The following is a 144,179-nucleotide window of genomic DNA, read 5'->3' as shown; positions in this document are numbered from 1 at the left end:
AAACTGATTTTTCAATGCCTTGCATAAGTCTGCCCAACGAACTTCTGTCACACTTTTGTGGTACCTCCAGAAAAATTCACTCCTCTACCCTCAAACAAGTTACTCGCATATCTTGCTAGCAACTCAAAGTCTCCGTCCAGAGTTTGTCGAGTCAATGACTCTACTCGATAGAGAAAATCTTCTATAGACATAGACGAGTGTCCAGAATATCTTAGTTTCCAATTAGCAATTATCTGACTAATCCTGTCGGGTCGTAGAGTATTACTCAATTGAGAACCTAATGGCGAAGAGTTGGCACCAACTTGCGGCGCTCTCGGATTTACCAACGGATTCGTTTCTAGCCGATTTGGTAATCCAAACAACTCTTCAAAGCTTTGATGCTGTGGACTTGGTGGAGAAGGTCTTGGAATAGATTGAATTGGTTCAGAATTGACAGCTAGCTGTTGCTGAACTAATCTCTGAAAACCATTTTCCATCACCTGCGATAGTAACTGCGTCTGCTGCACTAATGCTGCTGATATCGCAGCCGCAATTGTCTGTTGTATTTCTTGGCCAACAGCACTTGCTGCTGGCTGAGCTATTGGACTCTGAACTACAACCGGTTGCGGAGCTTGTGGAATTGGAGTCGGCTGCCTTGGCTGCGAGCTGGACCTACTACCAGTAGAATTTCCTACATTGGCATTTGCCGATGTGACCGTCGCCGTGGCTTTCGCTTGCCCTCTAGTTCTCATAGTGGCACTTGAACTGGCTGCTTCAATTCTTCAGCAAGATTCACAGAAGATCTTGTTAACACCGTTCGGCACACTGGACACAAATTCCTATTGTCAGTGCGAGTATTAAAGCAGGCGTGGTGAAAATAATGATTGCACCTTGTAGCTAACAATTGAGCAGGATGTTCGACCTCCTGAGTGCAAACACAACAAATGGTTTCACCTTGAATTATGGGACCTGGCATGATATGTAAGACCTAATCTTCAGAATTTCTGCTAATGAAGGAAAAATTTTCTACAAACAACTGTATAAATAAATAATAATAATGGGGAAAAATAATATATAAATAAATAAAGATTTAAATAAATAAGAGAAAAATGAAATAAATAAATAAATAAACAAATACCAAATAATAAATAACACACAAAAAATAACTGAACAATTAAATAGATAAATAAATAATAATACAAATGCAAATTTCAACAAAACTGATAAACAACCACGATTCATAAGATATTTGGAAACCATGCAAAACTTCACAGAGTGTAAGTTAGCCTCCAGATTTTCTAATTAACCCACCTGAATGGATAGGACTAGTTGCTAGATAGGCATACCTTCAATTAGTATGACGAGAAAGCAGCTCTGAGCCACGATCCGTTTCAAACACTAATTGAAATGTGAATGCCTTAACAGCCACTAAAAGGGAAGTTTAAGTTCTTTTGTTCTTTGGTTAAGTTCTTTTGTCTTGATTTTACGAGGTATTACTTTCTCGCTAATAAAATAGACACAAAGAGACTAACCTAGTACACAAATATGTATAAAGACAAACAAAAAGACTTGAATCACTGGATGTTATTGATTCTAGAGCATATATAATATTTTAAAGGCCATGTTTAGATTCTATCCAAAAACAGGCCCCACGTTGGCGCCAAAATATATTATTAAATTATAATTATATCTGTAACGAATCACTAGTGTAATATTCGTCGGGTGCTGGTGTTGGGTTTACTAGTGTGGCGTACGCGCTGGCTTCTCCGGGCTTTGCTCAGATAGCATGGGGTTCAAGGAAAGGGCCAACTAATAGGACGCACCACTTATAACAATAATACATTTAAAATTCGCGTACATAAGGGAAGACAGAAAAGAAGTGCAATGGGAAGGTTACATGAAACAATAGTGAAAGAGAAGAGAAAGGGAAGGAGAGGAAGGTAGGTTAAAAAAGAAGACGGAGCCACTCTCTCATGCAACACAGCTGATATTGTGTGCAGACGCCCACCCTACCGTGATCCTGCATTCAAATGCCAAAAATTAAAAGTTGGCAGGATCCCTAAGAGACAGTGGTTCGGCTAACCTACTCCTGCTTGGTTAGGCATGGTTCCAAATAAAAGTAAACACTTAAGCGGACATACTTAATTTATTAACATATAAGAAAAGTGATTTGAATTTTAACATTACAAACGAAATGACAAGAAAAATAAATAAATAAATAAATTAACGGACAAACATAGTAAGTGTGTATGAGGCGTAATTAAAATAAGGCAAAAAGAAAAAAAAATAAATAAAGAAAAACCAAAAAAAATAATTAACCTATAAATATAAAATATGATCTAACATAAATATAATATAAATAATTATTTTTGGTTTTGAAATTTACTAATAATTTAAGAATTTTGCAAATAAACTGAATTCATTGAGAATGATGGAAAGCACAATGCATATAGGCAAACATTATCTATCTTTTTAAACAAAAAAATTTCTGCGCAAGCAATTGGATGAGGATCAGCTGATGGCTGTCACTCAATGCAGGCATATGTATATGGCCAGCCTTACAAGGTCGTTGACCGCTGGGACTGCAGTAGCAGCTGTAGCAGCGCTATGGTGAGATGCACCAAAAGCTCTAACTCATATGTATCTAATCAATTAGTAAGAGTGAAACAGACTTACATACATTCGGCGACTCCCACGCAGAAAGATCTTTCCTTGTGTTAGTGACTGTCTGTGGTGAAGCTGTGGATAAACAATAACAATAAAGCTTTTGCGCAAGCGTAAAAGCTGGCTGCTATGAGCTGCTAGGGCAATTCTTTGCAGGCAATACAGGCACAAGAAATTTTACAACTAAATACAATTTTTAAAAAATATTTTGCCTATATATGGTGCCTTATATGCATTCTTAACTGATTGCAGTTGTTACTTTATACAGCAATACCGTGGTACTTGCATTATGAGTGCCCAAGAAAAGTTGTTGTTTCAATTTTCTCGCCACATCATAATACACTTACAACAATTATAAACATTCACTTAAAAATGCACATTTTCACCAAACAATCTAATCTAACAATAATTCAACAAAAACAATCAAAAACATAGGCTGACAATCAGCCATTCGCCTTCGGCCGCGATGAGACAATAAGGAGCAGCACAATCCGTAGCTAGCGATCGAGGCGAGGCTGCTAACGGTAAGTTGTTCCTCGACAACAGACGAAGCCAACCTGCTTGGAAGCAGTTCTCCGTTTAGCAGTGCGAGTCGGCAACTATCTCTGGCTACCGTCGTTTAGGTAGACCATCTGTTTTGGTGTACCGACAGCTGAGGAGACCAGCACAGCTGCGACGAAGCTTTTGTTGTTGGCCGTTAGTCAAGCAGTTGTGTGTGTTGAAGTTTCATTTTAAATGATTTTTAATTTACACACGGGTTTTTATATACAATATGACTAAGTTATTATAATTTATGGCGGAGTTTTATATAACTTATAACTGGGTTTTAAATTATATCTGGGTGCCGAATCTAAAAATAAATAGACAAAACTAAACTTAGAACAACAAAACAAACTAAATATACGTATAACAAATATTTACCCTAATCTGGAAAACGGCACTTGGTTAATTTACGCCAGTTGGCAAATTCCTCTAGTGGACAAACAGCTACAAGTGGACGGCAAGGTGCACTTTTGTAAAAAAAAAAAGAAGATGACCAGATTAACGCCTCAGTATAACAATTATACAATGAAGTATCTTTGTATACTCACAAGTACGTTTTATGCATCTGACTACACCAACCACTTCACTGATGTACTTTTTTTTTATTAAAGCACATGCACTTTTCCACTATTTTTTTTTTACTTAGGTTCTGCACCTAACCTGCTAATCATTTTTCTTCCAGCCAAAACCAACAACAAAAACCTTTTTTTTCGGAAATTTGACAATTAATCCTACTCAAAAAGGTAATCGCTGGTCTATTTTGGTCTGGACTTAACACGATCAGCTGATCTAGCAATTCATGCTTGCATGTATCGTGGTCCACCAATAGATGGCGCTATTTCTGGAGCTTTCAGTCTCATTTGTAAATAAAGCTCCGCTTCTCAGCACAAAACATGACAAGACATTGAGTACCATTTTCTCAGACTACAAATTATTTTCTACAACTAAACAAATTAAATAATACAAATTAACTAGGACAATAAACATATAAATAAATAATATAATAAATAATAGGTATAAATATGTATGTGTACAGAAAAAGAACGAAAAAAAATGTTGCATACTTTTAGGCTTAGTCAATTTCAGATACGACAAGCGGCCTATTACAGGAGTGTGTAACAACTCACCTGCCGAAGCAACTAGCCCTTAAAATGGATGGCGCTTAAGTTGTATACCTATACATTACCGCTAAAGTAGATGATTTATATTACTTGTAATATAAATTTTGAAACTTTAGTGAGTAGGAAGGTACAATGGTGTGCTTAGAAGTGTTTGGCGTAAGCCTGCATGGAGCCGTCATTGGTACAGATCTTGGTGGTAGTAGCAAATAATCGAATGAGACCTTGGAGGACTGAAGTGGAGAAGGGTTTCGTGTGAACAGTGGTTGATCACGAGTTAGTCGGTCCTAAGTTCAAGGCGAAAGCCGAAAATTTTCAAGTAAAAAAAAGTAACTAAAATTTATATTTTGTCATAATTAAAAAACTTGAATAATTTTGAACGAAAGGGAATACGGTTCCAATTCCGTAACCTGTTGAGTATCCGTTTGTTATTAAATATGGGCCTCGTGCTCATCCTGGCAACAGGAACGACCATAAAGAAGCCGTCGAGAGATATCGGAAGAGTTTTCTTTTCTGTTTTATAGCCGTACTACCATGGAAGTCTTTCGCAGAGAGATATGGTAGATGGGCTAGAAGAGCATGACATATACTGTTGTGTCGATATTTTCTCCTCGGACCTTGAAAATTTATGGTGGGGACACGCAAACTTCTCAACAGGCCGTACCAATATCCGCAGCTGGTCTCCAAGGTGAAGAGTCTCTAGTTTAAAACAAAGCATTGTGATGGCCCTAGCGGGTGTTGACACAATGTGATTTCTGCCCAGTGCTCTGAATGTCAAAGTGAAGAAACAGCAGAGCCTTTCCTCTTGCAATAGCACCGTGCCCCATATGGGACACTTGCTTGAGGGGGGTATGGTCACCTATTACGTCTAGGGACCTGCAATTGCATCAAGTGCCATTGACTTCTTCTCCCGGACCGGACGGAATATCTCCAAGAACTGCCAGGAGTATTCCCAGTGGTGTTATGCTTCGCATAATGAACCTTATTCTCTGGTGCGGCAAACTACCCACACTCTTCCGAATGGCTCGAACCGTTTTCATCCCGAAGACGGTAAGAGCATCCCGACCAGAAGACTTCCGTCCGATATCGGTGCCTTCTGTCATAGTTAGACAACTCAATGCCATCTTGGCATCTCGATTGGCCTCATCAGTCGATTGGGATCCGCGTCAGCGGGGGTTTCTTCCTACTGACGGTTGCGCCGATAACGCGACAATAGTTGACTTAATCCTGAGGGACCACCATAGACGTCATGCGTCGTGTTATATCGCGACACTTGATGTCAGCAAAGCGTTTGACTCTGTGTCTCACGCAGCGGTAATTGACACCCTATCCGCGTATGGTGCACCAACGGGTTTTGTTGACTACGTACGTAGCTTGTACTTGGGAGGTGGCACTAGTCTCAATGGTAAAGGCTGGAGGTCAGAGGAATTCGTCCCTGCTAGAGGTGTGAAGCAGGGTGACCCTTTGTCTCCACATATGTTCAACTTGGTCATCGACCGGTTGCTCAGGTCTCTACCAGACGAGATTGGTGTCAGTGTCGGAAATGCCAAAACAAACGCTGCAGCGTTCGCAGACGATCTGGTGTTGTTCGCTTCTACACCGAAGGGCCTTCAGGCATTATTGGATACCACGGTCTCCTTTTTGGCGTCCGTTGGGCTGACCCTAAACGCTAATAAGTGTTTTACTGTTAGTGTCAAGGGGCAACCGAAGCAGAAGTGTACTGTGATCGAATCACGGAGCTTCTGTGTAGGTTCGCGCACGTGTCCAAGCTTGAAGCGTTCGGAGGAGTGGAGGTATCTCGGCATTCAGTTCACTGCGGACTGGAGGGCCCGCTACAATCCGACTGAGGACATTGGTCCCAGATTGGATATCATATCGCGGTCCCCCCTGAAGCCACAGCAGAAGTTATTCGCCCTCAGAACTGTCCTCATTCCACAGCTATATCACAAGCTAACCCTTGGTAGTGTGGCAATAGGCGTTTTGAGAAAGTGTGACAGACTGGTACGGTCGGTCGTAAGGAAATGGTTAGATCTTCCTATGGATGTGTCAGTAGCATTCTTCCATGCCCCCCACACAAGTGGGGGTCTCGATGTTCCCTCAGTTCGAAGGACAGCTCCAATGCTGCGCATACAGAGGCTAACGAACATAAAATGGCCCCACCTCGAGCAATCCGAGACGGCCAGTTCGTTCCTTAGTGCGGAAATTCGGAGTGCCCGAGATAGGTACAAGGCATCGGGAGACGCGGCTCTGGATACACGCCTTTTGATCGATTCGTACTGGGCGGATAGGTTGCACTCCTCTGTTGATGGTAGCGGTCTCCGTGAAGCAGGGCGTTATGCTCCGCAACACGGGTGGGTTGTCGCACCCACGCGTTTGTTAACTGGAAAAGCTTATTTGAATGGGATCAAACTGCGGATAAATGCCCTACCCACGCGGTCTCGTACCACGAGGGGAAGGCACGAATTGGAGAGGCAGTGTCGTGCAGGATGTGATGCTCCCGAATCACTAAACCACATTCTGCAGAAGTGTCATCGTACGCATGGGAGGCGGGTGGCTAGACACAACAGTGTAGCTAATTATCTCAAGCGGGGACTTGAGACGAGAGGCTACTCTGTCATTGCTGAACCAAGTCTGCAGGGAGAGAACAGGATATATAAGCCGGACCTGGTGGGTTTCCGACCAGATCACACTATAGTGATCGACGCTCAGGTTGTGACTGACGGACTTGATCTTGACCAAGCTCATCAGAGTAAGGTTGAGATCTACGACAGACAGGACGTACGAACGGCTCTGGTTCGGGATTATCGGGCACATGAGGACATTAAAATCGTTTCTGCTACGCTAAACTGGAGGGGCATCTGGAGCTATCGGTCGGTAAAACGACTGATAGCCCTGGGAGTCCTTAACGCTGGTGATAGCAATATTATCAGTACCAGGGTGGTAGATGGCGGAGTCTGCGGCTTTAAGACGTTCATGTTCCATACTGGATATCGCCAAGGAGTGGGTTAGCACCGAGGTTTACTTTCCTCATTGAAAGTCAACTACACTGGCCAACATCTATTGTGTACAAAGTAAAGGGGAAAACAGTCATATGACGTGCCATTCATATATGGCATTGTTGTGTGGGCAAATTCATTTCCTACAAAAAATAGCCAAATGCCTCGTCATCTAATTAGTGACGCGCATGAATGGATTAACGAGATTCCTACTGTCCCTATCTACTATCTAGCGAAACCACAGCCAAGGGAACGGGCTTGGAATAATTAGCGGGGAAAGAAGACCCTTTTGAGCTTGACTCTAATCTGGCAGTGTAAGGAGACATAAGAGGTGTAGAATAAGTGGGAGATATTAAATTTCGGTTTAGTATCGACAATGAAATACCACTACTCTTATTGTTTCCTTACTTACTTGATTAAATGGAACGTGTATCATTTCCTAGCCATTATACGGATATATTTATTATATCTTATGGTATTGGGTTTTGATGCAAGCTTCTTGATCATTTATGTATTCTTAAATTAAAAATTTGGTATAACTCCAATTACTCAGGTATGATCCAATTCAAGGACATTGCCAGGTAGGGAGTTTGACTGGGGCGGTACATCTCTCAAATAATAACGGAGGTGTCCCAAGGCCAGCTCAGTGCGGACAGAAACCACACATAGAGCAAAAGGGCAAATGCTGACTTGATCTCGGTGTTCAGTACACACAGGGACAGCAAAAGCTCGGCCTATCGATCGTTTTGGTTTAAAGAGTTTTTAACAAGAGGTGTCAGAAAAGTTACCATAGGGATAACTGGCTTGTGGCGGCCAAGCGTTCATAGCGACGTCGCTTTTTGATCCTTCGATGTCGGCTCTTCCTATCATTGTGAAGCAAAATTCACCAAGCGTTGGATTGTTCACCCATGCAAGGGAACGTGAGCTGGGTTTAGACCGTCGTGAGACAGGTTAGTTTTACCCTACTAATGACAAAACGTTGTTGCGACAGCATTCCTGCGTAGTACGAGAGGAACCGCAGGTACGGACCAATGGCACAATACTTGTTCGAGCCAACAGTGGTATGACGCTACGTCCGTTGGATTATGCCTGAACGCCTCTAAGGTCGTATCCGTGCTGGACTGCAATGATAAATAAGGGGCAATTTGCATTGTATGGCTTCTAAACCATTAAAAGTTTATTATTCATTTAATAGACGACGATGGATGTGATGCCAATGTTACATATAACATATATAACGTCTAACACGAATCAACGTTACGAAACGTGATGAAATATATTCGGAAACCCAACGCTACCTGAAAAACGATCGAAGGCGTCTTGCACGTGACGCATGTGATGTAATTCAGACGAGAATACAACACCATTTCCAAGACACTTGAAGATAAAATAGAAAATCTGAAAGAAAACCGAATAGAGCTGTAAAAATTCCATTTCCCGTAAAGATATAGTATTCTTCTTTGCATGTTCTGTATGTAACATAATTTTATTTCCAAATACATTGTTTAAAATCGATTCTCTAAACTAACATACATTTTTATAATTTTTCTTGATTTTTGTGAGCGAACAGTATAGAAATGACAGGCACATGTATCGACTCCATCCTCCACATCGTTATGAGCCCAACAGCAGGATGCGAAATGTTCACCATGAACATTAGAAACCAATGGTCCATCACATATTCTATTATTAAAATATTTCAATGATTCTGATAAATATTCCATGTGTTCAGGAAAAATTTTATCGTTAAACATTTTCATAAAATTATTTATTCCAGTTATAAGTTGTTGTATCGAAATATGAGTTGTGGAGTTGGTATTGTTTTCAATCAATATCATTTTAAATTTCTTTCGATCCGTTGACGTCTACTCGTAATGATTTCCAAAAGGTGAATAAAGAAATATTTTGAGAAAAAAAAATTATACGATACGTTGAACTAATCCGGTCAGTGGGGTATATTCAACTAGACGATCGTGAATGAGAAGGCAATATACCTTTGTATTCAACTCACTTGGTACTCTTAATTCAGTTGAAATTTTAACATCAATTGGCCCTGATTTGACCGACTCGTTTTGATATGAAAGATCAACAACAACAATAGGAGCCTTTGACTTGAAGTCTAGTGGTGATAAAAGTGGACGAGGCTCACGATTGTAGTAACTCTCTTGAAATTTCACGTACATATCATACAAGGCAGCAAACCGATTTTCATTGAATTTTACATTTAAATCTTCATATGGATAGACTTCAGAATTTGCATTTCTCAAATTGCATTTTTGCATTTCTCAAATTGTTTGTAATTAGATTGCCATTTAATGTAAACGCAATGACTGCAAACCGTGGACGTTCTCTATTTGCAGCTAGCTTAACGTTCCATACATGATGAGTCAACGAGGGCCCTGTACCAACGAGGGATTTATATAACAATCCCAGCTGCGGAATGAAAGTGGAAGTGTAGCTCCACTTTTGACTACATTGAACATTTTAATTTTAGTAGTATCGCTTGGAACAATGTGGGGTACTTTCCAGCTAATGTTCTGTATAGCAATTTTATATTCAATACCTCCGACCGTTTTTTCAAACATTTCATTCATATTTTTAGCTAGCAAGAGAATGAGTTCATGTTTACAATTTATTATAACTTTTTTATGATCTTCAGCGAATCCCATTAGCATTTTTAGTGGTAATGAAAAGCTGAAATGACCTCCGCAAGATATACTCTCTCCTCCACTCCACCCGGCATTACGATAACATAGAGACTCCTGTCGACCAATGGAAAGAAAGTTTTTCAGAGTAGATGAGATTCCAGTAAACCGTGTTCTATCCAGTTCGCATCCGTTCAATTCATATCTTATTTCATCCAAAAAATAGGCCATGCAATTATTTTTAAGCAAGCCGGCAACATCATTTGTTGTACTTATGCCCGAATTTGTGTTAGTAATTTTACTAAGTGTCCCTTCAAAGTGGAGGAAACTTTCAGACGGCAACACATACAAATCTTGGTTTTGTATTGTAATACGAACTTCATCATTTGTTTGTCTGCTGATATGGGTAATAAGTGTGATATTCTTTTTTCGTGATACTCTCATCATTGTGAGGTTTATCTTGCACAAAAAAAAATTTCATTCATTTGAAATGAAGGTAGTAATTTTACTGAATATTAAATCCAAGTGATTTTAAAATCAGTTTATTTTTTAATGATACCGCAGGTCGTGGATATGATGGTGCTCGAGATGATAATGATGATGGTGTTTTCACTTCACCTTTACATTTAGTAATGGGAGTTGTGAGGTGATGTAACGACCTTTTATTATAAATAATCATTCTGTTGCTCGTAAATGAAGACGAATTGATATAGTTTCCCCTCGAAAATTGATTAATTCCCCCTCCTGATCAGTTTTCCGTACTTCGAGCGTGCTTATTTCTCTAGTGTTGATAGGTAAATAAACCAAGTTTCGTGGTGTAATACTCATTTTATATCCCGGAGGAACATTGATTCCAAATTCATGAAGCACATGATTTGGTCTATTACCTACATATGACCCACTGATAATGTTGCATTCCAATCTAATTGTATTTACTTTTAAAATATTCACAGGATTATCTGAGACATAAATTTCAGTATTGTGCGGTTTTAGAATACGTGCACCAAATCCAAATAGCTTTCCAATACTTCGTTCACGATTAAAATATACTGTTTCTTTTTTAGTGGTAACTTGAACTTTCAGCGTATTATTGTTGGTTTCTATTTTTAACTCATCATAAGAACCATACCCCTTTAGGACATCAATAATATATGTTGCAATCTCTTCGAGTTCATACGATCCAACAGGTATTTCTATACATTTATTTCCAATATGAAATAGATTGTTCCCTCTATCTACGTTTGGTATAAAATTGTATGTGTGAAAGTCAATGAGAGCACACTCATAATTTCTATTTAATTCAATTTGTGGGAAAAAATTTTCGGTTATAACTGATGTGTTTCCATTTAATGCAAATGTTAGTGATGTAGACATTTTGAAGTCTGAGTTTGGACTGTTACTTAATCATCATATCATTAGTTTTATATTCATATTTTTAAAGTATAATGAATTGATCAAAGCCTTTTCTGTATCGCCCATTTTTCATATCATCATCTTTAGAGATTAGTAGAAATCCAAATTTCTCCTCCCAACATTTTCGTGAAATTTCCATAAATGATTCATAGTCCATGTCTCTGTTTACGTGATCTCGATATATATGACGCATATTCAAATCATCTTGTTTAAACATTATAATAAAATTAGCATTATCACGTATTAAATGCTTCGGTATATGTGTGTATGTTTGACATAAATAGAATGAATCAATATTCTTATGTCTTCCCATACAAAAATAGTTTCGGATATTATCCTGCTTTTCACATGCCACATTATCGAATATCATAATGGAATTATTTTTAGCTTCGTGCGGTGATAACACTGCATCGTTTCCGGAGAATGTAAAATATCCCATTCCTTGAATTGATTTGATAAGTTTTTCCAAATATTCATATTTGGGTTGGTATAAACTCTTTGAAAATACATAAATATTTTCAAATTTGAGACCATTGGGACTCTATAAGACTAAGCATCACATTGGTTTTTCCACAATTTGATGGTTCAACAATTAATGCTCTAATTGTATTGGGCAGCAAAACACTATGTCGAGGTTGTTGATTATTCTCTCCATGTCCACCACCTTCAATGTTTCGTACTAGTATGCTTTTCTTATGTCTTAAAAAACGCATGTTAGTGAGATAAGTACTTCATTCAATGGGAAACGTTTGATGATTGAGGTTGCTATAAAATGGCCAAACGTTTTTATAATTTAATTAGTTCAAAATCAAAATTCAAACAGGGTAGTGGTCTTGTAAACAATATAATAGACTCTCTACCTTTTGAGGCTCATATACCTGGATACAATTACTGTGGACCTGGAACAAAGTTAGAGAAACGATTAGCAAGTGGTGATCGTGGAATTAATGGTTTGGATGAAGCATGTAGAGAGCATGATATTGCATATTCAAACAGTAAAGAGTTGAGTGAACGTCATAAAGCTGACTCAGTTTTAATTGAAAAGGCTTGGAATCGTGTAAAAGCGTTAGACAGTAGTATTGGAGAGAGCAGCAGCATACTTTGTAACAAACATGATGAAGACGAAGAACAAATTTGGAATGGGATCAAATCAGGAGAGAAAGAAAAGAGTGAAAACATCATTGACTACAATAATCAAAAAGGCTACAAAGGAATTGAAAAAGAATAAACCGTTTGATATCTTGAGTGCAATAAAAGTTGCACGTAAAGCAGTATCAAACTCGATGGGATGTAGGAAAAATGTTGTTATTCCACGTATTATAAATGTACCCAAGATAGGTGGGTTCTTGCCACTTGTCCCAATTTTAACAGCTCTGAGCGCTGTGGGTAGTTTGGCATCAGGTAGTGCATCAATAGTAAAATCTATTAACAATGCAAAGATGGCTAAACAACATCTAGAGGAAAACAAGAGACATAATAAAAAAATGGAAACGGTTGCATTGGGAGCTGGCTTGTATTTACAACCATACAAAAATGGATATGGTATATCATTTGCTAGAAATAATCAAAGTCAAAAACGCATTCAAAAAAACTAATAGGTAAGCTACCCAAGAGAGCATTATCAAACTTTGATATAATGAAGTTTGCCTTTAGAAAGATTCCTCATTTTCGAGGTGTTTATATGAAGGATCAATTACCCAAATTTCCACATCATTTCGAGTGTGGAATAATAAATTTAGCAGACTCAATATCGAATGGAACGCATTGTAATATGCTACAAGAGAGGATCAGATTCTTATTATTTCGATAGTTTTGGGAATTTACAACCACCATTAGAAGTAGTCAGATATTTAGGAAAAAAAATTAAGTACAATTATGAACGTTTTCAAAATTTTGGGACTGTAAACTGTGGACATTTGTGTTTAGAATTTTTAATGTGGTGTATGTCGGTTGAAGAGTAGGGAGACACTTATCAGTGGGATGGTTGTCCTTCTCTAGCACTTGAGAAGTCCTACAGCTAGCAACAGCTAGAAAGTCAACCAATCAAAGGAAAACGTCTTTAGGTAATGAAAACCTTTGAAAACAACTGTGGAAGGGGAAAGTGAGAAGTATAAAATCAGCTAGCCACTCGAAGGAAAATATCATTCAGTCATCACCACTCATCACTCAACAACACCAGCAGCAACAACAACAATATCATCACCATCATCAACATCCTCACCAACAGCAGCATCAACAACAACGACAACTGCAGTATCAGCAGCAACAGCAGTACTAGACACACACACACACAAACACACACACACAGACACCAAATAATTAGGATGAATCCATCGTTTGAGGTTAGCAACGGAGATTCACCGAAGTTAATCTTCCTCTTATTACTCCTCTTGCTGAGGACATTCAATTCCTCGCCAATGACATGGAGATTGAATCAACACTGAAATATTTGAATGCAATCAAGAAGAAACAGAAGCTCCCTTTCCGCGCTCTTCCAAGGAATACGGAATTCAGAATATATGCAGCGTCGAAGGTTCCTAGTAAATTTAATAGCAATTCGCTAAAATTAACATTGGAAAAGTATTTAATTTATCTCCCGAAATGCTATGATGAAGTTAAATCTGTATACATTAAAGAATTAAATACTGGTAATTATACCATAACAAAACAGGATGATGGAGAAATTCTATTCAAATTGAAAATGTAATAAAATATATGGAAAACAATAAATTATATTATCAAAATAAAATAACAAAATTATTTTAAATGGGGACTGGTAAATTTGGGGAATTTCAGCCTTCTTTTTTTAGCTTTCTTTTCCAGCTTTATTAGTTCTGATACTTATTACAAATAAATGTTAATGAAATATAAAATCGAAATTTTCATTAGGGAATGGGAAATTGGGGAATTTTCAGCTTTCTTTTCAGCCACTGTTCTCCTTTTACATTGTGTGAATAAATGTAATTGAAAATTTAATTTCATAATTTTAAATGGGGATATGGGAAATTGAAACAGATCTGTTAACAGAAACAGGTCTGTTATCAGAACCGGATACCTGATCTGTACAACCAGGTCTGTTTAGAAGAACAGCTAGCTGTTCGATACAACCAGGTACCTGATCTGTACAACCAGGTACCTGATCTGTACAACCAGGTCTGTTTAAAAGAACAGCTAGCTGTTCGATACAACCAGGTCTGTTTAAAAGAATAGCTAGCTAATCTATTTAACAGTCTGATAGCTGATCTGTACAACCAACTCTCTTCATAAAAACATGCTAATGTATCTGTTTATTGGTTATATATGGTTATGTTTCGTAAAATAGATCACAGTACACTAATGACCACAAGACTGAAATAATCATTAACCCACTAACAGTTGAATGAGATAAATTTGAAAGAAAATGAATCAAAAACTTTTAACTCAATTAACTAAAAGCCGAAATGCTCTAAAAAATTTTCTGATCTTAAACAACTCAAAAGTCAGAACAGTATTGGTCTGGAGGAAACATTTAAACCTATAACTGAACCACTACATGAACTTGTGAATGATAACAAAAAATTTCAGACATTGATACCATCAGAGTTCAATAATGTTGAGACTGGAAAAAAAACTATGCAAAACTACTCTCCAATCGACAGAGAGAGAAACACACCACCTAACAAGAAAAGGAAACTCACATTTCACAGTGCTAAGAGTCAATTCTCGAAACCTAAATATGATATTGAGAAGGCATTGGATTGGGGGATGGATAGTGTTAATTCTCAAGATGATGATGATGATGATGATGATAATGATGATGATCAATTCTATTCTCAACCAGCTATAGACGACACATCGTTTAAAGGCTTACCTCATACCTCGAAATCGTTAGCGAGAGAAGGTTCTCCTTATTCATCAACTAAGTTTATGAAACAAATATCCCCCCACACTTCGCTTCCATTACCGGTTCAAGACTCACCCCATTCATCATTGGCGTTAACGAGTCAAGAGCCCTCTTATCAAATGAAACAGCTATACATTCAACGCCTTCGATAACGAGTCAATCAATCCAACATGAAGACAACTCAAAAAATTTGAATATCAGTGAACTGGCACGGGAAGATCTTTTGGATAAGACATATGGTCCATACAAAAATGCAAGTGGACAATTAATGTTGGGGAATTCACATATTAATGTGACTCACAAGAAAATTGAATTGGATGATGGAAAAAACTGGCGTCTTACAAGTGGATTATATTCATTAATATTCCACCGCCTACCTCAAAATTATAATTCAAATGATCTAGAAATATATAATGAAATTTTATTGATAACTAATGTGCACCGGAGAAATTTTAATTCCGATGGACAGATCAGAGGAACAAGGGCAAAGAAATATACAAAAATTATTAAACCACTCTTAACAAAATCACGTAGTGCTGAGTCTACACCTAAATTCTCAAAATCTATTGTTTCTGGGACTGGTTTCATGTCACTCGCGACGAATAAACCCAATTATGTATATTGGGACGATCCAAATGAGTTGGTTGAACGATTACAACTCTTAATTGCCTCTCAAACAGCTGGAAATACGAATCATACTAATGAAATTACATCAATAATTGAAGAATTGAGAGAGGCTCAAATTATACACTAAATTCATATATAATTGATTGATAATATTGAAATGAGCTTATAATCATCATGTCTGTTGACAAGTTTGGACGTTATGTAAATGATAAGCAGATCTCTATTCATTTAAAACGACGTGAGAAAATACCAGGACTCTACATTGATAATGATGGAAGTTACAATTTACAAGGAAGACGTTTACAAAATGGTCGCTTACCAATTGAGAATGACGACTTGGCGATAAAAGAATATGTGGACCAAGTTGTAGACGATCTGAGAAATTTTCTAACATCAATGATTTCAAGTCATCAAGAAAGGAATGAGAGATTATTATCAGATAAATTGTCTACAGTTGAACAGCGAATAATCAAGACTGAGAAAACTACATCAGATATTCTTTATAAAATTGTACGCTCTCATATTCGAAAGTAATAAATATGTCTAGACGGGGAATAATTAATGAAATACATGCTCCTTCACGTAAGCATTTTCTTAGACGTAGAGTCATAACAAAAGGAATAAACGAATTATGGCAAGCTGACTTGGTTGAAATGGGGAAGTATGCACACTCAAACAATGGGTATCGCTACATGCTAACAGTGATAGACACATTCTCAAAATTTGGATGGGGGGAAGCAATAAAGTCTAAAAATGCAAAAGACGTTGCTGAGGCCATGGAGAAAATATTTCAATCAGGGAGAGGATTCCCCAAAAATCTTCAAACAGACGATGGAAAAGAGTTCTTTAACACCCAATTTAAGATATTAATGAAACGATATGGAATCAACCACTATTCAACATTTAGTAGTCTAAAGGCCTCAATTGTTGAACGATTTAATAGATCATTAAAAGACCTAATGTGGCGTGAATTCAGTTTCAATGGGACATACAAGTGGGTTGATATATTCAAATCACTAATTTCCGTTTACAACAATAGACATCATAGAACTATACGAATGCCACCCGTTAATGTAAACACTAAAAATGAGAAACATATTTTGAAAACTGTCTACAACAACATTAAAAGGTTTGCGGGAAGCAAATTGAAAATGGGTGATTATGTACGCATCAGCAAGTACAAACACGTATTTGAAAAAGGCTATACTCCTAATTGGACAACTGAAATTTTTAAAATAAGCAAAGTACAAAATACTTACCCAACAACATACTTACTACAAGACTTCAATGGGAATCATATTCAAGGTGGTTTCTACAAAGAGGAACTTAAAAAAACAAGTTTTCCTTACACTTATCTGGTTGAAAAAGTGTTAAAAAGAAAGGAATAGAGCTCTAGTGCGCTGGTTGGGTTTCCCAAAACCGAAGACAGCTGGATTCATAAGAATGAAATTTTGTAATATTATAAGATTGAAAACAATTTTGTGTTTTGTATTTTTTCTTTTTATTTTATCTTCAAGTTATTTATAATTTTTTATTTTTCTTAATTTACTAATATATACACTTAATTTTAAACATTTTTTATTTTTTAATTTATACATTTTAATTTTCAATAAAGTATTGTTTATTAATCTAAACATCTAGTTTTCTTTTTTTCAATCTGTCCATTAACATGAAATGTAATACTAATTGTCCTTCGTAAATGTTGATCGCACTTTCATTATTATCCAACTTTCTTTTAAGATTATTTATTTTGTTCACACTAGTTTGATTACTGTGTGAGTTCTCTAGCGCAAACATTTGGCTGCGCCAAACTCTTGACTCCGCTTCTAAAATTGATATGGAACTCTCAATTTCAAAGGGAATTACTAAATAATGTGCTCTTGCTATAGTTGAAATCTTATCTTCTTCTATTATTCGCTTATCATCCTGACTATCTAATGTAGTTTTTGTTACTTCGACTGTAGTGATTTCATGCCCTCTAGACCTAAACATCTGCATACTAGAAAGTTCTTGCTTTCCTGTATACAAAGTATTTGAATAATTTGATAATGAAATGCCCATCAAACAACATGCCTTTACCCCCTTATTTTTTGATGCATATTTCACCAGAGTTATCGAAATTTTCATAAGTGTACGCATACATTTTTGAGCGTAAACCAACAAACTCAGTCATTGGTTTACCATGCAACTCATCCTTAAAGAAACCTAATCGTTTCTTATTACATTTCTTAAACTTATCCAACTCGGCCAATTCATCTGGATATTCGGACGTGTCAAACTTTAACTCAACATCATCCCGAATATCTGCATAAAAATCATTTGTTTTTATGCTGTAAATAAATGAATCCGTATCCATATAATTTAATTTGAGTGCTTTCCCAAACTTAGGTTTCATGTGGTCATAATGGAAGTCATACATTTTGTATTTTGACATCTCCAACACTACAAATCCTAAATAAATTGGTTTATCACAAATGTTGTGTAACCTCTTCATTTGAATTGCATACATAGTTTCACTGAACCTTGATGCACTATGAAAATTAGATTTTGATATTAAATCCCTGGCACATAATTTGGGTCGTCCTGACTTCCTATTTTCAATTGGATACTCCCACTCCGTTATTATCCGTACATCCACCCTTTTTCACTGTTTTCCATGGTTTTTCCATAAACAGCATTGTTCAATAATTTAAAAAAATCTTTTTAAAAATTATTTTTGGCTCTGGTCCTATGCTCAGTGTTTATATCAATATATTTCTTGAGCCAGGCTTTCTGCCTAAATTGAAGGATGGAGTGAATTTTTAATTCCAAGCCATGTCTCATACACTGTTTTAAAGTCTTATAGTATATGATATAATTCTTCTTTTCAGCGAGATCGGCTATTAACTTTGGAGTTTTACAACTGCTTGATGGTAGCTTGTTATCCGGACAGAATGGTAGATCATTATGTTCATCATGGATTGAGTAAGGGTAATCTAGATCAACCTCTAGAATATATCCATACTCACTATTTTCATGAATATTTTCTAGATTACAACTCTTAAACTGATTCGTGTCTAACCATTTGAACTCACCGTAAGGTAGTGGTTCAGACATAGCCCATCCATACAAATTGTTTGCATCCACATACATTAAAAATTCCGATTCTTTAGTAGGATCGAAATCTTTTAAGTATTTGTGGTTTGCTTTTGTATGCCTATGACTACATTGCACCAACCCACCCCGAATTCCACTCTTAAAATATGTAATCATATCAATATCAGTGAGTAACTCGAGTTCAATCTCTGTGGTTTTTAACATAGCATCCCACGACAATCCTGGTGTAGTATAATAATGGGCTGGGTCAAGATTGTAAATTGAAGAACAAATTGCCCTAAAATTTTGGAAAACATCTGTTAACAATAAAACATCAGTTTTCAAATACAATTCTAAGTATTCCTTCAATGAACGACAATTAAAATGATTCCAAACTTGGATGGCATGAGCGTAATCCTCTTCTGAACATTCTGACTCTGTTAAATTACTATAGAACTTGGATCTTGGTGGGAGAGAAGTTTCATCTAGTTTTTCAATAGAATCTAAATATTCGTAGGGGAAAACACCTTTCCTGCGAAGTAGTTCAAAATCTGACTTGTTTTTGTACTCTGATTTCAGCACATTGAAATTCTCCTCACTCAAATTCCCCGCGAGTGTGTCTAGACTAGAGGGCATGAATCTGATAGTATCCAAAAACCTGATTTCTAGAGGGAGATATTTAGAAATTTAAATATACAATTCCTTATTCAAAGGAATAACTTTTATTTCCCCCTCAATTTCTCCAAGTTCTTTAACAAACAAATGTGAATCATATTTGGAGAAATTGTGAAAGAATACGGGAATAAAATCATCCGTCTTGTATTTAAGGTTACAAGAATTATGGGCTGCACCTCTATATCTACCTGTAAACTGGCAGTGATCTTTCACTCTATCATTATTTAAAATACCCTTACATATGTGGCAAATGGTTTCTTTCCTAAAATTATCTAACTCATTATGACTCATGTGCATTGGAATCACTATTTTCATGTGGTTCTCATACAAATCGGACAAATCTGACGTTAAATTTTTAATGAAAGTGCGAGCGACATCACCTCCTGTCTTCGAAACAAACTTATCTAAGCCAGAGTCAAATGCACACTTTATGTAGTATGCAAATGCTACTGGCACATGCTTATTAATAATTTTTGTGTTTGCACTTACATCTAATGCTACTGGTTCCAATATACATTCAAAGTGTGCATACACGACGAACGGAACCTCCAACTGACGGTGATGGTTTTTAAAGGTAATCTTCTGATCCTTCCTTGGTCCCTCGATAACCACCCGACTACATCTCAATGTATGTTGAGCCGCCCTCTCCTCACTCGTTGAGTATTGTAAGCATTGATTATAGAACCAACGCTTAACTCGATGTTTACCCAGTTGTTTGGCAAGTAGACTGTGTATGAAAATTGAAATTGTAAGGTGATTGTAATATTTTCAAATTTAATGAATGTACTTACGATGAAATATTTTTAATCCACACATAGTGTCCATGAATACCCGCCGTTGGTCCGTCGACGAATAATAAATTAATGTGGATTCTCATTTCCACTCCATCGCAGTAAAGCGGTCCAATTATTTTGTCAGATTCCTCATCATACCCGAAAACATTTAAACTTATGTGAGGGTTTCGTTGAGTGAACTCTTTTATTTTTCGAATTTCCATCGGGAATGCTAATCCATTGAAGTCAATCTTTATGTTATTCACCTCAATTATTGGGGATGTGATCTTAACCCCATAACTATTACAATGGTATGATCTACTTATTGGTTTGAGGGCCGATATAATTGCCCACTTAAAACAGAAGGCATCTTTGTTATGTACATTAACAACTGCCTTTCTATTTTTAATTTAAGCGGAAGCTCAAAATGATTAGATCCTTTTGTCGGATCACATTTGTAAACATTAAGCTCCAGCCTAATAATTCGTGTCAAGGTCCATCCACTATCCTTTTCCTGAAACTCACTCATTTTTGCGTCTATCACATTTTTATGCGATTCAAAGAAGCGGGTGAAGTCGGATCCAGTCGTAACCTGAGACATTGTGCTCTGGAACGATTTTATTTCTTGTTGAATATCATACTCTTTTATTAGCATGTACTCAGCAAACAACTCAAAATTGCATTTGGATGATAGGTGGGTAGTCATCACGCATTCCAAGTGAGGGATCAGTGCTAATCCAGCCTCATTTAGAATTCAATAAGCATCCTTACATCCGCTCCCTCATTCTCAAACATGTATTGGAGAATACGTCCCTTGTACCCATTCACAATCTGCTTGATTCTTCGGTCCACCGGACGGATAGACTTGTATTTATGTATATCGGTGCGAGCGTGGAAATGCCATTGCATACCTGCAGGTAGGTAATGCTGGCAGGAATAGCAATACTCCCCATTGATGGTGTTGGTGGTGTAGTTGAAGTTGTTGATATTCTCGGGATTCATGTTGATGTTTTTGTTTGTTTCTTTTTTATTTGTTGGTTGAATGTAATAAACTTTATTTTATTTGTAGTATTGTTTTTAAAGTATTTGACTGTGTATTGTAAAATTGATTTTTACAATGTTGTTTAATAATAATTTTTGAATTTTACAATTTGTTTAAACAAACTTGATTTTGAAAGTTATTAACAATTTTCACTGCACAATTATAATTTGTTTTCGACGAGGGTTTTATTGTTAATATTGAAGGTTTAAACAATTTTTCACTATACAATTATTAACTTAACAATTTTTAAATATTGTTAACTTTGGAGAATCGCAGAGCCGATGTGTATCTTCGAGTCACAAACTAGAAGTGATTTTAAGGATTTTAGGTTTTTGGATGAAAACCGAGGAAAATTGAATAGTGGACGAATATCTATGGGTATTCATGGTGTGCTACCCTCATTGCATCTTGCTTATAATATTCGGCTTTTCTTTTAGATTTTCTATTTTATCTTCAAGTGTCTTGGAAATGGTGTTGTACTCTCGTCTGAATTACATCACGTTCCCATCCTTTTTAACGTTCATCACATCTTCCTTCCTCCGCTCCGATTTCGAATACATTCGAATTGACGAGACAAGTGGGCGCCACACCTTCGTTCGTTTTATAGATAGCGTGGCGCCTACGATCGTTTTACAGCTAGCGATGCTAGCTAGCGTGCAAGGCGCCTTCGATCTACAAATCGTTTTCGACTGCGACTCCGACCCCCTCACCGTCTCGTCTCAGGATACACGACCTCGAGAGCGTTTCGTAGCACGTGTTCGTTGCACGTTTTCGTCCTCGATCTACGAATCGTTTTCGACTGCGACCCCGACCCCGATCCTCACCGTCTCGTCTCGACCTCGAGGCGTATCGTAGCACATGTTCGTTACACGTTTTCGTCCTCGATCTACGAATCGTTTTCGATTGCGACCCCGAGTGCGAGACCGATTGCGACCCCGACCTCGAGGGCGTGTCGGGACAAGCGATCTCGACCCCGACCCCGAGGGCGTCTCGGGACAAGCGACCCCGACCCCGACTCCGAAGGATTTGTCTGACGAAACGCCCCCGACCTCGATCCCGATCCTTTCATCGCCCCGTTCGGGTCGCGTACGATTCGTCACACAAATCCCACACTTGTCATTTCCACAGCTAACCCTAATTAAATTGCATCTTTATTACCCCACACTTGTCATTTCCACAGCTAACCCTAATTAAATTGCATCTTTATTACCTCACACTTGACATTTCAATAGGTTACCCTAATTAAATTGCATCTTTATTACCCCTAAATTGACATTAATGACATGTGACCCTAATTAGTACTTCCTTGTACAGAAACTTGATTTGTATAGAAACTTGATATTCCAACTACTTAGTTCATTTTCGTTTAAAAGAAGTGAATTTATTACGTTGAGCTTAGCCCATTGAATTGCATACTTGATATTAATTATCTCTTCCTTAATCAATCTAACCTGATTTTGGAGGCTTGTGGCTATGTCGTTACTAAACCCATTGTCATCTCTAATCGAATTCTTTAGCATATTGGATACCGAAGTCAAATTATTAACCCTATCTTGTAATTGTTTGTTTATTATAACCTGGTCGTTACTATTTGAAATGAGATTATTTAAGTTATTGTGAATTAAAATTAGATCATCATGATCTGGACTACCTGCTACGTATTTCCATGCTGAACCTAACTAGTCTATAGACCTTGTCTTCCTAACCTTAAGGGATAATGTGCTTAACGCTGTCAAAGCTTGGACTATTTCATGTGTTAAGGTATGATATAAATAACTTTATTTTAAGTCGTTTAAAGTATGGCCTTGGATGGTTAGGAGTTCTGATTTCATATGCTCTAGATCGATTACATGAATTAACCTTACAGAAGACGTTTGCAATTTTCCGATTCCCTTATGGATAGAAATCGTGTGCGCCCCGGTGTAATTGGTTATCTCCATATAGGGCGTTACCATGGGCAAGAATAAGAGCAGGACAAGAATCCTGAAATATGAATTAGACAAGAATTAAACAATGATTGGTTGGGGGTATGGGCCGATTCGTCACAATCGGATACATACCCATGATCGGATAATTTGATTAAGTTAGTGGTATCAATTTAAATAACAGGACAAGACAAGACATTATTATTAAACAAAAATTTCGTATTCCTAACCACTCCTGATATTGCTTTTATGCACTATTCTTCCTGCTTCTGTAACAATGGTTGTATTTCTGTTTTCCTTTACTATTTCCTGTTTAAATCTGGGTGTAAGTTTCGATCCTAGTCTGGTGTTCAGCTTAACAAATATGGTCTGACCTGGAGTGTAGGTTATAATTTCTTTGCGGTTTTTGTTATGGGTTTTTAAGTCGTAAAGTTGTTTTTGTCGTAATTTGTCAATGTTATTTTGTCTACTTTTATCATATTGTTCTGGGTCCGTTGTCACATTTCTTCCGAAAAATACTTCAAGCGGTCGCTTCTTTGTAACAGAATGAACAGTGTAATTATACTCATAAACTGCTCTGCCTAAGAGTTCTTCGAAAGTTCTGTGTACTTGCTTTGTTTTTAAACATCTCATTATTTCCGCGAGGGTAGAGTGGAAACGTTCCATTTGCGCATTAACTGTACTTTTATAAGGTGGAGCGTTAAAGATTTGAATTCCCAACTCGTCTTTCATCATAAATGTAATCGAGGCTGAATTAAAGGACTTTTCGTTATCTATTACAACACATTTAGGAACACCGTAGTAGAAGAGAAGATCATGTAGCGGTTTTTTTACGTCCTCTAATGATTTTGATTTAATTATTCTTGCTTGCGCAAGTTTAGAGAATTTGTCTATTGCTGTTAAGACCAGTTTCTTTTCTGTCGAAAATATGTCAATGTGTATTGTGTGTCCTGGGAATTCTGGAATTGGAGTTTTGGTTAATTCTGGGTTTGGAGGATGCCTATCGTATTTTCCTTCTTTGCATATTAGACATTGCTTTATTAGGGTTTCTATTTTTGTTTTCATTTTGGGGAAATAATACTTCTCTGCTATTTGCAACTTATTTTCTTGGGCATTCCTATGAGCTCTATTGTGTGTTTGTAGTATTATTTCTTCTTGTTGCTCTTCTACCGTTATATCTTGTACTTTTGATTGGGTAAATCTGACTTTAAAAGATCTAAAATGGTCTGGGTATAGTCGTTGAATTTGTCCCATAATGTCATCGGTCGTTTGTATTCCGTTTATTACTGATGGGTTTAGGTATTTAGTTAATAGTTTCAAAAGGTCTTCGTCAGAGAAAGTTGGCTGCGAAATGGTATGTCTATGGAATGTAGGGAATGGGATAGTGAATTTGTAATCTGGTAGTTCGTCTTTAAAGATAAAAATTTAATTTTTAAATGCATTAATCGGTACTTCCATACTATAAATCAAATTGTGTGACGAACTTTGGGCACTATGTTGGGTTCCTGTTATCGAGTTAACTTCGTTCTGCTTAGGTGGTCTGGAAAGAGCGTCGGCTACTATATTTTCTTTTCCTGGTTTGTAAAGTAGCTCTTTGTTGTATTCATCTAAGTACGATTTCCATCGTCTTATTGCTATTCCACCTTTCCAGTTGCAATCATGTGTAAGGGGTTCATGGTCTGTGTAAATTTTTACTTTAGAACCACCATAAAGATATCCTCTAAAAGATTTTACGGCCCAAGATATGGCTAACATTTCTTTTTTTGCGGTTTCGTAACCTTCTTCGGTTTTGGAAAGGGTTCTGGATATGAATGCTATTGGTCTATCTGCTTGGGAAAGTACTGCTCCTAATGCGTAATCTGAAGCGTCTGTAGTTAAAGTGAATTCCTTAGTAAAGTCCGGATATTGTAATATGACTTCATCGGAGATTAGGGCATTTTTAAGTTGTTCGAAGGCTTTCTTGGCTTCGTCATTTAATTGTATAGGCTTCCTAGATGATGCTGCACTTGATATTCGACCATCTTCACCTCTGAGTAATTCTGTAAGTGGTTTGGCTATTGAGGCATATCCCATTATAAATCTTCTATTGTATCCTGACAATCCGAGAAATGATCTGAGTTCTTTAAGTGTTTTTGGGAGAGGGTAGTTAGCTATGGCTTCTATTTTTGCTGGATTTGTTTCTATTCCCTTGTCTGATATTACGAATCCCAGAAATTCGACCTTTGTTTTGAAAAACTCACACTTGTCTAGTTGGCATTTTATGTTTGCTGCGCTTAATGTTTCAAAAATAATGTCGAGATTTTTAAAGTGGGATTCTTCGTCTTTGCTGAAAACTATAATATCATCAATGTAAATGTAAAAAATGTTGCCTATGTGGTCTCTAAGGATATCGTCAAGGGCGCGTTGAAATATAGAAGGGGCGTTTTTTAGTCCAAAAGGAAGTCTTGTGAATTCGTACTTGCCATTATTCACAGAAAATTCAGTTTTTTCTATATCTTTCTCCTTTAAGAGGAGCTGATGAAATCCACTCTTTAGATCTAATACGGAAAATAGTTTATTGTTACCTAGTCCCTTAATATCCGGTATAGGGTATCTATCTGCTATTGTGACACTATTTAGTTTTCTGTAATCAATAACCATTCTAAATTTCTTAATATTTGATGCATCTAATTTCTTTGTGACAATCCACACGGGTGAATTGTACGGTGATCTGGAAGGGCGTATAATATTATTGTCCAAAAGTTCTTTGATTTGTTTGTTGACCTCATCTTTTAAAGACATTGGGTATTGATAAAATTTTGAATATACTGGTGTGTCTGTATTTGTGCGTATTTCTGCTTTTACGTTAGTGGTGTAGGTAAGTTTTTCGTTAATTTCCGCGAAGAGCTTTGGATATTTCTTTAAGAGCTGGCTTAGCTGAAGTTTCTGCTGATAAGTCAAGTGGTCTGTTCTAGGAATGATTACGTTTATTGATTCGAATTTTTTTTGCTTGATGGGGATGATTATTCCATTTCTTAAGAATAGTTTTCCTTTTCCTAAATTAAGAATGGCACCAAGTTCTTTTAAACTGTCATTTCCCAATATTGCATCGAATGTTTTGAGGGTCGGTAACAGATAAAACTTTACTATTGCTTCTGGATCATTGAACAGATTTGCCATTTTATGGTGAGTAATTGGTATGTTTCCATCTATAGAGACAGCGTGAAATTTATCTATATTTGGTATTGGATTTGGAACAAATTTGGTTTGGATATAATTTTTGTTAGAGCCGGTGTCAATTAGTATCTTTAGTACCTCTCCGTCCCTCACTTTGCATTCAAAATAGGGTAGTGAGGAGTCTGTTACTCTAAAAAATAAAGTTAAGTGTAATCATACTGCTGTTCATCATCGTTATTTAACTCAACATAGTCTGCAAGTGTGTCGTCGTAGTTTGCTTGTTCTTCGTGTTCGTTTATGATCTGTTCGTAATCGTTCATTGACGGTATTGATTCGGTGTCTGTGGTTTGTTGGTCGGTTTCTGCCTGAAGATTGAAATTTCGTTGTGGCTTATTTACTTCTGTAAGTGGCATTGGTGGTCTCTTTCCTAACTCAAATTGGGGTCTATTCATGTAATTAATTTGTCTGGTCTGAATGCTTTTATCAATATCCATTGGTTCAGGTTTTGGTTGAGGTTTAACTGCAATCGGTCGTGGTGGTTGATATTGTGGGTTGAAAGTCTGTCCGAATGGATTGGTTGGATTAGGAAAGAATGGTCTATTTTGAAACTGTCCAAAATTATTTGTTCTGGGGATCATAGGAGAGATCTGCATATTATTTCTTGGAGGGTGTTGTGGTCTAGGTTGGAAAACTAGATTGCTTGGGATAGCAGTTTGACGCGGTGTTGGTGCTAACCTCTGAGGTAAATTCCTAAAGACGTTTTGCTGTCCAGTTGCATGATTGGAACGGAATGCCTGATTTTCTAGCCTTAAACATAAGTGCAAAGCAGAAGGCAAATCGGTTGGTTCTTTTATGCCAAGAAGACGTGATAGATCACCACGAAGGCCTCTAACAAAGGTGTCCAAAGCTTTATCTCTGTACGTCTTGGTCATGAGCTGTTCTGCTTCATTGCCTAACTTCATGCAATTTATCTTGTTAAGGATTAGGGACAGAAGTTTATAAACTGCCTGGTGGAATTCTTCCACTGTCTGGTTAGGTGCTTGTGTTATTGTGGTCATCTGGTATTCTAATGTACTAATGTCGCGTTTGTCTGCGTAATGTAATGTGAGACATTTCGAAATAGCTTCCCAATTTAGAGGAACAGTGTACGATTCCAATGCTATGTCTGCGTTGCCTATTATTTTGTTTCGAATAGTTTGTAAAATTCCGAAATATTTTGGTGTACCAATTGTATTTGAATACGCTTCTAGTATTCTATCTACGCTTTTCTTCCATGATCCGAATTCAGCTGGATTGCCTTAGAATTCTCGCAAGGTCTTAACAATGTCTGGTACTCTATTTAATTCTGCCAAATTTCCCTGGTATTGTGGCCTGATTACATGGGGCTCTGCGTTAATAAAGTCAAAGGTGTTATTATTATTTGATTGCTGTATTAGGGTTGGTACCGTTTCACCTATCACTTGTCTGATAAGAGCAGTTACTTGATCTATTGTATTTAAAGAAGATTGTTGATTATTGGAAGGCGCAGGCAGTTGTGCGCTAGTGCTAGGTAACACAACTACGGGGGGTGCAACTAAATTACGTGGATTCGACATTTTAGCAAAAGTTCAATTATGGTTGAGAGAATTTTAGAACTCTTAATTAACTAATGTGTTTATGTGTAATATGTAATCGCGTTGATGTGTATTGACTTATATCGAATTAATGTATTTATGTGTAATATGTAATTGTGTTGATGTGTATTGGCTTATATTGAATAATTTGCTTTGAAAATTGTGAATTATCAATATTGATTTTATTCTTAAATTTTAAAGTTGTGAATGATCAATTTTGATTTTGTAAATTTTAATTTTATTTGTTTGTGTTTTTTTGTGAAAACCAGTAGCTGGCTATTTTAAAGTTGTGAATGATAAATTTTGATTTTGTAAATTTTAATTTTGATTGTTTGTGTTTTTTTTTTTGTGTGAAAACCAGTAGCTGGTTTTGCCCTTCTATTCTGGAGGCTCCTTGTAGGATTCGCAGAATTGGGTTTTGTTATACTACTTGTTGCGCAAAGACCTTTATTTTATTATTCGCAACAGCAGTCACTTATTTGTTATTGTTTTACGGTTTGTGATAATTCAGTTGATTTTTCGAAATTGTTTCTTGATCATTTACACTTTCACCAAAACTTAATTTTAATTCAATTAATTTGTAACTTTGATTCACTTGTCCTTAATTTTGTTTCACTTAAATTTTAACTTATCTTTGTATTTTCTTTTCGTTTTAGGTATGTTTCTTTCACTTATTCACTAGCTTACATTTTAGTTTAGGTTGATACGGTTGCTCCTCCTGGTGTCCCGAAGTTCTCCTGTTCGGCTTCTACTGAGGCTCCTGCAGTACACACAAGTGAAGGATGCTCTGCGGACTTGCCTGGCAAAGCTTGCAATCCGCCAATGAGTGCTTCTCGGATTCCTTGGGGAAGAGTTCTACCAAGAAGCGGGGTGTGGGCCAGTAGAGTTGAAACAGTCTTAACTTGACGATTGAACTTAATCAATTTTCCTCGCTTTGGAGTTGCAAGAAATTTCTGTTTCGATCTAACTTAATGAGATTTTGCTCTTACTGGTCCCTGCTCGGGCGCCAGTTAATTTTCAACAAGTTAATAGAAAGAACTTCTTTATTGAAAATGAAAACTTGAACTGAAGTTTACAATTTGAAAGAGCTTAAGAATAACCTAATCTGGCTGTGGGATAGCGGCAGCGGAGCTGGCGTAGTTAGCGGCGACGTCGGCGTAGGCGGATGCATTGTTGCTGACGGCGACGATTTTGTGAAGTCAGCGATTGATATTGTTTATTTAGGACTGGATCGGCGGATGTTTAATTTATTGACCTCGAGTGGTCGACAGTTGTGCAACAATTTGGTTACAAAGTTGCACAATTGGTTATGTCAGTGAACTTCTGACAATGTTGCTGTTAACTTATATCTTCCATCATCCAACTCTAAATTATCATCTTCTAATACCTTTGTTCATCTACAACAAACCAATAGTGAAAGAGCCATTCAATCATAAGTTGTCATTGGAATTTTAAACTAATTTCGACCACACACAACAAAATCATCATCTAGACTACCTTTATAAAGTATTCTTCTGCATGATAATGGAATATTAATCACACTTAATCTTTCATCAATTAACTCTTAACTATCAACTTGTAATTTTGGACAAATTTTAATTGGAATTTTCAACTAACTACGTTCCACACACATCAACAACTAATTTCTTTAAACAATCACGCTACTTCTGTCACCAAACACAACCTCAACTTCAACTTTAACTGTCTGACATCAAGCATAACTTCAACTTCATCTTTAACTGTCTGCCACCAAACATAACTTCAACCTTAACTTCATAATGATCTGTTCTTGGAAGAACATTTAAATGCCCCTAGAAGACGCCTCTCTTTTTACTAAAACACATTCATATTAGAGAGACCTGAAAGCTGGCTCAATAATGAAATTGAAACAAAGCGATTAAGCTTATGCTGCCTTGAACTTTCATAAACAACTATATTCTGCAATCTTGAATCATGTTCGTACTTGCCACAAGTCTTGGCAACGCATTAAGTATGCTGGGAACTAATTGTTCCACCGTCTATCATCAAGTTGTGTGTGTGTGTGTGTAAGTGTGTGTTGCAGTCGTGTCAGTTGCAGTCGCTATCTATATTGTAATGGACCCATACAGTACATACATACATAAAAAAAAAAACAATAAAATTTAAAAAACTTAAAATAACCCCAAAAATAAATAATACGTTAGGATTTGAATTTAAATAGTTAGGCGCGCATAGGCGTACGTAGATATGTGGGTGACAGTGGAGAGTTACAGCGTTGTAAGTGACAGATGTAAATTCACCATTTGGTGAATTTCGCTCTCACTTGGGCTGGTTAAGATCTGCACTAGCAAGGTTAGATCTTTTTCAATCAAGATCGCAAAGGAAGCAGACGCCCTAGAAATTCTGTATATCCACCCAGAACATCAAAAGAAATAAGGCCTCGTGGCCAAGAAGGGAAAAAAAAATTATTAATCTTGGATAATTTTGTCCATCCCCGCCGCTTTTGCCGCAAAACGCTGGCATTAGCAGAATACTTCAAAGTGCCGTCCAGGCAAGGTAAATATTATAAAAATAGGAAAAAAATAATTAGTTGCAAAAATATCATAAAAAATTGTTTAAATCAGGTGTCCACTTATATATACAGAGGAAAAAATAATCTTTGCTACCAGCCAACTGGCTAAGGCGACGACCGACAGCAGCAGCAGGGAGCAGACAACAAATAAATAATAAATTAAATAATTAATAAAATAATAAATATAACAGAAATAGAAGTGCAAGTGTGTGCATAGCGAGTGCAGATCGCTTTCAAAACTCAAACAACATTGCGGCTGAATCTCAGTTAAAATCATTAAGATACTGAAAGCCCAAAATCATATGAGCATAGGAGAAAAAGAGTAATTAAAAGCATAAAAAAATTGGTGAACAACGTGAGCAAAAGACCAGAAAAAAAAACTGAAGCAGTGAAATATATATTGTGTGTGTGTGTAAAAAAAAAGTTAAGTGAAAAAAAAAAAAAATAAAAAGACTACACTCGACAGAACATTTTTTGTTGTTTTTTTCTGTGCCTAATAATGTAAAAAAAACCAAAGTGTCGTAAAACAATCAAGTGCAAATCGTGAATTGGTAAAATAATTTAAAATAAAAAAAAAATTTAAACAAAACCAACAACACCAACATCGTCGAGAAGGTCTTCATCGAGGAAAATTGAGTGAGTGAGAAAAGTAAGTCGCAAGGCGTTAGCTACCACATCGGTAACACTTTTGTGTTGGCCAGTGTAGCCACGCTGTGATTGCCGGCGGCTTGCGCACTTTTCTTTTCGTTTAATATTCTATTCCTTGTTTGTATTTGCCTTGATTTGCAATGACAAGTGCATCAGTTAATTCATCTGCCTAGTCCAGAATAATAAAGACGAAAATAAAGAAAAAGCAGAAATGAGTTAACTGATTGCCTTTTCATTAATATTCGTATTTTATTGCCATGTATCGCTACTGCGATTTCTTTTTTCAGGCGCGGAGAAAAGAAATAAGAATAAATGTTTTGTCAAGTGTATTTTGCAATAGTATTTAAATGACAACAAAACAAATACAAAATATATAACAGTCAGTGAACATTAAAAAAAAAAAACCACACAATAATATTAAACTGCTCAGTGAAATAAAATAATACAAAACTGTACGAATGAAGCTGTTCTAAAACCTACTTGCTCTCATACAGACTTACTTGCGCTACCAAATGAAGTTGTTCTAAAACCTACTTGCTCTCATACAGACTTACTTGCGCTACCGAATGAAGTTGTTCTAAAACCTACTGCTCTCATACGTATTTGCTCTACCAAATTCAATTGTTCTAAAACCTCGTTGCTGAGAGCAAAACCTAAAACATGAAACATGAAATATGAAAATGAAATGAACAATTAATTACAACTAAAATAAAATAGTATAAAATGTATAAAATTTTAGATACTATTTCGCATGCAGTAGCCCAAACACATTAAAAATTAAAAATTCTTGAATGATTTTCTTATCCATATTTACGGCCACTCATACTTATACGATATACTTGTACACATTCTCGCATAATATTAAGTTATAACCTAGTTTATTTGGCAAATGGATACATTTTTTTAAAATAACTATTCATTATTATGAATATACTACATTTCCGTTTATTTCTGCTTGAATAATTAAATTTTGTAATGATGATGAAATACTAAGTTTTCTTTTCTGATGACATGGGAGCATAAGAAGGGGTAAATAAAAGCTGCGTTTGGGGTCTTCACTTAAAAATACATTAGAAGACTATGGCTGGGTGGGTAGCGAACAAGGAGAGGGACATCAACACCTTCGTCCTCTCCATTTAGGTACACTACTTTTCTTGTGAGTTTTCTTTTCAGTTTCAAATTAGTTTGTTTAATTGGCCATAGTTTCCTTGGTTTTGTTTTAGGCATGTATGCCTTTTATTGTATTCGCATGAGGATCGTTCCATGCATATTTGATGAGGGACTCTATAATAATTCACCGCAAGCATAGCGATCATCAGTGACAGCAACAACCCCCCCACATCCCGGAAGAGCTAAGGGTTCAAAGGGTCCCGCTCGGCTGGTGATGATGATCAAGGAGCCGCACACGCAAGTAGGAAAAAAGCAGTGTGGCGGCGCGGCATGCTGCAAGTAATTCTGGCACCCAACAAGGGGCTGATATTACAAGAAATTGGAATTTGGCCCAACAACGGTGGGACAGTTGTTACAATATATGTGATATATTAACTTGTAAACTGTTTGATATGCATCAAACCAACAAGCACACAGATTTGTTGTGTTGTGGCTGCAAATTGGAATTTTAGTAGCTGTGTATTACGCAAGTGGTAAGTTTGCAATTAATGCACATTCTATACTATAGTGCTATACATACATGTATATGATCTTTAACTTTGCCAAACACTTGAGAGTTCAAGTGAAAGTTGTTGCATAGTTCCCTAGCTGCTGCTTAGTCGAGTGCAACACTTAATCCGTTGACTTAAAATGTTGTACGCCAAAAATGTAACTGAAACTTCAATGGGATAAACCTTTTAACGTCACTTTTGCTTACGCGCACACTCCCTCCACCTCAGTTGCAACTCCAGCTTAAAAGTTAGTTAGGTGTAAGCATTAGATATGAGTGCGTGACTCGAAAACTGCGCTAAACTTTGACTTGCCATGACTATTGTATTTAATAGTTATGCAATAATTATGCAATTTTCTTAATACGTAATTTAACCAAAACATAATGCTTTCGTTTATAAATCGCTTGTAATGAACTGTTTAACTGTTGAAGCATTTTTTGTTTCTTTAAGGTTAGCTACAGAGTGGAAATGAGTTAAGGTATTCTTTATTAAGGTCATTAGTTAAATTATTATTGGAAACAAGCTTTAAGTTACATGCACCAATGACATCGAACTATTGTCCGCAACCGTTGGCTTTTTGTCATCACTGGACGATGATGATTCATCCGCTTTGGCAGCTACAGTTGTAGAGGCAACATCAACCTTAGCTTCAACTACAACTGCATCGGCAGTCTTCACTTCTTTCTTTGGCATCTGTTGGCGTTGCTTAGCTGGGTGTACGTGTTCCAAGCGATGTTCCTCCACCAGTTGCTCGGCAAGCCCAAATAGCAAGTAGTCATAAAATTTGGGCGGCGTTGACTTTAATTTGGCATCGTTGCATGCCTCGTTTGCCGCTGCCAAGCACTGATTGAGATAGAATAGATTCGTTTTTGATATGGATTGACCCACATTGCGCGATAGCTCAAATGGATCCTGCACGAAAACGTCACTTTCAACATTAAACGGTTTGATGCGCTCTTGCATAACCATCTCGATGGCTAGCACTTAGGCATTGTATTCGGGAATGTTGCCCGGAACCGTGAACGCTGCTTCCACATCCAAGGCATGACCCAAATACGGCGACAGCATCTTCTTCTCAAAGTCTATGTGACTGTAGAGCTCAAAGAATCCGCTGACCAGATCAAAGGTGTTCAAAAAAGCCGGCAAAGCTGGCACATGCTCAAAGCTATACGCATAGTTAATGCCTCCAATATCGATGACAGGAATGCCAGCCTGCAGCTTCTTTATCGAGGGCAAAGGGCGTTGCTGTTGCAGCTGATAAATGATGAGCGTAATCAGGCAATAGCTTGTCATGATTTTGCCAATAATCCTCAGTTTCTTGGCCCAAATCTTTACGAACAAGAACAGCTCATGCAGGCGTACATCTTGATTCAACAGTTTGTAGTGGTCGCTTGGGCCGAGCAAATTTCTTTGTTGGGCCTAAAAGTAGGCAAAGTTTATTTTGCTATTGGAAAACGTCAGCGCCACGGCTCTTTTTGTAGAAAAAGTAGTTAATGTAGTATATTTATTAAAGTTATGTATATATATGTTAATGATTCAATTTTTGTTAGTTAAATGTTAAATGTATAATAATTGTTTAATGTTAGTATAAACTTTTAGGATAATTGTATTTTGTTGGCATAAATTTATTAGCGCCATCTGTGTGTGGGGCTTGGCAACATCAAAAAGATTTTTGCGATAGATGCATCTTGAGGCAGTGAATGTCAAAGAATGGGAAGTCAAGCCAGTTTTTTTTCTGATTCGTGCTGGTCATGCAATCTCGAAAAGTCATTTTCTAAATTGGTCGTGACAAGTCGCATCAGAAAAAAAAAAAACAATATATATAAATTGAGAATTAAGTGCGACGGTCGTTAACGTAACGACCCAATATAAATATTCAGTTAAATAAAAAAAAAGTGCATAGTGCGAATAAATAAATTGTGAAAACACAATCGGTTAGCAGGCAATAGCCAACAGGCGGAGACAAAATTTCGAGTTTTTATGGTGCCGTCCAAAAAAGGCAGGACGGCACGCAGTCTCATATTGTTCTTTTGGATGTTGTTGGTTCTTACGAAGTTAAGCCACCAAGCAAAGCTCATCCACTCCGCTTCGACAGCTGGCAGAACAAAGCTTTGTGACGAACACCACGAGGTTCTACTCGTCTAAGCCTACTCTGTCTAGCTAACTTGCCGGCTCAGTTCAGGGCTGGGGTGGGTCTTTGGCTTCAACTGGGTAGTAAGTCATCATAATTTAAAGTGTAGAGTGTAATACTTGGGGAGAGGGACAGTACTCATTTCGCATCAACCTTAACGTTCGCATATCCAGTGCCCAATTAGAATCAAAAATTTAACACATCATTGTTTTCTTCTCCATGATATACAGTATTTTAATAAACATACTTCATTTTATTTATAAAAATTATCTCTAGTTAACAATAGTGCTTGATTTATTGAGCTTTGATTTATCGTTACGTTAATTTGTTTTACTTAAACGGTTGTCATGACTTAATAATACGAAAGATAGAGAACCAACACGGAACACACGGAATTGAGAACCTCACAATCACAACCCCAATCAACTATGTATACATACACGGCTATGCCGTACTTACGCACCGATGTTAGCAGGCCTGATAACTGATGAATCCGTCGTAGCATATATGAATGTTGATGATAGCTGTTAAAGATGATAAAGGGTTATGGTTATCAGGCTATCAAATCCCTATGTACCCCATGTTGGCTGTATAAAAAGTCGAAAAAAGGAGTTAGTCGATTTTGAGAAGTCCTAAATACAAATTCAATTTAATTTTTCAGTTTTTCAAACCATGTTGGCACTCTTAGTGCATTTTACAGTCGAAAACAATCCACTGCAGATGCTACTGGCGTGTTTTTGTGGAGCCGTAGATCTCTCGCCGGAAGATCTACGCTCCTTTGAACGTCTTTAGTATCGCCTTCGCCGAGCCGCTATCGAATAACGTTTGATAATCTGCAGCGAAGATTCGCTGCCGCAATTACTGCCTTATTCTCGCTCTAGCTGGCTGTTCGCAGCGAGGTTCGCTGCCTTCACCAATACTCCCTTAGGCTTGCAGGTTAGGGTGAATATCCGCGTGCTCTTCACAAGTGGCACGTGTTCAACAAGGGGGGGAAAGGCGAGGACCGCAATGTGCAACACCTATTCCACTCTATGGAGGGTCTAGCGGGTGCAATTGCCAGCGGTATGGCCAATAAGCTGCATAAAATAACATTTTTACCGCAAGGTCTAATCAGATTGACATTACTTACCAATCAGTGGCAAAGAGAAAATTTTGCAATTCTAAATTCTCTAATAGAGCCGGCCAATCCAAGTTGGCGACAAAAGAAAACCTTGGATGCCAAAATTGTTGGCTTGGTTGCAGTATTATTTTATATTTATTTTTGCAATTTTTCTTTGCAAATTTTTTTGTCTGATGTAAACGTATGTTCTCAGTGAAAAAGTTGCAAAAGTGAAGATGGCAGCCCTTAGTGAGTGCTCAAAGCATCTCTGTGTGGATCAATGCACTACTCCCCGTTCGATAGACTCAACTGTTGAGCTATGCTAAGTAGAGTTGCCAACTTAATTAAGGCTTTGGCGCATCAGCTGATGCTTTGATTTGTGACAATCAGATGTTAATTTTTAATTTTTTTTTTTGCAACTTTAATTTAGATAACTACCTCACAACAGCAGATTTTAATCGAGAGCTCAATCGAAGACGTAAAATCTGAAAGAAGGTAGTTACTCTTTGAATTCCCACAAGTCTTTAGCATGAAATTGACCAATTTCCTTGCCCTCTAAATTTTCTAATAGGTATAAGGCCTGTCCAATTCTTCGCTTTACTCGTGTCTTAAGGCCGACTGGTGCAAGCTTAGCGTTGAAATTGTTTGCCATATTGCTCAGTGCCCAGTTACGTTTAATTACTGTCTGGCCAACTTCAAAGGTTCGTTGTTTAGTACGAAGATTATACGATCTCCGATTCTTTTCATATGCCTTTTTCAGATATTTGTGAATATCAGCACGGATTTTAGAGAATTTGTCAGCAGGGTATATGCTCCAGTGAACATGCGTTTGATACCATACAAAGACAAAAAAGCAGTGAATTCTCGGCTTTTAAACTGAGTGCCGTTATCGCTGATTATGAACTCGGGTGTACCAAAACAGTCAAATACTGTGTTGCGCAAGTGATCAATGATTATTAAAGTCTAAAATTTCTTAACTGGTATAAGGAATGTGAATTTTGAAAGATGATCTGGATGGCAAAAATTCCGATATTACCAAGTTTTGAGCGTGGAAACGGACCTATAAAATCTATGTAGAGTCTTTGAAATACTCGCTCACTAATTGTTTGAATACCCATTGGCGGCTTTAGATTTTGTGTTGGGTATTTTGAGGTTTGACATATTTCGCATTTGCTGATAAAGTCTCGCACTTCCACTACCATTCGTGGCCAATAAAAATGCCTACGAATGCGTTCTAGACACTTCGCTGTGCCGCAATGTGCTGACGTTGGGGTACAATGAGCTGAAACTATCACCGAATTTCTGAGAGATGTAGGGACGTACAGTTTCCAGCCATCGCCAATATCTTCGCTGACGTCGGAAGGCAATACTGCTCTGTAATATAAATATCCGTCTATGATTTTGAAATCCGGAAGATTGGATTTGCTCATCTTCTCTTTTAACTCGACATAATCACTTTCGAGAAATGCATCCGAGTTTAAATCTATCTCTGGTAGTATTTCGAGCTCAACAACATCTACACTTTCTTCGAATGCTCTGGAAAGAGTGTCAGCAGCTACATTTTGACTGCCCTTCCGATGTTCGATCTGAAAATCCATTCCTTCTAGCTTTAACGCCCATCGAGCAAGTCTGCCATGAAGGTCTGTTTGATTCATCAGCCATTTCAGACTTGCATGATCGGTTATAACTTTGAATGATTGGCCTTCTATACACATACGGAATCGCTTAATGGCTAATACAACTGCCAGGCATTCTAATTCGGTTGTAGAATAATTTCGTTGTGCTTTGTTCAAGTTTTTCGACATATAGGCAATGGGTAGTTCATTGCCTTCTGCATCAAGTTGAGCTAATACGGCGCCGATGCCATATGTTGAAGCGTCGCATTGCACTATGAATGGCAACTCATAGTTGGGATGACGCAAAAACGGAGCAGCACATAGTCTATGTTTTATTGCTTCGAACGCATGTTGGGCCTCTTCATTCCATTCAAGTTTCTTTCCTTTTAGCAGCTCTGTTAGTGCAAAGATGACCGTTGAGTACTGGGGAATAAAACGCTGGTACTAACCAGTCATGCCCAGGAATCGTCTCAGTTGGCGTCTGGACTGTGGCACCGGAAATTCGGAAACGGCTTGCACTTTCATTGGATTTACTCGAAGTGTGCCTTCTCCTACTACATGGCCTAAGTAATCTACTCTTCGTATTCCAAACTGACTTTTGGCAACATTTATTGTTAATCCCGCTTTTCGTAATCTATTTGCCACTTCGGTCAGATGCAGTAAGTGGTCTTCAAAGTTAGAGGACATGACCAATAGATCATCTAGGTATACGAATACTTGATCCATAAGACGACACATTGTATGAGGTGAGTTACACAAGCCAAATAGCATCCGAGTAAACTGATACAAGGGTCTATTTGGTACCGTAAAAGCAGTTTTTGGTCGCGCTTCTTTGTCTAGAGAAATTTGCAAAAAGGCATCTTTTAAATCGATTTTGGAAATGCACTTAACCGATGGCAATCGACTTAGAAGACCTTCTAAGCTACGCATGGGATGTGCGTCCTTCTTCGTCACTGCATTTAGCTTTCGAGAATCAAGACATAGACGATCTTTGCCAGGCTTAACAATCAAAACCACAGGCGAGGACCATGCAGAGTTCGAAGCTTCTTCTATTACTCCTAAACGTAACATGCGGTCAATCTTGTCACAAAGTCGCTTTTCTTTAGCTGGAGATATGGGATAGTATCTATGTTTAATAGGAGTACTATCTCCTGTGTCTATAGTATGTTCAAGAAGTGTTGTTTTTCTTAAGCCGTCCCTTTCGCATGACGGAAAAATCAAAAACCTGTTTGTAATCTGCGTTTTTGCATCACTGTAAGAGACAATTTGGGTATCGTTTCATTTTCAATTTCAGATTCAGTTACTGCACTAACAGAAATTCCAAATTTATTCCAAAAGCTAACAATTAGGAACTCAAAAGATTGCTTTGTCGAATTATACTCGATCGGAAGATTAATGGTACCGGCGACCTTTTGAGGTTGTCCATCAGCAGTTTTAACAAATCCTTTGGATTTAAGATAGTTAATACTATTTTCAAGAATGAACTTTGCTAAGTTTCCTCCGATCACGCTTTTATTTGCTCCGCTATCGAGCAAGGCCAAACAACGCTGATCGAGAATGTTGAGGTAAGTAAAGGGTCGTATATCGTTAGTTTATTTATAATAGCTGATATCCTATAAGAATTTAGTACACGCTTTTTCGACCAAAATGTATGCATACGATGAGCAGCACGCGATTTTGGAGATGGGTGTATTTTTCCTAATCGCAAATGATAAGGTATAAAATGTCGATGAATTTGTAAGTCAGGTAAGTTATTCGATATAGCTGGTGGTTGAGAATACTCTAGAGAATTTGTTTCTATTTTTAATTGCGGATATCCGCTTTTGGTGGCAAGCGAATACCCTTCTGCGAGTTTTCCTGTTTGGTTTTACATTTTGTACAGTTTGGTTTATATGTGTCAAGTTTTCCACAGCCATAACAAAATATACGACGTGATTTCAGGCAATCCTGTTAACGATGACCAATTTCATCACAATTCCAGCATTTGAAATTATCAGAATACTTCATAGCATTTACATCTGCTGATTCTGAGTCTTCATCTTCAGAGACTAACTCCAGGTCTTTTTCTAAAGCAATCTCATGAATAACTCGGTTGGGGTTATTAGATCGATTTTGATGTTTAGGCAGTTGTGAGTAGAATTCTTTATGTTTGTGACATTCTCTACGAAGGATAGCTAAATTTGAAATTGGAACATGTAATAGTTCATGTCGAAGATCTGGTTTCAAATTCTGTTTAACATAAGAGACCAATTCGGTATCGGATAAACGAGAATTAAGCGTATCTGCTATGTTCAACATAGCATCCAGATATTCATCGAAAGGTTCATTAAACTTTTGTTTCCTGCGCCTTGCCCGACACTGTCGGGTCCCTACTCGTCAGCACAGCCGACCACGTTTCCACTGGCTTCTTGTCTGCAGGAGCACTTCTGGGCGCGGCCATCGGGCCAATGTCGGAGACAGCTCTGGTGGCGGCACCACTCGTACCTGGGGTCGTGAAGGGCGCACCAGTTGGTTGGCACAACTCTACTTTCGTCTACAGAACAGCATTCCTTACAGCCAGCGCGGTCACCAACTTGCTAAGCCGGGCAGTCGCCTCCAAAACGGCGATGGCCGCTTCCGGCGCCAGTCCAGCGCGCAGCACAGCGGACCTCGCTACACTGGCATCCACAAAGCTACCAGTACGAGCTGGACGGGTCAGGCGCACTCAATCGGGCGATGGCGGCCACCATAGCGGGTGCAGTGGCGGCAGTAGCAGCGGCAACATCGGTTATCGCCACTTGCAACCGGGTAAAAGAGGAAGCATCAACAAAAACTAATCCATTGATATCTTTTATTTTAAAAGAGTAATTGGAGGTGTTGGCAAGCATCGTGGGAGAATTATGGACAAATTTTTAGAAAAAAGTTTAATGAAACTGTTGTAAAATGAACATTTGTATGTATGCATGCAGGCATCTACGAACATACATAGCATATGTATGTACATATGGGTAGAAATGTGTTTAATTCTACAATGCATTCATCTTTATTTACGTTTATACCCATAGCATTTATATAAACATATATACATATATATAGTGACATATCCACTACCACATAATTACACATTCTCGTAATTTCCCCTAACTCCGAAACAGCTTCACATAATAATCACAGATCATATTATAAACATAAATTCGTCGCGACGGCGACCAATTGTCACAAATAAAAATATCCTTTTGCATTTGTAATCATGCCACTTTCAAAAGTCCAAAGTCAACTAAACTTTTCCACTTGCAACTTGAGGACTCAGCATTAAAGTTATAAGATATACACCAAACATTACACATATGTTAGCTTTAAATCGCAATAAAAAGTGTCAAGTTAAAGCTCAGCAAATTGTGAAGTTAAGACGCGTAGCCCGCTTTCTTATATATGCCATTAAAGTTTGTCTATAAGTAAATTAAATAAAATCGTTGTTTTATATTTTTGACCATTGGTATTCCGCAAATAATTAATTATATATATGTATAAACGTTGTAAATATTTATACATACATCTATTAGAACATGTGTTCTAAGTTCATAAATTGTGACGAACACCACTAGGTTCTACTCGTCTAAGCCTGCTCTGTCTAGCTAACTTGCCGGCTCAGTTCAAGGCTGGGGTGGGTCGTTGGCTTCGACTGGGTAGTAAGTCATTATAAATTCAAGTGCAGACAGAGTGCAAAATTCGGGGAGAGGGACAGTACTCATTTCGCATCAACCTTCAAGCTCGCATATCCAGTGCCCAATTAAAAATCAAAAGCTTAACACATAATAAACATTCTTCATATTGTTTATAAATTTCTCTATTGAATAATAGTGCTTAGTTAATTGTGTTTTCTTAATCGTTACGTTACGTTAATTTTCTCAATTGTTTGTCTTCATGACTTAATAATAAAAAAAATATAGCCAACACGGACCAACACGGAATCGAGAGCCCCACAATCACAACCCCCAATCAACTAGGATTTTACACACGGCTATGCCGTACATACGCACTTTCCATCGATGTTAGCAGGCCTGATAACATATGATCAGGCTATCGAGTCCCTATGTACCCCATGTTGGCTGTATAAAAGTCGAAAAAAATGATTTAATTGATTTGAAAAGCACTGATTACAAATTTAATTTCATTTCTTTTTCTTTGGTTTTTATCAAACCATGTTGGCACTCCTAGTGCAATTTACACAAGAAGACATTCCACTGCAGATAGTGTTGGTGTTGGTTTTGGAGGAGCCGTAGACCTCTCTCCGGAGGATCTACGCTCCATAGAACGTCTCTATTATCGCCTTTGACGAGCCGGTATCGAGTACCCTTTCGGTGATCGGTGATCTGCAGCAAAGTTTCGCTGCCTAGATTATTGTCGTTATTTCGGTCTAGTTGGCTGTCCGCAGCGAGATTCGCTGCCTTCACTAACACACCCTAATGGCCTGTAGGTTAGGGTCAATATCCGCCTGTGATTGGCACGTGGCACCTGTTCGACAGGGGGGAGGCGAGAGTCGCAATGTGTAACACCTATTCCACTGAATGCAGGGTCTAGCGTCTGCAATTGCCAGCAGTATGACTAATTAGCCGTGTAAAATAACATTTTTATAGCAGGGTCCATGCAGATTGACACAACTTACCAATCAGTGGCAAAAATTATAAAGAAAAATTTAACACCTGAAATTTCTTTTATAGAGACGCCCACTCAAGGTTGGCGACAAAAGGGAACCTTGGATGCCAAAAGTTTTGTATTATTTTCTTATTTAAAGAACGATTTTATCTGTTTTTCTCCTTTTTTTTCTTATTTTCTGTCTGTTATAATGCGTTCGTTCTCAGCGAAAAAAGTTGAAAAAGTGAAGTTGGCTGCCCTTATAGGGTGCTTAAAGCATCTATGTGTGGATCGGTGAAATTCTCCCCGTTCGATAGACTCAACAGAGGTCTAACAGTTGAGCTACGCTTAGTAGCTTTGCCAACTTAATTAAGGCTTTGGTGCATCAGCTGATGTTTTGATTTTGTGGTAATGACGTGTTTTTTGCAACTTTAATTGTCATTAGACAACTACCTCACAAAACTAACATTTTTTTTATTACAGTAACATTGAATGTGTAGGGCAACGTGGAAAATGAAGAACGAACTCCATTTCAAGTCCCAAGCGCATGGAAAAAATTTCAATAGTTTGGAATTTTTTTAAGAAGGGAACAAATCAAACCGCGTCTTGTACGCAATGTGGAAAGGTCCTCGAAACATCTGGAAATACCAGCAATTTGAGGACATTGCAGTTTCACCAAGCATGAACCAATTTCTTGAAAGTTCTAAGCAATACTCCAATGCCTCTGCTCAAAAAATCGGTATAGACAAAGCTGTAATGACAATGATAGCATTGGACCCCGTTAGAACTTTGCTCTACCCACATATCGACAGTGCTTTTAGGTATTCTAAAGGCCCCACAACCATTAAGAGCAGAGGAAGTTCTTATGCTGAAAGACTTCATTAAAATATTGGAGCCTTTTGAGCATGCAACGATGTCGACTTCGCATGAGAAGGTGGTGACCATATCAATAGTCATTCCCGTGATTTGTGAGTTAAACAAGAAAATTGCGGACATGGAAAAGAAAATAATAACGAATGAAGGAAAAACAACGTTTCAATACCTTAAAAACCGTATGTCAGAACGCCTGAACCACTACGAAACAAGGATAGTAGCTAGACATGCGACCATTTTGTATCCGCGTTTTAAAAAGATCGGCTTGCTTTCCCAAACAAATGCGGACGAAGCAGCTAAGGCCCATGAAATATAACTTTATAATAAAATGTCCAAATTTAACCACGATGCGCCAACACCACCAACTCTACAGCCGGAGAACCGGCAATTTATCTTTTTTCGTCAAAAAGTTGCTGAAAAAACGAAGTTTGCCAGGGCAGACTCTATTATAGCTCTGCGGCAATACTTAGAGGTTTCCAACTCTCCGAAGGATTGCAAACCATTAACATTTTATAAGGTATTTTAAATTTAAATTCTAGATATTTTATATAAAATCCAATGATTTATTTTATAGATGAGCCCTAACGAAATGGAACCTTTTAAAGCTACTGCAAAGCAGTACCGTTGCGTGCTAGCCACATCAACTGCATTCGAGAGGGCGTTCAGCAAAGCCGGACAACTTATAAGTGACCGCAGAAGCTGTCTAAAGCCAAAAATTGTTGATAAACTTTTGTTTTTAAACAAAAATGTTGAAATTAGTGGTCTCCTATAAATAAATGTTGAAATTAACCAAAAAAAAAATTTTTTTAAACTTCGATAATCGATTATAATCTATGTTTTCCCTTTAAAAACCGAACAACGATGTTTTTCCAGCTCTACTATTCGGCGGTCGAAAACAAACTCTGGATCTCAGAGACTATGTATAAGAGATAGAGCTTTTTTCGTCATCATTTGTTATGTTTGCACGCAGATCAAGTTTGTTTCAAATTTTTGCCACGCCCAGTTCCGCCCCTGCAAATCAAACAAGTAAGAAAGCTACAATCGAGTGTACTCGACTGTGAGATACCCGCTACCCATTTTGAATAAAAGCAATATATGTTGCGGTATTATTCTCAAAATATACCAAATATACTGCAAAAATACTAAAAATATACCAAATGGTATATGTGGTATATCGATATAGTACCGCATTCAAAATATACCATAGACGGCACAATATACCACATTGTCAGCCAAAGCAACTCAGACCCTAGTAAGTAGGCGTTTTAGCCCACATAAAAGCATTTCTTTAATAACTTCCAGTATTTTTATCTGATCGCAACCAAATTTTCAGGAATCGTTAATACTATTGTTATTATTGTTTACAACAAAATTGGCAGCTCTTTAAAACTACGCTTGTTATTCGATTTTTTTGATTTGCAGGGGCGGAAGTGGGCGTGGCAAAAATTTAAAACAAACTTGATCTGCGTGCAAACATAACAAATACTGTCGGAAACAAATTATAGCTCTATCTCTTATAGTCTCTGAGATCTAGGTGTTCATACGGACAGACGGACGGACGGACAGACGGACAAGGCTATATCGTCTCGGCTGTTGACGCTGATCAAGAATATATAGACTTTATAGGGTCGGAGATGCCTCCTTCTATCTGTTACATACATTTCCTGCCGGCACAAAGTTATAATACCCTTCTACCCTATGGTACTAAGCCTAAAAGTATGCAACATTTTTTTCTTCTTTTTCTGTACACTTACATATTTCTATCTATTATTTATTATATTATTTATTTTTATGTGTATTGTCATATTTAATTTGTATTATTTAATTTGTTTATTTGTATAAAATTATTTGTAGCCTGAGAAAATGGTACTAAATGTCTTGTCATGTTTTGTTCTGAGAAGCGGAGCTTTATTTAGCAAAGAGTCTGAAAGCTCCAAAAATAGCGCCATCTATTGGTGGACCACGATACTTGCAAGCGTGAGTTAGTAAATCAGCTGATCGTGTTAAGTCCACACCAAAATAGACAACGATTACCTTTTTGAGTAGGATTATTTGTCAAATTCCGAAAAGAGGTTTTTGTTGTTGGTTTTGTTTGTAACACAATTGTTAACAGGTTATGTGCAAAAAACCTGCGCAAAAAATGTGTTAAAGTGCATGTGTCTGAAAATATATATATATCAGTGAAGTGGTTAACGAAGCCTGATGCATATATCTTAATTGTAAGTATACAATGATACTGCAATGTATAATTGTTATACTCATACATTAATGGTGTTTGTTCTCGCAAAAGTGCACCTTTGCCGTCCACCCAGCACATGCAATAGATGGTTGTCCACTTCAGGAGTTTGTCGTCCCATATCAAGTGCCGTTTTCCAAATTAGGGTAAATATTTGTTATACGTATATTTAGTTTTTTTTGTTGTTCTAAGTTTAGTTTTGTCTATTTATTTTTAGATTCGGCACTCAGTCATAAATTATAATAACCCAGCCCTTATTTATATAATAACCCAGTTATAAGTTATATTAAACCCAGTCATAATTTATATAAGAAGTGTGTACTACATTCTAATAACCCAGTAGCAATTTATAATAACCCAGTGGTCGAATTTGAAATCCATTTCAATTCGAACTTCACCACACACAAATGACTGGCTAACGGCCAACCACCAAAAGCTCCAAGTCGCAGCTGTGCTGGGCACATCAGCTGTCTGGGCAACGCAAACAGATGAGCTGTTGCTAGCTGCAGACGCTCATTGAGCACAGAAGAATTGCTTCCCAGCAGGCTGTGTTTCTACTGCAAAACACCTGCGTCCGGCAGCCTTGCGATCTCCGGCAGCCTTGCGATCTCCGTCCCCACTTGTGGTGGCATCGAGGCCGAGTATCTGCTTCACCCAGGAGGAAGGCGAACGGCTGACTAGTAGCTTATTTTTTTTTGTTTATTTGTTTATTATTGTTAATTTACGTTATGTTGTTCAACTATGCATCTATAAGTGATAGTCCATCAATGTTGTAAGTGTAATATGGTGTGGCGGGAAAGTTGAACCAACAACTTTTCTGGATCCTTCATAATACAAGTACCACTGTACTATTGTATAAAATAGAAATGGCAATCATTTAAGAAGGCATGTAAGGCAACACCTATAGGCAAAATATCTTTGTAAAATTGTATTTAGTTATAAAATTTAATGTTTTTGTATTGCCTGAAAAGCATGTAACACCATACCTGCATACACTTGTATGTATGCATGTTTGTTTTGATCGACGCTACCGGTCGTAGCAGTCGGCTTTCATGCAGGCGCAAAAGCTCGCAATTATTATTATTCCCCACAGATACACCACAGACAGGCACCAACACAAGGAAAGATCTTTCTGCGTGGGAGTCTCTAATGTATGTAAGTCTGTTTTACTCTAACTAGTTAATAATCTATGAGCTAGAGCTAAAGCTTCCCTGTTGCTGGTGGTTCATCTGACCATAACGCTGCTACAGCTGTCTGCAGTTCCAGCGGTCAATGACCTTGCGAGACTGGCAATAGCAAAACATTTTATTGAGTGACAGCCATCAGCTGATCCTCATTTTTACTTGCATCTAGTGTTTGCCTATATTCGGTGTGATGGTCTAACATTACATTTCTAAATGAACCAAAACTAGTTCATTTTAGCTAATTTTTTTTCTTCTCTTAATTTAATCAACATTTAAATGCCAAAATAATTATTTATATTATAATTATGCTAGAACATATTTTATATTTATAGGTTAATTATTTTTAGTATTTATTTATTTATTTTTTCCTTTTTGGCCTTATTTAATTAAGTCTGCCTCACACACACTTACTATGTTTGTCCGTTAATTTATTTATTTATTTATTTTTCTTGTCATTTTTTTTTTGTCAATTAATAATGTTGTTATTTTATTTTTGCTATCTGTTAATAAATTAGTATGTCCGCTTAATTGTTTACTTTTATTTGGAACCATGCCTAACCAAGCAGGAGTAGGTTAGCCGAACCACTGTCTCTTAGGGATCCTGCCAACTTTTAATTTTTGGCATTTGAATGCAGGATCACGGTAGGGTGGGCGTCTGCACACAATAACAGCTGTGTTGCATGAGAGAGTAGCTCCGTCTTCTTTGTTAACCTACCCTCCTCTCCTTCCCTTTCTCTTCTCTTTCACTATCGTTTAATGTACCCTTCCCAATTACACTCCTTCATCTCTGTCTTCCCATATGTACGCGAATTTTAAATGTATTATTATTATAAGTGGTGCGTCCTATTAGTTGGTCCTTTCCTTGAACCCCATGCTATCTGAGCAAAGCCCGGAGAAGCCAGCGCGTACGCCACACTAATATACCTAACACCAGTACCAGACGAATACATCCTTGGTGATTCGTTACAATGGGTAGCGGGTATAAAAATCGAATAGCAAGCGTAATTTTAAAGCTAGAGTCACGATTTTTTGGTATATTCATTAATAAGAAAACTAATTGTAATTGTAATTTCTGAACATTTGGTTGCGATCAGATAAAAATTGTCGAAGTTATTAAAGTTTGTATGCGCAAATTAGTATTTTGTGGTATATTACTTCGGTATATTTTGAGAATAATACCGCAATTTTTTGATTTTATTAAAAATGGGTAGCAGGTATCTCATAGTCGAGCACACTCGACTGTAGTTTTCTTACTTGTTTTAAATAAACTAAAAATTGGAGTTGTTTTACATTAAATTCATGTCAACGAAATATTTTTCACTCCTGAATTGAGGAAACTAAGCATAGCCCTTGGGAAGACAATCTTGCAATCATCTTGGAGCCATGATTCCGCTCTGATCACTAGAGTGAGAAGCTGACCCGCTGCGTAGCAAAAGCCTGGACAAGTGCAATACAAAATCTGTGAGGTGATTTTTTGAGCTATGTGCGCAATGTCATCCTCTGTCCGACAACGTTTCCGAGTTCACTTCGATCTCTTTAAAACGGCATTTCTAAGGGTATTTCATAACATTACTCACATGAAGGCTTAGCACAACATCAGCAATATCAAATATACAGCAAAGATGCGAAAGGGATTTGGATCACCGGATTGGAGCAGTCAACAGTCGCATCCAAGTATAATGTCGAAAGCATCGATATCAAAAGCCACTTTAAGTGCTGTCTACCTTTATTGGGTAAGCCATAGCGGTTTCTTATCCACGTTGATGTTATTTTTCTTATCTTCATATTAAAACTCACCCCTTGATCTTCCCCTAAAGCTTTAGTATTGTGCATATATTGAGAGAACACTGTACCGAATATAAACAGTTAAGCAGCTACACTTCGTTGCTGCAATGCAAACAGTTAAACAGCAACACTTTGTTGCTTTACATAGTATGCGCATATCTCGAGGAAACACTGTTCCAAATATGAACAGTTAAGCAGCGACACTTCGTTACAGTTAAACAGCAATACTTTGTCGCTTTACATTCTGACTCGAGTGCATGCCTATATGCACATAAGACTCTCTCTCTCTTTTTCTCTCTCGCTAATATGCTTTGTCGCATATTCTTAGAGTATGTAATGTAAAACGTAATACATATTTATGCAGCCGCTTCGCTGCCGCCATCGATGGCTTTGCCGCGTGCTTTTCTTATTATATGCTTAGGCTAAGATCATGCTTAGATTTTTTGGAATAAATCATTATCAAAGAGAAAATCAAAAGGCACAGACGTACAATTATTAATTTTTCTCGACACGTGCCAATGAGATAAAGTTGGTACAGTTTCTCACCACATGGCGACCGTGACAAGTTTCACGAAATCTGCACAATTTAAGCAGAAGTGAAGTTAAATATTAAACTGGCAAGCACTTCAACGCAACTCATTGCACCACTAGAGAGCATCTCACAAAAGCTGGAGGCAAGAATCGGAGAAGAAGCAGAATACCACATTGTTGAAGCTTAACTCAGTAAGTAGAGTGGTATGTGTGGCAGAAGAGGCGGCGTAGTAAAACACCTAAGAGCCCGAAGGGCACAACTGATTAAACTGCTAAATAGCAACGACACTTTGCTGAGGAGCACATCTGCGAAATTAGACGCAGAGCTCGAGCATATAAAAGTTTTGCTAGCAAAGAAGAAAAAGCAAGAGCCGATGCCCACAACCACCTACACTGCAATACAAAACTTAAGCAAAACAATTCCTAAATCTCAACCACCGCCAGCAAAGAAGATACCGGCCCTGAGGAAGACATGCCCAAACGTCTGCGAGGGACCACTAGGCTCACCGCAATGTGAATACACCTGTGCAGCCAGCACCGGTGCTCCTACGCAGAAGAAGTAGCAGCCTGTCCAGCCAGCACCGGCCACGTGTAGCGCAACAAGCTCCACTTGGAAAGTGAGCCAACAGTCAATACAATGAGTTAAATTACAACTGTTTTCGTCGATAGTTGCACAGACGCAGTAGGACATCTAAATACGGTCCTATTATCCATATTATGGACCCAGTCGAGGGTATAACAGCGGAAACTATCGTGGAAATTACCAAAACAATGGTAATAGATACAATAGTATCTTAATAATCTTAGTGTAAATATATTCGTAACATTCACAAACGTAGCAGCAGGCAATAAATTAATATTTTTTATAGATACTGGTCCAGATACATCTTTGTTAAAAGACAATTCTGACACTTTCAATGATATAAACACTGACAACAAAATAAATATTAAGGGAATCAATCAAGGATTAATTCAATCTAAAGGACTGACATCTTTAGAAATTGTAGTGGTCGCTTGGGCCGAGCAAATTTCTTTGTTGGGCCTAAAAGTAGGCAAAGTTTTTTTTTGCTATTGGAAAAACGTCAGCGCCACGGCTTTTTTTTGTAGAAAAAGTAGTTAATGTAGTATATTTATTAAAGTTATGTATATGTATGTTAATAATCAAATTTTTGTTAGTTAAATGTTAAATGTATAATAATTGTTTAATGTTAGTATAAACTTTTAGGATAATTGTATTTTGTTGGCACAAATTAATTAGCGCCCTCTGTGTGTGGGGCTTAGCAACATTGCAGAAAGATTTTCGCCATAGATGCATCTTAAGGCAGCGAATGGCATTCTCTCGCAAGTCACCTATTTATTTTGTCATGGCAGTTCTCACAAAGTAGAGAAAAAAAATATATTATATACATATATCGCCAAGTAAAAGACAAAAGTGACATACATAAATTAATAGTGAATAGTGCGGAAAAAAAAAATAATATATATTTGAGTGAAATCACCCCCATTTCGGCCAGCAGCCAACAGGCGACAGGCGGATAGAATTTTTGGAGTTTTCTATGGTGCCGTCCAATAAGGCAGGGTAAATATTACTGACGGCAGATGTAAAATTTACAAATATCATATTAACGCTCTGATTTTTCTCTTAAAATCAGACGGCACGCAGTGAAAAATTTTCTTTTGGATATTGTTGGTGTAGGCGTTAAATTAAGCGACCCAAACAATTTACATCCACGCCGCATCGTCACCCGGCAGCCAAAAGCTTGCGCGAAAGCTTTGAAAGCTTTCGCACGATCGCTTCGAAAGCTACAGCGGATCAGCTGATAGCTATAAGCGAAAGGGAAGCTCTGCCATCTGATAGAAATTAGGAGGATCGTTTTGCAGCGATACTGCGCAGCCGCCACCTGAAATTTCGTTGAGATTTGTCCCTGAGAGGACTAGCAAGGAGGACGCCAACATTACCACGGATGTTGGATTTGTGACCGTGCGACCACCTGCAAAAGTGTCTTAGCATCACCCAGAGAGTTGGCGCAGCTGATGTCCGCGCCTATAGTTGTTTTGCTTTGTTAGTTAATGTATATCGGCGTTATATCTTTTGGGCCTTCTGCCATTTAATTAGTGCGTTTTTGTATTATATTTTGTTCATTTAATGTATTGGTTGCGTACATGTATATATGTTGAATGACAAACTGTGTTGTAAATTTACATATGATTACGTGGTATAACATACTATGTATCAGAGGTAAATAAACTTCGTGAGTTACAATAAGTTGTCCTACATATATCTTGTCCGTCAATATTTATGTTTTCTGTTAAGTTTTGCAATTTTAAAAATTAAGTCATATTTGTTTACCAAAACAATGGAACATATGGCATAAAAGCTCAGATCACCATGCTAGCATAAAGCTTTTGTCAGGGCTTTAAACTTTTGCTCCACAGCTGAAACAACAACAACAAAGACAACACACACACACATATCACCGGCTGAGAAAGATCTTTCGTCGCTGGAGAATTATGTAAGTGAACTTTTCTTATGCATAACTTTTTATTTACACATTGTACGCATTAGAGCTTTTTGCATTGAATCGATTGAATGCAAAGTTTATAGTCCGAAAGAAGTTTGTTTTTTTTTTGTTTTGTTTTGCTGGCAACTTAATTTCATTGCACCGGAGAAACCTTAAGTTTCTTAGCGTTGAGCATTTGCCGATGGTCCATTGCCATATAATGATATGGATTCTTAATTAAATAATTTTATAGTGCATAAAAACTATCTGTTAATTAGCGATCCATATAAAAATTGCAATACGAAATATTGGCTATCTATTTCTATTAATCATAATTATTCTGTTTATCTATTTATTTAGTTTTTAAGTATTTAGATTTAAATTATTATATATATATAATAATATATATATATTATAGATTTAGTAATAGATTTAAATTAGCTGTAATATTTCAACGTCGTTATTTCATATTCCGTCCATGTTTTCTTTTGTTGCTTTATTTGCCTTTTCTTTATGTTTCTTAATTTAAATAAATTTGTTATAATGTTTAGTATGTGCGAGTAATTGTTCAAATTTGGAACCATGCAGCGTTTGTATGAGGAGGGTTGAGTGACGAGGAGCTTCTCTAAGGGATCCTGTCATTTAAATTGATTTTTACATTGGCTTTGCAGGATCATGGTAGGGTGGGCGTCTGCACCAATGAGTGCACCGTAAAGGAGAAGTGCTCCAAGTCGAAGGTAAATCTCTAACTTGTCTTTCCTCTAGTTTTCTTCTAACTCTTTTGTTTACTGTCCTTGTATGTCTCTTCCCCATTTTCCCCCTTCCTTAAGTACGCGAATTTTCTAATAGTATTGTTAATCCATGGAAGCACGTAGCGGAAAGGATATTTTTCTTACCCACACCCATCCGACCAGACAACAGCCGTAGCGATCGCGTACGCCTTTCGTATCGTTACAAGTCCACCAGCTTCTTAAACGAACAAGCTTCGTTACACGTTACAAAATACAAACTACTAAATATATAATTCCACACAACTTCCATATTGTCGAATCAACTTTTTCTATACCGTGTGAGGGATTTTTAGGAATAGATTTTATTAAAAAACATAATTGCTCATAATAAGACCAGACAATCTAAACTATTCTATATATGCTCCAATAAATTACAGCTCTGGTAACAATACAATAGTTCTAACAGCAAGATCCGAAGTCGTCCGAAAAATCGAGTTAACTTCAAATGAAGATAGCATTTTATTCCGAGCCAGAAAATTCAACCTGGTACATATGCAGCAAACACAGTTGTAACAACTGCAAATGCATTCGTTGGATTACTAAATACAACTAGTACCGATCAAATGATTAATATAAACATGTTGAATTATGAACCATTAGCAAATTACGATATATCCGAAATGAATAATGAAACTTGTAACGAATCACTTGTGTAATATTCGTCAGGTGCTGGTGTCAGGTTTATTAGTGTGGTAGCATGGGGTTAAATAAAAGGCCAACTAATAGGACGCACCACTTATAATAATAATACATTTAAAATTCGCGTACATAAGGGAAGACAGAGAAGAAGGAGTGTAATGGGAAGGTTACAATAAACAATAGTGAAAGAGATGAGAAAGGGAAGGAGAGGAAGGTAGGTTAACAAAGAAGACGGAGCCACTTTCTAATGCAACACAGCTGTTATTGCGTGCAGACGCCCACCCTACCGTGATTCATTGCCAAAAACTAAAAAGTTGGCAGGATCCCTAAGAGACAGTGGTTCAGCTAACCTACTCCTGCTTGGTGATGCATGGTTCCAAATAAAAATAGGCACTTAAGCGAACATACTTAATTTATTAACAGATAACAAAAATACTTTGAATATTAACAACATTATGAAATGACAAGAAAAAAAATGACAAGAAAAATAAATAAATAAATAGATTAACGGACTAACATGGTAAGTGGGTATGAGGCGGAAATTATTAAAATAAGGCAAAAAGAAAAAAATAAATAAAGAAAAACTAAAAATAATTAACCTATAAATATAAAATATGATCTAGCATAAATATAATATAATATATTATTGATTTATCTTTTAAACAGAAAAGCTCTGCGCAAGCAATTGTATGAGAATCAGCTGATGGCTGTCACTCAACGCAGGCTGGTATATGAACACCTTACAAGGTCATTGACCGCTGGGACTGCAGTAGCAGCTGTAGCAGCGCTATGGTGAAATGCACCAAAAGCTCTAACTCATATGTATATTATCATTTAGTAAGAGTGAAACAGACTTATATACATTCGGCGACTCCCACGCAGAAAGATCTTTCCTTGTGTTAGTGACTGTCTGTGGTGAAGCTGTGGATAAACAATAACAATAAAGCTTTTGCTAGTGCAATTCTTTGCAGGCAATACAGAAACAAGAAATTTTACAACTAAATACAATTTTTAAAAGATATTTTGCCTATATATGGTGCCTTATATGCATTCTTAAACGATTGCAGTTGTTACTTTATACAGCAATACCGTGGTACTTGCATTATGAGTGCCCAAGAAAAGTTGTTGTTTCAATTTTCTCGCCACATCATAATACACTTACAACAATTATAAACATTCACTTAAAAATGCACATTTTAACTAAACAATTTAAACTAACAATAATCCAACAAAAACAATCAAAAACATAGGCTGACAAGCAGCTATTCGCCTTCGGCCGCGATGAGACAATAAGGAGCAGCACCATCCGTAGCTAGTGATTGAGGCGAGGCTGCCAACGGTAAGTTGTTCTTCGACAACAGACGAAGCCAACCTGCTTGGAAGCAGTTTTCCGTTTAGCAGTGCGAGTCGGCAACTATCTCTGGCTACCGTCGTTTATGTAGACCATCTGTTTTTGGTCTACCGACAGCTGATGAGGCCAGCACAGCTGCGTCGAAGCTTCTGTTGTTGGCCGTTAATCACTCATTACAGTGTGGTGAAGTTCCAATTGAAAAAGGATTTAAAATTCGACCACTGGGTTATTGTACAATACGGCGTTTTACTTAGTTGTTACAATTTACACACTAAGTTTTATACAAAATTATGACTGGGTCATTATATAATGCTTAATACCGGCTTTGATATAAATTATAACTGGGTGCCGAATCTAAAAATAAATAGACAAAACTAAACTTAGAACATCAAAAAAAAAACTAAATATACGTATAACAATTATTTACCCTAATCTGGAAAGCGGCACTTTGTTTATTTACGCCAGTTGGCAAATTCCTATAGTGGACAAACAGCTACAAGTGGACGGCAAGGTGCACTTTTGTAAAAGAAAAGAAGATGACAAGATTAACGACTCAGTATAACAATTATACAATGAAGTATCTTTGTATACTCACAAGTACGTTTTATGCATCTGACTACACCAACCACTTCACTGATGTTCTTTTTTTTCTATTAAAGCACATGCACTTTTCCACTATTTTTTTATCAGGTTCTGCACATAACCTGCTAGACCAACCAAAACCAACAACAAAAACCTTTTTTTTGGAAATTTGACAATTAATCCTACTCAAAAAGGTAATCGCTTGTCTATTTTGGTCTATACTTAAGACGATCAGCTGATCTAGCAGCTCATGCTTGCATGTTTCGTGGTCCACCAATAGATGGCGCTATTTTTTGAGCTTTCAGACTCATTGGTAAATAAAGCTCCGCTTCTCAGAACAAAACATGACAAGACATTTAGTACCATTTTCTCAGACTACAAATAATTTTATACAACTAAACAAATTAAATAATACAAATTAACTAGGACAATAAACTTATAAATAAATAATATAATAAATAATAGGTATAAATATGTATGTGTGCAGAAAAGGGAGAAAAAAATGTTGCATACTTTTAGGCTTAGTGTATTTCGGCTACGACAAGCGGCCTATTACAAACTAGAATGAACAATAAAATGTCAAAATTAACTAAAAATTTTCCTAAACTATTTAATAAACAATTAAAAGAATTTTGTTGTAAATACACAGATATATTTGGACTTGATACCGAACCAATAACAACAAATCATTTTTATAAGCAGAAACTAAGGTTAAAAGACGATGAACCTGTATATATAAAAAATTATAGAAATCCTCATAGTCAAAAAGACTAAATTCAAGCTCAAGTCGATAAATTAATTAAAGATAGAATAATTGAACCTTCAGTCTCAGAATACAACAGTCCACTTTTGCTAGTACCAAAGAAATCCACCGATAACGAAAAGAAAAAATGGCGATAAGCAATTGACTATCGTAAAATTAATAAAAACAAGTAAGAAAGCTATGGTCGAGTGTACTCGACTGTGAGATACCCGCTACGCATTTTAAATAAAAGCAAAATATTTTGCGGTATTATTCTAAAAATATACCAAATATACTGCACAAATGCTAAAAATATACCAACTGGTATTTGTGGTATATCGGTGTAGTACCGCATATACCTTAGACGGCACAATATACCATATTGTCAGCCAAAGCAACTATGGCTCCTAGTAAGTGAGCGTTTTTGCCCATACAAAAGTATTTCTTTAATAACTTCCAACATTTTTATCTGATCGCAACCAAATTCTCAGGGATCATAACTACTATAGTAATTATTGTATATACCAAAACTCTCTAGCTTTAAAATTAGGCTTGTTATTCGATTTTTTTGATTTGCGGGGGCGGAAGTGGGCGTGGCAAAAATTTGAAACAAACTTGACCTGCGTGCAAACATAACAAATGCTGTAAAAAAAAAGTATAGCTCTATCTCTTATAGTCTCTGAGATCTAGGTGTTCATACGGACAGACGGACAGACACACATACGGACAAACGGACATGGCTATATCGTCTCGGCTGTTGACGCTGATCAAGAATATATATACTTTATAGGAAGGAGATGCCTCCTTCTACCTGTTACATACATTTTTACGGAATTTAGTGTTCCCTGTGCGAGAACCAAAACGCAATAAGCTGCATAGAAAATAGTGACAGTGACACTTATATTTTCCGAGAAATTTCTGTGCAAAATTAAAACCAGGTGCGTGAAAACTTCCAGAAACTTCTAGAGAAATTGAGAAAAGCTTATAGTTTTTGTCACGGACAAAAGCTTGTTCATTTGGACTTACCCTTACACCGAGTACACTTCTTGCATTGAGTGTACTGCTTGCAGTGTTTGGGCGTCTACTGCTTATCTGCTTGTTTCTACTGCGGTTGTTGTGGTGGACAACATAATGCACGCGATGTCGAGGTCGAGTGCTAGCGTGTGTAGGGAGTCCGAAATATCCGTTTCGGAGGATCGCCCAAAAGGGTAAAAGGAGCATACGGGCGCGGAACCGGGCTTGTATCTGTATCTTGGTTGGAAGCGACGATGCAACCTCTGCTAAGCGGTTGGCTGTCTCCTTCCTTGGAGCCAATGCCGATGGAGCAGCTGCGGATGGAGTCGCCGATGAAGCCGCCGCTGGAGACGCTGATAGAGTTGCCGTCGGAGCCGCTGATGGAGCCGTCGATGGAACAGCAGTTGACGTCTACTAAGAACGACTCTCGGCTGCCTGCGTCCAAATACATGGTCGCATACACTGTATACCAGTGCACGCGTTGCAGGCAACTGGTCGTCAATGGACAGCTCCGTGTAGTCCTGCGGAAATATCTCAACATTGCATACAAGATCACGCACGACTGCTAACACGCATTGGATAAGTTCCTGGACGGAACAGGAGCATCGCTCTCGACTGTGTCTCTGGGGCCTCGCGTCACTTCAACACAGATCATGTTATGGTCACTGAGGTCCCACTCGCCCACTGTCCAGTCATATGTGGCTCACATAGATGCTGCTTAGTTGGCAATCGTGACGTCGATATTACTCCTTCCACGGTGATTATCGAACGTATACAACGTGCTGACTTCATTCAGCACACCCGCTCGGGATTCTTGGATTCACTCAGTTAGCAGCCCGTTGGTGGTTCAAGTCGCCACGAGCACGCTCGAGCTATTTGCTGAACCACATGGGGGACACTGCGTTCGCATCCAAGCCATAGATAACCGGATTGCTACCAGCAAGTAGTAGCACGGAATCTAAGTAAGCAAGGTACGGTTCCAACTCAGTGTTGTATTGGCAGTACACGGAGTTCAGGAAGATTGAGCCAAATCTTCCAGTGACACTCACGCATACGCAAAAGTCCGTGATGAGCGACTCAATCGGCATGCAGATGGCATCCGGGTCGTCCAAAAAGATGGCAGTCCTCGAACGCCGACAGAAAGCACTTGAGAATAATATACTGTAAAAATACTTAAAATATGCCAAATTGTATATTTTGTACATCGATATAGTACCTCAATCAAAATATTGCACATATGGCACAATATACCAGATTCTCAGCCAAAGTAACTAAGACTCCTAGTAAGTAGGCGTTTTTGCCCATACAAAATTATTTCTTTAATTACTTCGGCAAATGTTTATCTGATCGCAACCAAATTTTCAGAAATCACAATTACTATAGTTTTTATTGTATGTACTGTATTGTATGTAATTAGACCACAATACACTGTGCAAATCACTTGATCCACAATGTGATTGGCGAACTTGTTAATGAAGTACCAGAATTGCTGGATATGGTTAATCGTTGCAACAAGCTCGTTAAGTATTTTAAAAAATCTTTAACAAGCTCCCTGAAGAGCTACTGTCCAACACGTTGGAATACTATACTTAACCTCTTGAGTCAGTTGAGCTAAATTAGATGGAAATTTCGCAGATTTGGGCAGATAAAAATGAAATATCAATAATTACAGATATAAATTTAATTAATATTAGCCGAATGGTACACCTTGTTGCACCTTTTGAATGTTGCTCCAAAAAGCTTGAGAATAGCAATTATCCAACATTGCACTTAACTGTTCCACATATCAATAACTTAAAAAAATATATTCTCACCAAATGAAAATGATATAGAAATGGTTAAAAAATGCAAACTTTCGCTTTAAGAGTACTTAGATTCAAAAGTTATAGACAATTTAAGTAAATATCAAAACATTGCCCTGTTTTTGTTTCCAATGAAGACCCTAAAAGTATGCCATTTTTTGCAAATAAAAATTCTTTCAATGTGAATCCTAAAAAAATGCAAGATTAACTCCAACTTACGCTCAAGTAGATTGGTTTTTTTTTGTGCTGCCTTAAAGTAGGCTTCTGTAAGCTGATGTATCGATTTATGTTGCCTCACATAAGGGCGAAACTTTAAGTGCATCAGCTGCGCTGGATAGCCGAGCTTTTAGTTATGCGTCAGCTGCACTGAAAAGCTCAGCGCAGCCAACTTAACTTTGTATCTGGTAAGCATTAATAGGGTTGGTTTAGATATTTCATACTTAGCATTGTTGATTTCGCAGGTTGATTTTGTTGTTTTCTCGGCCATGCGGCTTGGCTCTTTTGAGTGCGACAGTGGCTGCCCCAGCGCATTTAAGCGCCATCTTTGCCGGCTCACTAGCGGCCTCATTTCTTCACCAGCATCTGCAACTCGAATCATCATTTTCATCTCAACAACAGCAACTAGTTCGCGTATACAAAATATCTTGAGTGTGTGTTAAAACTTTTAACTTGAAAGTGCTGAATTAAAACTATGGCAAATTTAAATTTAAAAATTTTACAATTAAAACAAAGAAAAAAAGTTAAAAGTTGAGAGTTAAAAATGATTTAAAAGAATTAGAACAAGTATAGCAATAAATTTGTTTACAAGAGGAAATTGAAAAAATTCGAATTAAAATTACAGCGCTACTACATTGTAGAAGTTTATAGTTAACAATGAATTAAAAAAGCAAAGCGCTACAAGATTTTTACAAATGCAAAAGTACGAAAACAAAATAAATAGTAGATTTAAAAGTGTAGAGCCTGAAAAAATGTAAAAATTATAAAAAGTTGAAACAAATGTTAAAAGCGCTGTGAACAAGTTGAAAGATACAAAACAAAACATAGTTAAAAGAAATGTTATTTAAAAAAAAATTAAATTAAATTGAATTAATATAAATTAATAAACAATATGAGATTAACATCAGTGCAAGAATAAGAATCGAAAAGAAAATTTAAAACCGTATGCAATTAGCATTAGAATTATGTACATAGAATGTTTTTTTTTTATTATTTCGCGAATGTGCAATATGAAAAAGGGGCATTTGGTGAAAATTTTATTTATTTTATCTAGCACTGTTTCAGTACTACTTCGTCGGAGATCGATTGCCGCCGCAGGAGTTCTGTTCGTAAGTTTTTTTTATTGAGAACAGCTACATAAAATATAATTTGCCCGTAATTCATTATGCACAAATACGTTTTGTATTTAAAAGAAGAGAAAACAAGAAAAAATTTAAATTATTAAATATTATGAAAAAAATTTGTTTAAAGAAAATTTCGAAAGAAAATTAAAAATTGTCATACACGAAAAAGAAAAAAAAGTAAACCAAAACATAATAAGTATATAAAATTAACAAAGCACTGCAATTAAAGCTATAGTTATACAAATTTAAAAGAAAAGAACAAAATTATAACCATCTCCAATTATCTTCTCATATTTTATATATATTAATTTTGTACTATATTTTTTTTTGTTGCTAATGCCTTACATTTTAAAATTTCTTAATAATTAAAACTCATAAACCATGAATTAATTTTGTCATTATTTAGCCGAAATAAGCCGTCGACTCCACTGTCTTAGAGATCACCAGGGCTATGCTCTGATGCAGTGGTCTTAGGTTGGGTGGGGACTCACATCACAGAACACCAGTGATCATCTACCCTTAATTCTCACTCTCACTCTCTCTCTCTTTCTTTCCCTCTCACTCTCTATCTCTTCTGTCTTCTCTCGAACTTGGTGACATTTTTTGGATTCTTTTTGTTCTCTTTCCGGCTAGTTCTCTAGCAATTATTTCTTCGTCGCAGCACGCTCAATTCTTGTCTTTAATTAATAATAGTGCGCAGCGAAGGGAAGGTCTTTTGGTATAAGCAAGACCACCACCCCCAAAGCCGACGAGCTAAAGCCGGACTCTAAAGCGTGCCCCCGCAATTACCAATAGACCTGTCGCCTTGTGTCTCCTTTCGTTGCACGTTACAACATCTATAATATATTTGCAGATTATTTAGAACCTATTCAGAGCACTAACATTTTATCATATATTAAGGATGAATTTCAAACAAAGAATGTAATCGAGTAGCTTTCAGTAATGTTTAGTTTCTAGTTTCAAGCTGCAGTTGCAACTACCATTGCCATTGCCTTTGCTATCTAATGATTGCCACATGCCGCAAGCTGTGCTAATGATGATGATTCATTCATTCATTCAACAGGCAAATCAGTTACCAGACTAAAGTACCTTTCACCCATAAAAAGGACGACCCAAAAAGCCGCATTTTGAATCACATTTCACTTGGCAATATGCACATGCAAATATTCATACACTCACATTCACACGAACACTCATCGGTACGTGAACATACCTTGCAAATATTCACAAAGAGTTGCAGTTGCAGTTCTCAATGTAACTGTCACTCGCTTGCTCCGTCAAATGGCAACTGGAAGATGAGAGCTTCAGTGCTTTACTCGCTTCTTAATTAGCACTAGGCGCACTCATAAGTTAAGCTCATTGTTGTATTATTTGATTTATAAACCCAATAATTACACAGAAGTATTTATATTTTATGTTTCCTTTTATTATACCGCAACACCACCACCACAACTTATGTATCTCAACGACGATCTCGCAATAAAAGAGAAGAGGATCGGCCAGTGTGACCAAAGGCTATGTTTTCATTAACGCCTTTAAAAGTATATGTCGGCGCATTGAAACTGCGTGGTTGCGAATGTATGTGTGTGTGTGCGAATACACATTTTCGGGTATTTCACCAGAGTGATAATATTGCATCAGCCTCTTGCGGCTGTGAGTGTGTGGTTGCCAGGCAACCGTTGGCAGGCGACCGTTACTTGGATGTTGTCGCTTTAAGAAGTACCGTTGTAGCGAGGCGACAGCGTTGTGTCGCTGTCGCCGATCGTGGTTCGGTAGTATGCACAGTAGGTAGAGAATTAGACGCAGGCAGTTGCGTACCAGAACTTGAAGTGTGTACAAGGCCGAAACTCGATGCGCCATAATGGAAGACAACAACAACGATCATGATTCGACATATATATACTAGATGGTATTTCTGTATGGGAATAGGGGTATTCCAACACTCTTTATTCATAAAGACAACATTTTAGCTAACTTTCGTTCAACAACTATTGATATATGCATACAATTTATAGTTTGAGTTGTGTATAAGTGGCAGCGTTAGAAGTGTATTTCATGATGTGCTTAAGAACTGATCTTTATTAAAATACGTGGTTGGTATTTACAGTGTTGCCAGTTGATATAAAGTTATAATGTATTGGTTATTGTAATGACAGAATGTAAGATAGTATTAGTGTTAGTGAGGAGAGTGTTCTAAGTTTATTATTTCAGTATATATATCAATTTTTTTCGGGAGTCGAGCATGTGGATTTTGCTGGATCGGGAGTTGATTTTGGATCGAGGTTGGAGACGGTCGGCCAGAAGATCGTGCTGAACGATCTTGACGTTCTCAGTTGTGACAGAGAGTTGATTTTGGATCGAGGTTGGAGACGGTCGGCCGGAAGATCGTGCTGGACGATCTTGACGGTCTCAGTTGTGACACGTGGTTGATTTTTTTTGATGAAGGTTGGAGACGGTCCACCTGTTTAAGAGAAAAATATAAAAAGAGAGAGGAAAGTTTGTGGTTGAAAGAGCTGGCGTCTGTAGAGGAAGTTGTGTGCTTATGAGTTGCTGCAAGTGCGTGTAAGCAGTGAAAAAGCAACAACAACTACATCAACTGCAACAATAAAAGCAGCAGCAACAACAACAACAACAGCAACTGCAACAACAGAAGCAGCAGCAGCAACAACAACAACAAGAGCAGCAACAACTGCAACAACAACAAGCAGCTGCAACTGCAACGACAACAACAACCAGAGCATCACCGCTGGACAAGCGCGGGGAGTTACCACCACTGCTTCTTCCCCTACCTCTGTCTCGCCTCCGCCCAACAAACCGCCACGAGCGACCCATATGGGTCACTCGATATGTTAACAATGTTGCAACATTGCAACATCAAGCCAGCTGCCTGTCCAAATCTGCCGACGATGCAGATTTCGTTTCCATCATTGCATTATTCCATATTTCATGTACCATAGAACCTAAGCATTTTTAAAATAAAGAATTATTCTCAACAAGCAATTCAAACAAGAAGGTTGTCATATCTTGGAACTCAATCTCATAATTATACCCGCTACCCATAGGGTAGAAGGGTATTATAACTTTGTGCCGGCAGGAAATGCCTCCTTCAACCTGTTGGAGGCATCTCCGACCCTATAAAGTATTTATATTCTTGATCAGCGTCAACAGCCGAGACGATATAGCCATGTCCGTCTGTGTGTCTGTGTGTCTGTCCGTCCATCCGTATGAAACACTGGATCTCAGAGACTATAAGAGATAGAGCTATAATTTTTTTGACAGCATTTGTTATGTTTGCACGCAGATCAATTTTGTTTCAAATTTTTGCCACGCCCACTTCCGCCCCCGCAAATCAAAAAAATCGAATAACAAGCGTAATTTTAAAGCTAGAGTTACGAATTTTGGTATATACAATAATTACTATAGTTACTATAGTCCTGAACATTTGGTTGCGATCAGATAAAAATTGTCGAAGTTATTAAAGAAATTCTTTTGTATGGGCAAAAACGCCTACTTACTGGGGGTCTTAGTTACTTTGTCTGACAATCTGGTATATTGTGCCGTCTATGGTATATTTTGAATGCGGTACTATATCGATATACCACATATACCATTTGGTATATTTTTTTAGTATTTTGTAGTATATTTGGTATATTTTGAGAAATATACCGCAAAATATATTGCATTTATTCAAAATGGGTAGCGGGTATCTCACAGTCGAGTACACTCGACTGTAGCTTTCTTACTTGTTTTATTATAACTTGGACTCAAGACTCATAACTGGCGCAGCCGCTTTACGGACTTCTCCCGGAGGATGAGGATTACAATAATATTCCTAATGTAAGATAGTTGTTAACAAAATGTGTGTAAAAAAAAAATGAGAAAGAAAAGAAACTATGTGCAAAAGAAGAATGTATACATAACATAATAATGAATTAAAAAAAAAAAAATGTTGACAGTGAGTACGGAAATATCAAGTTGTAATAAATGCCAAACAGTGAACTCTTAACAAGAATAAGTGAAGCAAAAGTTGTTTAGGTATGTGTAAAGTGTAATTTAGTTTCAACGTCAATCGAGAAAATTGTGAGTGAGCCGACGCATTAGCTGCCGCACGAACGTTGTGCCAACAATTTGGTTTGATCATTTAGTGCAAATGTTCGAATCAAACTTTGTTGATCCGATACGGTCTGACGCAGGTTCAGGGCGAACATGTGTCGACAGTTGGTGTGATACAACATGTTGTGAGGTTGGTGTTGGCTCAAATCACAACAAGTGCACAGCCATTTAGGGCAAATGGTTTGAGCTACTCGATGTCGTGTGTTGGGGTTGCTACTGCAGGTTCAGGGCGAACATGTATTATGCCGCTCCAACGCAACGACTGCGGAAAAGTTATTCAGTGCAAATATGCTATTTCTGTATGATGTTACATGTTCAGTGCGAACATGAGGGTACACAAGGTTCAATACAAAAGATAGGAAAACTCAATCGTGTGTGACACGTACTATGTTGATTTGTTCTAACCCGATACTCGACATGTTTGAAGCCAGATGGTCTGTAGGCAAATCAAACATGTCCGCTGGTCTGTCGCTGATACGTGACAGCGTTGTTGGTATGCTGTGAATCATGTTTGATTAGCAATATACACACATATGCACTTATGCGTTGGCGATAGATGAGCGGTTATAAAAAAAAAAAATTCTTTTCTGAAACCAAATTATAATAAAAGGGAATATATACATATGACGAATAATAAACACACTTATATACACTCAAACGAAACAATCAATATAAAACTAATTTATATTGCTTTATTTTTAGTAAATGAAAACATAACAACACTACCGGTCGATCACAGCACCTAATTGTGCTAAAACACAATTCGCAAGTATAACAATATTCACTGAATTCTAAGGCTCATACTAACTTTGATATTTTAATTACAGAATCCGACTCATTGTCCAAAGTAAAAGGCTAGTAAGCCATTAAGATAGTATACTAAGCTACTTTTTAAGCTACACTTACACCTCGAACACACAGTAATCTTATTAAAAGTTCAGTACTCGGACACCCTTTCTATTTAATGTCGACAATAAAGGGCAAACTGTTACCGAGCATCAAGACTAGGTCTACGAGTAACTTACCCGTGAACAGTGCACCAAATTCGAACCAAGACTTATTACCTAGGGCACCTAGTAACACGTCTAATATGAACTCTTCCTCTAGTTCCCCACCTCCTAACCAGAACATGACTATCGACCGACCCGCCGACATCTTCCAATCCTTAAGAGTCCCGGACCAAATTAGGTTTTTGAAGATTTTTGACGGTAAACCCGAGGATCTTAACGATTTCATTTCCAATGCAGAAGAGATTCTACTGTTCATTAGGGGGACTGATCAGACCCCCTACGGACAAATGCTCCTCAGGGCAATCAGGAACAAGATTGAAGGGAAAGCCAACGACATTCTTAAAGAAGTTGGAACTACTCTAAATTGGGACGACATTAAAGAAACATTACTTATTCACTGTACGGACAAAAGAGACGAGCCAACCTTAATGTGCGAAATGCACGGTTTGGCTCAAAAGAACCTCTCTATTCAAAACCTTTATGACCAGATTTCAAGCTGCAATGCAGCACTCCATAGGTAACAAGCGTAATTTTAAAGCTAGAGTTACGAATTTTGGTATATACAATAATTACTATAGTAGTTATGATTCCTGAACATTTGGTTGCGATCAGATAAAAATTGTCGAAGTTATTAAAGAAATTCTTTTGTATGGGCAAAAACGCCTACTTACTGGGGGTCTTAGTTACTTTGTCTGACAATCTGGTATATTGTGCCGTCTATGGTATATTTTGAATGCGGTACTATATCGATATACCACATATACCATTTGGTATATTTTTTTAGTATTTTGTAGTATATTTGGTATATTTTGAGAAATATACCGCAAAATATATTGCATTTATTCAAAATGGGTAGCGGGTATCTCACAGTCGAGTACACTCGACTGTAGCTTTCTTACTTGTTTTATTATAACTTGGACTCAAGACTCATAACTGGCGCAGCCGCTTTACGGACTTCTCCCGGAGGATGAGGATTACAATAATATTCCTAATGTAAGATAGTTGTTAACAAAATGTGTGTAAAAAAAAAATGAGAAAGAAAAGAAACTATGTGCAAAAGAAGAATGTATACATAACATAATAATGAATTAAAAAAAAAAAATGTTGGACAGTGAGTACGGAAATATCAAGTTGTAATAAATGCCAAACAGTGAACTCTTAACAAGAATAAGTGAAGCAAAAGTTGTTTAGGTATGTGTAAAGTGTAATTTAGTTTCAACGTCAATCGAGAAAATTGTGAGTGAGCCGACGCATTAGCTGCCGCACGAACGTTGTGCCAACAATTTGGTTTGATCATTTAGTGCAAATGTTCGAATCAAACTTCTTGTTGGATCCGATACGGTCTGACGCAGGTTCAGGGCGAACATGTGTCGACAGTTGGTGTGATACAACATGTTGTGAGGTTGGTGTTGGCTCAAATCACAACAAGTGCACAGCCATTTAGGGCAAATGGTTTGAGCTACTCGATGTCGTGTGTTGGGGTTGCTACTGCAGGTTCAGGGCGAACATGTATTATGCCGCTCCAACGCAACGACTGCGGAAAAGTTATTCAGTGCGAATATGCTATTTCTGTATGATGTTACATGTTCAGTGCGAACATGAGGGTACACAAGGTTCAATACAAAAGATAGGAAAACTCAATCGTGTGTGACACGTACTATGTTGATTTGTTCTAACCCGATACTCGACATGTTTGAAGCCAGATGGTCTGTAGGCAAATCAAACATGTCCGCTGGTCTGTCGCTGATACGTGACAGCGTTGTTGGTATGCTGTGAATCATGTTTGATTAGCAATATACACACATATGCACTTATGCGTTGGCGATAGATGAGCGGTTATAAAAAAAAAAAAAAAAATTCTTTTCTGAAACCAAATTATAATAAAAGGGAATATATACATATGACGAATAATAAACACACTTATATACACTCAAACGAAACAATCAATATAAAACTAATTTATATTGCTTTATTTTTAGTAAATGAAAACATAACAACACTACCGGTCGATCACAGCACCTAATTGTGCTAAAACACAATTCGCAAGTATAACAATATTCACTGAATTCTAAGGCTCATACTAACTTTGATATTTTAATTACAGAATCCGACTCATTGTCCAAAGTAAAAGGCTAGTAAGCCATTAAGATAGTATACTAAGCTACTTTTTTAAGCTACACTTACACCTTGAACACACAGTAATCTTATTAAAAGTTCAGTACTCGGACACCCTTTCTATTTAATGTCGACAATAAAGGGCAAACTGTTACCGAGCATCAAGACTAGGTCTACGAGTAACTTACCCGTGAACAGTGCACCAAATTCGAACCAAGACTTATTACCTAGGGCACCTAGTGACACGTCTAATATGAACTCTTCCTCTAGTTCCCCACCTCCTAACCAGAACATGACTATCGACCGACCCGCCGACATCTTCCAATCCTTAAGAGTCCCGGACCAAATTAGGTTTTTGAAGATTTTTGACGGTAAACCCGAGGATCTTAACGATTTCATTTCCAATGCAGAAGAGATTCTACTGTTCATTAGGGGGACTGATCAGACCCCCTACGGACAAATGCTCCTCAGGGCAATCAGGAACAAGATTGAAGGAAGAGCCAACGACATTCTTAAAGAAGTTGGAACTACTCTAAATTGGGACGACATTAAAGAAACATTACTTATTCACTGTACGGACAAAAGAGACGAGCCAACCTTAATGTGCGAACTGCACGGTTTGGCTCAAAAGAACCTCTCTATTCAAAACCTTTATGACCAGATTTCAAGCTGCAATGCAGCACTCCATAGGTTAGCGGAAAACGAAGAGTCTGAACCATTATTGGTAAGGACTAAAAAGCAAATGTTTTCCAGTGCAAGTCTGCACTTATTTTTGACGGGCCTTAGAGGTCCACTTGGAGGCTCTATTAGGTCTATGAGGCCTGAGAACATCAGAGAAGCCTACAGATTGGCAATTAAGGAGAGGGACATTTACATTAGACAGAGACAAGACAATTCCGGAAAGCGGAATTGGAATAGTGCTAATCCAACTTCAGACACTAACTCAAACAATAACCAAATTAGAAAATGGAAACATAATCAACAGAGAAATAACCAAGACAATCAACAAGGAAACAATCAATACGGATATAATCAACAGGGAAATAGTCAGTACAAACACAATCAACAGGGAAATAATCGTTACAAATATAACCAACAGGGTAATAATCAGAACAGAAATGGCCAACAGAGATACAACAATAGCAACCCTTTTAATCAGTAGAATCATTCTAATACCAGGGCAATTCAAGGCCCTCCTACTCCCACAACATCGTCAGGAAACGCAAACTCACATTTTACTGAACAACAACAATACGAACTGCACAACATTAACGAGGGAGCAAATTTTCAAGGACCGGCCTCGATCCACAATCAGGGTACTTAAACAAAGATAAATATGGCCCTATACTTCCCTACGTAGTTATCAATTTGAATAACAAACCTTTACGTTTTCTGGTAGACACAGGGTCCTCCGTCTCTTTTATTAACCCTGATTTAATCCCTATAACAGAACACATAGAATTGACCAATCCCGTCATAATAAAGACTGTTATTAATACACACAAACTCTACACAAAAGTCGATGTTCCGCTATTCAAAGAATTCAAACACCACCAACGCTTCTCCATGATTTTATTTCACTTCCATGATTTCTTCCATGGCTTGATAGGCATGGACATACTCTCACCAATTAACGCCGTTCTCAACCTGCCTGAATCAAGTCTCCAAACTACACTATGCAAATTACAGATTTTTCAAGAAAGAAACCCCTCTACAAAGTACACATAATCGAAGAATTTTCTAAGGTCGTGTTATCTTTACCTGTAAATTTGACTAACGGCACCTTCTTCTGTGAGGATCTTCAAATTAGTAACAACTTGATAATTTCCGGTGGCCTTTATGAAGCCAAAGATAATAATAGCTTGATGGAGGTGGTAAACTATGCCGACCACAGACAGAACTTTGTACTACATTCACATTTAAAAGTCGATCAATATCATAGAGATCAATTTTTAGAATTTGATCCTAAAACCAAATCAAAGACGATCCAATCACAAAATGTAAAAGACGAATCAATGTGCATTAAATGCGATCATTTAAATGCCGAAGAAGACTCTGCTTTAAGGAAGCTTTGCAAAGAGTTTGCTAATCTTTTCCATACTGAAAACCAAAAACTTTCTTTTACAAACCACATTAAACACCAAATCAAAACCACTGACGACATTCCTATCTATAATAGACCGTTTAGATACAGTAGAGTCGAAAGTCAGGAAATCCAAACGCAACTAAACAAATTACTCGACCAAGACATAATTAAGCATAGCCATAGCCCCTGGAGCGCTCCTATATTTCTGGTGCCCAAAAAATCGAATGACCCTACAAAAAAGAAGTGGAGATTGGTCATAGACTATAGAAAGCTTAACGAGAAGACCATAAAGGATAAGTATCCAATGCCGAATATTAACGAAACGCTAGACAAGATCGGTCGTGCAAAATATTTCACGGCCCTTGATTTAGCAAGTGGTTACCACCAAATCGAAATGGAGCCAAAAGACTCACCCAAAACAGCCTTCACGCAGAAGGTGGTCACTACGAGTTCATAAGAATGCCATTTGGGCTTACTAACGCCCCAGCTACCTTTCAACGTATTATGGATAATATTCTAGCCGATCTCAAGGGCAAATGTTGTTTAGTATATTTAGACGATTTAATTGTGTTCTCTTCATCATTGCAAGAACACATAAATGACTTACACAGAGTACTCTCGAAACTAGCTGAGGCAAATCTTAAACTTCAACCGGACAAATCCGATTTTTTCCGTAAGGAAATCGAATATTTGGGACACGTAGTCACGAATGAGGGGATAAAACCTAACCCAAAGAAAATTCACGCGATTAAAGCGTTTCCAATTCCCAAAACCAAGAAGGAAATTAAATCATTCTTAGGCCTCTTAGGTTATTATAGGAAATTCATTAGGGACTTTGCTTCAATCACCAAACCTTTGACACAGCAACTAAAAGGAAAGACAATGGTCAAGATTGATGAAGAATACATCAGAGCCTTTGAAAAATGCAAAATCTTACTTCGCAATGACCCAATCTTACAATACCCTGATTTTACAAAACCATTTGTACTAACAACTGATGCCAGCAACGTGGCAATCGGGGCAGTACTATCGCAGGGCCAAACAGGTACAGAACGACCCGTATCATTTGCTAGTAGAACACTGTCCGACACAGAGAGAAATTACTCTACAGTGGAAAAGGAAATGTTAGCCATCATCTGGGCGACAAAATACTTCAGACCATACCTGTTCGGCAATAAATTCAAAATCAAGACGGACCACCGACCCTTGACATGGTTAATGAACTTTAAAGAACCCAATTCCAAGTTAGTTCGTTGGAAACTCCAACTTTTGGAGTACGACTATGAAGTGGAATACAAAAAGGGAGCTGAAAACGTAGTGGCTGACGCGCTAAGTCGCGTCGAAACTAACGTCCACGACTTGACACCCACAAACAACCAGGACATTAAAAGCTCCAATTCCCCCCTGAACGAATTCAATTTACAAATTATACTCAAAACAGGACCCAAACCTAACAAACTCACACAGTCAATATTCAAGAACAAAATCAGGAAAACCTTCACCGAAAAAGAATTTACAGAAGAGATTATGGTCAAAATTTTCAAAGATCAAATCACCCCGCATAAGACCTACGCTATCATGACTAATAACGACATATTCCAAATTTTCAATCAAACATATACAAAATATTTTGCGAATTCAGGGTTATACAGAATAGTTAGGTGTAACGTACTACTAAAAGATTTAACTACGACAGAGGAGCAAGACACTTTTATCAAAGAATATCACTCCCGCACAAATCACAAAGGTATAGATGAAACACATAATCAATTTAAACGACAAGCGAACTTCCCATATATGAAACAGAAAATTGCCAAAATTATAAATGACTGTGACATTTGCCAGTCCCTAAAATACGACAGACAGCCCCAGAAAAACAAATTCCAAGTAACCGAAACACCGGAACTACCATTATCTATTGTCCATATCGACTTGTATACCATAAACGGAAAGACAATTTTAACCATAATCGACAAATTCTCTAGATTCGCTAGTGGTTATACAGTGCCAGCTAGGGATTGTATAAATATTGTAAAGGCTCTTACAAACTTTTTGAATACATTCGGTATACCCCAAAAAATAGTACATGACCAAGGAGCCGAATTTTCTGGGAAGATTTTTAAGGACTTCTGTTCTCAATACAACATAGATACACACATTACTTCTTTCCAACAGTCTTCAAGCAACGCTCCAGTCGAAAGACTCCATTCCACATTGACAGAAATTTACCGTATTATATATGAGGGTAAAAAGAGGGTAAAACTAGAAATCAATCATGATGATATTTTGAATGAAACCTTTATAACTTATAACAACAGCATACACTCAGCTACAAAACTGACACCTCACGAGCTCTTTACTGGAAGAACACACACATTCCTAAGGGAAATAGAATTCAACAACGAACATGACTTTTTAAAAGAATTAAACGAATTTAGGGCCAAACTATACCCAGAAATAGCACTAAAGGCCCAAGAAAGGGTCAAAGTTAGGACAGACAAACTCAACTTGGACAGGGAAGACCCTATTCCTGTAGAACAAGATGACAATATTTAGGAAAGAAAACAGAAGGAACAAACTAACACCCAGGTTCTCTCAACATAAAGTGTCGGAAGACAATGGGGCAACAATTACCATCACTAAAGGACAAAAATACACAAAGACAAGATTAAAAGAAGAACTAAGAAGAAAAGTGACTAATCTAATCCCCCTATTTCCTCAAACTAACTTTTCAGGATGAGCCTGTTTTCGGCCCAAGAATTCCAGATTCGACATCCTGCACCCCAATCCCCTTTCATAAAAATCGATCTAGGAGATGCAAAGGTAATACGTTCTTTCCGAACTATAGCGCACACGATAGATTTAAACGATTTCATCAAAAATATTAAAAAAATTGAGGAAAATATTAAGATTACAATGGATATGACTTTTTCCAAAGAATTAATTGCTTCCTTACAAATAAAAATTAAACAATTATACGATAGGATTCATTCTATCCAACCGAATATCAGGAAGAAACGAGGAGCCATAAATGTTCTCGGTAGTTTAGTTAAGATCATTACGGGCAATATGGATGCCGCGGATGAAATTAAAATCAACAACAAACTCCAAGAAATTGAAGGAATAGAATATAATTTGAGTAATACCATTAAAAATCAACTTATTATTAATAACAATATAATCGATAGATTTAAGAATATTACTGAACATATAAACAATGAACAAAACACTATCAACACATTTGTAAACAATTTTAAAGACAACGTATATACTAAGTTAACACAAGAACACAGAGAAATACACATGTTACAATACTTTAATCGCATGGGCTATAGTATAGACGTTTTAAGTAATCATTTGAATAATATTGCCGAAAGCCTTCTCTTAGCTAAATTACAGATCATTCCGAAATTTATTTTGAGTCCATTAGAAGTCCAAGTTATTAAAGACATTCTTTCGGAACAAAACATTAACATAGAAAATGAAGAGCACATTTACAGGCTCATCAACTTGGAAACAATTAATGAAAACAATAAAATCATTTTTAAAATTAAAGTACCGATATTCGAAAAAGAAGTCTATACCCTAGCACACATGGTCCCATTACCCTTAAATAATACACAATTTGTAATACTTCCTAAGTTTTTATTGTTCAATCCAAAATTTCAATTTATGTACTTAGAATCTAAATGTCCTAAAATTCATAATTTGTACGTTTGTAATAATGCGGAGTTTGGGCGGACGAGCAACGGAGATTGCATCAGGAAAATTTTGGAGGGATGGCCTGCTACCTGCGACATGCAAGAATCCGGAAACGACGAAAATATAATCGAGCCGGAAATTGGACACATTATCATCATGAACGCCATGAACGTCAACATCAACTCTTCGTGCGGCCCTTATACCACTATCAACGGCACAGCGGTTATTAGCTACAAAAATTGCACCGTAGAGATAAATAATATCACCTATGACGATTCCGAAGTTAATTTCTTGGAGGATGTGAAGATCTCCTTACCCAACCCAAGCCTAATACTGGTTAAGAATAACACAAGAAAACTTGATCTACGTCACTTGGAGCTGCAAAATCTGAACAACACTCAAGAAATTTTAGAAGTCAAGGAGGCAACAACAAGTCATCTAATCTCTCTGTACACATGGCTAGGAATAGCTAGTGTACTGCTAATCATCATATGTCTGCTGAAAGGAAGAACCATAATTTTCACTCCAGGCGAGACACAACAACACGTCGTTCTGACCGTTCCTTCGTTCTGGCCGTCACTATATTCCAGGGGGGGGAGGAGTTACCACCACTGCTTCCCCTACCTCTGTCTCGCCTCCGCCAAACAAACCGCCACGAGCGACCCATATGGGTCACTCGATATGTTAACAATGTTGCAACATTGTTGACATCCGCTGGATATGCTGATCCACGTCTGGGCTATTTTTGCCGACTAAGCGAAATAGCCCAACGGCAGCGATCAAGCCAGCTGCCTGTCGAAATCTGCCGACGATGCAGATTTCGTTTCCATCATTGCATTATTCCATATTTCATGTACCATAGAACCTAAGCATTTTTAAAATAAAGAATTATTCTCAACAAGCAATTCAAACAAGAAGGTTGTCATATCTTGGAACTCAATCTCATAATTGTATTATAACTTGGACTCAAGACTCCTAACTCGGGCGACCTTCGCCGCGAGAAGGCGCACGGCACTTCAACGACGGGGAGAAGCATCCACGATGTGGGATAGTGGGCGAGACAACGCCGCCAACACCGAGGCAGGAGGAGGAAACCGACTGGTGAGTCAGTTCCAAGCCCGCCCCATTTCCGACCGCCAGTGCGCTTCGTCCAAACATTCGCAACTGTCGTCACGTTGCGTAAAAGTAAACAGCAATCAATTTGTATTTTTTTTTGTGATTTGTTGACTATTTTTTTCTGCAAGATCATTTAGCAATCATTAATTTAAGAATGTTGTAAAGTAAATAAAAATTCCAAGTAAATTAAATAAATAATAAATTAAAGTAAAGTAAATTGAAGTAGATAACAAATTTATTTTCTTGTAATAAATGACAGAGTAGAGACGACAAACACCTTCATACATACATACATACATTCTTAAAAATCTATTTGCTGCGGGATCATATGTTTATGTTTACTAATTTATATATATAGTAATATATCCACCACCAGAATAATTTCTCGTACATGACAAACACTCATAATTATCCCCCTTCCAAATTCTTTCCCACAAATCATATCATAAACATAAACATTTGTCACGACGGCACCAACTGTCACAAACAAAAAGATCCTATTACATTGGCGATCGGGCCACTTCCAAAAAATCCAAAGTCCATTAAAATTTTCCATTTGCAACTTGAGGACTCAGCATTACTGCACTAACACAAACACAAAACATCACACGTATGTTAGCCCTAAGTCGTAATAAGAACTTTCATGTTAGAGCTCAGCATATTGTGAGTTCAGTTTTTAAAGACACTTTCCTCACTTAAGACGCGTAGCCCGCGAGCTATTATTATTATTAAGTAAACAAAAATAAATCCTTGTGTTTTATTTTTTTTTTACTGTTCGTGCACCGCGAACATCTAATTGGCGCAGCCGGTAGGATACGTCGTACTAGTTACTGAATCAACAAAGCAGTCGTGAACCGCTAAAGGACTTTAACATTGTCCTGGGTGAACGCGTCCTAGTTGTGAACTATACAAAACGTATCCGCCAAAAACATCTACGTGCGTGAGTGCGTTATTTAAACGGTAATACAAAAGAAAAACGTTGTAAAAAACCCGTCATAATAAAAAACTCAAAAAACCCGAACCACGTGTGCAAACTAATAACAAATCAAAAATGGCAACCGAACTAACAGAAGCACACTTAAACCAGTGTATAAATCAAATCAAACACGTGCCAGCGTTTGATAACGGAGCAGAAAATTTGTCGGCATTTATAAAGAGAATAGATTTTATTCTGTCTCTATACCCAACAACTGATGTACGCCAAAGCAGCGTAATCTTCGGTGCTATTGAACGACAACTGGATGGAGAAGCCTTGCGTACATCCCAGATTACGCAATTCAACAATTGGGATGTCGCTGAGATCGTCCCTAATCGAGGAATTCAGGACACAGACACCTTATGAAGAGTTACTAAGAAGACTATACAACACCAACTGGAATGGAAGTCTACGTAAGTTCGTCGAAGAGCTCGAGAGAAAATCCTATATTGTTAGCAATAAGTTAGCACTAGACACTGACAGTAGCACAGCAATAATATACAGAAATGCACTAAAAATTACTACAAAAAATGTAATAACCAGAAAATTACCAGACAGGATATACATGACCTTAGCAAGGCATTATATAACTTTAATAAGCAAGCTAAAAGCCGTTGCTCAAACAGAAGGCATTTATGAGTCTTATGAGACTCAGAATAACCATAAAAGTGAAAACAATAGTCGTAGGAATCAAAATAAATCTTACGCAAACTATTCAAACAATTCTCATTCAGATGATTCGTCCAATTCAAAACCACAAATCAATTACTCAAATTCAAATCAGAATAATCGAAATCTTCACCAAGAATTCAATAAAAAACTAAAAGAAACTCAAACCCAAAACCCTTATAACTATTCGAGGGACACCTCAACAAGCCGTGGGCCTAACCCACCGGTAAAAAGACAAAGGGAAAGCCAAAGTGGCCAGTTCAAAATGGAGCAAGGTGAAAACTTTCATCAAAGTGCCTCGGAACTAAATGCAGAGCAAACACACCATACATAAGAATCAAAATGAATGAAGTAAACCTAAAATGTATCATTGATACAGGTTCTTCAATAAACCTTTTAAAACAAAATATTTTCAGTTTTCCAATTCATAAAAATCCAATCAATGTTCAAACAATTAATGGCACTACCGAATTATCAGAAAGTATACTTTTTGGTCCCAGCAGACTTTGCCCTACAAAACAAAATTTTACATTCATAATTTCTCTGAAAATTATGATATGCTATTAGGAAGAGAATACTTAAAAGCCAGTAAATCCCAAATTGATTACGAAAATGGCACAGTTACATTAGGAGAATATAAATTTACATTTCAAAACGAAGAAGAAAATTCTGAAGAAACTTACACAGAAGATTGTGCAAATCCACCCTTGACCGAAGATAGGCCATTCAACTTCGCAATCGAAGATGAATTAAAAGAGTGTAATGAGTTCAGACTTGAACATCTTAACACAGAAGAGGTAGAAAAACTAAAAAAAGTTTTACATGAATTTCGCGATATTCAGTACCGGGAAGGTGAAAATTTGACTTCACCAGTACGATTAAACATTCAATTCAAACGAAACACGAAGACCCATTATATAAAAGACCCTATAAATACCCACAGGCTTACGATCAAGAAGTCAATAAACAAATCAACGAAATGATAGAGCAGGGCATAATTAAAAAATCAAAATCCCCTATTGTTCGCCCATCTGGATTGTTCCAAAGAAAATGGACGCTTCAGGAAAGCAAAAATTCCGGTTAGTCATTGACTATCGAAATGAAATAACCATTGACGACAAATTCCCCATACCTAATATGGATGAGATCCTAGACAAGTAAGGCAAATGCCAATACTTCACTACGATCGATCTTGCAAAGGGTTTCCATCAAATCCAAATGGATCCCGATTCAATTTCAAAAACTGCCTTTTCAACCAAGCATGGTCACTACGAATTTACTCGTATGCCCTTTGGGCTTAAAAATGCTCCAGCGACTTTCCAGCGCTGTATGAATAGCCTACTTGAAGATCTGATCTTCAAGGATTGTCTAGTTTACTTAGATGATATTATTATCTACTCCACTTCATTGGAAGAGCACATATCATCCATTTCGAAAGTCTTCTCAAAACTTCGGGAAGCAAATTTGAAATTACAATTAGACAAATGCGAATTCATGAAAAAGGAAACTGATTTCCTCGGGCATGTAATCACCACGCAAGGTATAAAACCAAATCCAAACAAAATTAAGGCAATTGTTGAATTCCCAATACCAAAGACACCAAAAGAAATCAAATCATTCCTAGGTTTATGCGGATTTTATCGCAAATTTATACCCAATTTCGCAAATATTGCAAAGCCCATGACAACAAAGTTGAAGAAAAACGCCACCATAAACATAAAAGATCCCACCTACATATGTGTCAGCATTTGAAAAATTCAAAGTTTTAATAACGTCCGATCCGATACTAGTTTATCCAAATTTCGAGAAACCATTCTCATTGACTACAGATGCTCGCAACTTCGCTATAGGCGCCGTTCTATCACAGGAACACAAACCCATTTGCTATGCAAGTCGAACTTTAAACGAACACGAATCAAACTATTCAGCTATAGAGAAAGAACTATTAGCTATCGTGTGGGCAACCAAATATTTCCGTTCTTACCTATTCGGTAGAAAATTCCAAATCTTAAGTGATCACAAACCATTAGTTTGGCTCAGTAACATTAAAGAACCAAATATGAAATTACAAAGATGGAAAATCCAATTGAATGAATATGATTATCAAATCAAGTATTTACCAGGAAAAGAAAATAACGTAGCAGATGCACTTTCACGTATAAAAATAGAAGAGAATTTCTTAGGAGAAGATGCAATTAGCACAGGAGCAACTATACATAGTGCTCAAGAGGACAGTCAATATCACATACCAATAACCGAAAGACCTTTAAACTACTTTAACAGGCAAATAATCTTAATGATTTTATAAATACATTTAATCAAGGTATTAATATTATAAATAATCAAAGCAAAATTTTGGAAGAAGAAAAACAATTAAATTCATTAATTTTTAACATTGAACATTTTACCGAATATATAGAAGACATCGAACTAAGCCTACAATTAACTCGCTTAGGAATATTTAATCCAAAATTACTTAAACACGATCAAATAGATCACATTAATCACGAAAAGTTGATGAATATTAAAACTTCTGCTTGGTTCAGTACACTTACAAATGAGATTTTCATCATGTCCCATATTCCATTGAGTAATCTTGAAACCAAAACTTTCCAAGTAATCCCTTACCCAGATAAGAATGGACAAATCATCAATGAAAGTGTTGAAGGAAAACTTTATATACACAATAACTTTGTTTCGAATTCAATCTCTAAAAAGATCATAAATGGAACTTAACCAGAACCAAACTAAATCAAAATTGTAATGATTTAGAAATATACATCGAAAAAGATAAAATAATAAAAATATTTAATTATACCATTGAATTAAAAAATGTTAAAATTTCAAATAGAGCGCAACAATTTACAACTATTATGTTTACAGAATACAATGTAACTAAAATAGAACCACTATCACACATTGAAATAAAAGAAATGATTATGTATAACAATAGAGAAAACAATAATTATAAATATCCAATAATTATGATTGTATTAATTTTAATCCTCATTGTTATATACAACTTAGTGAATAAGAAAATTAAAACACTATTCAACATAATAACACAAAAATTTGTAAGAACACATGACACAGACATAAGTGCTAATGCTGAAACCGATAATATTGAAATTCCAGTCCCACTTATGTACCCCGAACTAAACGCTTGAGGACAAGCTAACCTCTATAGGTTGGGGGAGTAATATATCCACCACCAGAATAATTTCTCGTACATGACAAACACTCATAATTATTCCCCTTCCAAATTCTTTCCCACAAATCATATCATAAACATAAACATTTGTCGCGACGGCACCAACTGTCACAAACAAAAAGATCCTATTACATTGGCGATCGGGCCACTTCCAAAAAATCCAGAGTCCATTAAAATTTTCCATTTGCAACTTGAGGACTCAGCATTACTGCACTAACACAAACACAAAACATCACACGTATGTTAGCCCTAAGTCGTAATAAGAACTTTCATGTTAGAGCTCAGCATATTGTGAGTTCAGTTTTTAAAGACACTTTCCTCACTTAAGACGCGTAGCCCGCGAGCTTATAAATAACAAGTATGAAAGCTACAGTCGAGTGTACTCGACTGTGGGATACCTGCTACCCATTTTGAATAAAAGCAATATATTTTGCGGTATTATTCTCAAAATATACCAAATATACTGCAAAAATACTACTACTACCATAGACGGCACAATATACCAGATTGTCGGCCAAAGCACTTAAGACCCCTAGTAAGTAGGCGTTTTTGCCCATACAAAAGTATTTCTTTAATAACTGCGACAATTTTAATCTGATCGCAACCAAATTTTCAGGGATCATAACTACTATAGTTATTACTGTATATACCAAAATTCGTAACTCTAGCTTTAAAATTACGCTTGTTATTCGATTTTTTTGATTTGCAGGGGCGGAAGTGGGCGTGGCAAAAATTTGAAACAAACTTGATCTGCGTGCAAACATAACAAATGCTGTCGAAAAAAAATTATAGCTCTATCTCTTATAATCTCTGAGATCTAGGTGTTCATACGGACAGACGGACGGACGGACAGACGGACATGGCTATATCGTCTCGGCTGTTGACGCTGATCAAAAATATATATACTTTATAGGGTCGGAGATGCCTCCTTCTACCTGTTACATACATTTCCTGCCGGCACAAAGTTATAATACCCTTCTACCCTATGGGTAGCGGGTATAAAAATAAAGTAGTCTATTAAGTAAACAAAAATAAATCCTTGTGTTTTATTTTTTTTTACTGTTCGTGCACCGCGAACATCTAATTATATATATACACATAGTTTCTCTTTTATCTCTCTTTACCCATATCGCCCCCTTCGCCAATCCCAAGAGCTCTTAGGTAGGTTAAGGTTGACAATAAGGCGACTCAAATAAATACATATATATATATACTTTTATAAAAACATGCGTATATAAACTGGTAAATAAATATATTCGAACCGCCCGGATGTGTTACATATAAGAGAAGTTGTCCTTTACGCCGTTGTGGCTATTTGTTGTTTCGCTGCGTGATTTATGAATCTTGTTCCTTTGCCATTTTGAAGTCCAAATATTTGTATGTTATCTGTAAATAAAAATAAGTAAATAAAGTAAATGTTAGTTATTAAGAAAAATTCATGAATTATAAAATAGTACTTACGTTGAACATGGTTGTGTGAGTCTTCTCAGCATGGAGGGGAGGGAAATTCCACAACACTACGCCGGATGAGGAGCAGCCACTGATATGGTGGCCAACGCAAAGGGAGATGGCGCCGATGTGGCCATCTCAGGCAGGGTGGGTACGCCGGGGTCCAACTGGGCCCTATTCAAACACAAATGGATCAGTGAGTCATATATTATTGTAGTTTTCTTTGTACTTACCCTCATCAATAGTTTGTTTTGGATTTCCTTTTGTTTAGCGCAATTTTCAATTGCGCGGCAGCTGTTTTTCTGTTAGTGATGCGTTTCTTCTGTTGTACACAGCTGTTAATATCGGTGAAGTTATCGATTGTGCGGACTGCGGGCCAGGGATGGAACTCCACCTGAGTACCGATGAGCCAGCCGGCGCGGCCCCAGGGGAAGACAACCAGTCCGTAACAATATGGCGCCCAATTTTGAAATTTGAATTCAAAAAAATAAAAAATGATAGTTCCATCGATGTAGTGTATGTCCTTTTGTCGAGTGAAATTGTGATCATCTGATGTCTTATGTGGTACGATGTAGTAACCCATAATTGCGCAGCTCTGATCAGGATTTCAATTGGTGACAGGATCCAAATCTGAATCTCATTTTTTTTGTAGCAGGATTTGTTCATTTTGTGGTTGATGCGCGTGTGTCACTCTTACGATGTAGTAGAGAGTTTGCAACGTGTCATCGTAGCCTGGTGGCAGCTACGAACAAAGACTGTGATAGAATTGTGACATTAGGTTAGAATTGTTGTATAGGTAGATTCTCTTTGTTGTTTATGTGTACTATTTGTTCCATCTCATTTCGAGTGGCGCTTGGGTGTGTGCTGGCCTGATGCTCTATTATCAGCATAGGCGACAGGTGACCCAGATCGATACAGGATCGATTCTGCGCCGCACCTGCCACACAGCGGACACCAATCGTGCTCGAAAGCGAGACGGAATTGAAATAGGTCCCAGGTAGCGCTCCTTGGGTGCCATCCATCACGAGAGCGATGGATAGAGCATCTGATTAGTGCTTAAGTGTTTGTCCATTGTTTGAATTGTGCGTAGTAAAGCGTTGGTTAGGTCGTAGTGTGAAGTTTTTCTCTCCCTTCCGTTTGTCAATGTTATAGAATGAAAAATGGAGATTGTTGTTGTTAGTTTGTTTGAGTTATTTATTTATTTATTAGGAAACGTATTTAGTTAACGTATTTATTTGTTTATTATAGGAGTTTGTTGGTACTAAGTGAGTTTATACGTAGCAGTATATTAATAGAAAAATTAAAATGTCAGAAAGTCGTGAACCAGCAGTAGCATCTGAGGTAGTATCAGCAACTGCCAGCAATTCGACGGATACGGGCAGACAAATCTATTCACCGGAGTCGATGGATTCAGTCATCAAGTCGACCGTGGATGCAGCTATTGCGCAGGCCCATGAGACCTACAGGAGTTCACTGCTGGAGGGTATTGCAGCAACGATACGCGATGAGATTCGCGCAGGCTTGGAGATGATGAAGCTGATTCAGGAGACCATTCGGCCGCAGACGTAAGACAGTAGTGGCAGTCGACCCGCCTCTACGCAGCAAAAGTCGATGGAAGAGACTGGAGTAATCCAGAAGGACCACCGGAATGAGCCGGAGCCGCCATTGCATAATCCGCGTCCGGGTTATTTGACGGTTTGCCCTGAAGATGTGTACGATCCGTGCGCAAAGAACTGGCGGAATACCCGTGAGAACAGGCGTCCAAATACTGGAGATGGACATAAGGAATTATGTATTATTGAAGAACGGTTTGGCAAGATACATATATGCCATGGATATACGTACCAAGGATGTATAGAAGTGGTGCGAAACATGTGTCGTCGAGGGTGCTCTTCACAAGGCCAACAAGACCGGTATTCACACAGAGTCCCACAGGTAGACTACGAGGTTGAAATCCCACCTTTGCGCGACAAGAGTTACGTTTTGGATATCGTTTGTGCCAGCAATGTTGGGGGTTATCGATATATCGCGAGGCGATATATCGCAGATAGGAAATGGCAGCTCCAGGGGAGGAAAATTAAAAAAATTGCTCCTCCTGTTAAATAGGAGTTGAAAAAGGAACGTCAATTTTTTTCGGGAGTCGAGCATGTGGATTTTGCTGACTCGAGGAGTTGGTTTGCGATCGAGGTTGGAGACGGTCCACCGAGAAGAAAAAAAGAGGTCGAAAAATTTGGTGTCTGTGCAAAAATTCATGTGCACGTGTGACTGCGAGTGTGTGCGCGAAGAAGGCGATAACACCAGCCATATCAACAACACAAGCAACTGCACAAAGACTTGCAGCAGCAGCTGCAACAACCAAAAGCAGCAGCAACAACAACAACATCAACAGCAACAACAAAAGCAGCAACAACTGCAACAAGCAGCGGCAACTGCAACGACAACAACAGAAGCAGCAAAGCAACAACTAAATAAGCAGCAGCAACAACCAGAGTAACAACAACAACGTCAACCCCAGCAGAGAGCGACGGCAGCTACATCCAAAGCAATTGCAACAAGCAACGGCAACAACAACAACATCCACTGCAACAACAACGACAACGACAGCCACAACCAGAGCATCACTTCTGGATAAGCGCGGGCGATCGTCGCCGCGAGATGGCACACGGCGCTTCAACGACGACGGAGCAGCATCGACGACGTGGGGCAGCGAGCGTCAGACGACGCCGCCTACGGTGAGTCAGTTCCAAGCCAGCCCCATCTCCGACCGCCAGTGCGGGTTGTCCCAATACTCGCGACTGTCATCCCGCTACGTAAGCGGAAACGGCAATCAATTTGTTCTCTCGAGATTTGCTGCTTGTATTTTTCTGCTGATATGCTCATTTATTAATCATTGAATTATAAATCTTATAAAACAAATTAAAATTCCAAAGTAAATTAAAGTAAAGTAAATTAAAGTATAATCAACATTATTTTCTTGAAAAATGACCGAGTAGGGACGACAAAACACATTTCAATATAAATATAATTAATTACAAATCATTCACGGCAAGATACGTATATACTTAATTTATGAATTTACATGTATGCCTTTTTCTCACCTTACCATACCGCCCCTTTACCAATCCCAAGAGATCTTAGGCAGGTCAAGGTAGATGTTTAAGCGACGTAATTAAAGATATTTATATTAAAGCATGTGTATGTAAATTGATAAATGCAAACATACCCATCTCCAGAAAGTGTAACGCATTAAAGAGAAGTTGTCCTTTACGCCGTTGCGGCTATTTGTTGTTTCGCTCGTCCTACTTCGTGATTTATGAATCTTGTTCCTTTGCCATTTTGAAGTCTAAATATTTGTATGTTATCTGTAAATAAAAATAAGTAAATAAAGTAAATGTTAGTTATTAAGAAAAATTCATTAATTATATAATAGTAATTACGTTGAACATGGTTGTGTGAGTCTTCTCAGCATGGAGGGAAGGGGAATTCCACAACACTACGCCGGATGAGGAGCAGCCACTGATATGGTGGCCAACGCAAAGAGAGATGGCGCCGATCTGGCCATCTCAGGCAGGGTCGGTACGCCGGGGTCCAGCTGTGGCCCTATTCAAACATAAAATTGGATCAGTGAGTGTGTTTATTATTGTTTTCTTCTTTGTACTTACCGTCGTCAATAGTTTGTTTTGGATTTACTTTTGTTTTTGCGCAATTTTCAATTGCGCGGCAGCTGTTTTGTTTTTCTGTTAGTGATGCGTTTCTTCTGTTATAAACAGCTGTTAATATCGGTGAAATTATCGATTGTGCGGACTGCGGGCCAGGGATGGAACTCGACCTGAGTACCGATGAGCCAGCCGGCGCGGCCCCAGGGAAGACAACCAGTCCGTAACAACAGTTTGCATTAAAAATAAGTATAAAATCAAACTTAAAACTGCGATTCTGCCATTAATTTTCAATAAAACTAAAATTCCGAAAATTTACACAAATACACCATCGATATACTATTAGATTCAAAATATACCATTGAGTACAAAAAATATTAGATTGATTTTCAATAGAAGCAAAACAGTGCGATAGTATTCTTTAAATATACCAATTTTATGTACCGAAAATACTAAATTATACGAATATCTACATTTAGTATATCAACAAAAAATTCCAGATTATCAACCAAAGAAAAGACTCGTCTGCAGCGGACTTCTTTTGGCAAATGCAACTGCTTTTTAAAATTTTGATCTCATGTTTAAAAATTACGCTTGCTTTCAGTAAAAAGTTTTCTTTTATTTATTTACACTTAAGCTATCTCAAATATGTTTTTACTTTATGTTACTAACATTTATATTTTTGAAGATATTTTGAAATTTTGATAAGATTTTTAGTAATTAATAATAAACTTTCATTTTCTTTTTATTAACTACAATCAAGTAAAATGAATGCAAATATGAATAAGATTCAAGCTCATTAAGTTATTTAAGGTCGCAACTACTTGGGACAAGTGGAAAAGCACTATTAACTAAGCAAGCCATTAATATAAAATCGATAGCTGTCAACTAATTAAAACGATAGTCTCCTGAATTAACTTGTCTCAGCACTAATTTCCAACACTGTGTAATTGTAAAGTGCAAACTGCGGAAAAATTGTATGATAATAAAATAATACAAAAGTCAAGTAAATAAAAAATTAATGTCTGAATTCAAGAGTCGCTGTTATTCAACGTCTTTTAGATTGCGACTTCAAACAATTCAAGAAACAAGAAACTAAGGTGTGAATAGAGAGTGACAGACTTCAAGCTATGAAAGTAATCTAATGAAAGAATTCAACACTTAAATTAGATTAAAAAAATATCGTCGTGATATTTTTTGGGCAAAAATAGTCGATATTGATATTTATACCCGCTACCCATAGGGTAGAAGGGTATTATAACTTTGTGCCGGCAGGAAATGTATGTAACAGGTAGAAGGAGGCATCTCCGCCCTATAAAGTATATATATTCATGATCAGCATCAATAGCCGAGACGATTTAGCCATGTCCGTCGGTCCGTCTGTGTGTCTGTCCGTCAGTCCGTATGAAACACTGGATCTCATAGATTATAAGAGATAGAGCCATCATTTTCGACAGCATTTGGTATGTTTGCATGCAGATCAAGTTTGTTTGTTTGTTTTTGCCACGCCCACTTCCGCCCCCGCAAATCAAAAAAATTTAATAATAAGCGTAATTTTGAAGCTAGAGCTGCGAATTTTGTTATATACAATTTTAACAACAGTAATGATTCCTGGTTGCGATCAGGTAAAAATTTTCGAAGTTATTATTTGCATGGGCAAAAACACCTACTTACTAGGGGTCTTAGTTGCTTTGGCAGACAATCTGGTATATACATAGTGCCGTCTATGGTATATTTTGAATGCGGTACTTTATCGATATACCAAATATACCATTTGGTATATTTTTAGTTTTTTACAGTATATTCGGTATAATTTGAGAAAAATATCGCAAAATATATTTCTTTTATTCAAAATGGGTAGCGGGTATCTCACAGTCGAGTACACTCGACTGTAGCTTTCATACTTGTTTTGAGTTGATATTTCCGATATTTTATCTCTTATATATCACTCATAATCCAGAAAGTGAGAAGGAAAGATGTGAAAATGAGTTCGGCAAAAGAGTTTAACACAGGGGTGAAAGCTAGTTCAGCAAAATGCACTTTGTGCAAACGGAAACACCATAAATTTATTATCCCATCTCAAAAATAAGCACCAGCTTGGTTTCTTGAAATGTTCAAAGGTAAGTAAATGCAATATGCCTAGATGTAAATTTCTGTGTGTGTGCGTTCTTTCCCGCGAAATTTACCGGTGTATGACATGCTTATATGTGCAATAAGACGACTTAATTTTTGTTATTACAATAAAAATTAAGAATGTATTGCGTTGTAAATTTCAGAAAACCACCAAAGGTTAAGGTGGCCAGCTTGAAAAATCATTACATGACGTATTTTAAAAATTTATTAATAATTCATTCATGGAATTCGTACTTAATGCTTATTAATTAGAAAACAAATTGATGAATTAATTTTTTAAATAATTGATTTGTCTTCTAATTAATAATTAAAAGCATTAAGTACGTATTCCACGAATTAATTATATTATATTAAATAAGAGTTGGTTGAGAGTGGGTAAAAATATTTGTTGTTTTTCTAATTCACTTTTTAAATAAAAATAGTCTATTGTTTCACAAATAGCTCTTATTTGCAGCTCATGACCTTTATTCAATGATAGCTGAACATTCAAAAATATCAAAAATACTCGATACTCGAATTACTACTGACCTGCGGATCTCTGTGGGTCAGTACAAGATGCTTATTCTCTCGACAAAGGAGGATAACTGGCGTCGCTTCGTTGGAGAAAATCGGGATGACCTCTCGATACAGGATATGCCGCGGTCACAAACGGAATTCCGAGTTGGACTGCCTACGGGTAAATGGCGAGCCAATCGTAACATGGCACGACAGTGCGCGAGTGCAGATGTGTATCCGCCCATACACGACGAGTACGAAGTGAGTGCTTGTGTCACCAGGCTACGGAGCAGACGCTCGCCTGGCAAGGACGGCATCACTGGAGTGATCTGCAAGGTGGTATGGCATCTCAGCATCTTACAGCGTTGTATTCCCGCTGTTTGACTGAAGGACATTTCCCTTTTGAGTAGAAACGCCCGCGCGTTGTGCCACTACTTAAGGGGCCCGATAAGGACAGAAGCGATCCTGGCTCGTATCGTGGTATATGTCTGAGGTATATGTTTGAGGGTATCATGGTCAGCTGAATGAGGGACATGCTCCCAGAGGGCTGCAGATGGCAATTTGAATTTCAACCTGGGCGCTGTGTGGAGGATGCCTGGAGACACGTGAGGAGTACTATCGACGTCAGCCAGGCAAGATATGTACTCGTGGACTTCAATGGAGCATTTGACCACGTGGAGTGGGATGCTGTGCTACGCCGACTGATCGACTCTGGTTGCTGAGAAGCCAGGTTATGACGAAGCTTCTGCTCTGGCAGGAGTGTGTTCATCGTGAGCAGATACGAGAACTAGAGGTTGCCTACAGGGTTCTATCAGTGGTCCATTAATTTGGAACCTTGTGATGGATGTACTTCTTCGGCGCTTGGAGCCTTTGTGCAAGCTGAGAGCGTATGCAGACGACTTGCTGCTTCTCGTTGAGGGTAACTCCAGATCGTTATCGAGTCGAAAGGAGCGGAATACATGTCCATCGTAGGAGCTTAGGGAACGGAGGTAGGCGTGTCCGTCTCCACCACCAAGACGGCTGTCATGTTGCTGAAAGGCAAATTATCGTCTAGTAGGCGGCCGGGGGTATAGTTTGCTGGAGCAAGCTTGCCCTACGTTGACAAATACCGGTATCTGGGCTTCACGGTCGGCGAGCGGTTGAGCTTTCTCCTGCATATCGCGTCTCTACGTGATCAGCTGGCCGGAGCCGTTGGTGTTTTGGCACGCATACTACGGGTCGACTTGTGAGGGTGCAATTTAAATTAAAATTTGCATTTGCAAATTCTGGCCAGTTAACGATATGTAAACATATCCAGCTGACTAATATCGATTAATCGTATATTACATGTCAACTTAGTCGAGTTGCAGCCCTTGACAGTAAATTACCATTCACACAAATAAATTACATAGATTTATCGTGTGATTCTTTAAAGTTGTTTGCCTGTGTGCCGTGTGCTGTCATTGCTGCAAAATGAGTGGTTATTTGTTTAGACTGCATATAAAACGATATGATGGGCCAGAACTGGTAGATAGTTTTGACAAAGACATGCTCAATATTCAGATTGTAGAAGATCAAGAATAAGTTTATAATTTTGGAGAAGGTATAGATTCTAAAACACGCTGATAATTTGTAAAGATGTTCGAGGACATATATGTAAAGTCTCAAAGGCCAGATGTTCCAATGATTAAGTGCGAAATGAAAATATCATTAAGCCATGATAAGCCTTTCAGTTGTTTGCCTAGACGATTGTCATACACTGAAAAAGAAAAACTTCACAAGATGTTAGATGAGTATATGGAAAACGGAATAATAAGACCGAGTGAGTCACAGTTTGCCTCGCCAATTGTATTAGTTAAGAAGACGACAGGAGATTTACGTTTATGTATAGATTTTCGAAAACTAAACAAAGTATTAATAAAGGACAACTATCCACTACCTTTAATTGATCACTTGATAGTCAAATTAGTAAACAAAGCAATATTCACAAAATTAGACTTAAAAAATGGCTACTTGCATGTTTACGTGGAAGAAACGTCAATCAAATATACATCATTTGTCACTCCTTTAGGACAATTTGAATTTAAAAGGATGCCCATGGGGATATATATGGATGACATTATGATTGCGAGCAAAGATATGGAAGAGCATTTAAATACGTTACAAGAAGTGTTACATAGGCTGGTTCAAAATAGGTTGGAATTAAGGATGGATAAATGCGAATTTTTAAGATCAAGCATAAAATATTTAGGATTTTTGATAACAAAGGAAGGTATTCAAGCGGATGAGAAAGGTATTGAAGCATTAAAAAATTTCCCGATTCCAGACAAAGTTCATGCAGTGCACAGTTTTTTAGGTTTATGTTCTTATTTCCGGCGTTTCATACAAAATTTCTCCGTGTTAGCTAAACCTCTTTATGATCTTTTGAGAAAAGACACTGTATTTGTATTTGGAAAAAACGAGTTGGACTGTTTTTTAATGCTCAAAGAAAAACTGATAGAAGCACCGGTGTTAGCTATATATAGTCTTAAAGATGAAATCGAACTACATTGTGACGCAAGCTCTCACGGTTTCGGAGCAGTTTTGTTACAAAAGAAAAATGATGGAAAATTGCACCCGATATTTTATTTCTCTAAACGAACTACCGAACAGGAGAGTAAATATCACAGTTTTGAATTGGAAGCGCTAGCAATCATTTATGCTCTTCGCAGATTTCGAATTTACTTGCACGGAAAACCATTCAATATTGTTACGGATTGCAACTCATTAATTCTTACACTTTTTACACACAGAATAGCTAGGTGGGCGCTGGAATTGCAAGACTACGACTGTAAACTTATTCATAGGGGTGGCGAAAAAATGCAACACGTAGACGCTTTGAGTAGGTGTACAAACATTAAGGTAGTGGAGACGACCAGTTTTGAAGACAATTTAGTGATTTGTCAGACAAAAGATGTAAATATTCAAAAAATCAGTAAACGTAAACGTTTACAGAAAAACCAATGACAATCGACTACTTTTCTATGTACCAGTAGACATCGAGGATCAAGTTTTGCACAAATATCACAATGAGCTTGGACACATAGGTAGGGACAAGATGATGGACATCATTTCAAAATCATATTGGATTGCGAATCTTAAAGAAAAATGTTGTAGACACATAGAAAATTGTCTTAAATGTATCGTATTTTTTCCAAAATCCGGAAAGACAGAGGGATTTTTACATAGTATACCTAAAGGAAATCAGCCTTTTGAATTATTACACATCGATCATTATGGGCCAGTAGCAACTAATAGAGCGAATAAACACATATATTTGATTATAGATGGGTTTATAAAGTTTGTGAGATTATATACAACAAACACAACGAAGACAAAGAAGCAGTTAAAGCACTGAAGGATTATTTTAGAGCATACAGTAGACCAAAGTGCATCGTATCCGATAGAGGCAGCTGTTTCACATCTACCGAATTCGAAGATTTGTTGGATGAATATAATATTAAACACATGAAAATTGCCACAGGTTCGCCACAGGCAAACGGCCAAGTAGAACGAATACCAGAACGGAACCAGAAAAGGGAATTCATTGGGATTCATTGGGAAACAACACAATACATCGAAGTATAAAACAAGCTCCTAGCAAAATTTTGTTCGGAATAAGTCAAAAGGGTAACATTAAAGACGAGCTTAGAGAAAAACTTGAAGAGACGGATACAGTAACTGACGCGAGAGATTTAAAACTCATTAGAAGTGAAGCAAAGGAGGTGCAAAGAAAGGCACAAAATTACAATGAAACATATTACAACAAAAGTAAGAGAGAAGTTAAAAAATACAAAAAAGGGGACTATGTAATGGTAAAAAATTTTTACGCAACAGTAGGAGCTGCTAGGAAACTGATTCCAAAAAACAAAGGGCCATACGTTATTGCGATAGTTATGCGAAATGATAGATTCCTAATTAAAGATGTAGAAAATTTTCAAGTTTCGCGAAATCCTACAAGGGCGTTTGGAGTAAACAAAACATAAGACCATGGCTTGGAAATAAATATAAAAGAAAGAAATAGATAATAAGTAAAAATATATAATAATAAGTAACTGTGCAATTGATAAACAAAATAATAGTAAATGTATTAATTAAGATTTATTTATATTTAAGTAGACATAAGACTAAAAATGATTATTCTTTGTAAAGTCAAGATCAGGAGATCTAGTTCGCAGGATGGCCGTGTTGTAGTAGGACGTGTGCCTACACACACATACACACATATATTTTAACTTAACGCTCTCTCGGCTATCCGAACTTTCTATCGATATTGGCTCTATTTGTCGATTCTCTCATTATATGTCACATTCTATGTTATACATAATTGAGCTACGCGGTCAGTCTTGATCGAGTGGCAGAGTAAATCGGACGCTAAACTGCGTTGAGATTGTTTTATTGTGTGTGACGGCACAATGGACCAGATTGTCAGCCAAGAAAACTAAGAGCCCAGATAAGTAGGCCCAAAAAAAAGTAATTCTTTAATAACTTCCACAATTTTTATCTGATCGCAACCAAATTTTTAGGAATCATAACTACTATAGTAATTATTGTATATACCAAAATGCGAGATTATATACAACAAACACAACGAAGACAAAGAAGCAGTTAAAGCACTGAAGGATTATTTTAGAGCATACAGTAGACCAAAGTGCATCGTATCCGATAGAGGCAGCTGTTTCACATCTACCGAATTCGAAGATTTGTTGGATGAATATAATATTAAACACATGAAAATTGCCACAGGTTCGCCACAGGCAAACGGCCAAGTAGAACGAATACCAGAACGGAACCAGAAAAGGGAATTCATTGGGATTCATTGGGAAACAACACAATACATCGAAGTATAAAACAAGCTCCTAGCAAAATTTTGTTCGGAATAAGTCAAAAGGGTAACATTAAAGACGAGCTTAGAGAAAAACTTGAAGAGACGGATACAGTAACTGACGCGAGAGATTTAAAACTCATTAGAAGTGAAGCAAAGGAGGTGCAAAGAAAGGCACAAAATTACAATGAAACATATTACAACAAAAGTAAGAGAGAAGTTAAAAATACAAAAAAGGGGACTATGTAATGGTAAAAAATTTTTACGCAACAGTGGGAGCTGCTAGGAAACTGATTCCAAAAAACAAAGGGCCATACGTTATTGCGATAGTTATGCGAAATGATAGATTCCTAATTAAAGATGTAGAAAATTTTCAAGTTTCGCGAAATCCTACGAGGGCGTTTGGAGTAAACAAAACATAAGACCATGGCTTGGAAATAAATATAAAAGAAAGAAATAGATAATAAGTAAAAATATATAATAATAAGTAACTGTGCAATTGATAAACAAAATAATAGTAAATGTATTAATTAAGATTTATTTATATTTAAGTAGACATAAGACTAAAAATGATTATTCTTTGTAAAGTCAAGATCAGGAGATCTAGTTCGCAGGATGGCCGTGTTGTAGTAGGACGTGTGCCTACACACACATACACACATATATTTTAACTTAACGCTCTCTCGGCTATCCGAACTTTCTATCGATATTGGCTCTATTTGTCGATTCTCTCATTATATGTCACATTCTATGTTATACATAATTGAGCTACGCGGTCAGTCTTGATCGAGTGGCAGAGTAAATCGGACGCTAAACTGCGTTGAGATTGTTTTATTGTGTGTGACGGCACAATGGACCAGATTGTCAGCCAAGAAAACTAAGAGCCCAGATAAGTAGGCCCAAAAAAAAGTAATTCTTTAATAACTTCCACAATTTTTATCTGATCGCAACCAAATTTTTAGGAATCATAACTACTATAGTAATTATTGTATATACCAAAATGCGCTTTAAAATTACGCTTGTTATTCGATTTTTTTGATTTGCGGGGGCGGAAGTGGGCGTGGCAAAAATTTGAAACAAACTTGATCTGCGTGCAAACATAACAAATGCTGTCGAAAAAAATTAGAGCTCTAAGCACAAAGTTATAATACCTTTCTAACCTATGGGTAGCGGGTATAAAAATATTGTATGATTGTTCCTCTTGAGCCAGTAACCCGTAACTATTTGGAGTTAAAATTGGTAGTACCTTTGTGGTACGAAACCTGACCGAAGGTTTTTCTGGTACCACGGGACCCAGGTGCCCACGGACTTTGTTCGTCCTGGTATTTGGTTGCGGGCCTTCGGGGAGTGTCGTGGTGGCTGTGGTTTACATGCAAATGCGTAGAGAGGCTTGAGGCAAATGGCGAACGGTTAAGCTGGCGTTGCATTTTTCAGAACGCTGCGTCGATGCTATAAAAAATTGTCGACAGAGGGATATCCCGGAAATTAATGAACCACTAACCATTACGCGCCGCCCAAGTATAAGTGAGCTTGAGTCTTCTTCTTCAATGTCAGGGTCGGTTCCAATTACACCATCGATACATTCGGACGACGTCCTCATGCGGATACTGTGGGGCTTCGGCCCTGTGGGATGTGGTCGATCGTGGAGAGTCAATCTGCAATCTATCATTGATAGAGCGCAGACTTCGGGAAAACGAGCAACTCTCCAGTGTTTGCCTAGCTATCTCCCGGAAATTTTTTCAAATCGAAACGAAGGTCCGGTTTCGGCGAGAGTCTTTCCTGAGCCTCGCAATAGGAGACAAAATAGAAGGCAGCAGTTCGCTAGGGTTTAGCGCAACTGGGACAAACATAAAGCTCGATGCATCGGATCCCTGCTAGCAGGACCCGACGAGTCATGACACAGCAGAGCCTTTCCTCTTGCAATAGCACCGTGCCCCATATAGGCACCTATTACGTCTAGGGACCTGCAATTGCATCAAGTGCCATTGACTTCTTCTTGCGGACCGGACGGAATATCACCAAAAACTGCCAGGAGTATTGTCAGTGGTGTTATGCTTCGCATAATTAACCTGATTCTCTGGTGCGGCAAACTACCCACACTCTTGCCAATAGCTGGAACCGTTTTCATCCCGAAAACGGTAAGAGCATCCCAACCAGAAGACTTCCGTCCGATATCGGTGCTCTCTGTCATAGTTAGGCATCCCGATTGGCGTCATCAGTCGATTGGGATCCGCGTCAGCGGGGGTTTCTTCCTACTGACGATAGCGCCGATAACGCGACAATAGTTGACTTAATCCTAAGGGACCACCATAGACGTCATGCGTTGTGTTATATCGCGACACTTGACGTCAGTAAAGCGTTTGACCCTGTGTCTCACGCAGCGATAATTAACACCCTATCGGGTATGGTGCACCAACGGGTTTTGTTGACTACGTACGAAGCTTGTACTTGGGAGGTGGCACTAGTCTCAATGGTAAAGGCTGGAGATCAGAGGATCTCCCTGCTAAAGGTGTAAAGCAGGGTGACATTCATTCTTCACATATGTTAAACTTGGTCATCGACCGGTTGCTCAGATCTCTGCCGGGCGAGATTGGTATCAGTGTCAGAAATGCCAAAACAAACTCTGCAGCGTTCGCAGACGATCTGGTGTTGTTTGCTTCTACACCGAAGGGCCTTCAGGTATTATTGGATACCATGGTCTCCCTTTTGGCGCCCGTTGGGGTGACCCTAAACGCTAATAAGTGTTTTACTGTTAGTGTCAAGGGGCAACCGAAGCAGAAGTGTACTGTGATTGAACCACGGAGCTTCTGTGTAGGTTCGCGCAAGTGTCTAAGCTTGAAGCGTTCGGAGGAATGGAAGTATCTCGGCATTCAGTTCACTGCGGACAATCCGACTGAGGATTTTCGTCCCAGATTGGATATCATATCGCGGTCCCCCCTGAAGCCACAGCAGAAGTTATTCGCCCTCAGAACTGTCCACAGCTATATCACAAGCTAACCCTTGGTAGTGTGACAATAGGCGTTTTGAGAAAGTGTGACAGACTGGTATGCTCGGTCGTAAGGAAATGGTTAGATCTTCGTATGGATATCTCAGTAGTATTCTTGCATGCCCCCACACAAGTGAAGGTCTCGGTGTTCCCTCAGTTTGAAGGACAGCTCCAATGCTGCGCATACAGAGGCTAACGAACATAAAATGACCCCCTCGAGCAATCCGAGACGGTCTGTTCGTTCCTTAGTGCGGTAACTCGGTTGGCCCGATATAGGTGCAAGGCATCGGGAGATATGGCTCTGGATACACGCCTTTTGATCAATTCGTACTGGGCGATTAGGTTGCACTCCTCCACGCGTTTGTTGACTGGAAAGGTCTATTTGAATGGGATCAAACTGCGGATAAATGCCCTACCCACGCGGTCTCGTACCACGAGGGGAAGGCACGAATTGGAGAGGCAGTGTCGTGCAGGATGTGATGCTCCCGAATCACTAAACCACATTTTGCAGAAGTGTCATCGTACGCATGGGAGGCGGGTGGCTAGACACAACAGTGTAGCTAATTATCTCAAGCGGGGACTTGAGACGAGAGGCTACTCTGTCATTGCTGAACCAAGTCTGCAGGGAGAGAACAGGATGTATAAGCCGGACCTGGTGGGTTTCCGACCAGATCACACTATTGTGATCGACACTCAGGTAGTGACAGACGGACTAAATCTTGACAAAGCTCATCAGAGTAAGGTTGAGATCTACGACAGACAGGACGTACGAACGGCTCTGATTCGGGATTATCAGGCACATGAGGACATCAAAATCGTATCTGCTACGATAAACTGGAGGGGCATCTGGATCTTTCGGTCTGTAAAACGAGTGTATGAGTATGAGAATGAGTACTGGGAGTCCTTAACGCTGGTGATAGCAATATCATCATACCAGGGTGGTAGATGGCGGAGTCTACGGCTTTAAGACGTTCACGTTCCATACTGGATATCGCCAGGGAGTAGGTTAGCACCTGAGTTTACTTTCCTCATTAAAAGTCAACTACCCTGGCCAACATCTATTGTATACAAAGCAAAAGGAAAACAGTCATATAATGTACCATTCATATATGGCATTGTTGTGTGGGCAAATTTATTTCCTACAAAATAGCGAAATGCCTCGTCATCTAAATTTGTCAGTCGCGATCAAGCTTCCGAACTGAACAGACGTGCCCTCGAGTGTGCTCCGTGTGAGAACCATATAAACCTACAAAAACACTACCGACAGAGACGGAATTTAGAGTCCCGTGTGTGGGAGCATAAATGCAACAAAGTGTGAACATTTCAGTGACAGTGTCACTCTTAGTATTGTGGAAAATCGCATTTTTCCAAGTGCGAAAATAACCACGTGCGTGGAGAATTTCTAAGCTTTTGAAGCTTTCGAGCTTTTAAAGTCTGATCACTTTACCCAAGTCGTGAGCCGCTGTAAGCTTTAACGGAGTTTGAAACCTCCCAAAGCTTATCAGAGACACTAACCCCTCCAAACTTTGAAAAGCTGCGCTGCCGCGCACTGAGCTCTGATTGGCTACGAATATCGCACAAAAGAGGAACAACAAAAATAACTCGCACGTGTCGGTACTTGCTGTTGCCATGAGCGGCAATAGCTCCGACGCAAGTATGGAAGTGGACAAAGATTGTGCTAATCTAGTACAAAAGTTTAGTTGGCAAATATTGGTGCCCAAGGTCATACCAGGCAGCAAGAGAAAACTTAATCGTGAGAAGGAAAAACATAACCCAACAACAAAGAAAGTGCAATTAGCAACCGAGAATAAGCTGTCTCGCTCTAATACCCACACTAATGAAATCATCAACAAATCCAGCAGCGATACGGGCTCTGACTGTACTCAAGACGGCGAAATTAAGCCTTTTGTTGTTTCTAAAAAGACAGCAAAGAGTGATAAGAAAAAGAATTTAGGTAATATTGCTGAAATGCCGAATACTTCAAACCGGTTCGCCACCCTACCAATTGATAACAAGTGAGAAAGCTACAGTCGAGTGTGCTCGACTGTGAGATACCCGCTACCCATTTTGAATAAAAGCAAAAAATTGCGGTATTAATCTCAAATTATAAAACAAACAAAAAAATATGCATGTATTCTCGATCGGGATTTGAACTCGAACACCACCGACCGGGATTCGAACTCGCACACCACAATTACGAGGGTTGCTATTTATATTTCTGGCCTAATAGTGAAAATGGTAATATTTATCATCGAAAATGGGTTTATTGTTTTTCAAAGTAATCTCCAGCAAGATTAATGCACTTTTGCATGCGCTCAAACCAATTTTCGAAGCACTTTTTCCACTCCGATTGAGGCACCTCCAATACATGGGTTTTGAACGCCTCAACAGCATCTTCTGGCGATGAAAATCGTTGACCACGCATTTTTCCCTTGATGTTCGGGAATAGAAAAAAGTCATTAGGTGCCAAGTCAGGGCTGTACGGCGGGTGACCCATCAATTCCACGTTTTGGGCGGTCAAAAAGGAGCGGGTTTGAGCTGATGTGTGAGAGCTCGCATTGTCGTGGTGCAGAACGATCCGTTTTGTCTTGTTCGTTTTTCGAACTTCTCCAAAGACTTCAGGCAAACAAATTGTGGTGTACCACTCAGAACTCACCGTCCTACGTTGCTCAAGCGGAATAGTCGCCACATGACCAGTTTTACTGAAGAAACAGGCGACCATTTGCTTCGAAGTGCTTCTTCCTCGAACAACTTTCGTTGGCTTTGGCTCGTCTTCAAAGACCCACACGGTTGATTGCTGCTTTGTTTCGGGCTCATAAGCATAAATCCAAGATTCGTCACCTGTGACGATCTTATAAACGTCTTTTGAAGCACCGCGAATGTACTTTTCCAAAATTTCTTTGCACCAATCCACACGAGCCTTTTTTTGAGCAATTGTCAAATTGTGCGGGATCCAACGTGAACAAAGTTTTTTTACGACCAGGTGTTCATGTAATATCAAATGTATACTAGTGGAAGAAATGCCTAAGGATGCCTCTATCTCACGGTATGTCACATGACGATCTTGGATTATTAGTTCACGCACGGCATCAATGTTCTCTTGCACAACGGCTGTTTTTGGACGACCTTCACGACCTGCGTCTTCGAGCGAGCATCGGCCACGAGAGAATTCATTGAACCAAGTTTTCACAGTGCTATAGGATGGTGCTTCATCGCCATACAAAGATTTCAGCTCATCGATGCACTCTTTACGTGATAATCCACGTCGAAAATTGTGAAAAATAATTGCTCGAAAATGTTCGCGGGTTAATTTCATTTTTCTGTCGAGGTAACTTTTTGATTAATCGTTTATCGATATTAAACGTGATCACACATAACAAAGTTGTATGAAGCTTTTATCGATAAAAGTCCAAACTTTCTTTGGGAAATAGCCAATTGGTCATAATATGGCTAAAAGTGACCTAGGCCAGAAACTTAAATAGCAACCCTCGTACTAGAGTAATTATTGTATATACCATTAAAAAAAAAAAAATTTACTCCGAGCCGGCTCGAACCCGAGCACCACAACATGTTCGACTTACACTCTACCACCAGAGCCATCGCAGTGCAAACAGATAATAATATAGGCGAGCATTTATATACATAAACGCATGCATACATTACATACATAGCAGGTGTTTTTGCCCATACAAAAGTATTTCTTGAATAACATCCACAATTTTTATTTATAATTGTTGTAAATATGATTAAAAAAGTTTGTACCCCGAGCGGGCTCAAACCCGAGTACCACAACATGTTGGGCTTGCACTCTATCGCAGTGCCTCTATGCACACAGATGCAAATATAGAGGAGAGCATGTATATACATACAATACATACATAGAAGGCGTATTTACCCATACAAAACTATTTCTTTAATAACAACCAAATCAGGAATCACAAATACCAATGTTATTATTGTATATATAAAAATTCGCACGTCTAGCTTTAATATTACTCTTGTTATTATTAATTTGCGGGAGCGGAAGTGGGCGTGGCAAAAATTTGAAACAAATTTGATCTGCGTGCAAGCATAACAAATACTCTCGAAAAAAAATTATAGCTCTATCTCTTATAGTCTCTGAGGTCTAGGTGTTCATACGGACAGACGGACATGGCTATATCGTCTCAGTTGTTGACGCTGATCAGGAATATATATACTTTATAGGAGATAGCTCCTTCTACCTGTTACATACAAGCCTCCACTGATAATCATACCGGGAGTGGGAAACATAAGCGAGATGCTAAAAGAACTTGGAAAAATCGTTGACAAAAATACATAGTTTTTCCTACAAATCGACTGGAGGAGGGAACGTTAGGCTGATGCCCAATGACAGCTCCACCTACAGGAGTATTGTTGTATATAAACGATGCACAACTGGCCTTTAGGACCTGCCAGATGAAGGAAGAGCGATGCTTTCGCATTGTAGGGAAAGGGCTACACCACTCAACTCCTACAACACATATCGCTGAGGCCCTTGCTGAACTTGGCTTCAAAGTACGAAACATTAAAAATGCACTGTCCAGAACAAACAAGAGCCCAATGTAGATGTTCTTTGTTAACCTGGAGCTACAAAGGAACAACAAGAAGGACTTTGAAGTCACAAGTTTGTGTCACGCAATTGTAAAGATCGAAGAGCCTAAAAAGCTTGATGATGTTGTGCAGTGCTATCTATGCCAGGCCTTTGGGCATACCAAGCGTTACTGCCGAATGCAATGCACGTGCGTCAAAAGTGGTCAAGATCAAAATACTCGCCCTTTACAACCAGATCGCACTTCACCATTCCTGACTACAATACAATAGTTGCAAATCACCCTGCCGACGGGATTCGTTGCGGAGCTGCAATTATTGTGAGGAACGGCATTGAACATGAAGAGTTAGAGTGCAACTGGACTGGATGCAGTGTGCAAAAATTTTGCTGACAACTCAAGCAGGCTAAATCACCATTGGAGCAGCATACTTGCCGCCTCGGTATATCATAAATTATGCTGACTTATCACAACAGCTAAAAGACCTAGGACCCAGGTTCATATTTGAAGGAGATTTCAACCCTAAGCATACTTGGTGGAGTTCCAGATCAATCAACACCAAGGGCAGCACTCTCCTCAAGTGCATCAGAGAGTTGAGTTGCAGCGTGCATTCCACTGGTGAGCCCACCTACAGGCCCAGTGACCCGAACAAAATACCAGACCTCCTTGACTTTGCTAAACGTAAGGGAGTCGATCCTGCAAAGATTTTGTCGGACAGCTGCTATGAGCTCTGCTCTGACCACATCATGGTTAAAGTATACGCTAGAAAGAAGTCAAGAACGAAGCTGTTTACACGCAATACAAATCGTGAAATCCACTGGTTGGAAGAAAACGTTGACCCTCTGCCAGCAATTGAAAATGGGAGTGATATCGACGAAGCTGTGGAAAGCCTTACCAGAAAAGTACATATGGCGGCAAGCCTTGCAACGCCTGAGCAAGCATCGAAGACGCTATCGAGAAATCACAGAGCTCGCAGGGACAACTACCTCCGGTCAACTGAGTTGGCTTCCATGGTTGGTTCCAGAATGCCGAGAGACAAAAGAGCAACAGGGCTTGCAAAGACATAAAACAGCGGTTAATAGACTCAAAAAATAAATGTCTGGAGGAGTACCTAGTAAAGCTAGAACCTGCCAAAGCTGAACATAACTTGTGGAATGCCACCAAATACCTAAAAAGACGGTAAAGCTTGCACCCGTTAGAAACGCCAACAGTTTGGGGTGTCGTTCCAGCCAGGAGAAAGCCGATGCCTTTGCAGATCACTTGAGAAACAGTTTCCAACCCTTCAACCTGTGCGACAGCGATGATAAAGAAAAAACTACACAGTTCCTTGGCAATGCTTGCCCTATGGATCTGCCTATACAAGAGATTGACAACACGGAGATTCAAGAAGAAATAGCTAAGCTAAAACTCACCAAATACCCTCGGTTTGACCACTTAGATGCAGCAGCCTTAAAATTACTCCCACCAAACTGTATTGAGAGCCTCAAGGTTATTAAGAATCAATGCCTACGACTTGGCCATTTCCCAACATAGTGGAAGTGCGCCGAAGTCATACTCACCCCCAAGCCGGGTAAGCCAGTAACAGAACTACCGTCGTACAGGCCAATTAGTTTGCTCATAATTCTCTTCAAAATTCTGGAAAAACTTTTCCTGAAGAGACTACTACCAATCCTGGAAGAAAAAAGTAATGTACCAGACCACCAATTCGGATTCAGAAGGGGCCACGGAGCGATTCAGCAGTGTCATAGAGTTGTGAGCATGATACTCGACTCTTTTGAGAAAAGACTCTACTGTACAGCAGTCTTCCTAGATGTGCTTTCGACAGGGTGTGGCACCATGGGCTACTGTAGAAACTGAAAAGGAGCCTCCCAACGCCATTTTACCTGTTCCTTAAGAATTACATCGGGAATATAAGTTTTTACGTCAGGCTCAAGCAAGCCGAATCATCTATTCAGTCAGTGTGTGCTGGAGTGCCTCAAGGAAGCGTCCTTGGGACAATATTGTACTCAGTATACACTGCAGACATGTCACTACCAACACAAAACAATTTCACCACATGGACATACCCGGACGATACAGCGTTTGTTTGTTCTGCTGACAGCAGGGTCACCGTCACTTGGGTATGACGCTCGATAGAAGGCTGGCATGGATGACCCACATAGACGAAAAGGTGAAACTAATCAGACATAGGGCAAGGTCAATGTCATGGCTACTGTCCACGAAGAGCAAATTGTCGACAAAGAACAAAGTGCTGCTTTACAAGACTATAATTAAGCCAGCGTGGACCAATGGAATTGAGCTCTGGGGCACTACTTCGTCAACAAACATTAAAAAGCTTCAAAGATCAGAATGTTGTCTTCTGAGGCAGTTGTAAATGCCCCATACTACGTGCGCAACTCAACAATAAAAAGAGACCTAAATATACCATCAGTCTGCAAAGAAGAAGCAAAAATCAGCAAAAGACATCTGGAGAGGCTGGAAAATCATGACAACCACCTAGCCATCAACATTCTGGACAACAGCACAACGCCCTTCAGGCTTAAAAGGTTTCACCCTGTTGATCTCCCTTTCAGAGTTCCATAGCGTAATATCTTACTAATACACGCTCAACCAAAGACAAAATATTTACTTTTCCCCTTCAATGTATTATAAAATTTAATTAATTGCTCTCATGGACAGATGTAAGTAAAAAACATTCAACACAAAAAGAAAAAAAATCTAATTAGTGACGCGCATGAATGGATTAACGAGATTCCTACTGTCCCTATTTACTAGTTGCGGACGAGCTTCCGAAGTGAGCAGACGTGCGTCCCGTGCGCTCCGTACGAAAACCGCGTAATACCATAAAAACAGTGCCGACAAAGACGGAATTTAGTGTCCCCTGTGCGAGAACCAAAATACAATAAGCTGCATAGAAAATAGTGACAGTGACACTTATATTTTCCGATAAATTTAGTTTCTTCTGTGCAAAATTAAAACCAGGTGCGTGAAAACTTCCAGAAACTTCCAAAGAAATTGAGAAAAGCTTATAGTTTTTGTCACGGACAAAAGCTTGTTAATTTGGACTTACTTACCCTTACACCGAATACACTGCTTGCCTCGAGTGTACTGCTTGCACTGCTTGGGCGTCGACTGCTTAACTGCTTGCAGTTTTTCTACTGCGGTTGTTGTGGTGGACAACATAATGCACGCGATGTCGAGTGCTAGCGTGTGTAGCGAGTCCAAAATGTTCGTTTCGGAGGATCGCCCAAAAGGGTCAAAGGAGAAAAGGAGCAGACGGGCGCGAAACAGGGCTGTATCGTCGCCCATCTTGGTTGGGAGCGAAGATGCATCCTCTGCTAAGCGGTTGGCTGTCTCCTTCCTTTGAGCCAACGCCGATTGAGCAGCTGCGGATGGAGTCGCCGATGGAGACGCCAATGAAGTCACTGACGTTGCTGCTGCTACTGCCGCTCCTGCACCCGTTATGGTGGCCGCTGTCGCCCGACTAAGTGCGCTTGCCCGTCCAGCTCTCAGCTTGCGGGTGTGGACCAGACGGTTAGGTCCGCTGTGCTGCGCGCTGGACTGGCGCCGGAAGCGGCCATCGCCGTTTTGGAGGCAACTGCCCGGCTTAACGAACTGGTGACTGCGCTAGCTGTACGAAATGCCGTTTAAGCATTCTTGGTGCCGCCACCAGAGCTGCTTTCGGTATTGGCCCTATGGTCGTGCCAAGAAGTGCTCCTACAGCCAAAAAGCCCGTGGAAACGAGGTCGGCTGTGGTGCCGAGCAGGGACCCGACAGTGTCGGGCAAGGAGATTGCCGAGAAGGTGATGAGGTAAGTTGCTCCAGCTCTGGGCGTTAGGGTTCACGAAGTCCGTAAACTGAAGCGCGGTGGTGCCGTTATTCGTACGCCGTCAAGGAGTGAAATTTAAATAGTGGTGGCCAACGCGAAGTTCAGCGAGGTCGGCCTGGAGGTTAAGCGCAACCGCAGAGTGACTAAGCGCTTCGTACTAAGAACGCCTCTCGGCTGCCTGCGTCCAAATACATGGTCGCATACACTGTATACCAGTGCACGCGTTGCAGGCAACTGGTCGTCAATGGACATCTCCGTGTAGTCCTGCGGAAATTTCTCAACATTGCATACAAGTTCACGCACGACTGCTAACACGCATTGGATAAGTTCCTGGACGGAACAGGAGCATCGCTCTCAACTGTGTCTCTGGGGCCTCGCGTCACCTCAACACAGAGCATGTTATGGTCACGAGGTCCCACTCGCCCACTGTCCAGTCATATGTGGCCCACATAGATGCTGCTTAGTTGGCAATAGTGACGTCGATATCACTCCGACCGCAGTGATTATCGAACGTATTCAAAGTGCTGACTTCATTCAGCTCACCCGCTCGGGATTCTTGGATTCACTCAGTTAGCAGCTCACCCCGTTGGTGGTTGAAGTCGCCACGTGCTATTTGCTGAACAACATGGGGGACACTGCGTTCGCATCCAAGCCAAAGACAAGTAAGAAAGCTACAGTCGAGTGTACTCGATTGTGAGATACCCGGTATCCATTTTGAATAAAATATGGTCACTGTATTTTTCGCTGTATTTTTCTCAAAATATACCGAATATACTGCAAAAATACCAAAAATATACCAATCGATATAGTACCGCATTCAAAATATACCACAATATACAAGATTGTCAGCCAAAGCAACTAAGACCCCTAGTAAGTAGTCGTTTTTGCCCATACAAAAGTGTTTCTTTAATAACTTCAACAATTTTTACCTGATCGCAACCAAATTTTCAGGAATCATAACTACTATAGTAATTATTGTATATGTCAAATTACGCCTTTAACTCGATTTTTTTTATTTTTGGGGGCGGAAGTGGGCGTGGCAAAAATTTGAAACAAACTTGATCTGCGTGCAAACATAACAAATGCTGTAAAAAAATATAGCTCTATCTCTTATAGTCTCTGAGATCCAGTGTTTCATACGGACAGACGGACAGACACACAGGCGGAAAGACGGACATGGCCAAATCGTCTCGGCTGTTGACGCTGATCAAGAATATATATACTTTATAGGGTCGGAAATGCCTCCCTCTACCTGTTACATACATTTCCTGCCGGCACAAAGTTATAATACCCTTCTACCCTATGGGTAGCGGGTATAATAACCTGATTGCTACCAGCAAGTAGCAGCACGGAATCTAAGTACGCAAGGTACGCGTACCTTACCTTAGATGGCATCCGGGTCGTCAAACGCCGACAGAAACCACTTGAGAATTGCAGCAGGCAAATAAGTAAAATCTACTGTTTATGTTTTTAATTTATATATGCTAAACAAATTTGTAATTAGAGAACAGAATATTGCATACTTTTAAACTGATCATGCAAAGAACATAAAAAAATAAAGCTACAGTCGAGTATGTTCGACTGTGAGATATACGCTACCCATTGTGAACAAAAGCAAAAAATATACCAACATAATATATTGTAAAAATCCTTAAAATATGCCAAATTGTATATTTTGTACATCGATATAGTACCTCAATCAAAATATTGCACAGACGGCACAATATACCACATTCTCAGCCATAGTAACTAAGGCGTTTTTGCCCATACAAAAGTATTTAATAACTTCGGCAATTTTTATCTGATCGCAATTTTCAGGAATCATTATACCCTTTACCCATAGGGTAGAAGGGTATTATAACTTTGTGCCGGCAGGAAATGTATGTAACAGATAGAAGGAGGCATCTCCGACCCTATAAAGTATATGTATTCTTCATCAGCGTCAACAGCCGAGACGATCTAGCCATGACCGTCTGTCCGTCTGTGTGTCTGTACGTATGAACACCTAAAACTCAGAGACTATAAGAGAAAGAGCTATAATTTTCGACAGCATTTATTATGTTTGCACGCAAAACAAGTTTGTTTCAAACTTTTGCCACGCCCCCTTCCATCGAATAACAAGCGTAATTCTAAAGAGTTTTGGTATATACAATAACAAGTAAGAAAGTATTGTGCCGTCTATGGTATATTTTGAATGAAGTACTATATCGATATACCACATATACCATTTGGTATATTTTAGTATTTTCGCAGTATATTCGGTTTATTTTGAGAATAATACCGCAAAATATATTGCTTTTATTCAAAATGGGTAGCGGGTATTTCACAGTCGACTGTAGCTTTCTTACTTGTTTTAATTTATAATGGCCGACCCTTCCATGGGGTCCAATGTAAGTACTTACTTTACCGGCCGTTCCATGGGGTCTAATGTAAGTACTTTCTTTAAAGACCCTATTTCACTATTTCGTGGGTAATCGAGGTGGTGGCGATTAACCCTATTTGCGGACATTTCATACAAAAACGGAAATTAAAAAACGCATTTCTAGATGCCACTTTGTAACTAGTGGTGGTCTGCTGGTAAGCGCTTATTTCACCAGCAACGAAGTAGCGCTCAGAACTGCAGGGGAGCTAATTAAAGCGAAACAGCATGTGTGAAGCGTAGAGTGTGAGTTTCTCTCTGTATGTGTAACTGTCTGCGTGTGTCTGTATTTTTACAGTAGACGCCTGTATTTCATTGGTCTAAAACATATTAGTTGCAGGGCTGAACACAGCGTTTTGTTCACTTTAACTTTCATGATTATATGAGATTGAGGATATTTCAATAGTTGGCATGAAAGCTTCATTCGATAAATAATTTTATCGGTACACTCAATCATTTTTTAGAAATCTTCCTTTTTTTGATAAGTTCATGTACACTACGAACTGTTGCATGATCAAATTATTTAATCTATTATGGATTTTGAGGAGTTCCTCCTCTTGTCTAGATTCGTTGGTGAGGTCTTCAGTCATTGGTTGAAAGAATCTGAATTTAACGTTTTTGAAGTATTTAGGATATAATAGTTGTATTTTCCCCATTATATCCTCAGTTGTTTAGATGCAATTTATAACCGAACGGTTGAGGTATTTTTTCAGAGATTCTACTAATTCTTTTTCGTTAAATTCTTTTTTGTATATTTCATTTCGATGGAACGTAGGGAATGGTATAGAGAATATGTAGTTGGATTTATCTGATTTGTTAAGAAATATTTGGTTCTTGAAAACATTAATGGGAACTTCCATACTGGGTATTAGTTCGTGACTTGAGCTTTCCGCACTATGCTGAGTTGAGGCTATGGAATTGATTTGAACAGTTGATATTCTCGAGAGTGCGACAGCTACGACGTTGTCTTGTCCTGGTTTGTAGAATATTTCGTAGTCATATTCTTTTAGGTAAGATTTCCACGTTTTGATTCTTGCATTTCCGTTTCAACTGCTAAAGGAATGTGTTAGGGGTTGATGGTCTGTGAATATTTTGACTTTCGCTTTCCCATATAAGTAATTTTTGAGAGCTATTAGTGACAGGATGATGGTCAATTTTTCTTATTCATTAGATGGATAGTTTTCTTCTGCTTTCGAGAGTGTTCTCGAGAGGAACGAAATTGGTTGGTTGTTCTGCAATAGAACTACTTCTATTGCGTAATTAGATGCGTCCGTTGTCAAATAAAATTCTTAAGTAAAATCTGGATAGCGAAGGATTATTTTCTTTGAAATAAGACAACTTCGTAATTTTTGAAAGGTCTTCAATGCTTCAGAGTCAAAAGTAATTGGTTTTTTTGATGACATGTTTTTGGACACGTGTCCATCTTCCCCTATTAAAAGAGACGTAAGGGGTTTTGCTAACTTAGCATAACTTTGTATAAATCTTCGGTAGTATACGGGAGTCCAAGAAAAGATCTCAGCTCTTTTAGTGATTTGGGGCAAGGATAGTTAGATATCGCTGCGACTAGAAATTCGACGTTATTCTTCATGAACTCACATTTGTCCAACTGACATTTCATGTTGGCATCTTGTAAAGTTCGAAAAATTAACTCCAAGTTTCTGTAAAGAAATTCATCATCTCTACTAAATATGATGATATCGTCTATATAAATGAGACATATTTTGCCGATATGTTCATGAAGTATGTCATCCAAAGCTCGCTTAAATATAGCGGGCGCGTTTTTAAGACCAAATGGAGGTCGTGTAAACTCATACTTTCCGTTATTGACGGAGAATGTGGTCTTTTCTATATCTGAAGGTTTCAAAGGGATTTGATGGAAACCACTTTTGAGGTCTAAAACAGAAAATACTTTATTATTGCCTAGCTGTGCAAGTACTTCGCCTATCTCAGGAATAGGGTATTTGTCTGCAATTGTTACTCGGTTTATTTTGCAATAGTCTATTACAAAGGGATATTTATTTTTTCCTGATGTGTCAGCTTTTTTGGGTACGATCCATACGGAAGAATTGTATGAGGACCGAGACGGTCAAATTATTCCATCTTCTAAAAGCTCTTTTATCTGTTTATTAACTTCATCTTTCAGTGTCATTGGATACTGATAGAACTTGGAATATACAGGGGTGTTGGTGAATGTTCTCATTGTTGCTTGTACATTGGTTATCTAGGTCAGTTTTTGATTTGGGTTGTCGAAGAGGTTTGAAAATTTTTTTAAGAGTTGGTTTAGATTTGTTTTCTGTGTTTCTGGCAGGTGGGTTGTTCTTGGTACTATTGTATTTACTGCTTCGAAAATTTGTTCTTTTAAAGGGATTTTTATCATGTTCCTGACTATCATTAGATTTTGACTTGAATTTATTTCTGCTCCTAATTCCTTTAAGGTGTCGTTACCTAAAATGGCATCAAAGGTTTGTGACGAAAACGTTAAGTGGGCAGCAAACTGGAGGCGTACTCTGCCTACATTATCGACTACAGCTCAGGGAAAGTGGGGTGGGTCTTTTGCCACCTAGTAAGCCACCGTGCCACACAGATAAAAGAAGGTTGACAGAGTTAAGACGGGAACAGACAGGATGGGCTATCAACCGTTAGACCTGCTAATAAAATATGCATTCAATATATAATTACGAAGAACGAAGATGGTTATGTTCTTCTTCTTTACCCTCCCAACCTGTAAAAGCTTCTGGCGCTATGCCTTTACCCAAATTAAGCAACAATAAGTAATATCAGGTGCCCATTACTTTACAATTTATTTCAAATTCATAATTATTCGACGATAATAAATCCTAAAGACTTAAAAAATAATTTAATGCATGTATAAAACTTCATTTTATGCATTATTTTTCTACTATACAAATTGGTCTAGTATTTCCTAATAGGATGGGTATGAATATAATACTTTATAGCTGTCATATATAATTTACAAACGAGTTTTCGGTGCGGCTATGCCGTACTTACACATACTCTTTATACGCTATTATCTCTTACTGCTTCGATATTGGCAGGCCTGTGATGATTGATGAGCTGGGTGAACTTCAAATGAATTAGAATATATAACAGCTTTTATACGATTTTAAGGACTTACGCATCAACTAAATCTAACTTAAAATACTAAATAAAATGCTCAAATTTAAATTTAAATAAGAATTACATTTCACTACTAGTTTTGGTTTGAGCTTACGTTACATTGTAATTGCATAAGTATTTATCTCAAAGACAACGAGTGGCGCAGGCTCAGCAACATATAGCACCAGAAACCGTATCAGAAACGCGCAGCCTCGGCAGCGCATAATGTAACTTCCACAACGAGAACGAGAAGTAGCAACGATCAGCGGTTCGACAGCGACAGTGCTCTTCTATGCTGTTGCGAGGCCTTTTTGGCGCGGGGCCTCTGCAGTTACAGATCAGTTGGTCTGTGCTGGACTGTGGCCGTCGCCACGTGATTTAACACACACAAAGGCCTACACCAAAAAAGGGTACTCATGAAAGTTAAGAATTTTGGTTTTCTCACTACGTAGTACCTTGTAGAACCAACGAGAATGCCAAAGAATATCAGAGTATCAGCACTTTGAATAGTGCGCACTCCCAAGCAACACCAATATCTAGTATATATAATAATATGACGGAGGCCGTCAGATTTATTTTAATCTTTTTGCTGCGGCTCAACTTTTCTCTCGAGCGTTCCAATTAAAAAGAGATGGTCTAGCCTAGACTAAGCGTGGGTATCGATATTGTTTGATACCAATGTGAATGGCAAAACTGATCCTGCCAACTGCCACCTCAAATATTCAATTACTAGATTAAATACTAACATCTGTTGGCGAGTGCATCTATCATCGAATGCAGATGTTATCGCGCGCAGCTGTTAGCTTGCACAACAGTCGCGTCGCAAATTCCAAATTAACGGACATTGCTCACCCCTACAGGTTTCTAGATCTTTTAATAAGAAAAATTTCACATCAACATCTGTTATGTTGAACAAGTTGGCAATTTTGTGGTGTGTTACCAGTGTATTGCCTCCTATCGGGACTACATAAAAAAGGTTTTTATTTGGAGCAGGGGTTTCTACAAATTTTGGCTTGATGTAGTTTCTGTTGGATACAGTATCAATGAGAATTTTAATTATTTGGCCGTTCCTCAATCTACACGTAAAGTATGGGAGAGAGGAACTCTCTACTCTAAAAAATTGAGATCAGAGTAGTCATAAAATTCAAGTGCAAGTGTCATCTTCATAGTTGTTGTCGTATTGGTCTATTTGTTTTACGTATTCTTCTATTGTTTTTCCGTCTGGTATAGGACCGGGGGGTTTTTTCCCAGCTTCGAATCGTGGTCTGTTCATGTAGTTGACAAATTTCGTTTGGACGCTGGAATTCACATCCATTGGTTCTGGACGCGGTAAGGGTTTCAAGGCCATTGGCCTAGGTGGTGCAATGTGAGATGGTGAGATGTTGTGGCAACAGTATATTGCCACGGGTTGGCAATTGGTTGGTACCCAGAATTCGGGAAATATTGTCTTGGTAGTGGAGTCGGTGGTTGTTGTCCGTAGTGTACGTATTGTCGTGGTTGTTGTTGTCTGAAAAGAATTGGTGGTGGTTGTCTATTTGAGAAGATGACATTTCGTGAGGCTGCTATGGGTTTACCACTAGTGTTTCTGAAATGTGTTTGATTTTCCATTTTTAAGCTGAGATGTAGTGCGGTGGGTAAGTTTGCTGGTTCTTTTATGCCTAATAGCGGAGGCGAGTCACCTTGTAGCCCTCGAATGAAAGTGTCGAGCGCCTTGTCTCCCCGTTTCTGACAATATCCATGCTACTCGTTTTATTTAAGATTAGGGACAAGTGTCTGTATAACATACATATTTGTGGAAAACTTCAACTAATTGATTCGGACCTTGTACTCCGTTCATGGTGGGTCTGTTTTGTTGATGTTCTAAGTGTCTATTGTTTTGTCTCTCGATTGAACGCTGTCTTTGTGCTTCGTTTACTTGTTCTATTTCTTCTGGATCTAGTATGTCGAATTAAGTTAATGCGATAAGAATGAATTTAAACGCTACATATTTTCATTTTTTTTTATTATTTGTTTTTTTTTTTTTATTATTATTATTATTATTATTATTATAAGTTTATAACCAGTGGATGGTTTTTTCCTTCCACTTTGGAGGGTCCCTTGTTAATCACAAAGTTGGAATAAGTAATATCACCGTTGTGATCTTTTTGTTTGATTTATCGTTTTACACTTATTTATGTAGCCTTTTACTATGGACTCTTTTGAGTCTTGTATGCTTTGCAATGATTTGTTTCTTTTTTCTTATTTTTTTAATTCTGCTTATCGCTTTTGGTTTTATTAATTTGTTTTTGATTTGCTATATTCAATATGTACTTTTTTGAGTTTTTTTTTGCACATTGCTTTATGTTTTTAATTTTGCTTTGGGTTTTTTTTTTGCTCTTGTTTGTAAAATTTCTTATTTCTAACTTGCATTAGCAATGATGTGGCCACCTTTCCGAGGTGACGGGGTTGGTCCTTTTTACAGCTGCTACTGGGGCTCCGTGATCCATACCTCATGGAGAGTATTCTGAGAACGGATCTTGCAGAATATGTGGTCCACCGATGCAGTTCTCACATTATCACCCTTTACACAAGCTAACTCAATGACTTTGGTACGGGTTTATGTTGGCTAACTTAATTGCTGAGATTATTTGAACTGTTCCTTCAACTAATTAATTTAATAGTCGTGAAGGTTTTGCAAATTTAATTGCCGTGGTCGCACTTGGTCAACTTAATGTCCTTTTGGCTTAGTTGCACTTCGTCAAATTAATGTCCGCTTGGCTGATTGTTATTTCCCAGTGATTGATGATCACGACTCTCTATTGGGATATTAACCTTATTTAAATCGCGCACTTAGAAACTGTTTTTCTCTGTCGATGCACTATTCGCTTTCACGCTCTTAGAAACGGGTTTGCACTATCGATACGCAAACTTTCCGGTTCCTGCTCGGGCGACTTAATTATTTGTTTTGAAATAATAACAAAAATATATTTGATTATGGTTCCAAATAGAACCGTTCTATATTGAAATCAAATTAGAGACTAAAAACTAATTTTGAAGCTAGCCCTATATAAAGCTGTGAGTTTCACCAGTGGCGTTGACAGCGCTGCTTCTGGTTGGCGAATTGGGTGCATTGCTCGATGTTCTTGGAATAGCTTGCACCGTCATGTGGCGGATGTGTGGGGCAACTTGGTTTTGGTCTTCTTGGAATATTTCAGGTGCACTCGTCGCGTGCAAAAAGTTGGGCAGACGCTGAGTCTGCATATTGGACTTGTGGGATTTGTAGTTTGTAATGATTTCAGTTCCGTAATATTTTGAGTGTTAACTTATACGCATTCATACAATGTACACATAACAGGCGTTCTTGACCATACAAAAGTATTTCTTTAATAATTTGTATCTGATCGCAACCAAATTTTTGAAGATGACAATTACTAAAGTTGTTATTGTATATACCAAAGCTCTAGCTTTAAAATTACGGTTTTTTGTTGATTTGCTGGGACGGGAGTGGGCTTAGCTAAGATTTGAAACAAACTTAATCTGCCTGCAAACATAACAAATGCTGTCAAAAAATTATTGATCTATCTCGTATAGACCAGACGGACAGACAGACAGACGGACATTGCTAGATGGTCTCGGCTGTTGAATATACATATATACTTTACTGGAAGAATATATATACTTTATAGGGTCGGAGATGTCTCCTTCTACCTGTTACTTACATTTCCTGCCGGCACAAAGTTATAATACCCTTCTACCCTATGCGTATAAAAATTGTTCATATACATACATATGTATATATACACGAAAGTCACCAAGGGGACGGGGGGATGCCAGTATGGTAAAGCTGCTGATTGGCTTTAACATGGCAAAGCCCAGCGCGATCCATACATGGCTGAACTCAAGCAGCTCATCGCCTCCACGTGGCGTCTCTGGTAACAGCCCCTTTGTCGCCAACATGGGGGCTGGCTAAGATGAGAAGGCGGGCCAGCCGGTGAGAAATCGCCGAATGGCTAGAAATCCAGTACGGGTCTGTACCCAGATTGGGCGGCGTACTGGTTAGCGTCTGTCCCATATTGGGCGGCTAGTTTTTTCTTCGGGTAGCTACAGCGTCTCATTTATGGGAGTGCCCCTGGCAGAAGGGATGAAATGCGGTTAGTTATAACCTAATGGAGAATAGTAAAGGAATTTCTATTACGGTGCAGGGTGTCGGAAGCCCAGTACCGGCGGCTGTGAGGGGTGAGCAAGCGGGCCCCGGCCGTCGATATCCAGCGACCGCAATGCTAAAGAGGTCGCATACTTGGCCTCTCTAGCAAATAATGTTACAAGTAACGTGACCTCAGATCACATCAGCGTGCCGATCCCAAGGGCAGGAAGCAAGTCCCCACCGGTCTCGCCCTCACGCCCATTGGACTTATCAACAGCATGGCACAACGCGGACCTCAGCGAAATCTTAAAGGAAATGCAAAGTAGAATCACCCTTCTGGTGACAGCCTTCGAGACACAGCGACACGTCACCAAGGGGTCCAAGGATGCCATAACGGAGCTGGCTGCGCTCAATAATAGAGCGATGATGCTGCAAAAGGGTATACCGAAGGATGCTGCTGGCATGAACGTCGCTACCCAAACAGTGCCACCCCCAAAAAAGAAGAGCCCTCCAGCCGCTAAGGCCGTGAAGACAGCAAAAGTGATAACCCAAAGGAGCAAGAGCGACACCAACGGGAAGACCAACGAGAAGACCGGAGCCAACGCACCCAAGGCTACAACCTACGCAGAGGTTGCTAAAGCATCTAGCCACGTTGCCAATGCAGGAAGAAATGTGAAGCCTAAACAGCTACTTAGGCACTTATCATCCAGAAAACTGCAGACACCTCTTATGCGGATATATTGCGGAAACTGAAAGGTGACCCGCGGCTGGACGAATTTGGCAAGCACGTACGCAGAATCAGGAGGACTCAGAAGGGAGACCTGATCCTGGAACTGGATGGAAAATCAGATGGTGAAGTGAGCAAAATGCGAGAAGGCATTGCAGACTCTCTCAACAATATTGCCACTGTACGTTCCGATATGCAAAGAACTGTACTGAAATGCAGCGGCATTGATGAGGCAACGACCACGGGGGATCTACTCCAATGTCTAGCGGCCCAATTCCCGAGCATCTTTAGCCCTGAGGTGAAAGGCTTTAGGAGGATGCGGGACGGGACCCAAACAGCGACTGTAATGCTAGATGTTAAGGATGCGATCACAGTTCTGAAAAAGGGTACTATTACCGTGGGCTGGTCAAGGTGCCGACTAACCCAAGATAATAGGCCTATGAGGTGCTTCAAATGTCTAAACTACGGGCATCAAGCAAGTAACTGTAGGGAGGTAGATCGATCTGACTGCTGCTTACGGTGTGGGGCTAAAGGACACAAAGCCAAGGGATGCACATCAAAGCCGAGATGCTTGATTTGCGGGGATGGGAAGGACAGGAACCACGCGACTGGCGGGTTTGCCTGCCCCACCTATAAGAAGGCTGCCCAAAAGCAATCGGAGGATAAGAGCAAGCAACATGCAAGATCACGTTAGGATTCTCCAATTAAACGTGAATCACTGTTCGGCTGCCCAGAGCCTTCTGCAACAGACAGAACGGGAACGGAAGATTGATATTATGTTACTCAGTGAACCCTATATCTCGAGTGTAGGGAACGCAGGGGTGATCCTAGACAGCTTGGGAAAGGCAGCAATCCAATGCTGCACAGGAACCCAGATTGAAGAAGTACAGACCCCTCCCGTGCGGGGGTTCGCACACGGTAAATTAAAGGGAGTCCACTTTTACAGCTGCTACGCTCCCCCAAGCGATTCGAAGCGATGCTGGACGCGTTGGTGCAACATGCGAGAGGGCGTACCCCGGTTGTGATAGCGGGGGACTTTAATGCCTGGGCCACTGAATGGGGTAGCCGAGCATCAAATCGGAGAGGACGAGCAATGCTCAACGACGGACTTAAACCGACTTTTGACAATGACAGAGGATCATCGTACATTGACGTCACTTTCGCGAGCAGGTCTCTAGCAGCCAAGGCTACCTGGGAAGTTCTAGAAGACGTGACGTTGAGTGACCACGCGATGATCCTTGTCAACATTAACATTAAACTGGCGAGAGCGACACACAGGCTTCGTAGAGAGGAACTAGGGCGAGCATGGGACACGAGGAAACTTGACAAGGAGATGCTAGGCTATGTAATTGACGATTTGGCGAATCCAGCTGATCAAGCAGAAACAATGGCCATAAATTTGACGCGCATACTAACATCGACCTGTGATGCCATAATGCCGCGGAAAAGGGCTACCAAACGTAAGTCTCCAGTGTACTGGTGGAGTGAATCCATAAGACTTCTGAGGGCGGAGTGTGCTACAGCGAGAAGAAGAGCGCAACGTGCGAGAGGAAGAGATGACCACTCGCAACTGGTAAATCGCCACAAAGCTGCTCGTGCGGCACTACAAAAAGCTATTGCTAAAGCTAAAGCTGGTGCGTTCAAGGATCTTCTTGAAAGTATTGATGATAACCCTTGGGGACCCGCCTATAAGATTGTTTTTAGGAAACTAAAATCATCGGCGGTTAGACCCCAAATGGAGCCTGACGCAATGGCCAGAATGGTGGAGGAACTCTTCCCACCACAGGCTACGCTTTGGCAGCCGGCACAGACAACCCCCGGGGCGACGTTTCCCAGGATCACCCCTGAGGAGATAGTGCAAGCCGCCAGGAGGATAAGGCCTAGTAAGGTTCCTGGGCTGGATGGAATACCGGGTGTAGTTGTAAAGGCCATAGCAGATGCTAAGCCCGAAATATTCAGCAGTACCTTTCAGCAATGCCTTGTTGAAGGGATATTCCCAAGCAAGTGGAAAAATTAACGGCTTATCCTTATTCCGAAGGGAAAAGGTAACAGCACAGATGCCAGTGGGTACCGCCCCCTATGCCTGCTTGACATCGTTGGAAAGCTGTTCGAACGAGTTCTGTATCGCCGTATTGAAGAAATAACTGAAGGACCTAGTGGACTATCGCACCAACAGTACGGGTTCCGAAAGGGTCGAAGTACCCTGGACGCGCTGAATAAGGTTCGAGACATTGCCCAAAATGCGTAGCCGGACAAAGATGGCTAGGAGGAGCCAAGGAATACTGTGCCGTAATCACTCTAGACGTGAAGAATGCCTTCAACACGGCTAAGTGGACCAGCATCCTTAGCGCTATGCACAACATGGGAATCCCTACATATCTTAAGAATATTGTTGGTAACTATTTTAGAGAGCGGATACTTTGGTACGATACAACTGAAGCCCCCAGAAAGTACCGAGTCTCGTCGGGAGTTCGGTGCTCGGCCCAATCCTGTGGAACATAATGTACAACGGCATCTTATCCATTAGAAAGCCAGGCAACGCGGAGCTACACTGCTTCGCGGACGACGTAGCAATTACAGCTGTAGCAAAAACTCTGACGGAACTCCAAATCGTCTGTAACGCTACAATCAGTGCAGCCACTGGTTGGCTAGAAAGTGTAGGGTTAAAGATAGCAGCGCACAAGACAGAAGTAGTACTGCTCAGCAGTAGGAAAGCTGTAGAGACACTGCAGATCACGGTAGGCGGGGTACAGCTTGCTTCATCTAAGTCGCTAAAATACCTGGGGGTCCTTATCGACCACAGACTAAACTTTAGCGACCACGCTAGATATGCCAGCAGAAAGGCAGCCATGACGACTACAACGCTAGCAAGATTAATGCCTAACGTAGGTGGACCAAGGATGCCAGCAAGGAGGCTTCTCGTATCGATTGCGAAGGCGTCTTTACTGTACGCAGCACCAGTATGGTACAAAGCTACGGTAAAGGCGTCGTACCTTAAAGAAGCTCGGGCCGTCTACAGAACTATGGCCCTAAGACTCATCAGAGGGTTTAGGACCATATCAGAAGATGCGGCACACGTCCTCGCAGGTATGTTACCCGTAGATTTAGAAATCAGGGCGCTGACATTAATGCGAGACGGAGTCAACCGGACGTCAGCTTACGAGCGACAACTAGAGGAGTGGCAGAGCAGATGGGAGTCATCGCAAAAGGGGCGATGGACATTTGAGCTGATCCCAGACATCGCCACGTGGTTGGAATGCAAACATAAGGAGCTGGACTACCATCTCACCCAGTTCCTTACGGACCACGGCTGTTTCAGAGGATACCTGGAAAGATTCCACCATGTAGATACCCCCCATTGCATGTTCTGTATGGACAATGTGGAATCAGCGGAGCATGTCCTGCTGCACTGCTCAAGATTTGTAAATGAGCGAGAGCAAATAGGCGGACTTATTGGAGTAGACTTCAGACCGAGGGACCTTATCGCTGCAATGATGGCAGACGAGGAGTCGTGGAATGTGGGAAAGACCCTCATCATTAACATGATGAAGAAAGTGCGAGCTGACGAGGTAGCTAGCAGACCAGACAGCCAGTAGCTGATCTGCGACCAGCCTCACCTTGCATAGGAGGAAATTACAAAAATGACGACAGTGTGCTTAGGAGCACACCATCCTGCTCGCCGAAGTAGTATCTTAATTGACAGTCCCGGCGAGCATACACGGGAAAGAAGAGCATACGGAGGTTTTTAGTGCGTAAAAATCGCACATACCCCTCTACAGGAGTAGAGGGGATCTTATTGAAGATTTTCCTGCCGGGGTACAACACCAAAAAAAAAAACGAAAGTCACCAAATGCCCTTGTGAGTGTTATACACCTATTTTGCAGTGATTTATCTTTTGAAATGTATAACCAATGAAACCAACTTTCATATGAACTAATTTAATTTTTGTTTTGGTAAACCATGCCGCCGCAGTCGTAGGGCCGTACTCTGATGCAGTTGAAGTTTCAGAATCCGGGAAGCTGTATGGTTTGGCAAGCTTTGCAGTTGAACTTTAGGTTTTACCTCAGTTATGCTGACATTATCTGAGTATTTGCGTTTTGATTAATTGGTCAAAATAATGAGACTTCATTCACCCAACTTGATTAATATTGCATACTAATTGCAGTTTCTCCCCTTTGTAGCTACTCCAAAAAGTAACAATTGTTGTATATACATATGTAATCAATGCGTTTTGGCAGTTGGCTTAACTCAGAAATGTAACAGGTATTTTTAATGTGCTTATGCAAGTTCAATAATTGTTTTTAATCTTCCAACATTCCAGTTTATGCGCAGCAATGATTAAAAATAGATATTGCAGAACCGCCTAAAAGGTAAATTGGAATGGAATTAATACACACAAATCTTACAAATAAGTTTGTAAAAACATTACAAACATGAACGACGAGGAAAAAAACAAAGGCACAGTAGGTTAACGTTATAGCACGAAAAAATGCAAACAGACATAGTAATATAAATTTGTATAATTTTGTGGGATCGCATCTAAATCGCAAATTAACCTGGCAACATTTATGACTCTAAATTGTATTTTTAGTTTTTATATGTTATGCATATGTTTATGCTTCTCTCCACTTTGCAAGTTTCCAGTTTATAACCCTATTCCGTCTTCGCTTGCCCGTTCAATCACATTACTGCCAGAGGAGTGTAGCGAATACGATGAAGATGAGCAAAGTACCCGGACCAGATGCGATTTCATCGCACTTAAACCGTAGATATTCGCCAAAGTTTTCACGCAATGCTTCTCTGTAGGGTATTTTGCTGACACTTGGAAAATACAGAAGCTCGTCCTCTTACCAAAGCATGGCAAGCCGCCAGCGGAAGCGTCCTCGTTCCGACCATTGATTGGAAAGTTTGATGTGTAGGAGACTAGAAGCTGCCATTAGCAGTAGCGAGTGGCTATCGCCACAACAGTACGGCTTTCAACCCGATCAACTATCGTTTCAAAACATCTCATTACAGATATAGCCAGCAACGCAATGGCGGGGAAAAGATGAAAAGGAGGTTCCATGAAGTATTGTATAATACGCTCTCTTTCGAAGATATTTCCACACAAGGCAGCTGCAGTAGCTAACTTTAAGTGGCACAGCAACGCACAGCATCTCTGCTGGGACCGCTTCTGTGGCATTCTGTGTACGATATGGAATGCGTTATGCGCCTCTACCTATGCTCTGATGGTAGTTGCGAAGAAAATTAACAGCGCCTGGGAAGGCCACTCCCAAACGGCAGAGATACAGCGAGTCGCAACAGAGGAGTACTCCACCAAAGTGCAATAGAAGCGCGATCAAGAGCCAATCGAGTGGATTACTTTGGAGTCAGTTACAACGCAGACAGTGTGGTTGTGCTGCGCTTAAGCGCCCTCATGCAGGATATGAAAATGTCAGGAAGTGCTGAGCAGATGACTACGCTTGTATTGCAATCGAGAGCTCAAGCGTGTGGAGATGCCTGACAGTGGCAGCACAGAGCCAATCACAGAACACGACGCAACTGACGCAAACACACTGATCGCAATTACTCCTTGAGCCTCCGCTCAAACTCACTCGCTAAGATAGCAGATCGCGAGCAAACGAAAGTAAAGCACAAGGAGAGACAGTGATAACAGCAGCGACAACAACAACAGCTGAAACACCAAAATCACCAGCAGCAACAAATACGCAAACAACATACTCTAGCAGTGGCACTGACATAACAATAGGTGCCAGCAATGTAGACAATATTGATGCACTACGTCGACAACTACAGCAACAACCACATCAACAACGACAAAAAGTACAAAAGCCAATACAACTGCAACAGCAACCAATTTAGCAGCAGAGCTCTATTACAACTCTGCCACTTCTAAACACAACAACAAGAATAACAACTACTGGACAAAGTGATACAGAGTGTTCACCTCCCAATGGATATTATAATCAATAAGACTAGACGAAAATTTGAATGTAATTAACTAATATTAATCCATTTACCAAATTTCCATCAATCTAGACAAGGTCATACCGAAAATAAATAAAGATTAGATAATATGTCGCCGCAGCCAGGAGCATACATGAAGCCGATACAACACATTGACCATCATTGGGGTCACTGACGACTCGATACAGACAATCAGAACCCAATACAGACGACCAGAAGCCACCATAGATGACATGCCAAAAAAAAAGCCATTGCGTCAACTTGCTGCAAATGTCAAATTTGGAGCAGATGCCAGCTCCCAAACAATGCATCGCAAGTGGAAGTTAGAGGCCTTCCCAGTTAGGCCATTGCAAGGGCCGTGCCCGTGTATAAACATCATCACGGTTGCCGCACTGATACGGAAGATGCCACTACTATTTCTTTCGGTACTCTTGTGATACTGTAAGAGTTGCCAATTGGGAGCGGACGCCAGCACTCAAACCAATCATCACACAGCAATGATTAAAGTCTTCCCTGTTAGGCCTCAATCACGACAATGAGCGTGCATGATCCTTAAGCAATATAGTGCACTGGCATAAAAGCTGCTGATATCAAACCATTTGGCCCACTTGACCAAATAGACGCAGCATATGGCAGCAATATGGAGGGTCTCACTGAATCGCTGTCGTTGAGAAACACATTGCAGCAATCCATTTAGATGAACGATTAAAAGAGTGATCCAGACACTCACTCTAAAATAGAAAATAACATGGTCGTTAGTTTATAATCTGCTACTAAATGTATAGAGGTCAAATTCTCACTCTGTGTATATACATAAGTATAAATGTTTGTGTGTGTGTCTGTATGATGTACTCACCTCACAACTACAGTTTAACACGATTCCAACTAATCCCAACTCTGATAATAAATAAAAATTAGTTTAATTCCAATACAATACACAATACTCAATACTAACCGTAACAACTCATGCCAATCATCGGTGACAACAACACTGACGACTTCCACACTGGATGATTATAAGGACATCTGCAATACTTACCTGAAGATAATCATAAACTGTCCTGGATGCGTGTTCTGGAATTAAAAAATATAATTATTTATATTTTCGCGAAATTCATGTATTTCTACGCAAATTCAATGTTTTTATCTTATGTGTTTACCTTTGCTCGGTTAAGTGTGACCATGTATAAGTTAGTAGATTTAAACCAAAAATTACTGTCGGGGCAGCCAAGAAGCATTATATACTAGCCATGTTAAGTAAACATAATGTTAACTCTAGTTCCTAGGTTGAACCGGTTAAAATTGCTCTTGTAATAAACCACACAGCAGTAACGCTTCCTTACAGTTAAAAGTAATGATGAAAAAATAACGGCTGGCGTTTCAAACGGTTCCTTTTTGTGTCCAATTCTATTCATATTAAGTCTATTCATCATCTGAGCCGCTGTCATTACTAACGCAAAATCGGCAATACCTGAAGCTGAACGAAAAGAGCATTTGCGGATGTCACCGTAATAATGTGTAATGCTGACCACCCTTGCAATTATTTGAATCCAGCAGAATATTCATCACGTTGTCAAATGATCATCAGCTCATGTTTTGTATACGCTGAGAAACCTGAATGAGAGAGGCATTATAATTTGAAGAAGATGAATTGGCCAATAAATAAAAACTCACTTATCTATCTATCGATCGAATAGAACTCAGCCGTATGCTTTCACTTGCACATGTGTAATTCGACTATGTATTAAAATAAGTGCAAGAGCAATTGTATTGGGGTGACTCATATGTCATAATAGGCGTCTTGCAATGGATTACAAAATGCTGCTGATGGCTCGATCAGTTCCTTGTGTTTCTTGGCTGCACTCACCTCAAATGCACAGCTCTTTCGGGTGCGTAAGCTGCAAAATAAAATATTCAGATGAACACTGAAAGGATTGAGGTATATTAGAAATTCAACTAAAAGAGAGTCTTATCTGATTAAAACATCTCAAGAGGCTTTCCTGCAGCCAAGAGGAATTTGAAGGGACCAAATATAATGAAGAGCGAGCACATCAAGAAACAACCTAATCGGCTATGAAAAAGAAAGCAATTAATGTTGTCATATACTAAGACAATTTCATATGACATCCAATCGACATCAAAGTCTATAGATCAGGCAAGCGAGAAACAAAGCTGATCGATTCCCTGTTCCTGCAATTGTTCGGAAAGCTGCAATCACAACAGGCGAAGAATGCATTCTCCACTCACGTCTCGGGGCTATTAAGCCGAGCACCTTCAATACCTCAAGACATAAGCGATATGTGGGCGCTCATATCTCACTCCCTGCGAGCTTCGGCAAAAGAGGTGCTTGGATTCCAGCGTCCTCTAACAAGGAATCCATGGTACGATCAGGAGTGTCGTGACCCAACAGCTGCAAAGGACGCCGCCTACAGAAGAACACTGCAGGCTGGGGCGACACGAGCTATTGTGGACGTCTACAGGTTGAGAAGAAGATACGAAAAACGCCTTTTCAGACGCAAGAAGAAAGAGCAGGAAAGGCGAGAGTGTGAGAGCATAGAGAGCAGCAGATGCAGAAATGAAGCACGTAACTTCTACCAGAGGGTGAAGCGTCTGACCCAAGGATTTAAGTCTGGTGCAGTGGCGTGCAGGGACGATGATGGAAACCTTGTCACAGAAGCAGAGGTCGTGCTGAGGTTATGGAGGGATCACTTTTCGAGTCTGTTATCTGGCTCAAGCACAGACTCTGAAGATTATGATCCACGAACCCCAATCTATGGCACTGATATTGAAGTGCCAATCCCAAGTCATATCGAAGTCAAGGATGCAATCCAACGGCTTAAGAACAACAAGTCTGCATGTGCTGACGGCCTGCCGGCAGAACTGTTTAAGGCAGCTGGTGATATGTTGGTAGGGAGCATGCACCAACTAATCAGTAAAATATGGCTCACGGAGAGCATGCCCGAAGATTGGAATCTCAGCATGATCTGTCCCATCCTGAAGAAGGGTGATGCCACGTTGCGCACCAACTACCGCGGAATTAGTCTTCTTCCAGTTGCGTACAAGGTCCTAACGAGCGTATTGTGTGAAAGACTGAAACCCCATGCTGAAGCACTGATTCGACCTTATCAGTGTGGGTTCAGGCCTGGCAAGTCCACTGTTGACCAGATTTTCACCTTGCGCCAAATCCTGGAGAAGTCTTACGAAAACCAGATCGACACGTACCATCTCTTCGTCGACTACAAAGCTGCATTTGATAGCCCCCGGCGAGATCGCCTATATGCCGCCATGTCTGAGCTTGGTATACCAGCAAAGCTGACTAGACTTTGCAGAATGACATTGAGCAACACCATCAGCTCTGTCAAGGTAGGATGTGGCCAATCCGAAACCTTTACTACCAAGTGTGGCCTCAGACAAGGTGACTCGCTGTCTTGTATACTCTTTAATATTTTAATGGAGAGTATTATAAGAAAGGCCGGTGTACATCGGACGGGCACGATATTAACCAACAGATGTGTCCAGCTCCTTGGTTACGCTGATGATATTGATATCATTGGCCGCACCAAGCGTGATGTCACAGGAGCCTTCGGGGCTATTGAAAAGGAATCAGCGAAAGTATAACTAGCGGTGAATATGGAGAAAACAAAGTTTATGGTGTGCTCTAGCAGAGAATCGCGGCGTCTTGATTCTCAGCAGACTGCAGAAAACTATAGCTTTGGGTCCGTCAAGGAGTTTATTTACCTAGGCACTGCTATAACAAGTACAAATGATGTCAGTCTGGAGATTAAGCGGAGAATAACACTTGCCAACAGGTGTTACTTTGGGCTCAGTAGGCAGTTGAATAGTAGAGCTCTCTCTCGACGCACAAAAACCACACTCTACAAGACGCTCATTCTTCCAGTACTCTTATATGGTGCGGAGTGCTGGACTGTGACGCAGTCAGATGCAGCTGCTCTTGGAGTGTTCGAGAGGAAAATTCTTCGCAAAATCTTTGGTCCAATCTGCGTGGACGATGTTTATCGCATCCGATACAACCACGAGCTGTATGAGCTATACGGCGATGTTGACGTGGCCAGTCGAGTGAAATCCCAAAGACTTCGCTGGCTGGGCCACGTTGCCCGTATGGATGAAGATGCTCCGGCTCGTAAGGTGTTTGATGCGATGATTGTTGGGACACGAAGGAGAGGACGACCCCGAACGCGTTGGCAGGACCAGGTGATGGAAACCCTGTCCACACTTGGTGTTACCAACTGGCGAAGGCGCGCTCAGGACGCGTGGAGGCACATCGCGCTTCAGGCTGAGACCCGATAAAAGGGTTGTAATGGCCACATAATAATAATAATAATATTATGTTATTGATTTCGGAATTCATTAACCCCAATTTGCTACATTATGTTTTAAATATTGTTCAACACATGTTTTAAATATTGTTCAACTATCGTTTAAGTGTGGTAAAATGCCTGTGAAAATAATCGATATTGTGCAATCGAAAGCAGTCTCTGTTAACCTTATGTATATACATATGTTAACCGTGTTCGGCTGTAATTCAATTTTATCTGTTGCTGTCTAGTAATATGATTAAATTGAAATTATTTGAATAATATAGACAATTAAAGAGCAAATTGTGTATACAAAAAAGAATTAGATTTTTATTAAAGTGTTTATTCAATATATATATGTATATGTAGAAGGGTGAACAGTAGAAAATGATTAACATTAAAGAGTGTATCTTCTCGGTTGGCTATTATTTCTGCTAATAGCTCAACAATTGTTTGGCTAAGCAAAGGAAAGAAAACAACACTAAGGGAAAAAAAACATAAAATAATCAACAAGCCATCAACCAACAAAGAATACAACTGCAAATATTAATGCAGCAGTGACAAACGAAGGGAACCAATACAATGATGTGCCATATTCCGCAGCATTGGAAAAGGTTTTCAGTAATGAGTTCATTGTATCGCAACTATCTCAAACGCACTCAGACAAATCCGACAAGCCATTTGGTAGCTCACCCATGAGTAACCTAGACTCGACCACTGAGCCTTTAAAGACCACAATTATTGAAAATACTAAATATAAACGAACATAAAACAGCACAATTGCACGAAATTATATATCACTGAAAAGGAAATGCATTGTCAAGTAGGAACCTCAGCAAGACCCAGTTATCTCTTACTCAGCATTATAAACTATATCTCTCAAAAGTGGTTTTGCCAATTGTATCAGAAAAAAACGTAGATTACAATTCTCATTCCCCTAACAGAATATCTGAATGAAACATCTTATAAATAAATCACAAATAATAACTTAGCAATGATACAATAACGTTAAGCAAATACCAATGAGAACAGATGAGTCAACATATCATGTTAAAATCCTTTTGTTATTCGTCACAATTGTGCCGACAATCATGACAATGCTGCCTGAAAGCATATAATGTTATATGAACTATGTTAAACGAGTATGAAATCCAACTATTCACACATCAGAGTCGAAGCGAGAAAGAATATCGCGCTATAATTGGAAAACTGAAAAGAGCTATGCCACCAGTTTACATAAATTGTTCAGTTCAACATCTGTAACGTGCAACGAGAAGAAGCACAAAGCGACAGGGCTATCGGTATTTGCGGGGCACGCTTTAGAGTCCGGCTCTAGCTCGTCGGCTTTGGGGGTGGTGGTCTTGCTTATACCGATAGCCCTTTCTTCTCTGCTCATTATTATCAATTGAAGATCCGAAATTGAGCGTGCTGCGACGAAGAAAGGTTTGCTAGAAAACTAGCCGGAAAGAGAAAGAAAAATTCAAAAATATCTCGAAAATATAAAAAAAAACATAGAGAGAATGAGAGAGAAAGTGAAAGATAATAGGAAAGAGAGAGCGGGAATTGAGGTAGGTCATCACAGCTGTTAAGTGATGAAGTCCCCTCCCAACCTAAGATCACTGCATCAGAGCATGGCTCTGGTGATCCCTTCTAACCCTACGACAGTGGTGTCGCTGGCTTGTTTCGGCTAACTAAAAAGTAAATTAGTTCATGATTAATAAAATTTAATTAAAGATAAATGTTAACCAATAATGCATTATAATCGACAAAAATAAATCGTACAAAACTTTACTAATAATATTATAAGAGAATAGTAGCAAAGTTATAATAGTTTCTTTTAAATCTATAAAGGTATTCTTGGTTCAGTGCTTTGTATTATTATTTATTTTCTTTACGGTACGTTTTAGATTTATATCATGATTTTTCTTTTTTTGCAAGTAAAATTTCAATTTAATTTTCCATTCGTTTTTTTTTTTTTGTATGTTGCGAGTATGTGCCTGATGAATTGTCAATATGAGATACAAATATTTTTAATAAGAAAACTTACATACAGAACTCCCGCGGCGGCGATCGATCTCCGGCGAAGTACTGGAACATAGCTGTATAAAACCAAATTAAATTTCCACTAACATAATCTCATCTGGCACAATCGCGGAGAAATAAAAATTTTTTTTTATAATTTGACTTGCACTGACTTTCATAACTTATTCAATTAATTTATTTTTATACAATAATTTTCATTCAGGCATTTATCCTGAGAAGCTTTTAGCTGTTTTGTTTTAACTTGTGCACAACACATTCAACAATTGTTTTTATATTCTACATTTTCATGGCTCTACAATTTTATTATTTTCTTTCAACTAGTTCATTTGTATTCGTACATTTGCTTTTGTTGTTTTAATTTGTTAATTGTTGTAATTTGTTTTAATTTTTTTTTTGTAGCGCTTCACTTTTCAATTTGTTGTTGTACAATAATTTAGCGCTTTTATTTTTAATTGAATGTGGCACAATACATATTTTATTTGAATTTTATTTTTTTTAGCAAAACAGCTGCGCTAAATTTTTTTGATTTTAAATCATTTTTATCTTTTAACTTTTAACTTTGAAATTTTAACTTTTATTTCTTTTTGTGCAATTTTTGCAATTGCAAAATTTGCAATTTTTCTTAACATGTTTTATTTTTATGTGTGCTGAGCGGCGCTACACTGTTGAGTTTTAATCTTTCATATTATTTTTTCTATTTTTCTGTTTCAAACAATGTAGCGCATCATTCTTAACTTTTAAAATTCGATTTTAATTTTTTTATATCTTCACTTTTCACACACACTATTTGTATAAGCGATCTGAGTAAAGATGAGATGAGATAATGAAGCTGGTGATGATGAGATGAGTAAAGATGCAGATGCTAATATGTCGATGCGCAGAGGTGCAGAAAGATAGCGACGGTGTCGCTCACTGGCGCTTCGCTGGCCGATAGTTCGGCGGCAAATATGGCACTCAGTGGCGCTCCGTTGGCCGATAGTTTGGCGGCGCTCCGCTGGATGCTGTGGCGGCGGCAAAGTTGGCGCTAAGGGCGCTACGCTGGCCGCTATGGCGGCGGTAAATAAGGCGCGCACTGGCGCTTCGCTGGCCGCTGGCGCGATAGCAAAGATGGCGCTCAGCGTCGCTGGTACAGGAACTGTTGCTCAAAAAAAGCCAAATCACCAAGCCAAGAAAATATCGAAAATGACCTGCGAAATCAACAACAATGAATAAAGAACACCTACCAGAATCTTTTATTATCAATTCTTACCGAGTACAAACGCAACAAGAGATTTCTAAACTCTTGAGTCTTGATGCACAAATTTTTCGAGCGTAAGTTGAAATACCCTTGCATACTTTTAAGATCCTTTTGAATGATTTTTCCCTTGCTAATAAAATGAATACTTTTAGGTCGTATCTAATTTACATTAGCTTCAGGGGTCGTTACAAAATCCCCCAGTAGAATCAGGCTAGGGTATTGTAATCGTACCCTAGACTGATTCCGCCTGAAGCGAACTTACTGCCGTATGTCCTTAGCATGATAATTACCTAACAACCGGCCCTGCAGATCCTCTAATTCGTAATACGAATTGCCTATCTTTCTCCTCACTCGTGCTTTAACAAAGGCGGGCCCAAACTTACCCGGTTTGAAAACAACTTTTCTTAAAGTTCCTTCTGTACACTTCTTGTCCGGTAGTAAAAGAAACTTCTCTCGATCGAAGATTATACTTCCGTTCGTTTTGCTCGTGTTTTAATAACATGAGTTTAGAAGCTTCACCGCGAATTAAGTCAAACGAATCCTGCCGATTAAACGCTAAAGAGCGATCATCCAGACGTGATCATATGCTGTCCAAACGCCATGTTATAGGGCGAGGTTCCTATACTAGAGTGAATACGAGGGTTGCTATTTAAGTTTCTGGCCTAGGTCACTTTTAGCCATATTAGGACCAATTGGCTATTTCCCAAAAAGTTTGACTTTATCGATAAAAGCTCCATACAACTTTTTCATGTGCGACCACGTTTGATATCGATAAATGATTAATCGAAAACTTACCTCGGCAGAAAAATCGAATTAACTCGTGAACACTTTCGAGCAATAATTTTTCACAACTTTCGACTTGGATTATTACGACAAGAGTGCACCGATGAACTTAAATCTTTATAAGGCGATGAAGTGTCATTCTATAGCCCTGTGAAATACTGGTTTAATGGATTCTATCGTGGCCGATGCTCGCTGGAAGACGAAGGTTGTGAAGGTCGTCCAAAAACAGACGTTGTGCCAGAAAACATTGATGCCGTGCGTGAACTGATAATGCTAGATCGTCATGTGACATATCGTGAGATAGAGGCATCCTTGGACATTTCTTCCACCAGAATACATTCGATATTGCATAAACACCTGGTCGTAAAAAAGGATTGTTCTCGTTGGATCCCGCACAATTTGACAATAATGCTAGATCGTCATGTGACATATCGTGAGATAGAGGCATCCTTTGACATTTCTTCCACCAGAATACATTCGATATTGCATAAACACCTGGTCGTAAAAAAGGATTGTTCTCGTTGATCCCGCACAATTTGACAATTGCTCAAAAAGGCTTGTGTGGATTGGTTCAAAGAAATTTTGAAAAAATACATTCCCTGTGCTTCAAAAGACATTTATAAGATCGTCTCAGGTGACGAATCATGGATATATGGTTATGAGCCCAAAACAAAACAGCAATCGACCGTGTGGGTCTTTGAAGACGAGCCAAATGCAACGAACCTTGTTCGTGGAGGAAGCACTATTCAGCAAATTGTCGCCTGTTTCTTCGGTAAAACTGGTCATGTGGCGACTGTTTCGCTTGAGCAATGTAGGACGGTCAATTCTGAGTGGTACACCATAATTTGTAAGCCTGAAGTCCTTCTAGAAATTCGAAAAACGAACAAGAAAAGGTGGATCATTCCGCACCATGACAACGCGAACTCTCACACACTATCTCAAATCCGCGCCTTTTTTTGCGGTCAAAACGCGAAATTCATGGGTCATCCACCGTACAGCCCTGACTTGACACCCAATGACTTCTTTTTATATCCGCACATCATCGAAAAAAGGCGTGGTCATCGATTTTCGATGTCAGAAGATGCTGTTAAAGCGTTCAAAAACCATGTTTTGGAGGTGCCTCAATCAGAGTGGAAAAAGTGCTTCGACAATTGATTTGAGGGCATTCAAAAGTATATAAATCTTGCTGGAGAATACTGTGACAAACAATAAATCCATTTTTATACCCGCTACCCATAGGGTAGAAGGGTATTATAACTTTGTGCCGGCAGGAAATGTATGTAACAGGTAGAAGGAGGCATCTCCGACCCTATAAAGTATATATATTCTTGATCAGCGTCAACAGCCGAGACGATCTAGCCATGTCCGTCTGTCCGTCTGTCCGCCTGTCCGTATGAACACCTAGATCTCAGAGACTATAAGAGATAGAGCTATAATTTTTTTTCGACAGCATTTGTTATGTTTGCACGCAGATCAAGTTTGTTTCAAATTTTTGCCACGCCCTCTTCCGCCCCCGCAAATCAAAAAAATCAAATAACAAACGTAATTTTAAAGCTAGAGTTACGAATTTTGGTTTATACAATAACAACTATAGTAATTATGATTCCTGAAATTTGGTTACGATCAGACAAAAATTGTCGAAGTTATTAAAGAAATACTTTTGTATGGGCAAAAACGCCTACTTACTAGGGGTCTTAGTTGCTTTGGCTGACAATCTGGTATATTGTGCCGTCTATGGTATATTTAGAATGCGGTACTATATCGATATACAACATATACCATTTGGTATATTTTTTAGTATTTTTGCAGTATATTTGGTATATTTTGAGAAATATAATGCAAAATATATAGCTTTTATTCAAAATGGGTAACGGGTATCTCACAGTCGAGTACACTCGACTGTAGCTTTCTTACTTGTTTTTTTATAAATATTCGCATTTTCATTATTAGGCCAGAAATATAAATAGCAACCCTCGTAGAGGACCTTAATGCACAGCTAATTTTGCTCAACACTTCGTCCCAATCTTTCTGATCAGGGCGCAAGTAAGCTCTAATTCCAGATATAACCGACCTATTTACTCGTTCTGAGGCGTTTGCTTGAGGCGAGTGAACTGCGGTAAGCACGTGATATACTCCGTACTGACGCAACAGATTTTGGATAGCTTCTGAGCGAAACTGGGATCCATTATCGGAAACAGTTGTCTCCGGAACTCCAAAAGTCATAAATAATTCGCTTTCTAGGTATTTTATGACAAGTGCTGCGTTTATTTTCTTAACGGGTTTCAGAAAAACATATTTTGAAAAATGATCAAGAACGATAAATATCCCAATATGTCCGCTTCGCGATCGTGGATAGGGCCCAAGAAAATCTATGTAAAGTCGTTGGAAAAATTCTGACTTTCAGGCGCTTTCCCTAATGGCGGTCGAAGTGCATAATTAGGCGCTTTTGTGGACTTACACACCTCGCAGGCGTTAATTTAGGCCTTGACATCAGTCACCAAACCTGGCCAAAAATAGTATCGCCTAATTCTTTCAATAGTTTTGTGGATGCCTCCATGTGAGCACAAGGGATTGTTATGTGCTTGAAATAGGACCTTCGGAACCAGCTCTTTCGGTATCCAAAGCTTCCAGGCATATTCATCATGTTTACGTTCACCTATCAGATGTTCAGCCTTACGATACACATATCCATCATCAATTTTCAAATCCGGGAAATTCACCTTCTGAAGCAAATCTAAATAGTCTTCGGATTTTAAATCGATAAGCAACCCATCTCGCAGATCTATCGCTGCTATCGTATCTTCATTAACCCGCGACAACGAATCAGGTACTACATGCAAGGAGCCTTTGCGATGCTCAATTTGAAATCGATAACGCTGTAGAGATAATGCCCAACGAGCTAAGCGTGAACTTAAATCGTGATTTGACATGAGCCACTTTAGTGAAGCATGATCCGTCACTATTTTAAACTCATGTCCTTCCACATCTCATTTTCATCTCCATTTTCGGCCACGTGTACCAACACAGCGCCAATGCTCGTTTTGCTTGAGTCACAATGTATTGCAGACGGCTTTGCAAAATCCGGACTGCACAATACCGGGGCTTCGCTAAGACGAGCCTTCAACTCATCAAATGCTCTCAATGCTTCGGGCGTCAAACTAAAGCGTCGCTTAGTCGTCATCAAATCCGTTAATGGAGAAGCAAGTGACGCAAAATTGGGAACAAACTTGCGATACCAGCCACATAAGCCCATAAAACTTCTTAAACCTCTTAAAGTTTTCGACACAGGGAAATTTAAGATGGCTTTCACCTTTTCAGGGTCTGTTCTAATGCCACCGTCACCTATTATGTGACCCAAATAGCGCACACGCTGCATGCAGAAATGACTTTTGCCAATATTTATCATCAGACCTGCACGCTTAATATGTAAAGCTATTTCCCTTAGCACCTCCAGATGCCTTTCCAAACTAGAAGAGACCACTAAGTGATCATCCAAATACACAAATACTTCGTTCCTAAGATGAGCCGGAACCACTTTATCCATCAACCGAGACATTGTACTTGTGGCGTTGCATAAGCCAAATGGCATGACATTAAATTGGTAGAGAGATCTACCAGGAACTGTAAACGCTGTCTTGTCTCGAGATTGAGGCTCTAAAGGCACTTGCCAATATGCATACTTAAAATTAAAGCTGGTTATGTATTCGGCCTTTGGCAAGCGGCTCAAGATGCCTTGAATTTGTGGCAGAAGATATGCGTCTTTCTCTGTGAAACTATTCACTTTCTGACAATCAAGACAAATTCTGACTTTGCCGGGCTTAGTGACCATAACTATGGGAGATGACCATACACTCTCCGACTCCTCTATTACGCCTAGCTGCAACATTCTGTCAATTTCTGTGTACATATCCTACTCCACCGCAGGCGAGACAGGAAAATGCCGTTGCTTCGCAGGCTTAGCATTGCCCACATCTATGGCATGCGACATCAAGTTGGTCTTTCCGAGACCTTCTTGAGCAAAAGAAGGAAAGCACTGTATGACATTGGCCAACTTAACTTTGTCACCGCTAGACAATACATGTTGGTCAACATTTTCACTCTCACTATTTGGCTCCGTCGCCTCTAGGCTTGCAAGTTCTAAGTTTTTTGGGAGAAGATTATACAGCTTCCAAAAATCTATGCCCAAGTACAAATCTTGCTTTAAGGATGGAACTATATATAAATTCAATGACTTTATCACGTTGCCGTATTCGATGTCCACTTTAATTCGGCCTACTACATGCTGTGGGCTTCCATCCGCAGTGGTAGCTCTTCTCTGCATTGTCTTGAACGCAACCTTTTCTTCTAACAATTCTTTGGCCATACTACCTCCGCAACAACTTATGGATGCACCAGAGTCAAGCAATCCAAAGACTGTGCGGCTTAAGATCCGAATTGACAGGGATGGCCTAGGATCAAATGATCCTGGAGAGTTCGAGCAAACGTATTCTAATCCGATTACAGCCTTTTTAACGTGCTGCCAAAAGGACTTAATACGCTTGGAGTTTCGTGCGTTCATTCTCTGAATCTCTAGTAAACAGTCACGTACAGGGTTTATTGTCAAGCTGGGAATTTTGTGATGTAGCAATGGGCTTCCATCTTGTTTTTGTAAATCTGGTAATGTGGTTAGTGAAAGACTCTGTGCTTTCACTGCTGATCCGTCATGGTAGCCTGGCTCTTTGCGGCACTCGGAGTCTTCGGTCTGAACGCCGACTTCGATGTGCCGAACTTGGAGTTTTTTGAACATTTTAAGCAACTTGGCTTATAAGTGTTTGCTGCTCCACAGCCATAGCAAAAGACCCTTCTCTCGGACAGACAGTCATGATATCGGTGCCCCTCTTTTCGGCCATTCCAGCATATCAGGGATATAGCCTCCACCTCTAAATCTTCTGTTAGTTCCGTCCTGCTAATCTCGTCTGTCTCTTGAACCAACTCCGACACTTCACGCTTAAAAGGAGCTAGTCTAGCGTACCCATGGGACCTTTTTACGTCGTCCAAAAACTTTTCACGACGTCTACATATTTCTCTGAGAGCTGGAACTATTGAGTAACTCATGTTGTATCTCTGGTCTCAGGATTCGAACAATCTTGGTATCTGACCACGAAACTTCCAACTGATCGATTAAAATTGATATACCCTCATAAAAACTATCAAAGGACTCGCTGGTCTTTTGCTTCCTGTTACGGATCCTCGATATCACAATCGTCTCTAGCGATGCGAAAATGCGACCGCAATGCCGAGCACAAGCTATCCCATCGAACTTCGCCAGTCGACTTATGGTATCGCCAATAAAACTCTAAGGCTTTGCCTTCAAAAAGCACACTGGCATTTCTGCAAAGAACAGCAAAGTTTCCTCCCAGAGTTTGATGAGTCAGCGCTTCCGCTTTGTAGATGACATTTTCTACGGACACTCCAGTTCCTGAAAATTTCATTTTCCACCCATTCAGAATTTGAACCACTTTGTCGGGCCTGTTAAAAAGATCGGACATATGGGAGATGGGTGTGGTTGATTGGTGCGACATGAAATCTGGGTTACTCTCAATTCTCATATCGTGAACTGGACGGCTGTCAACTCTTGGAGCGGCTTGCGTAGGAGTGAACCTATTTTCACTCTGGATGGGAGCCGCTATCAGTCTTTGCATGCTATCGACTACGGAACTTTGGATCAGTTCAGCCATTCTCTCCGTCAGAGTTGTGAGCAATCTTTGCTTCATCGAGAGCAAAGGAAATGGATCGGCCGCTTCAGCATTTCCCGAATCTCGGGTATGCGACAATGCAACGCCTTGTGATGTGCTAGGGCCATCATTTGCTGTCGATTGGCTACCCTGCTCTTCCATTGTACGACTTTTGGACTGAGAGCGAGTTTGTAAGCCTTGACTGTTTGTCGGCTTATTTGCTGCTGGCCTACTCACTGCTTGACAGACTGGACACTTCTCATTTGTCTTTAAATAAGCTTCGATGCACTTTTTGTGAAAGTCATGGTCACAAGGTGTTTTACATACATCTGCGGCAGATCTAAACTCACTCTTGCAAAGCAGACAAGAGCTGGGCTTTCCTAAAGCGCCTTTATTAGGCGAGCGAGAGACACTCATTTTAAGAAAAAATCAATACCAACGGGCCAACTATGAAGAACTGAAGAGAGACAACGATCCCATCTAATATAACAACTCAAAAAAAAAAAATATAAATATCTGAATAAATAAAAAATAATATATAAATAAATAAGTAAATGAAATAAATAAATAAATGACCAAACAAAACCACAACTTAAAATTGTATTGTCACAAAGACAAGAAAAAATTCAAAAGTAAAATATAATCAGAGATATCATAAACATTTTTAGCCGATAACAAAGCCTGACAACCACATATCGTAGGGTAATTTCATTCACTACCAAAATTCTCAAAAAAGAAAGAAATAGAAAAAATGTATAAAATATATTTTCCATCAAAAAGAGGATACATTCTGGCGGAATTTATTTTTGGCCTGATTTACGGACAACAAAGCAGTCTACCATACTTTTGTTGTATTCCCGCAAATCAGAGAAGCCTAATTCCAATGAAGAAGAATTTCAAATTTAGGTATCCATCAGTCATTCGGGGTTGTAGCATTTTCTAATTAAAATGTCTACATTTTCCAAGCCGTCGGACTAAAGAACATCAAAATTTAAACAGTTTCACCAATAATAAGAAATAAATTAAACGGGTCAAATAACCAACCGTAGTTGAATTTATTTGTATTTCCTTATACAAATAAATTCCTCATTATTGGCAATTAAAAAAAATTAGAAGCGAAAACTCGAACGAAGAAGAATTCAAATTTGGGCATTCTTCAGTCATTCGGGGTTGCAAAATTTTCTAAACCAAATGTTTACACATTCCATCCGACTGACATGAAGAAGAATGAAAAATAATTTAAATGGGCCAAAATAATCTACAGTAGTTGAATTATTTTGTATTTCTTCATAAAAATAAATGCTCCATTATTGACAAGTACAAGAATTACAAGGGAAAATTCCAATACAACTTTTTCTTTTCGGCCTGCTTCACCAATGATGAAAAACAATTGAAATGGGCCAAAATAATCTACCGCAGTTGAATTGTTTTGTATCCCTCATAAAAATATATACCCCATCATTGGCAAATACAAAAATTAGAGGGGAAAATTCCAATCCAACTTTTTCTTGTTAGCCAAAAAAGAACTGATTGTGTATTCCTTCTTGTAATCCATAAAAAAATTTGAGATAAAGTCGAATTTTCTTGAAAAGAAAATGAATGAAAAGAAGATGAAGAGTTATTAGAGTACGATATTTGAATTTATCCGAGAGTCTTAATGAGTGTTTACTGTACTCACTAAGAAGCACCAGGCGACAGGGCTTTCGGTATTTGCGGGGCACGCTTTAGAGTCCGGCTCTAGCTCGTCGGCTTTGGGGGTGGTGGTCTTGCTTATACCGATAGCCCTTTCTTCTCTGCTCATTATTATCAATTGAAGATCCGAAATTGAGCGTGCTGCGACGAAGAAAGGTTTGCTAGAAAACAAGCCGGAAAGAGAAAGAAAAATTCAAAAATATCTCAAAAATATAAAAAAAAAAAAAGAGAGAATGACAGAGAAAGTGAGAGAGAATAGGGGATAGAGAGAGAGAGAGAGAGAGAGAGAGAGAGAGAGAAAGAGAGAGCGGGAATTGAAGTAGGTCATCACAGCTGTTAAGTGATGAAGTCCCCTCCCAACCTAAGATCACTGCATCAGAGCATGGCTCTGGTGATCCCTTCTAACCCTACGACAGTGGTGTCGCTGGCTTGTTTCGGCTAAATAAAAAGTAAATTAGTTCATGATTAATAAAATTTAATTAAAGATAAATGTTAACCAATAATGCATTATAATCGACAAAAATAAATCGTACAAAATTTTACTAATAATATTATAAGAGAATAGTAGCAAAGTTATAATAGTTTCTTTTAAATCTATAAAGGTATTCTTGGTTCAGTGCTTTGTATTATTATTTATTTTCTTTATGGTACGTTTTAGATTTATATCATGATTTTTCTTCTTTTTTTTTATTTTTTTGCAAGTAAAATTTCAATTTAATTTTTCATTCGTTTTTTTTTTTTGTATGTTGCGAGTATGTGCCTGATGAATTGTCAATATGAGATACAAATATTTTTAATAAGAAAACTTACATACAGAACTCCCGCGGCGGCGATCGATCTCCGGCGAAGTACTTTAACATAGCTGTATAAAACCAAATTAAATTTCCACTAACACAATCTCATCTGGCACAATCGCGGAGAAATAAAAATTTTTTTTTTTATAATTTGACTTGCACTGACTTTCATAACTTATTCAATTAATTTATTTTTATACAATAATTTTCATTCAGGCATTTATCCTGAGAAGCTTTTAGCTGTTTTGTTTTAACTTGTACACAACACATTCAACAATTGTTTTTATATTCTAAATTTTCATGGCTCTACAATTTTATTATTTTCTTTCAACTAGTTCATTTGTATTCGTACATTTGTTTTTGTTGTTTTAATTTGTTAATTCTTGTAATTTGTTTTAATTTTTTTTTTGTAGAGCTTCACTTTTCAATTTGTTGTTGTACAATAATTTAGCGCTTTTATTTTTAATTGAATGTGGCACAATACATATTTTATTTGAATTTTATTTTTTAAGCAAAACAGCTGCGCTAAATTTTTTTGATTTTAAATCATTTTTATCTTTTAACTTTTAACTTTGAAATTTTAACTTTTATTTCTTTTTGTGCAATTTTTGCAATACTAAATTTTTCTTAACATGTTTTATTTTTATGTGTGCTGAGCGGCGCTACACTGTTGAGTTTTAATCTTTCATATTATTTTTCTATTTTTCTGTTTCAAACAATGTAGCGCATCATTCTTAACTTTTAAAATTCGATTTTAATTTTTTTATATCTTCACTTTTCACACACACTATTTGTATAAGCGATCTAGTCGCTGATGATCAGGAGCTGAGTAAAGATGAGATGAGATGATGAAGCTGGTGATGATGAGATGAGTAATGATGCAGATGCTAATATGTCGATGCGCAGAGGTGCAGAAAGATAGCGACGGTGTCGCTCACTGGCGCTTCGCTAGCCGATAGTTCGGCGGCAAATATGGCACTCAGTGGCGCTCCGTTGGCCGATAGTTTGGCGGCGCTCCGCTGGACGCTGTGGCGGCGGCAAAGTTGGCGCTAAGGGCGCTACGCTGGCCGCTATGGCGGCGGTAAATAAGGCGCGCACTGGCGCTTCGCTGGCCGCTGGCGCGATAGCAAAGATGGCGCTCAGCGTCGCTGGTACAGGAACTGTTGCTCAAAAAGAGCCAAATCACCAAGCCAAGAAAATATCGAAAACGACCTGCGAAATCAACAACAATGAGTTGTAACAAACCGATTATACACAGCCTATGATAACGTACTCTGCTTACGGGGGCCGACTGTTGCTCAGGGCAAATGGGGTGGGCTTGTGTTATCTATAGGAGCTGAGGTTACATTATTAAAAGAGGTAAGCAAAGTTTATCGATATCTTAAATATCAAAAATCTGAATTGGCCTACGAACAAGCCTAAAAGTCGAAGATCCTAGATGTCATGGATCCTCTTCTGTACCCTCCCGACCTGTAAAGTTCATTATTGTCTTTACCCTTTTCATTGTTTAATTTATGACACACACAACTATACTCAGGTGCCCGAAAGGCTCAATTTAATTAATTTTCAATAATATCATTACGTTAAGATTTCATAATTGGACTCCTTTTCAAGGGCGGTCAATACCCTGCAATTCTTCTTAATATTTACGGTAATACAAATCTATATATATAATACTATAATGGTAAATATGTCATGTGTTAAACCCTATACTGTCGACATTATTATATTTCAATTATCGGCCAAACCGTACTTACATACTTTTAGTTTTATATAGATGTACAAAACTCACTGATGATCAGGCCTGATGATGAATGATGTGTGTAGGTTGTTTTATTTTGTTGATGAGATGATGTTTGTTTGCTGTGTGAACTTCCAAAAAAGAATTAGAATAATGTTAACAGTATTGAATAACGACTACATACCATACCATGTACTTGTAAAACTATGTATATTACAGGAATAAGAAAGCTACGTTAATTCATTCATTTTAAGTTAACATTAATGCAAATACCAGTACTTTTTAAATTATACAAATTAATTAGCGGCAAACAGGCTATGGGCTATTAGCCGCGGAAAATCCTCACAGACGGCGACAATACTTGGGATGCTCCTATAGGGGCATCACTGTTCAGAACATAGACAGCACCAACTATGCTCTATGCATCCGCTGAACGGCTCATGGGTCCCTGTTAGCCCATGCTAACAATTTTGGCGCGGCCCTATGGGGCAGCACCGGTAGGAGACGTGTCGATCCTCTGCTCGACTGCTTTTCGCCTTTTCGAATTAGTCTAAGTTAGCCGGTGGTAACAATTTTAGTGCGGCCCAATGGGGCAGCACCGGTAGAAGTCGAGGCGATCCTCTGCTATGGCACTAATTCGCTCGCTGAGTTGTATTTTAGCTAGCCGATGCTAACAATTTTAGTGCGGCCCAATTGGGGCAGCACCGGTAGGAACAGTGGCAATCTTCTTTGCTTTTCAGTTTATGTATATGCCCACTGTAACTCCAGCAGCAACTTTGCGCGCCGATAATGCGCAGGTGAAAATACTATATGGAGGTGGCCAAACTGTGCTTTTTAAACGTTTATAGACCCACGCCGCGCTACTTGCAAATGCCTTATAATTATCCAAACAATACTCTGGTGGCTATGTCCACGCAGATGGAGAAATATTTTCCGTTTGATGATATGTTCAGCTATGGATTGCTGAATTTTATATATGTATATATTTATAAATTGTCCAAGCCAATTGATCCACGCGCCTTGGTATGGGAAACGGAAAAAAGGAAAATTTCTTCTTCTTCTTCTAATGTGTCTTCGATATTCGAATATTGAGATTACACAGAGTTGATCTCAACTATTCGATCAATCTCTGTAATTTATTTGTGTGAATGGCAAATTACTGTCAAGGGCTGCTAACTCGACTAAGTGATATGTAATATGCGATTAATCGATATTAGTCAGCTGGATATGTTTACATATCGTGAAATGGCCAGAATTTGCAAATGCAAATTTAAAATTTAAATTGCACCCTCACACCACAGTTTTAAAGGCAGGTGCAAACTGTCGCTCAAAACTGAAAAAGGGTGATATTTACCAAATATCTTTTGCGTGAAAAGTGCCCAACTCCTTCCCATCTAAATCTTCAAGAAGATACAACCAGTCGCCGATCTTGCTTTTGATTCTGGCTTTTACTACTACGGGAGCCAATTTGGCGTTGAAATTATTGGCCAAGCTACTGAGCTTGAAGTTTCTTTTCGCCTTGGAGAATGTCTGTCAGTTCAAATAAAATTAATTACTTATATCCTTAATAATTTTTAACATAGACCCCTGTAATAGGCCGCTTGTCGTATTTGAAATTGACCAAGCCTAAAAGTATGCAACATTTTTGTTTCTTCTTTTTCTGCACACCTACATATTTCTATCTATTATTTATTTATATGTGTATTGTCATATTTAATTTGTATTATTTAATTTGTTTAGTTTTATAAAATTATTTGTAGTCTGAGAAAATGGTACTAAATGTCTTGACATGTTTTGTTCTGAGAAGCGGAGCTTTATTTACCAATGAGTTTGAAAGCTCCAAAAATAGCGCCATCTATTGGTGGACCACGATACATGCATGCATGAATTGCAAGGTCAGCTGATCGTGTTAAGTCCACACCAAAAGAGACAACGATTACCTTTTTGAGTAGGATTAGTTGTCAAATTCCGAAAGTTGGTTTTTTATACCCGCTACCCATAGGGTAGAAGGGTATTATAACTTTGTGCCGGCAGGAAATGTATGTAACAGGTAGAAGGAGGCATCTCCGACCCTATAAAGTATATATATTCTTGATCAGCGTCAACAGCCGAGACGATATAGCCATGTCCGTCTGTCCGTCTGTCCGTCTGTGTGTCTGTCCGTCCGTCCGTATGAACACCTAGATCTCAGAGACTATAAGAGATAGAGCTATAATTTTTTTTCGACAAGATTTGTTATGTTTGCACGCAGATCAAGTTTGTTTCAAATTTTTGCCACGCCCACTTCCGCCCCCGCAAAACAAAAAAATCGAATAACAAGCGTAATTTTAAATTTGGTATATATAATTTTGGTATATATAATAACTACTATAGTAGTTATGATTTCTGAAAATTTGGTTGCGATCAGATAAAAATTGTCGAAGTTATAAAAGAAATATTTTTGTATGGGCAAAAACGCCTACTTACTAGGGGTCTTAGTTGCTTTGGCTGACAATCTGGTATATTGTGCCGTCTATGGTATATTTTGAATGCGGTACTCTGTCGATATACCAAATATACCATTTGGTATATTTTTAGTATTTTTGCAGTATATTCGGTATATTTTGAGAAAATACCGCAAATTATATTTATTTTATTCAAAATGGGTAGCGGGTATCTCACAGTCGAGTACACTCGACTGTAGCTTTCTTACTTGTTTGTAACACAATTGTTAAAAGGTTAGAAAAAAAAAAACCTGAGAAAAAATGTGTTAAAGTGCATGTGTCTGAAAAAAATTATCTCAGTGATGTGGTTGGCGAAGCCTGTTGCATACATCTTACTTGTAAGTATACAATGATACTGCAATGTATAATTGTTTTACTGATACATTAATGGTGTTTGTTCTCGCAAAAGTGCACCTTTGCCGTCCACCCAACACATGCAATAGATGGTTGTCCACTTCAGGAGTTTTTCGTCCCATAACAAGTGCCGTTTTCCAGATTAGGGTAAATATTTGTTATACGTATATTTAGTTTTGTTTGTTGTTCTAAGTTTAGTTTTGTCTATTTATTTTTAGATTCGGCACTCCGTCATAAATTATAATAACTCAGTCAGAAATTATAATAACCCAGTTATAATTTATATCAAACCCAGTATTAATTTATATAACACCCGGTATAAAGCTGAATATAATGACCCAGTCATAATGTATATAAAACCCAGTGTGTAAATTATAATAACCCAGTGTGTAAATTATAATAACCCAGTGTGTAAATTATAATAACCCAGTGGTAGAATTTTAAATTAATTTAAAATGAAACTTCAACACACACAACTGCTTGATTAACGGCCAACCACCAAAAGCTCCAAGTCGCAGCTGTGCTGGACACATCAGCTGTCTGGGCAACGCAAACATATGAGCTGTTGCTAGCTGCAGACGCTCATTGAGCACAGGAGAATTGCTTCCCAGCAGGTGGTGTTTCTACTGCAAAACACCTGCGTCCGGCAGCCTTGCGATTTCCGTTGGCTATTTGCTCCGCACTTGTGGTGGCATCGAGGCCGAGTATCTGCGTCACCCAGGAGGAAGGCGAACGGCTGACTAGCAGCTTATTTTTTTTTGTTTGTTTGTTATCATTGTTAATTTACGTTATGTTGTTCAACTATGCATCTATAAGTGATAGTCCATCAATGTTGTAAGTGTAATATGGTGTGGCGGGAAAGTTGAACCAACAACTTTTCTGGATCCTTCATAATACAAGTACCACTGTACTATTGTATAAAATAGAAATGGCAATCATTTAAGAAGGCATGTAAGGCAACACCTATAGGCAAAATATCTTTGTAAAATTGTATTTAGTTATAAAATTTAATGTTTTTGTATTGCCTGAAAAGCATGTAACACCATACCTGCATACACTTGTATGTATGCATGTTTGTTTTGATCGACGCTACCGGTCGTAGCAGTCGGCTTTCATGCAGGCGCAAAAGCTCGCAATTATTATTATTCCCCACAGATACACCACAGACAGGCACCAACACAAGGAAAGATCTTTCTGCGTGGGAGTCTCTAATGTATGTAAGTCTGTTTTACTCTAACTAGTTAATAATCTATGAGCTAGAGCTAAAGCTTCCCTGTTGCTGGTGGTTCATCTGACCATAACGCTGCTACAGCTGTCTGCAGTTCCAGCGGTCAATGACCTTGCGAGACTGGCAATAGCAAAACATTTTATTGAGTGACAGCCATCAGCTGATCCTCATTTTTACTTGCATCTAGTGTTTGCCTATATTCGGTGTGATGGTCTAACATTACATTTCTAAATGAACCAAAACTAGTTCATTTTAGCTAATTTTTTTCTTCTCTTAATTTAATCAACATTTAAATGCCAAAATAATTATTTATATTATAATTATGCTAGAACATATTTTATATTTATAGGTTAATTATTTTTAGTATTTATTTATTTATTTTTTCCTTTTGGCCTTATTTAATTAAGTCTGCCTCACACACACTTACTATGTTTGTCCGTTAATTTATTTATTTATTTATTTTTCTTGTCATTTTTTTTTTGTCAATTAATAATGTTGTTATTTTATTTTTGCTATCTGTTAATAAATTAGTATGTCCGCTTAATTGTTTACTTTTATTTGGAACCATGCCTAACCAAGCAGGAGTAGGTTAGCCGAACCACTGTCTCTTAGGGATCCTGCCAACTTTTAATTTTTGGCATTTGAATGCAGGATCACGGTAGGGTGGGCGTCTGCACACAATAACAGCTGTGTTGCATGAGAGAGTGGCTCCGTCTTCTTTGTTAACCTACCCTCCTCTCCTTCCCTTTCTCTTCTCTTTCACTATCGTTTAATGTACCCTTCCCAATTACACTCCTTCATCTCTGTCTTCCCATATGTACGCGAGTTTTAAATGTATTATTATTATAAGTGGTGCGTCCTATTAGTTGGCCCTTTCCTTGAACCCCATGCTATTTGAGCAAAGCCCGGAGAAGCCAGCGCGTACGCCACGCTAATAAACCCAACACCAGCACCAGACGAATATTACAGTAGTGATTCGTTACAGAAATAATTATAATTTAATAATATATTTTGGCGCCCAATCGTGTGGCCTGTTTTGTATAGAATCTAAACATGGCCTTTAAAAATATTATATATGCTCTGGAATCAATAACATCTAGTGATTCAAATCTTTTTGTTGTCCTTATACATATTTGTGTACTAGGTTAGTCTCTTTGTGTCTGTGTTATTAGTGAGAAAGTAATACCTCGTAAAATCAGGACAAAAGAACTTAACCAAGACGGTATTGGTTGACGTGATAATAGCTTCAAAATGGCTTTATACTCAAACGGTCAAACTGTCTACTGTCGTTTATATGCTATCGTATTTCATAAGGTGTAGAGCTTACTTTGAAAAAGTTCGTGGACCAGATCTGCCTCTTGTGGTAAGCAAAACATCTAATGAAAACGATGGAAATAAAGTAGTACTACAAAATTAATTCAGCAATTGACAGTTAAACTCATTGACTGGGGTTGCATAGTCCCGTGGTGGCGCAAGTCAGCTTAGTGTGTTTAGTACTGTTTATTGTCCGTCTGTAGCTATCATAGAAGTTTACAGGTAGTAGTACTAATTAGGCGATATATTATCGACTGAGTATGGTTTGCATGCGCTATTACGCTATACTTAGTTTTGAAATAATTGCTCTTAAAGTTGTTATTAATAACATGAAGGAGCTTTATGAATGCTTATATTTTCCCCAATTTCTTTTCTTCCCTTTTAGTGGCTATTAAGGCATTTACATTTCAATTAGTGTTTGAAACGGATCGTGGCTCAGAGCTGCTTTCTCGTCATACTAATTGAAGGTATGCTTATCTAGCAACTAGTCCTATCCATTCAGATGGGTTAATAGGAAAATCTGGAGGCTAACTTACACTCTGTGAAGTTTTGCATGGTTTCCAAATATCTTATGCGTCGTGTTTGATTATCAGTTTTGTTTAAATTTGCGTTTGTATTATTATTTATTTATCTATTTAATTGTTCAGTCATTTTTGTGTGTTAATTAGTATTTGGTATTTGTTTATTTATTTAATTTTTTCTCTTATTTATTTATATATTATTTTTCCCCATTATTATTATTTATTTATACAGTTGTTTGGCGTAGCAAAAATTTTTCCTTCATTAGCAGAAGTTCTGAAGATTAGGTCTTACATATCATGCCAGGTCCCATATTTCAGGGGGAAACCATTTGTTGTGTTTGCACGCAGGAGGTCGAACATCCTGCTCAATTACTAGCTACGAGGTGTAATCATTATTTTCACCACGCCTGCTTTGAGACTCGCACTGAGAATAGGAATTTATGTCCAGTGCGCCGGACAGTGTTAATACGATCTTCCATGAATCTTGCTGAAGAATTGGAAGCGGCCAGTTCAAGTGCAACTATGATAACTAGAGGGCAAGCGAAAGCCGCGGCGGCGGTCGCATCCGCAAATGCCAATGTAGGAAATTCTACTGGTATTGGTAGTAGGTCCAGCTCGCAGCCAAGGCAGCCGACTCCAATTCCACAAGCTCCGCAACCGGTTGTAGTTCAGAGTCCAATAGCTCAGCCAGCAGCAAGTGCTGTTGGCCAAGAAATACAACAGACCATTGCGGCTGCGATATCAGCAGCATTAGTGCAGCAGACGCAGATACTATCGCAGGTGATGGAAAATGGTTTTCAGAGATTAGTTCAGCAACAGCTAGCTGTCAAC

General features: G+C 38.8%; 1 protein-coding gene and 2 long non-coding RNA genes across 4 annotated transcripts; all 3 read right to left on the bottom strand.

Moving 5' to 3' along the window:
• Nucleotides 1-33,475: 33,475 nt before the first annotated feature.
• Nucleotides 33,476-59,243, bottom strand: LOC132797842 (uncharacterized). 2 transcript variants are annotated; one of them, XM_060809610.1, is made up of 2 exons: nt 58,919-59,243; nt 33,476-34,406 (listed from the first exon to the last, which is right to left on the bottom strand). In XM_060809610.1, exon 2 carries the CDS (start codon nt 33,954-33,956, stop codon nt 33,513-33,515), a length of 444 nt encoding a protein of 147 aa, XP_060665593.1. In that variant the 5' UTR covers nt 33,957-34,406; nt 58,919-59,243; the 3' UTR covers nt 33,476-33,512. The 2 variants fall into 2 exon arrangements, 1 of the variants encoding a protein (XP_060665593.1); XR_009633787.1 differs by lacking the exon at nt 33,476-34,406 and adding an exon at nt 50,060-50,098.
• A 20,797-nt stretch (nt 59,244-80,040) lies between these two features.
• On the bottom strand, nt 80,041-81,048 carry LOC132797845 (uncharacterized). Its single transcript, XR_009633788.1, has 3 exons — nt 80,499-81,048; nt 80,278-80,439; nt 80,041-80,202 (listed from the first exon to the last, which is right to left on the bottom strand). It is a non-coding gene; the product is annotated as an uncharacterized LOC132797845 (long non-coding RNA).
• A 2,208-nt stretch (nt 81,049-83,256) lies between these two features.
• On the bottom strand, nt 83,257-84,145 carry LOC132797841 (uncharacterized). Its single transcript, XR_009633786.1, has 3 exons — nt 83,928-84,145; nt 83,703-83,865; nt 83,257-83,627 (listed from the first exon to the last, which is right to left on the bottom strand). It is a non-coding gene; the product is annotated as an uncharacterized LOC132797841 (long non-coding RNA).
• Between the last annotated feature and the right edge of the window lie 60,034 nt (nt 84,146-144,179).

Source organism: Drosophila nasuta, unplaced genomic scaffold, assembly GCF_023558535.2.
Source record: "Drosophila nasuta strain 15112-1781.00 unplaced genomic scaffold, ASM2355853v1 ctg27_pilon, whole genome shotgun sequence".
In the NCBI taxonomy this organism is placed as follows: domain Eukaryota; kingdom Metazoa; phylum Arthropoda; class Insecta; order Diptera; family Drosophilidae; genus Drosophila; species Drosophila nasuta.
Note: the sequence above shows the minus strand (reverse complement) of the source record. Positions and strands in the feature narration are given on the sequence as shown.

Excerpts from the sequence above, each read along its gene's own strand:
- LOC132797842 (XM_060809610.1), bottom strand. The coding sequence starts at position 33,956 with ATGGTTATGCAAGAGCGCATCAAACCGTTTAATGTTGAAAGTGACGTT.